General features: G+C 43.0%; 5 protein-coding genes across 7 annotated transcripts; 1 reads left to right on the plus strand and 4 right to left on the minus strand.

Moving 5' to 3' along the window:
- Positions 1–1,036: 1,036 nt before the first annotated feature.
- Positions 1,037–30,881, minus strand: kcnip3b (Kv channel interacting protein 3b, calsenilin; the record flags this gene model as incomplete). 2 transcript variants are annotated; one of them, XM_079161391.1, is made up of 7 exons in its annotated part: positions 1,037–1,287; positions 3,967–4,029; positions 4,569–4,673; positions 4,804–4,982; positions 5,398–5,467; positions 5,578–5,702; positions 30,812–30,881. In XM_079161391.1, 7 exons carry the CDS (start codon positions 30,864–30,866, stop codon positions 1,240–1,242), a joined length of 645 nt encoding a protein of 214 aa, XP_079017517.1. In that variant the 3' UTR covers positions 1,037–1,239. The 2 variants fall into 2 exon arrangements, with proteins under 2 accessions (XP_079017517.1, XP_079017516.1); XM_079161390.1 differs by lacking the exon at positions 30,812–30,881 and adding an exon at positions 13,572–13,677.
- Positions 30,882–52,828: 21,947 nt separating this feature from the next.
- Positions 52,829–55,732, minus strand: pcna (proliferating cell nuclear antigen). The gene is made up of 6 exons (XM_079160984.1): positions 55,333–55,732; positions 54,188–54,285; positions 54,003–54,070; positions 53,699–53,893; positions 53,428–53,551; positions 52,829–53,323 (listed from the first exon to the last, which is right to left on the minus strand). Exons 1-6 carry the CDS (start codon positions 55,551–55,553, stop codon positions 53,247–53,249), a joined length of 783 nt encoding a protein of 260 aa, XP_079017110.1. The 5' UTR covers positions 55,554–55,732; the 3' UTR covers positions 52,829–53,246.
- A 721-nt stretch (positions 55,733–56,453) lies between these two features.
- LOC306697920 (putative aminopeptidase W07G4.4) lies at positions 56,454–62,504 on the minus strand. Its single transcript, XM_079162019.1, has 16 exons — positions 62,431–62,504; positions 61,743–61,784; positions 61,528–61,618; positions 60,423–60,571; positions 60,208–60,316; positions 59,866–59,993; positions 59,668–59,767; positions 59,399–59,474; positions 59,208–59,293; positions 58,607–58,711; positions 58,397–58,472; positions 58,180–58,298; positions 57,998–58,081; positions 57,823–57,880; positions 57,081–57,262; positions 56,454–56,973 (listed from the first exon to the last, which is right to left on the minus strand). The coding sequence occupies exons 1-16, from the start codon at positions 62,439–62,441 to the stop codon at positions 56,836–56,838; spliced, it is 1,554 nt and encodes a 517-aa protein (XP_079018145.1). The 5' UTR covers positions 62,442–62,504; the 3' UTR covers positions 56,454–56,835.
- A 530-nt stretch (positions 62,505–63,034) lies between these two features.
- On the plus strand, positions 63,035–69,226 carry fahd2a (fumarylacetoacetate hydrolase domain containing 2A). 2 transcript variants are annotated; one of them, XM_079161980.1, is made up of 8 exons: positions 63,035–63,157; positions 63,905–64,176; positions 64,744–64,960; positions 65,427–65,486; positions 65,567–65,729; positions 66,374–66,482; positions 67,099–67,186; positions 67,347–69,225. In XM_079161980.1, exons 2-8 carry the CDS (start codon positions 63,905–63,907, stop codon positions 67,407–67,409), a joined length of 972 nt encoding a protein of 323 aa, XP_079018106.1. In that variant the 5' UTR covers positions 63,035–63,157; the 3' UTR covers positions 67,410–69,225. The 2 variants fall into 2 exon arrangements, with proteins under 2 accessions (XP_079018106.1, XP_079018105.1); XM_079161979.1 differs by lacking the exon at positions 63,035–63,157 and having other exon boundaries at positions 63,564–64,176; positions 67,347–69,226.
- A 6,203-nt stretch (positions 69,227–75,429) lies between these two features.
- gpat2 (glycerol-3-phosphate acyltransferase 2, mitochondrial) lies at positions 75,430–105,481 on the minus strand (the record flags this gene model as incomplete). Its single annotated transcript, XM_079161629.1, has 22 exons — positions 75,430–75,546; positions 77,759–77,814; positions 78,191–78,259; positions 78,486–78,606; positions 82,338–82,466; positions 83,084–83,161; positions 86,386–86,570; positions 88,917–89,020; positions 89,170–89,330; positions 89,616–89,686; positions 89,825–89,955; positions 91,884–91,966; positions 92,890–92,988; positions 94,471–94,653; positions 97,004–97,103; positions 97,323–97,456; positions 98,875–98,974; positions 101,612–101,734; positions 102,117–102,227; positions 102,323–102,393; positions 103,328–103,438; positions 105,410–105,481. 22 exons carry the CDS (start codon positions 105,479–105,481, stop codon positions 75,430–75,432), a joined length of 2,409 nt encoding a protein of 802 aa, XP_079017755.1.
- Positions 105,482–144,179: the final 38,698 nt, after the last annotated feature.

Consider the following 144,179-nt stretch of genomic DNA (forward strand, 5'->3'; position numbering starts at 1 on the left):
TGTGGAGCTAATAAGAGACTTTGAGAGGCCGATAAATGGAAAACACAGTTTCTGGCCCCGGACTGAAAGGGTTAATGTCACTCTAGTCAGGTAACATGATGGTTGGTCACCCACAGTGTTTGCTGCTTCATCTGAACGCAGGATGCAGTGAGAGGACGCATTGAAGAGGAGAAGTCGCAGCTGTCGACAGCGTCTTTAATTAAACCGACATCACAAAGGTCCTACTGTACTGTACATAATACTGTGGCACTTAAGAGTCAGCATGCTCGTAGGTACTGAGGAACCCAGATAAAGCCTTAATTCAGCACAGGAACACACTTTTTAACAGTCCTCTTGTTTTCTTCACAGTACCGTACGGACTCACTTTTCCAATCCGACCAGCTAAATGTAATCTTCCAAAATACGAAAAAAAAGGGAGAAATATTTGATTCATTTGTGAAGAACTGCTCCTAAACATGATGTTAAACAGAGACTTCTAAAACAAATATTCACTTCTGGTCCCATTCCATCAACCAGAGCAGCACAGATGAGACCAGTACAAGGTAGGATGTACAACTATTAACTATACATATATACATACACACCAGCGGTGTATCAGGTGCAGGTATCTACAGTGCCTTTACTTCAGGCGCATATAATACATAGTCATAAAACTGTAGTGCAAGCTAATTCCACATCACATATTTGATGACAACCATGCTTTAAGTTCATTTCTCTTTTTCTTCTCCTTTTCTTCTCTTAGTTCACTTCATCCGGTGCTCTGAAAACTCTTGAGGAAACAGCAGGTGTGTGTGTGTGTGTGTGTGTGTGTGTGTGTGTGTGTGTGTGTGTGTGTGTGTGTGTGTGCGTGTGAGAAGAGACTTGGTGTATTAGTGTTAAAGCTAATATCCTCGTGTGCTCAGGACCGAGGATTATTGTAAGCTTCTTCATTCCTTGTTGGTTGTCGTTGATTCTTTTTGTGTGACACAAGAAGCTCTTCTGTTTCTTCATTTGAGGACACAAAAAAACCACACTGGATTTTTCTTTTACCCAGGAAGCTCTTCCCTTCTTCTGACTGTAGCAGTCCTTTTCAGTCCAAAAGCAGTTGCAAGATACAGCTAAAGGAGCGCAGCGAGAAATAGGAAAACAAAACAAAAACGTCTAGTTCCTGTGTCTTTATGTTATTCGGCAGGATGAGTTTGAAGTGTGGGTGAGGTGGATGAGCTGTGCTTGTGTGTGAGTTGTGAAAGTCGGGCTTCGTTATATCACATTTTCAAACAGCTGCATGGAGTTCATGATGTTCTCGTCCTGGAAAAACAAGAAGAAAAATTATTTGTCACCATAAAGTCAACAAAGGTTCTGGTTTTACTATTTTAGACATAATACTTAAAACAAACAATTTGCCTATTGTGTCTAGTTGTCCAAAAACATAGGAAGATATCAGGTCCAGCTTTTTCTGGCTGCTGGTAGTTTGTAGTGTATTGTTTGTGTTGTATAATGTGTTTAACAGTTTTTGTATAATCCTGTATGGCAGTAAAAGTATAAAAAAAAAAAAGAATCTGCAATTTAGTGTAGACAGTTTGAATTGAAGATACTAGAGAGTAGTAGAAAACAACTTTGACTCCATGTGCACTATTCTTTTCAATTATATGGCATGTTACATTTTTTATCTCTTTGTTAATATTAATTAAAGTTGTTGAAAAATGTGCTAGTTTTAAGTTTTTTGTCAATTCTTCTTAACGAGAAGCTAAATTCTTTTCTTTTTTTCACTCCTTTGGTTCTTATTGATTGAGGCATGTTAGAACAGCTGCAATGTTGCAGCAGATTTTTGGCCCAATATTTGAGTTTGGGGTCAATCAAAGACACGGATAGATCATCTCACAAGCAAAAACAAGTATTTTCCTGACTGGCAATGTTTCCAACACGTGTCGAGACCTATGCCCACGCTTATGCCCAATTAATATTTTACAGCTTTTGGAGCTGTGAAAACATGTTTCTGTGATTCAGTTGTAGTCTGGGAGAAGTGGACTTCAGTGGACTTTTGACTGACAGCAGAAACAAACAGTAGCGGTGAACTGTAGATCCACAGTGAGGTTGATTTACTTATCTGAGCTCAAAGAATTAAATAAAAGCTACATCATGTGTCTCGAACCGAAAATGTAATTTGATATTGTGAAATTAAATTTTTTTTTTTTTTGATATGTCATGGTTAATTTTCTAGAAGGGATCAAGAAAATCCTAATGGACACACCGTATGGGAAATAATGCATTTTACCGTTAAATTCTGGCTTAAATTAACAATATTTGAGTATTTATTGGGGGAACTTCTCCTTTAACAATAAAAACCAAACACAGATGGAGATTTCTTCTTAAGAAAGTCAAACACTGAACCTAACTGCAGCAGTGTTGAAGATGAAAAAAAAGTTTTTAATTAATGATGGAATATATTTCAACATGAAGGAGAATAATGTGCATAATTTATAGCTTGAGGCGTTTTCGCCAGTTAAACTACTTTTACGTTTGTAATGTAGGCATTTACCGTCCCTTCTATCCAGATAGAAGAAGAGTAGAATAACAGTAGAATGAGGTTGGATCATCCTCAACCACCAAAACTGCCAACAACTAATGGCTTTTGTGCTGTTCCTCCTTTTCTTACTCTTCTTCCTTCTGTGAATGTTGGTTTGAGCAACATCATTTTGGGCAATGAAAGGTTTAAAAGGAAGATTAATAAAACAAAATAAATCAGAACATTTAGAGCAGCTGATAACAAGGGGTAGAAGTATCGGAGCATTATTCTGACAATTATATGAGCCCCCGAGATTGTCTATAAATACTGCATGAAAGTCAACTTAAGAAATGGAAATTAGGTTTCCCGTTGGTTTGAAAATCATTGTCCAGATAGTATTCATTTAACAACACAGTGATCGTGTGAATAAAAAGTTGGCAGGAAATAGAGTTAAAGAGGTTTAAAAACAAACTACTATTGTAAAAGGAGGGAGGATACACTCTCAGAAGTAAAGGTGCTAACTAGAACTATATGGGGCTCTTTGGCTTGTCCCCATAGGAGAACCGTTTTTGGTTCCTAGTAGAACCTTTATTAAGCTTGCACCTTGAACCCTTTCAGAGGGTTCTACCTATAACCCAACATAAAGGGTTGCACATAGAACCAGAAGCTACTTTGAGAGATTCTACAGAGAGCCCTTCTATGGTGTATTGATTCCACCCAGAGCCCTCTCTGGAGGGTCTATTCAGAACCATTCCACCTTCTGAGGGTGCTAACAAGAACCCATCCAGGGGGTTCTGCCGGGAACCCTTTTATATTCCAAGGATTTCATTTAGAACCCACCCAAGGATTTGTACCGAGAAGCCTTTTACATTCCAAGGGTTTCATCTAGAACCCACCCAGGGACGGGGCTGATGTGGTGCAGCGCAACCCACAAATTGATTGTTCACAGTCTCAGTTTTTGAAGGTGTGGCGGCTCCATTGAGAGCATTTTTGTTAACACCCATGCTTTCAACAATTCTCTCTTTCCTCTAGAAAGGGTTCTATGGTTGACAAGTGTGCTTAATAGAACCCATAGTCTTATAAAGAACCACTGAAAAACCCTTGCTTTAAAAGAGGGTTCTTCAGAAGCAGATGGTTCTGGGTAGAACTTTAGCCCTTCAGGAAGAACCCCTTTGGAACCCTTATTTCTAAGAGTGCATGATTCAGGAGGAAGTCTGGGAAAGTTAGATATTTCTTTAAAACATGAGTGAAGCTTTCATGTAACACAATAACAGAAAGAGACGCGATAAGGACCTGAGTTGGTTTGTTCTTTGTCCCCTTTCATGTACAAAATGTCCTGACACGTCTGAATGGAAATAAAATCTCCTGATCCTGATCCTGAACCCTGACCTGTAGCACAGTATTTGTGTTGATGAGTAACTTCCATTTAGTTTTTGATGTCTGTCTGTCTGTTTGTGTGTGGGACAGGGTGAAAGAGTCACCTTCTGACAGGTCTCAATGAACTCTTCAATGGTCACTACACCGTCTCGGTTTTTATCCATTTTCTGTTGGAAAAATACAGGAGAAAAAAAAAACAGAGAAAAAGGAAACATTAGAGATAATTTATAAAATCTTACTTAAGTAAAAGTACAAATGTATTAGTATAAAAATATAGTTAAAGTACCAAAAGTAAAAGTAGTCATTATGCAGAATGGCCTATTTCAGAATAATGTATATCATATTATTGGATTATAATTAGTGATGAAATGTGTCTAATCGCTTAAATATTGCAGCTGGTAAAGGTGTGGCTAATTTAACCTACTCTACTGCTGGGCTTAATCCATAATAATCCATCATAATGTATATGTTGATTTATATTATGTATTAATAATGTAAATCTTCAAAGTAACTTGTAACCGAAGTTGTCAAATAAAAGCAAAAAGTACAATATTTGCCGCCGAGTATTAAGTATCATAAAATGGGAACACTCCAGTTAAGTACAAGTACCTCAAAACTGTACTTGAGTACAGCACTTGAGTTAATGTACTTCGTTACATTCCACCACAGTATGCTTGTGTGTTTTGGATTTGTGTGCATTCAGAACCTGGAAGAACTTGTCCACGTGTTCAGAGGGCGCTTCGTCTCGCACACAGGGGTAGGTGTACCTCCCCATCATGTCGTAGATTGACGTCATAATCGCCAGCATCTCCTGAAGAGAAGAGGACGGAAGCAAAGCGAAAGAGTTACCTCAACTATCTATTTACAACACTCTTAGCTGCACTATATGCGACCGAAAGACAAGATTAAACACGGGATCTCTCACGAATCGTGTCACACACCTCTTTGGTGATGCAGCCGTCCTTATTGATGTCGTAGAGGTTGAAGGCCCAGTTGAGCTTCTCAGTGACCGAACCTCTGAGCAACACCGACAGGCCGATGACAAAGTCCTCAAAGCGGATTGAACCGTTTCTGTCGATGTCGAATGCGTTGAACAGGAAGTGAGCGTACGTGGTTGCATCTGTGCACAAAAGGAGTCGAGGTGATAGATTTAGTCTGCTGTATCTGCCGCTTCTCAATGTGGACACATTCGTCCTAAGAGCTGCTTGGAAATAGAGCCCTTCATTAACAACACCGGTGTAAAGTAAAATCACTCAAGTATTGTACTTAGGTACTATTTTGAGGTACTTTAGCTGAGTATTTCCATGTCACTTTATACTTTTATATCTCACTAAATTTCAGCGGGAAATCTTCCATGGTCATTTTATCCTATTTTGGATGTATCAATTCAAACATTTTTTAATGGCAAATCTTGCAAAAAAAAACAATGAAATCAAACTGGGGACATAGAAAAATTAAAGATAATATTTCAGATAATTTCGGTGCGGTCCCTAACAAGGAAGGACAAGAGAGGAGAGATTGTTTTAATGTCTAACCTCCTTGGGGAAAGAACTGAGAATAGATGGTCTTGAATGTCTCCTCATCAACCATCCCACTGGGACACTCCTGCTCAAGAGAAGAAGGGAAAAAGCAGAAACATAGAGTATAATTCAAGTCTATATAAAGCAGAGCAACGGCGGTAATGCAACAAAGACCGTCTTTGCAGCTGGACGTACATTCTTAAAGCCTCGATAGAGGGACTGGAGCTCCTTCCTGGTGAACTTGGTCTGAGCCTGCAGCTGGTCCAGACCCTCCGGCTGGTGACGCACCGTCGACAGCTCCAGGTCACTGTCGCTGCTGTCTGTGTGAGAGAGAGACAGACAGAACAGGGAATGGGGAGACAGACAGGAAGAGATGCAGAGGGAGAGAAAGACGAAGAGGAAAAAGAGGGAGGATCCAGCAGACATTAAGTGTGTGGATGCAGGTCGACATTTGGGGGAGGGGTCACACATTCAACAGGGAGGCATTTGTTGTAGAGCAGGTGGGGAAAACGTGCAATTTTAAGAGAGAGATATAGCAAAAAACTGTAGCGGAGCGAAATGCAGGCCAAAAAAAAGGGGAGGTACTTTCTTTGTAGCGAAAATGTCACCAAAGAAGTATCATTTTACTCTGTTCATTTAAAAAATTAAATAAAAGACACTGCAGAAAATCTGAATTTGAGAAATTCAATCAAAGAGTAAATCACATTATTGGTTACCAGTTGACACACACTAAGAGAAAGCACTGCACGACTGGGAATAATCAAAAAACAAAACAAAAGGAAGGGAGGGAGGGAAGTTGGGTTGGGTATGCACTGGTACTATACTCACCATCTTTAGACAGAGAGAACAGAGGAGGAGGAAGGAGGGGGACATCAAGATGGAGTGAAAGAGAGTAAACAGAGAATAAGAGAGCGATGAAAGGAAGAGGAAGAAAGAAAGAAAAAGAAAGAAAGCAAGTCAGATCATACAGAGGTTTTTAACGCTGAGCGGTCCAGAGGAAAAGAGACTCACGCTATATTCTGATAAAACATCCAGCAGAGCAGTAAGATATGATATTTCTGTGAAACATAAACCAAAACCACAGCAGAGGGAGCTGAAACCCTTGTGTAATATCGTATTGTTCATCAAAAAGAATAAGACAGAGACAGCAGGAGGTGACCTTTGACCTGCTCCACCAGATGAACACTCCACATGATAAAATGTGTAAAACAAGTAGGTCTTCTATGTTGCTTTATTCCAAACAAATAGTAATTTGATATGAAATGCAATATGCCTATGTCATGACCTAAAAGCAGTTTGCCTTGAAGCATTAAAGTTCATTATTGACCTTGAAAACAGCAGTTTGGCATAAAATTCTTATCTCGACTCAAGGTTGACCTTTCAACCATATCTGCTAGTAAGTCGACCTTGTGTTAAAATGTTCTTTCACTGAGATGATTTGTCTGTGGTGTAAATTGATTGATCATTATTTTTTTGCCAGTTTTTTCTTTTTTTTCTCATCCCATCAGTGTCACACATTTAGACTCACACTCACATTTAACAGAGTGCTTTATCTGAGTTATCGTAATTACGAATTTTACAACTTGTAAATGCCGTGTCAACTTCCAAGTTGTAACGACGACTGGGAAACTCAAATTTTTCTGAAAGCTCAGATATATCAGACTTAATTAAACAAATATGAACGTTTCACATCAGCCAAAGACCACAGTTTACTGTAATTAAACCCACATGTAATGGATATGGTGTTAAATTGTCAATGCACAGTGTTTCACACGACATACTTGCAAGTCATTAAGATGGAAATCTTTCCTATTTCTACCATCCATCCCAAAGTTCCAAACTTCTTACTAAATCAGGCTGCACCATTAAAACATGTTAGCTAGAAAAGACTTTAGTAATGTGTTGGTTGCTAGCATACATCTGCGGCACCATTCAATGAATAAGTATGTAAACAGGAAGTCACTGTAGCATCACAAGCTAGCATTACTTTCAAAAACTAGTTTTAGAGAGGCTAAAGATGGGCCTACATCTGTTGTTTACGCAGGTGTTTCTTAGTTGTATTCATGTCTACATACACAGAGAAATATGTGTTTCCAAGTTAACATGACTTGTATACAGTTAAGAAGGAGAGGGAAATATGTGATTATGCTAACCCAGCTGAGGTTATAGTCTACTCATTCATTTAAGAGCATTTATCACGTTTCAGGTCAGATATGTAAGTCGTACTCAATATTATCTCTTTTAATCTTCACTCTAAACAGCTCACATATTAGCAAGCTAGCGTTAGCTTTGTTAGTTAGCTACACAACAGTTGTTACACCTGGCAGTGACTGGGTGTAAATGTCCACTTAGTAAACTAGGCTAAGTTTGAAGATACGAAAACGCTTACTGGGGCATCAAACGTGTATTCATGCCCAGCTGAAAATAGTCCCAACAAATGTACTCTTTACTCCTGTTTGACTAACATTTAATACAAAACTACAGTGCCCAGCTTATTTTGGAAATTACTGAAGAGAAAAACAACTATATATTTGTGTCCATTTTGTAAAAGATTGATGTTATTGGGGCCGAGATCAACCGACACACAGGGTAGAGACAATAAGTGTGAGGTGTATCTTTTCATGGGATTTGCTGATAATAACAAACTGCCTATCTATGCCTTATTCTTGAAGTCAAAACAGTTTTTTACATTACAGCCTTTGAAAGGATCCCAGATAAACCCAAAATGTTCTTTATTACATACACTCTTTGTATTTCACTTCCTCTACTCCTCTCATCATTTACAACTTTCCAGACTTGCATTAAAAACAGCATTCACAAATATCCGACAAGTGTATAAAAAGTAAAACAAATGTAACTCCAGATTCCTCCTCCTCCTCCTCCTCGTCATTGCCCCTCACCCAGGTTGTCTCACCGGTCTCAGTGATGTCGATCAGGCCCAGCAGGTGCATCAGTTTGAGGAACATGATCACCAGGCAGACGATGCCAACAGTCTGGAGTCCCTCCGTCTCCCACCTGACACTCATCTTCCCCTCTTCTTCTATCTTCCCCTCCACGGTCCTTCTCTTTCCTTTCCTCTTTTACATAGTTGGACTTGAACGAAACACCTTTTTTTCTCTTTCAATCCATCTGTCTCTTTGGGTCTCACTCTCTCCGGTCTTCTTCTCTTTCCCCTCCTGTCTCTGGAACAGTGTCACTCACTCATCACTCCTTTTCTGCCACAAGTTACTCTATTTAGCTCCCCCCTTCTGCCTTATTAATTGACTGGCGTTTTCTTCCCCCACCCCTGCTCTCTGCTGCTCTAATGGATCTTTCCATGTTCTCCACAACCAAGCGCAGCGTCTGATGGACCAACTCCTTTATTAAGGTCAGGTGAATGAGATTATTGCTGTAAAAATATATCACCAAAGAGAGAGAGCGAGGGGTAAAAAAAAAATCCCTGCCAAAAATCTGGACTACAGCGTTAATCCATGGGAAATCCAATCAGATAGAGAGGAAGCTCAAAAACTGTCACATCACACATGTAGGTTGTTTTGGCACAAGCAGTCAGTTGGTTTGGGAGTCCTCCCATGAACATTATTCCTCTAGCTGGTGACAAAACTCTTGTCAAATAGAAAAAACGACTTCCAAAATCCACCTCTGACTGAATGACTGATGCTCTGCAGCTTCCTCATCTCTTCCCTCCCTCTGTCTCACATCTTCTTTTCTGCTAATTAACCTGCGAACCCCCCAAGGAACTAGCTGCAATTTTACCCTTTTCATCAAAATAACGAAATAAAAGACAGCAAAGCACTAAATATCACATAGGGGGGACAAAACTAACTAAAGGCTGTAATATTGTTTTTTCTAAATGTGACACACATTAGCCAGTTTGTCATTAAGGAGCCAGAGAAGGTGGTGAGAAATGGTCAACAGGTGTCCTGGATCCCATTTTCCCAGTCAGCTCAGTGATCCACTTTCTAATTGTTCCCTGCCTCTCCTGGGGTCCCTAACACAGATTTGATACTGTGTCACACACTCACACTCCTGTAAGACATGCTCCCTCTAGTGGAGACCGATGAAACAACAGGGGACTGTGCAGCCACAGGACTTCAGGACGGGTGACATCATCCCAGATTCAGAAAAGTGATTCTTTCTCTCTTTATTCACAATTGAGGTATTTTGTTTCGAGCATATGGGGTCCAATGGGAAACAGAATTACCGTCGTTCAATATGTCAAGCATTTTCCAAATCTCAGTCTGTACTAAAAAAAGACAAGATAGAGGGATAGACTTCATCACGTCTATTCTCATTTATAGAGACCTGATTTTTAAAGAATATTGACTTTTTCAACATGCAGGTGAGGTGAAAGTCCTTTCTTCAGTCCTGTGTTTTACCTGCAGATTTCTTTTCAGGATGTATACACCCCCGACAAACTCAACCCATAAGGCAGGGTCCACTGTGTGTGACCCGAGAGGCAAAACCCAGGGCAAAAAAAGACTTAAAATCCCTTCAGCACATTGCTGAGTGAGGATTATAATCATTCATGCATTAATGTGTGCGCCACTTGAATGTTGCAGCTTGTAAAGGTGGGGTATATTTTCATTAATTTAATAATAAATTAATAATTATAATAAGGAATTAATAATGTAATAATCTGAATCTGCAAGCATAGTACAGTAGCGTAACGTTGCACTCAAGTACAGCTCTTGAGTAAATGTACATAGTTACATTCTACCACTGGTGGAATGATCTATGCCTGACAAACATGGGAATGAGCAAACAAGTCACAAATAAACGTAAGAAACAACTCATTCATGTCTCTTTACAGGATATCGATGTTACTAATCCTGCACTAATGTGGAGTACAAATACTAGATGTCGGTATCAGAGAACCTCAGAATACCTCTCTAGGTCTAAGACAAGGCTACCTCTGGCATCAGATGTCTTCCCAAAATAGGACCAAGCTGGACTGAGCCCAGAATCGACATCCGAGCGGAGAGGACGGGACTGAAACAACAATGAAAGGGGCCGAGGGGTTTGTCAATGTGTGCATTTTCAAAAATCAACGGATCTTTTCTTGAGTGCCGATGATATAAATAATGCAACAAATAAGCTCCCAGACCTGATTGGACTGCTGATTGATAAAGGACATCTAATGCGCTGCTGATGCTAAATGTAGAAAAACTGGGTACAAAGTATCAAAGATCCCCTCCAGACATATTTATTACTTATAAAAACACTCTGCTCGAACAATTATTTATATTTTGAATGGAGGGGGACTTAAAAGAGCTTCTTCTTACGGGATAATATAGAGTACTTTTAATGCTTTTAATTCTCTTTTTTGATTGTGTTTATGTTCGTTACATTGGAACACAGCTTACACCACTAGACCCCTCCAAAGTTTTCAGAAAAAGCCTGAATCAGCTTTTTTAACATTTGGCATTTTAGAGTTACATTATGCCACTAAATAATGGGTTTAAAATATCAGTTTTGGTTCGTTTTAACTCCCTATGATGAAGTATGAAAAGCTGTTTCTCTCTTTTAAGGTGTTTATGGAAATGTTTTCTAAATCCCTTTCATTAAATTCTTTCCCCCCTAAAAACAGACACATTTTAAGATACATCAAATCTGAAAGAATATCACAATCAGTCTAAAACATGTATCGACTGACAATTAACTGGCAAATAGCCGTTATTGTTTAAGTCATTTTTCTGGCAACTGTTTGTGCTTCCTAAATGTGAGACATTGACTGTTTTTTCTTGTCCTGCATTATAAAATAAATATATATTTGTGTTTTTGAAGAGAATTTTTTTTTTTAAGGGCATTTTTCACTATCTTTTTATGTCTTTAAACCTCTCAAATTAGCAGAAATTATTTCAGAGGACATGACCTTACTCAGTGTCTTCGGTGGAATCTCAGCCTCGAGCTACAGGTCATTTGGCAAATATCTAACAGGCAAGAAACATCACGAAATGACTGCAGAACTCAATCAGTACCACAGCGAGAGCCTCAAAAACAACTGTGATCACCGCTAAGCCAAAATGTATAGCAGGGCTGCGTTTAGAGTCTATTTCTAACCAAGGCCGGTCAACAAAGAGCTCAACGTCTGGACCCTGAAACGTACGACCATCATGAGTTACTTCTCAGCTGTTTTCCGACATGAAGACAGGTGAACATTTGGAGAGAGACAACAGATGTCAAATATCTGCTGCCAAACTAGTTCAAATGTTGATGAGATACTGTTGCTGCAGTCTCACGAGGAGGTGATGAAGTAATGAAGTGGCTGGAATCAGGACTGAAGACGCATGATGAGAGCTTGGGAGGCTGCTGAGGGATGGCCGGTGTCCTTCAGGGTCCTGGAGGAGTACTCCAGGCTCCATATTTAGGTGGCCTCAGAGAAAGCCTGTTCGATACTGCATGTATAATTGATGGGAAGTAATGCTAAACCGGGGTGTAGGCCCCGCCACAGTGGGAGGAGGAGGAGGAAGAGGAGGAGGAAGGGGTGGGGGGGTTGTTTTGGGTGGGTTTTAAGATTGGAGCGATTGAGAGGAGCGATAAATTATGAAAGGACATTACTGGTGGTTTTTTTGTTGTATTTATTACTTATGATGCAGAGCCATATAAGAAGCACTAATGTGCCGACTGGAGCCTTCCTGTAATTGTCTTGGCTCACTGACTCCGGGGCACTCTGACTGGCTGGCGTTCAGCCCAAAACTCTAATCAAAGGGAACTGCATCGCTCAGAAAGCAGCTTCTCATGTCTCTTTTACTGTCCCACATGTATACACCGTCTACTGGCCCATCAAGGTTTTATGGTATATCTCTTAGTAGGCAAAAAAAAAGAACACTAACCCATTAACCCACACTGATGCCATAGATCTGAAGATGGTCCATTACTTTCAAATATGAAAAAAAAAATGCTAATGTACTGTAGCAAAATGTTTTTTTTCATAATAGAGAGCTGACAGGGAATAAGGGGTCGGAACAGGGAGAGATGACGTGTGACGGCATTGAGATTACATGATCAGCTTAATTTATTTCACATACACAATGGGACAATGTGTAAAGGCTAATTTTAAAATGTTGTCCCTTTGGCAAGATGTTAAATTAGCCATTAAGAGATTAAAACTAGGACACCCCATCTCTGTATTATTTATGAGTTTCATTGTCTGTATTTCATGACTCACTCTTGTCTTTTAGAGTGAAGCACTTTGTGGCTTATGACAGTGTAATATAAATACAGTTGACTTTACTTTACTATTAATATAGGAGGAATTGTCTAGAAAAAATGACTTGATCATAGTGATGGAAGCACTATGCTTTGAATATTATTGAGGTAAAAAAAAGTTCAAATACAAACTATCAGCAAAATATGCGCAAGTATCAGTAGAGCAGAATGGCTCCTGTCAGAATGTTAGATTAATCAATTATGTATTTTATTGGTTTATTATCATCACTTATGCATTAACGTGTAGGCAAGATATTAGGGGTCTTAATAGGCTGCTGGGTAGTTCAATTCATAACCATGTGTAATAATTGAATTCAAACGAATTTGAGGATGCTGTACACAGAAAACCTGTGTGGTCAGTTGGGGATGCAGTGGGCAATTATTTCATTTAAAGTCAGCAAAAACTATATTCATATCATCATTATGTATTATACACCAGCTAAACTTAAAGAAAAGGTGTCTCATAGATAATTACTGTTAGAAGTGGGAGGAGGTAGAGAACGGAACACTTTGTCTTTCAGTTCATCACCAAATTTGGAAATAAAGCAACAATATGTTGTTGTTGATGTTTTTTTTACCAAATGTTCCAACAAGACTTACATGACTCGAGTTCAAAGGTTGTCACTTTCACTTTACCTCTCTATTTAGCATGTATAAGCAGTATATAAACATTTAATACATGTTTACATGACTTTATAATGTAGTTGTAAGCAGGTATAAGCGTTTATTATTGTACTTGACTATAATTCATCCTGTGGAGGCTGGTGTATAAAAAGATATGACAACATAGTAAACTCAGTTGTCATATAAAATGTGTCTTCATTGACTTACTTATTAGTATTAATAAACACTTAACGACCTCCTTGTAACTGCATATAATTGCATTATAGTGTGTTATAAACCTTTTATTGCATATACAGTAAATGTTAAATAGGGGGGAGTCATCAGAGCCACTAGAGGGGCCTCAAGTGGGCCCTTACCTTCAAATGAGGACATGGGCTCCAGGATGCCAAACTGCTTGAGAACTGCCATGAAAAGGATGATGACCACGGCGATGGCAAACAACTCCATGCCCTGGATCCCCATGACTTCAGGACAGGGGGAGCTCACTCAGGGCCAAGCCTGCACGAGAAGGCCTGGCCCCGGGGAAAGACGATGGGGGGGGGGGGGGGGGGGGGGGTGCTGGGCTGGCACAAGTAACGCTGGGCCCCGCTAGCCGACAGCAAGTGTTTTCAACAGAAGTAAGCCAAGAAGTGACAGGAATCAAGTCTGGTTGGTGGGTGACGGCATGGGTTTGTTTCCAGGCCCAGGAGGCAGCATGAGAACCAGGCCGGGGGGCTGGACGAAGGCGGCTCTAATGTCAACACTGATGCTGAAGTGGAAAATATGTTGAAGCCGACATATATGGAAAACCTCCCTCTCTAGACCCATGAGGGAAAATGGGGGTTGTGTCACGAGCCATTTGTTACGGTGCATTAAAGGAGACGTTTAGAGTCACTTTGCAGACTTTCCTCCTGCATGCGCCGTCAGGAGCTCAGACTGGCTGGTTGCTGCTCATCCTCTTAATCCAAACAGCTATCATCAGTCCTCACGCCACAGTTTACACCCATGATTCACATCTTGGTTGTAAATGAAAATGTCTTCTGTGGAAAGCAGAGACTTTGGCGTCCATTTACACGATTTTATATAGAAAAGTCTTCTCATCTTCCATGCCATAAAACAGCAATACAGCTTTAGCAATTATAAGTAAATCACCCCATTATCCTAATTATCTGCAAGCTGAGGACAATGAGACTTTCTAGTCTTAGCAGCTCGCGCTCACAATATTTAGGATGAGATCATGTTTTAAAACAGACCTATGAGTCGAGATACAAAAATGAAACTTCCATGCAAAGTGAAAAGTGGGTAGAAGGACGCTACACTGCGCAAATAACAATATTTTTTTTAAAACGCAAGATATTTACTTATGCAGCCAAATAACCACTTCGTCAGAAATCCTTTGGTCCACCAAACACTTTTCAGCAGAGACCTCATTTAACTGTACATAGTTAAATTTCGGTTCGGCATTGCTGTCCCATCTGATTGAGTCCACTCCAAATCCAGGTCCAGATATGGAAGAGTATGGCCCCGGAGAGGAGGCACTTAGAGCAGCAGCAGCGTCCAGTGAGGGAAATCCTGACAAACTGAGGAGGGCTGTGGGTAATGAAACCTCCTCCCCCGGTGTCTACCTCCTCCGGACATACTTTTCCATCACTCCCGTCTCTCTGCAGCTTCCTGAACTTATCTGTTGCTGCCTCTGGTTGCAACTTTCCTCCCTCGCCTCAGTTAGTCAGCGCTCACTCTGGCTGGGTTTAAAACTGAAGTGCCCTGTCCACCCTTAGCCCTCCACCCATCCTGTCCTTTCTTGTGGTCTCTCCTTTCTCCACCGCACTCCTCCTTTTTCCTCTGTCTGTCCATCTGATTCGCCTTTGCGCCCCAGAGTGTGCCTCCTCCTCCTCCTCCCCCTCCTCCCTCCATCCCGTGTCATTCCATAACTTTGGCCAACCGCAGACTTTCTCCCCTCCTCTGCTCAACTCCGTCTTTCCAGCTCCAAAGTGTCCCTCTTTTCTCCACCACATCCACCTCTTCAGGGCCGGGTAAAGTAGCGTTTGAATGGGGGGCGGCAGACTGACGCACAGCTTTAAAGGCTGGTCAGACTGTTAAGACTCGCATTTAAAACCCTGGTACTTAGCAACAAGTAACTGGGATTAAATGAATGTCAAACAAACAACTTTAAATATTATAATATGTAATAATATCATATATTACCTTCTTAGTCAGAAAGAGACTGTTTTGTGTCTCTTTGTGGTCGTTTTGCATCTCTTTGTGGTTGTTTCGCATCTGTTTGTGGTTGCTTTGCGTACCTTTGTTGTCATTTTGAGCCTCTTTGCGAATGTTTTGCGCTTCTTTGTGGAACTTTGCATCATTTTGCGTCATTTTTCGTGTCCCTTTAGTTAGTTTGCTTCTCGTTTTGCATCTCGTCTTGTTATTGACTTGCATCTTTGTGGTTGTTTTGCGTTTCTTTGTAGTCATTTGATTGACTTTTCAACAAGAAATGGTAGCAGTCTCTTCATACAGATATTATGGTCCGAGGCCTGCTTTGCACTCAGTATTTCCTCTATTTAACTATATATAGTGTGGGCGGGGCTTCGGGGCTTTGCCAACTGAGTTGAGCATGTCATCCACAGGGGGCCTTTATAGGCCGCGGCTCATTGCCTGCAGTTCACTTTTGCTGCTGGATGCTGGAGATGCTAAGGCTACAATGCCAACAAGTGATGAGAGGTTCCCAAGAACACTGCGAGCAGCGATACCGAGAGCCACACAATCAGTCATGCGCTCCGAACGGCTCCGCCCCAAATGGGCACTGCACTCCCCACATCTCAAACTCCTCCTCGACCATCTTATTTTTTATCTGTAAAGAAGAACCCTGAATATCAGAAATGTGTCATTATATTGTTATTGTCTCAAAAATCGTAATGATTCCTGGAATATGTGCAACAGTTTGTCGTAGATAACTTCTCGACTATGTGAGCATGCATGTATACATGTGGTTGTGTGACTTGTGTGTTCAGCGGGTCAGAAGAGGATAACTGATGTCTCTGCACTTGCTAATGCATCAAGATAAGATGGGGAATGGAGGTCTGTGTGTGTGTGTGTGTGTGTATGTGTGTGTGTGTGTGTGTGTGTGTGTGTGTGTGTGTGTGTGTGTGTGTGTGTGTGTGTGTGTGTGTGTGTGTGTGTGTGTGTGTGTGCGTGTGTGTGTAAATGCATTGACTTGGTTGGAGATAGGAGACACAGATGGAAGGCCAGAGTGAGAGAGATCGATATCTTTGTGGTGAGACGGTGGTGGTGGAGCTTCCCCTCTCATCTTTTACTGCTTCATACACTTCACCAGAAGAATGTAAATCAACCATCTATAATAAAATGATGAAAATCTATTTTCAGTCTCTACGGTAACTATTCTTTAATAAGCCTGTGGTGCCTATCTCTACAGCGGATGAAGGTCAAATTTACATTTCAGATATCACAGGAGAGTTCTGGGTCTGTTTATGTGCATTTAAGTTTGCTCTCTTGTATATTGATGCTACTGAAGTGAGTTTATGGGATCTACTGTGTGTGTGTGTGTGTGTGTGTGATGTGTGTGATGTGCATGATCATTCCTCTGGGCAGGCCATTAGGACACTAAAGGGTTTTTAAAAGGTAGGCTTGGCGCTGCCTGCTGACACAACAGTCAGTAAAGAGGCAGAGAGGATCCAGACGGTTTCCTCTCGGTCAGACACATCAGCAAGAACACCTCAATCTTCACCACACCCGGAGGGAGAGAGAAGCAGAAACGACACTGAAACGAGTGTAGAGGCATTCGTAAAGGAAGAAATTACTCATTATTGTTCACTCATGTAACACATTGATGATTCAACCTGCAGCCAAAAACTTTATTTAATATAGGTATTATTATTTATTAAGTCTTCTGATCTATGTAAAATTCCACCATGGAAACGTAATGTCACGATTAGGCTTTGCCTCTGTGTTCTGTGTGTCTTTGTGTTACTCCACTCTACCTGTCAGTCACTCCCTCAGCCTAATTCCCTTCACCTGCCTCTGATCATTAATCAAGCACGTCCCCCTCATCAGCACAACTCTTCTCACCTGTTCTTCCCTCTACATAAACTCCTGCCCCTCAGTCACTCCTTGCCAGATCCTTGTAATGTCAACCCGCCCGTTCGGCTCGTCCTGTTCCTGGTTTTCCAGTCTGCCTTCCCTGTCTCATTCCTGCTGGATTTTCCCCCCTCGTCTCTTGTCTGTTCTGTGGATCCCCTGCCGAGTCCTGTAAAGTCAGCTGTTGGATTATTGTTCATTAAATTACCTTCTTCACGCTACTCTGCCTGGTCTGCGTTTGAGTCCTCCATCATGCCCCGTGACACGTAATCTATTACACGTAAAGGGCATTCAAAATTCTACCTCAGTAAAAGTACTTGAGTAGTAGCAACAATATGAAGAACTACTAAAGTATTCAATTACAGCCTTTTGCATTTGAAAGATTGACAGACTGCATCTAATGAGACGATTCTCGATAGATTAAACGGTAGTTTGGGAGATCTATTTATTCATTTATTTTCTATCTTCTACCCCATGGTTTGTAATAGCTCTACTCCTGCTTCCATTTAGATTCACTTGCTGCAGTGCAACAACCGTTTTCCTTAAAAACTTCAATGCAAAAAAATTATAAAAGTAAAATAATCTTAACGTAACTGGAAACGCATCTTTTAAATAAAGTGTAAAATGTAGTTGAGTAAAGCCATATCAAACTTCAATGAGTAAATGTAAAGCTATGGTGTACTACTCCATCTTCTAGTATACATGAAGCGATGTGTTTAACGTTAGAGGGAACAGGGATTCCCATCATCAGCGATCTGAACAGAAACTATGTTCTACCACAGAGGAGAGGATTTTATAGACCTGAACACACTGTTCGACCACAAAGTGATTTCTGGGACATTTAGTGCAAACACCACAAAACTGCTCACTTATCCAAACTCCATGAAAACAAGACTACTGTGGATTTACCGCTTTGATAAGAAGAAGTATGTAGAGTGAAAAGAAATGAGAGACAACATGACAGAGTAATGGAGGGGGAATGAGTAGAGAAAAGAGTGAATGAAGAAACATATAACAACGCCGGATGGTGAAACCACTCAAACGCCTACCTGAGCGATGGTACCTGGCTGCGCTGTGGCCGCAGTGAGAGAGGCAGCTCGGCCGAGAGAGTCGCCTCCTGGCCTCCACGGAGAGAGCGGCCATCACAGCTCCCATTATGCAGCTGAACTACGACGGCAGCAGGGCTAACACTGGCTTTCAGGCTGCTCTGAAATACTTTGAATACCACCGGAGTTCCCTGGATTAGACCAAAGTCGAACAAGACAAGATCCAGACTTTAAAAAGACTTTAATAGGCGCGAACGCTCAGTCACGGAGATCAATGCTAACCGAATGCTTTAAACCCTAACTCTCAGAATCTCAGCTCAGTGCAAAGCTTGAAGGTCTGACTCTCGTGTGCCCAAAAAGGCGGCAGCTTGGCACTGTGCAAAAGGTGACAGGTGGGAGAGTTTTTCAGTGTGTGTGTGTGTGTTGGGGGGGGCGGGGTCAGGTGCCTTTGTCAGAGGCCACATTTGAAAATCTGTTTGAGTTTGTGACACCACAGGGAGAAGAGAGAGATGAAAAAGAGGACGGGGTCAAACATCACAGCAGAGCGTCCGACCTTTCACATCACACACCTCGGCGTTTCTTTTTCTTTTTTTGTATTAAGTCTGTCTGTCTCCCTTCCTCTCACCTGCTCGTGCTCCACAGAGAAGCCTGACAACTCCATGACACTGACTCACTCTCCCTGTTATACAAGCAAGCCTTCATTATCTCACTGAGGACAAATCTTCCTCAGTAAAATCTTCTATACATTATTTGTAATTTCATGTCACAGTATCGATACACTGGGAATTTTTTTGAAAAATCTATTAATGGAATCTTGTGAGTTTTTAGTTCAACAAAGAAAGTTATGTTTTGAGGAAGTTACTCCCGGACAAGGGAAAAGTCCGGCACATAAAACCATGTGCCGTTTTGAAACTATGTTTTTTTTTTTAGGAAACAAACAAACAAACAAGATATTGCATGTTTCGTTAGCTTCGTACAGAGCAACTCTAGCTGTCCCCCCCCCCCCCCCCGTTTCCAGTCTTTGTGCTAAGCTAAGCTAACCATCTGTAGTCCTATATTTGGTGAACAGATACGAGAATGATATCAATCTTCTCAGCTAGCTTTCGGAAATAAAAACAAAACGTCTGTTTCTTTAAGAAGCAGTTGATGCAGTTGAATTTTGGGAAGAAGAAGATGATCCATTTGCTTAAATGCATTAAAACGTCACAACCAAAAACTTTCCTTCTCCTCGATTCCACTCTCATATCTGTTCGGTAAATATGAAGCTACCAGCCGCTGGTTAGCTTAGCTTAGCACAAAGTCTGGAAACACTTACCCTGGCTCTGTTGAAAGGCGACTTCTAAATCTCACTTATCATATATAAGTATATATGTAGTGTATGTATCCAAACAGCTGACAGATTGTGTTATCTTTGGACAGAGCCAGACTAGCTGTTTCCCTGTTTCCGCAGTCTTAATGCTAAACTAAGCTACCCGGCTGAATGCTGTGGCCTCCTTAAATGGACAGATATGAGCGCATTGATTCTAATCTAACTCTTGGGAAGAAAGCGAGTATTTTCTGAAGTATAGAACTACTCCTTTAAGAAACCACAGTATTGTTGATTGTGTTTTCATGTAAAAAGTCTTTCCTTTGATTGTCACTGGTGATTCCATGCCGTGTTTACCGCTTGTGTGGAGAGATATCGTTACAGTTTGTGACAAATGGAAGAGAATGGAGTCTGTCTTTATATTCTGTTTGTAATTGACACTGGGGGGCGAAGACTCTGTTTTTAACAAACCACAATTTGCATTTACAGCAAATCCTCATGTTATGATGGAGTGTTTATTCCTGGATTAGACACTTAAAGGAGACTCCAGCGGTGTGTCTGAGAGTTTCACAGTGCAATCTGCAAAACAACTAATTACATTTCTTTCTTCTTTTTGTAATCAGAATGTGCAACTGCAACTCCTCTGCTACATTTAATAAATAATAAATATACACCTATAGGTTCATGGAAACAACTTTAACTTTAGAATTTTCCAAAAGGACAATTGGTTTGAATACATTTAGTATTCATCACATCAACACATAAAGGCAATACAGAATACATAAAAGCTTCTGTTACTTTTTTTTGGCACAAGGACAAATAAAAACTTTATTTTAATTTAGTTTCTATATCCCATTCATTACAATTTTTAGATTGAATGGCTCTTAGAAACCTTTAAATACTTTTTCTTTTAAACTGAATGATTTACAATAATCGCTTTTCTGTAGTTTCGTCTTCGTATCTAAATGTTTGATAAACACAAACAGTTGCTGATTATAGTGATTATTACCAGTGTAAAGGGTTAATTTGTGTAAATTATTCATAGGATTTATTTTAGTTTTAGGTTGTAGTTTAGTTCACATCTCCAGTATTTATCAATTTAGTAGCTGCATGAAACACAGCAAACAAGCTGTATTAGTTAGTTGCTGTGTTCTTAAAAAGTCAAATATTTTGTAAAAAACAACAGAACATATTCAGTTTATCACCATGAAACACAAAGAAATGAAGAAATATTCATATTTGAGAAGTTTGAATGAGCAAATGTATCAAACGATTACTGATGAGGATTAATTCTCTGTTCATCAGATATTCCATTAACTGTTTCAGCTCTAGTGCTTACCATCAAAAAAAAATCTGCCACTGTATATCTTTCCATCATACTGACACACACACACACACACACACACACACACACACGCTTAACTCACACACAATACCAATAATCTCAACAACCCGCATCAATAATAAATGTTTTAACTTTGATTTATTGTTGTTGAACAATGTGACTGTTTTCCTGATGAGATAAAACTGTTCATCACGTTGTTCTGTTCTGTTGCAAACAGCTGAAGTACAATAAAGAGCGAGAGAAAAGTATTTGTTAACAGGTAAGAAGTAAATTATCGGAATTTTTCAAGCAGACATTTACGATTTTTAGTTTCATGAATATATTTTTTTTTTCTGGATTTCATACTCTTCTATGATAGGAAACTGAATATCTTTGGGTTTTGGAGTGTTGGTTGGACAAAAAAAGCTGCATTGGACTCTGGACACTTGTAAATGTCATTTTTCACAATTCACTCATACTTAGATAACTGTTGGTTGTAATATCCCCTCTGTCCACCAGTGGACGTCAGACACCACGCAGCAGAGCAGAACAGCAGCTCACATGCATTCAGTGACACAATCAGAGAGGGGAAAAAGGAAATGGAACATAAGAGAATAGATCAAATTATTCAGACTAATACAATGTGTGAACTCACTCAGCTGCTGTGTGGTTTGTCACATCATCAGTTTCTGCGTTTCACAGGAAAATCATTAATCGGGAACAACCAATACGTGGATAAAACAAGTAGCCACAAAGAAACATGACTGCAGCATGTGCTTATCTGTGCCATGTAATAATGCACACAAGTGTAAATCTGCATGGCGAGGGCATGACATGTATTTCTTGATGCAATGCACGTACGGGGCGAGCTGATCAAACAGTGAGTCTGCAGGAGTCTAAACACACTGTAGATAACCGATTATCCCCGCCATGTCTTTTTAATGCTCACATGTTCTCGAACAACTGGTCCAAGGGCTAAAGATGAAAACTTTTCAAACTCTGTGCTGTAAGCACTGTGCTGATCAGCTGTCTCCGGTGTTTACAGACATTTTCAACACCTCACTGGAGACGTGCCACGTATACTAGCCTGCTTCAACACCTCCACCATCATCCCCGTCCCCAAAAAACCAAGGATCACAGGACTTAAGGACTACAGGGCCTTTTAAGCACCTTGACTCCACCTGCAAGTGGATCACAGACTTCCTGTCTGACAGGAAGCAGCACGTGAAGCTGGGTAAACATGTCTCAGCCTCCCGGACCATCAGCACCGGTTCCCCCCAAGGCTGCGTTCTTTCCCCTCTGCTCTTCCTCCTGTACACCAACAGCTGCACCTCCAGTCACCAGTCTGTCAAGCTCCTGAAGTTTGCGGATGACACCGCTCTCATTGGACTCATCTCTGGTGGGTCTCTGGTGGGTCAGTCTCCTACCTGTAGGAGACTGACCATCTGGTGACCTGGAGCAGACTGAACAACTTGGAGCTCAACACTCTAACGACAGTGGAGATGGTTGTGGATTTCCTGCCTCTATCACCCTGTGTGACTCCCCCGTCAACGCTGTGGAGTCCTTCCGCTTCCTGGACTCCACCAGGACCTCAAGTGGGACCCTAACATCAGCTCCATCACAAAGAGAGCTGGATGTACTTCCTGAAGGCAGGTGAAGAAAATCAACCTGCTGAAGACAATGATGGTACAGTTCTACACAGCCATCGTTGAGTCCATCCTCTGCTCCTCCATCTCTGTCTGGAACGCTGCAGCCACTGCACAGCGTATCAATCGCTCTGCTGAGATGCAATGTGCTGTCCGTCCACCACCTGGTCACCTACAGGACCCTGAGGCGGGCAAGATGGATTGTAGCAGACCCCTCTCACCCCGGACACAAACTCTTTCAGTCCCTTCCCTCTGAAATGAGGCTGCGGTCCATCAGGACCAAAAACAGTTTCTTCCCGTCTGCAGTTGGGCTCATTAACAAAGCCTGGGACCCCCACTGACTCTGACACTTACATCCTCGGGACAATTACTAACAGTTACACATCCTTGCACAACTCTGCTCTTTAAATACACACTTTAATAACATACTTGTTTTAATGTACTCTGTATTTGTTTATCATATTTTACTGTACATTTTCCTGTTATCTATTTTTAAATGATGTCTTTTACTATTGCAGTATGTTCAATGTTACGCACCAATCACCAAGCCAAATTCCTTGTATGTGTAACATACTTGGCAATAAACCATTTCTGATTCTGTTCACACCATAGACATTTGAATGTGCTGTGTGGCCTCTCCACTAAAACTCTCTATCAGAGCAGCAGAAATGTAACATTGGTCATCAGGGGAAAAGATGGCAGCTCTTCCACTCTTTTCTCACTGCTGCTATCCCTGCCCTTCAACCGCTTGATATGTTCCAATTAAAACCAAGACCCGTCGCACTTTCATATGAGATAAATCTCCTTTTCATAAAACCCCATCAGCCCTGCAGGTTCAAAGTCAACCTTAGCTGTGTAATTAAAACTTAATTCTTAATCAAAGCTTATTTTTTTTCTCCCCTCCCTTCCTTTGCCCTGGTTGTTACTTTATTAATCTCATTTCTCTTTACACCCAGACATCTCTCTGAGCCTGGATCAGTGGAGACCTAAACCCCCTTCAGAACTCCACGATGGAGATTCAAACTGGCGACTCTCCCTAAAGAGGACGTGTAAACACTGCACCCCGAGGTGCCTGTCTGTACCGACTTTAGGTGATCAACATTTAAAAAAAAAAAAAAAAGTCAAGGCAGGAATGAGAGGAAACAGTGAGGATGAGGAGAGAGAAGATACCAAGTGATGATTCAGCCGGCGGTGGCTTGATGAGGCGACGTGCTCGCTGGATGGAAGGACGCAGGAGGAGGACAGAGGATAGACTTACATCTAATCAATGATGAACGGAAGGACATACAGACTAACTCAAGGAGGACGAACTGAGGAAAAGATGAGAATATAAATGAGATGAAAATAAAAATAGTATTTAGGGAAAGGAAGACACTTATCAGAACAAACCTAATAAAAGTTTACTAGACAACGCTCCGACAGAAATAAATAATAAAATACTAATAATTAAAAAATGATGAAGCGCCTCTTGAATATGAAACCAAACAATTCAAGGCACACTGTTTCCTGCAAAACAATACAAATTCTTTATTTTATTGAAAAACAAGAACAACGAAAATCAACAGCATTTTCCTGCAGCTGATCCCAGGTGCAACTCGTTTTAACTACTTTGTATAGTTTGGTAGTTTAGTCCGGGGTTTCCCAACCTAGGGGACGGGGCCCCTCCAAAGGGCAACACGATAAACCTGAGGGTTTGAGAGAAGTACCGTGTCTTTGGTCTAACTGCTAACAACTCATAGAAATGTTAAACGTGACAATGAGACCCAACTAGACACTACCTTTTTTGTAAGGAGTTATGTACTGTATTTCACAAGCTTAACATGTGTATAGTGGAAGTAGAAAGTAATGCTGTAAAGTGTCGTCAAACAAACATCAGTCAAAGATGTAAAGCTGGAATGCAAAGTTATACAAGCAATGGGCTCGAAGTCGTTGCGTAATACATTTCATTCAATCGTGCCAAAACACAAAGGTAATCACCAATTTGTCTGCTCGCTTAGCAGCTGGTTTCGTTAGCTGTTAGCTGTTAAGCTAGCACACCGTCCAACAAAACAATAAAAGTGAGCCGCGAGCAGCGGCCGAAGGGTACTAAGCGGTGTGTGCACAGGTAGTTCCGTTAGCTGTTAGAGGAACACACACACCGTCCAAAACATGAACAGTCTGCAAACTGTTTCCGCCCCACTGTGTCTCTTACTGCAGAAGAGCGGCTCGGGGCCGGCCATGCACTCAGCTGTGTTATGAATAGCGGACCCTACCGATAAGGGGCTGGTGAAGAGTGAGTGAGGAGTAAGCGGGCAGCCAATGACAGTATCAAATTGTCAAAACACCTGTAATTGTCAAAGTGTGAGTCACCGCAGCCACAAGAAGTCCTTGAGTATCAGCTCTAACTAGCCACGCAAAATATTATGCAGTTTGCAGCAGCAGAATGAGAGACTAGCCGTGGACGGACACAGAGGTGCACACTCACTCAGTCACAGATACACACACGAACAAACACATATAACCTATCCACCAGGCAATGACCCATTCAAGGTTATCAACATCTGTCAAACAGGTACAGGAGGAGGTACAATTTTTAGTTTTCTACTGAACTACTGCAAGTTTTTTCATTGTTAGGTTGTTGTCTTTTTCTTTAGCATTTTGTGACAAATTTTCTGTTCACTGTTTGTGACATGAAGGATCAAAGGTGACTTTTCTGTTTACAGCACACAAATGCTTATATTCTTTTTCTCCGAACTACAGTATTTTATTGACTTTTCCCAGTAAACCTTTACTGTTGAAATTGGAATCTAAAAAGCTGTGGGTGATAAACAATAGCCTTCAACACAAAGAAACTCCTCCATCCATACTGTAAGCAGTCAGAGTCAACAACAAAGTAGAAGAAAAAAGAGATTTCTATACAAGGAACATCTCCAGGGATGACTGCTGTGGTGAAAAAACATGTAAACATTTTGACGATGAAACAACTCTTCTTTTTTGGCCGTATTGGCTAATTTACAGACACAATAACTAGGATCACTAGTGTGAATGAAAAGTGTTGGATGAGTTACTACCATGTGCAGACCTACAATAGATTTGCGATGGCCCATAAAACAGTTGTGACGACTGCACATACAGTTTAGGGAATGTCAAGACTGTTTAAAAAAATGAGCCAACGCGATCGACAGGAAATAGTCAGTGCGGTTCCTTTAGCTATGATTCAACATTCAATGACTGAACATTGTCCCAAACAACAATGAAAACACACAAACATATAGATTTACTTGAAACCGTATAATAACAGTAAATAAACAGTTTTGTTTCTTTTGTAACACAGCTTCTATCAAACACAGCTATTTAACTTGAGTTTTCAGAAGCAGAAAGAACAACCGGCTGCAGATTAAAGGAGCAACAATACCTTGAACTAGCGTCCCAGTGATGAAGCCAAAGAGGCAGCGCAGCAGCTTGGTGATCTCCTTTTCACACTCTGCCTTGCATGCATTCATCCTCTGCACTTTCACCACCTGGATCACCAGCATCAAAGTTCGTAAAATTAAAAATAAAAAACTGGAAAAATATAGGAGTCTCGCAAGATAAAATCTGTCAAAACTCCCCCCCCCCAAAAGAAACCCGCTTTATGTTCAGTCACTATAATGGACACATTTTAAAGTGAAAAACAAAAAAACTTGCAGAAGAAGCGAGTAGGATACTCTCCCAGAGGATGTTTCCTTGATCTGAAGTTCCCTTTTTAAAGCCCTTTTTTAAACCGGTGCCCCAGTTTGCTTACAGGTGATGTTCACTCCCTCCTCCTCCTCCTCCTCCTCCTCCTCTTCGTCTTCTCTCCTCTTTCACTTGTTTCTTTCCTCTACCCTTGCCGCCTCAGGAGGAGGAGGAGGACGAGGTGAACTGAATCACATGATGTTGGGTCCATTCGGACTGTCGTTTCGTATGGCCGACTCTGACAAACCACAACACTGACACCAGCTGACCCTCCTCCTGTTTCACCCTTCATCAGCGCCGCGTGGTCACCGCGCTCAAGTTCATCTCGCTTTCTCTGACAGACAGAACACAGAGCAGAGCAGAGAGGAGAAGGAGCCGGCGCAGACATATTTGACAGATCAGTGAAGACACCTAATCTCACTTCCCTCCCTCCTTCCTTTGTCTCACCATCCATATCTAATCCCACTCATATTACACTTGTCATATCACAGTCATTCATATTGCCCCTCTTTGTCACTCACTCCCCCCATTTGGCCTCATTATCTGACTCTTCTTCTGTGGCGTGGGGGCTACTTTTAAATCAGAGATTGAATTTTGTGCTGAGTGTAATTTCTCACTATGAAATGAATAACTTCACCTCTCTATCTAGAACAGATAGCACCAGAGCGGGGCTGTATGCTTGAAAGCCTCTGGGTTAGAAGGGAAATCACTCCTTACTGAAACCATGAGTCCTTGGATAATTCATTAAATAATAATAATTATAGTCATTTGTTTAAATAATTATTGGTTCCACCTTCTACGTTGTAAAGACAGTTTTTATATCACTGTTAATTGCATATCTTTGGGCTTTAAAGACGACACCTTGGGCTCAGCTAAAATAAAGATAAAAAGCAGAAATAATGATTTGGTCAAAACACACAAATAGAATTACAAATTGGTGTGAGGTTGATCTTTAATATATTTAATGCCACAGGGACCAGCTTGACCACCAAATGCTGCAACTGAGAGTGATAAAAGCAGAGAGCAGAGAAGTCAAAGTAGATCAATATAATAGCACTACCGTGCAAAATGCATACTTAACCAATGGAACTATTATAGAAAGAGATCAGGCTTTAAAGATTCTCAGATCACGAGTCCACATTCCACCAACGCACCCCCATCTCCCTAAGAGACTTAGGACGATGGCCGACAGAAAGACTTCTGATTACATTCTCTTTTTTTTCATTTAACTTATAAATGATGTATTTTTGTCAATGTTATCTCCTTAAATGATGGTGTGAATGTTGTTCCACTGCCAGGATTATAGTTTTGGTGAAGGAATTCAAAAGCCCTTTCTTCTTCCTCTCTCCCTAAAACTGACCACGTATCGCTACGGTCCATCTCATGCCCTCCTTCTCACTCATTAGTGCCATTAATTTATCTACTGTCACTGTCCAATAAAGGTGTTAAACAACACCAACAAAATGAAACTGAATCTATAATATCAGAATTATACAAACACATTATAGGTCATTTGAATGTAGTTGAAGAATGTAAAATCCTCCAGCCATTAAACCCCAAAAACAACAGCAAGGACATCACTTCCGTGTTCTCAGTAAAAAAAAAAAATGTCCGATTACTATAAAAAGAATCATTAGTTGCACAGCAGGTCAGAGTAGCATCCATGTCTGGCCTGACCTGCACACTTCTGTTATCAGCACCAGCATCCTCTCTGCCTATTTCACTCTCCACAGATCCTCAGCTGTAGTGCTTCCTGTCCAGCTGTCTCCACCTCTCCACATCTGAACCACATCACAGCTACGGCTCCGACCCCACCACCACCTGCACCCCAGCCCTGTCTGATACACATCTCCATCTCTGTGCAGTTATTTTTAGCTGCTGGCCATTACCGAGGTGAGGGCTTGCCCACCGATAATACTCCTCCCCCGTCATCGCTGAGATGAAATAGATCCCATCACAGCCCTGCTTTCCTTTCTCCCTCTGTAGCTGTTGCTCCTGTTTCACCCACACAAAGAGCTCTTTCACTGATGTTGCAACCAAAGAGAGAATAAAACCCCCTGAAAGATAATCTGAATCTGTTAAAGACTGATTCTATGTGTTAATCGCATATGCAACAAAGAGCAGCCTCCTGACCCCAACACCCTGCGGTGGAATGTAACTAAGTATTGTACTTGTAATCAAGTACAATACTTAGTGACATGGAATTTGAATTGTTTTTTCTTATAAATTAAAGAATGAAGTGTTCCTTTGTGGGCTGAGAGAATTATTCTACTTCTTAAACTAAATGAACTATTTAAAAAGCCTCTTGGATGAGCTGGAAAATGCATCGTCACAAAGCTTCTGAGCTCATGAAAATTTGCCTTTTTAGAGAAACGAGGTTCTCACATGGACATATGATGATCTTTCAGAATGTGATGCATTGCTAAGCTGCACAACAGTTTATCAAGAGTTAAAATGGGATTCACACATGAATGCAGAAGTAATATTAATTCAAACATCATATATGTTAAAACGCTGTACATTTTCCTGATAATACTGACAAACTTTTGCTTGAGTAAGGTTTTGAATGCAGGACTTTTACACAGTATTAGTACGCATGAAGCTGCTGCCAAAACATTTTTCTCAGCATCTCATTTTCAGCCCTCAAGAAAACCTGATCCGAGCAGCTGGCAGCAGCGTTTCCAGATTGGAAAAAACTCCTTCAAACTTTCAAAAACGTAACGAGCGGTCCCTTGTTGCCACTTGGGGACGCTAAAGTGCAAAGTTTGTTGGTGAAGCTGCAAGGAAAAACATGACGGCACTTAGTGAAGTGCTACTGATGGAGCCAAGGGAGGAAGAGGAGAAGAGACCTGATAAAAGTGTGTGATAAACGGGATTAGGTGATAAGCCACAAGGGCAGGTCTTAGACAGCTGGATGTAGCTCTCTCATTTCAGTGACCTATAGAGCGCCATTACATGGGAGCTGCCTCAGACCTATAGATGGGTCACAATGACACATGTCCGCCTCAGTTGGTTTAAAAGACATAATGTGCAGGATTTAGACTGTGTTCTGGCAACAGAGTTTGAATGATGTGTTTACAAAGAGTCCTGTATAGTATGGCTTTTATTAAAACTATATATAGCCAGAGGTAATGTTCGCATTTGAATAAATGTGGCCTTTAAACGCTCAAAACTGTCTCAAGAACCAGAAAAAATGGTCTGTTTTTATGTTAGGAGGAGAACACAGCAGGTAGGAAAGGAAAACCGTAGGCAGGGATAAAAGCAAGATGTAGGAAATGAGATAAGGAGGTAGAGAGGGAAAAGAGATGGCAGGAAGGTATAGGTAAATATAGGGAAGGACACAAGGAGGTAATGCAGGTAAGAAAGAGGGAGGGGAGCACAGAAACATGGAGAGTGAAGGAAAAGAAGAGGAGCAAATGGGGAGGAATAAGTAGCGAAGGGGACAAAGGAAGGACAAGAAGATGTAAGGAAAAAATCAATGAGGTAGTAATAGACAAGAGGAGGCGGGGATGTACAGAAAGAAGAAGGAAAAGAAACATGGAGATTAATGAGGGAAATCAGGAAAAAATATAAGGAAGAAGTATAGGGAAGGGGATAAGTAGATAAGGAAAGAAAGTGGTAGGCAGGAAAAGACAAGAAGGCATAGGGGAGGAGACAAGTAGGTGTTAAAGAAAAGGAGAGGAGGCATAGATGGAAAGAAAGACGTTGGAAAGGAGAAGGGGCCAAGTAAGAAGGAAAGGGAGGGCAGGAAAGGACATGAAAAAGTAAGGAAGGAGACAAGAAGGTCATGAAAAAAGGAAGAAGGAAAGGAAAGATGGAGTTTCTGAAACAACGCTTTGTCTAGCTCTAAAGCAAAAGCTGTTTTGTGTCATAACTCATCAGTAAAATGATGAGAAGAGGCTGAAAAACATTTGGTAATGACTCCGACCGTGGACGATGCTGAGTGCTTTGAAGATAAAGGGACCACTTCAGAAACACGTCCTAACTTTACTTTACCTGCAGGCAGGAGATTAATTGTGCACGATTACAGCTGAACCACTGGGTGGAGCACTGAGACTAAAACAGCATACTGCATTAGGGAAGGTAAGGTAAGGTAAGGGGGGGGGAACACATCCACCCCAGCACTCGTGTGCAAAAAACGGCCATGGGGCAGTTAAATAGAGGCACAGAGGAGGTGACGGGGTGCGTCAGAGTATTTCAGGTCTACGTAGAGAACATTGATGGCGAACTGAGGGTGTAGTAGAGACGTTTGACAAATGAGCGTGTGCAGCTAAATGATCTCTGGGTACCTGAGTCTGAGGTCACCTGCCCGGCACAATGAGTCAGCCGGGCCCCACAGGGACCCGAGGAGGCCAGCAGAGGTCCATCCAGTCAATTCAGCGATCAATTCAAACACTGTGAGTCAGACTTGTTGTGCATTCACCACATCGTAGGGCTCACCAACACATCACATTGGTTTCTCCCCATTCTCTCTCTCTCTCTCTCTCTCTCTCTCTCTCTCTCTCACCTTTGTCCTGTGGCTGTGTGCTGGCGATGATCCATTTAACCAGGCAGCACTTCATCAGAGCTTTCCGAGAGAAACGCGGCTTCTGCCACTTCCCAGAATCCTTCACTCTGCCCGGCGCAGGCTCCACGCCGTTCGCATCTCCCAGCAGGCTGCCATCGACCACCTTGCCATCCGCCTGGAGGACGGGGGAGGAGGGTGAGGGAGAGAGAGAGAGAGAGAGAGAGTTCAGGTCGATGTGGAAATGAAACAAACCAGGATGAGATCTTTAAATTAAACAGGAGATGTGATTCGCCTCTGATCTGGAGGTGTTTCAGGAACACTTTAAAGAGGTTCAGCAAGAGTTCGGTTGCGCACATCTTATGAGACTTTGTGAGAGTTTTCATTAACTGAGTTTTTGGACAGCTTGCATCCAAATCTACTGCTCGCTATAGCTCCACTTTCTAAATGTACTTTAGTGCAATAAAGCTCTTTTATATGACCTGACAGACGGACAGACGGATGGAGAGACAGTAAAGATCAGCTAGCACTAAAGATGTACTGAACGGTACCATTATGGATGCTTTAATAGATGCAAGTGAGAATATATGACTTAATTTGACTAATTAACTATTATTTACTGCTAGTGATGTGATGTGTAATATTTCCCTAATGTCTCCCTTTCCATGTATATAAACAAATCATCCACCCTTTTATCACTCATTAATTAAAACGGTTATAATAAAGTGAGTTTTATAAGCCGACACCACCATCATGAAGTCGCTTCACTCGTCATGTGGTCTTGAAAATGTTTCAATAAGAAGTGATTACAACAGTTTGGCTGCAAATACAGTATGCGCACAAAAACCCACTGACACCGAGCGGGTACAGGGAGAAGAATAAGAGTGAGCCATCTTTAGGTTAGTTTTTAGAGAGTATGATTTCCACTTCATCTACAAATGTTCAAATCCGTGACGGCGATGCAAAGAGTTTTTCCCGGGCAGCCTAAAGACCTAAACCTTGACATCAGCTTTCTAAGAAGTCACTGTGGAGGGGAGGCTGCTTTAATGTTTCGAGTTAAGCGCTGTCACGTCTTGAAATATCTTCCCAACAGGTCTAATTCCAGATGAATTAAAAGTCTGTTTCCCGTCATTGTCATATTCAGCTCCAATCAATCAACGTGACTCTTGCTATGCAGGACCGATCCCCCTCCAGCTCATTCACATTCACCGTCTATCCTCTCTCATCAGTGGAGATAAACTTGACATCAATGTTTTTTTTGGTTTTTTTTGCTCAAACAAATTAGTTTTCAGCCAAATCTTTGCATCATTTCAGTTTCTTCTACAGCAAACAGTGATTTGATCTGATTTAGCGAGCATGTCTTTTCCTAAATTCTCACAAAGCTTTATTAAGCTGCTCCTTCAAAACACACACGCACGCACACGTGCACACGCATACATGTGTACACTGGAGAAAGTGTGGGGAGGAAGATGAAAGAGGTGAAGACAGAACAAACAGCAGCTCTGTTTACTCTGTGGGGAGGAGAAGGAGAGCAAAGGATGACAGCGGGAGAGGAGGGGGAGAAGAGGGAGGAGATGGGAGGAGGGAGCTCACACACACACACACACACACACACACACACACACAGAGGATTTTAAACTGCTATTTGATCCCATGGGAGTCTGACCATGCAAATCCCTTACTTTAAGGTAATGTGTGCGAATGCAAAAGAGAAAATAGAGAGGTAGTAAAAGAAAATGATGTGGGGAAGGTCTGCTTGTGTTCCTGAAAGTACCGAAGTCAATTAGCATAATGAACACTGGCTGAGTAGAAGAGCAAAGGACGGCCAGAGGACTGGGGGATTGGGGAAGATGGAGGAGATGAAGATATGAAAGCACTTTGCTGGGGAATACATTTGAAAGGCTATTTCTGTGTATCTTCCACATGAGGAGACGGATAAAAGAAGAGCTTAAGACGAGAGAGGAGTGCACATCTGCATAGATACCCAGAGAGTCAAACTGGCTCTCGACGTAATGACAACATACTGAAATGGAGAGAAGATGATGAAAAACAATTTCCATTCATCCCGACATCTATTTATTCACAGATCAACGGTGGCACCGCAGAGAATAGTAATACGTTTTGAAAAAGCTCAGCAGTGACTCGCTTCTTTGGAGGAGTAAATTAGAAAGGAAGAATTGTTTTCAAATGTGGCTTTTCAGTGAAAGTCACAAATTGGAAAAGAGGAGGCCACGAGACAAACAGATGCAGACGGACGCAGTGTAAACACCAGAAAATTCAGCGCTAACTTGACTTTTCATGGACGACTGGACACACAGGCATAGCCTACTCACAATGTTACGACACACACACACACACACACACACACACACACACATCTTATGTTTCTTCTTAACGCTTCAGCTGGCTCTGTCCTGGGGCAGCACTTCCCTCTTGCCATATCTACACACACACACACACACACACACACACACACAAACACACACACACACACACACACACTATAAGGCAGAGCATATACCCATAACGCTCAAAGCAAACACAGAGCAGCGATGCGGCGCACATGCTCTGCCATAAATGATTAAATATCAGTCGCCGTGTTGTTGGTTCAATTTATGTTGGTTTACATGAAGCGTAAACTCTAGCTTCATTGCATGAAAGGTCTTCTCACTGCATCCAACAGAGAAAGAATCTGAGCCAGTTCAAATACTTTTGCGAATACAAAATTGTGAACGTGTGACTTTTACTTACCAGAGTATTTTCACACTGTGGTGTTGATATTTTTTACTTGATTACAGTAAAAGATCTGCCACCACTTGCCCAGAGAAAACAGATTTCTTCCAACAACAAATAGAGGCACAGAGCAGGACTTCCTGTTACACTCCAACCTGTATGAAGACTGAAATAAAAATCTAATACCAGGGGTTCAAAAGACCAACAAAATCCAATATTCTCTCCGGGGGGGAAAGCTGACATCGCCATGGAAGCAGCAACATTTGTCAGAGCCTGAGGGGAAACCATGCAGCGGAAAAACACGTGAAACAGCAACGAGTTTCAAAATCGGACACCTCGTTTTCATTTCGGCCTTTTTTCTTAAAATTCCAGTCAATTGTGAAACATTACATTTCATACTTTTTTTGGGGCCACCTGGAGGCAACAAGCTGTAAACACAACGCTGACACCTCATCGCTGTGTAAAGTTGTTATGGAGAACGTGTTAGTAAAACAGGTGACTTTTTTTACACATCCAGCAAACACAGATCAACATTAACATTCATATGGAGTTGTGTTTCTGGCCACCAGTATTCTCTCTCTTTTAGCTCTGTTTTTGGTCTCCACCAACTCCTAAGGGGCTCCTTCGCTGCTAAATGCTCAACCATCTTCCCCAGCTAGTCTGCCATTTGAGGACTGAATATGTAGTGTACTGCTGTGGCTGAAAACAACTCTATTAGAGTGGTAAAAGTGAATACAAAAAGTTAAGTAGGCCAAAGCAACGAGCTAAAACATGCAAAAATAAATCTATGTAGAACACAACATGTGGAATTGTTATTATAAGAATAATGATGAATGCAGCTTTTAGTACTGTAGGCTATGTTTGCATCCATTTGTTTTTTCTCAGTCATTACAGTATGCTTTATGGTAATGTATAAACCCTTTCTTTCTTTTTCTTACATCCTCGCAATAATAGGACGTGATGGACGAGGCGGGAACATCGATGGAGAAAGAAGGGAAGGAGTGGTGGAAAGGGAATAGGGAGCAAGAGCGAGAGATGGAGTCTTGTAATGTCACATTAGCGGATGGGAGTTCCCATTAATAAGTTATATGTGATTAACATTCTAGCAGGCCACAGCAGAGATAAAACAGGTTCTGCTATCATGTCCCAGCTCACATGTGCTGAGTTTTTCTCAGCATGCCTCAAACTCAGCCAGCGGAGGTTCATTTGTTCTGCCTGACTGCTTCCTCAAGGTCAAAATGTGCTTTAAAACATGACAATCCAAGAGGAAAATCCTGCAGTCAAAGAGGATGTAAAAAATAAACTGTTCACTGAACCAGGTCACCTTTCTTTCTCATGACATACAGTATGTGTTGTTGGACAGTCAAGAATAAATCTATAACTGACTGCTGTAGGGTTTTGTATGTGTCGTTAATAGGGGTCGGTGTAGAACATTCATCGATTTTTACAACAAGTTCTCTATAATAAGCGACAAAATGCAACTGCTCGTCACACATATAAAAGCATCTTCTCATCTGACATCCGTATCAGCAGGCTCACACAGTTTCCTCTTTTGCTTCCAACCGATAATTAAACATAAGTTCTACTGCTGCTGGAGGGCTTTCTCACTTGGATGTAAACATACGAAAAATGTTTGTTGTTGTGGTTTGATCGCCTTTCAAATTCTAAATCCAAAATGTATTCTGATATCAAATCACAATGCCTTCAATCTCCTCATCCAATATTTTCAGGGATATATTACAACAATTTTTTGAAACTTAATATTTAAGAAGTAAAACTCAGAGAACAATAAACTTGAACTCCAGATATAGGGCTATTCCATTTATCGGAGCCAGGTCCATAAAGGAGTTGGCTATAAAACCCACCATTACAATTATTAGACAAGCTCATTTCAACACAACAGCAGGCTTTGCTGAGAGAGTTGGTTGTTTACTGTCTAAGTGTTCAGAGAAGGGAATATCACTCTTTCATATGTTTTGTCACAGAGCTTCCTGCAGTTTTATCATAAATTATCTTTTGCCTCAGAGATTTATATTCTGTCCTTGCGAGGACATCTGAAGTGCCCAAATACAGGAATAACCAGGTGAACTTATGCGAGACCACACAGATGCATCCACAACACATCTACAGATGAGAATTCAGAGCAGACACATAAAAGCAGACACAAGCGCACAGACTATAAATACACCGAGACCCAAAACGCACACGTAGAAACACAAACACTTCCCTTTACATCTGTCACACACACAACAACAACCGCCCACATACCCTCACTGCAGCTCAGTGATACCGCATGCACAAGTTCAAAAGACCCTCAGAACTGGCAGTGGCAACCCGACAAACTTGGGTTCAATTAAGTGCAGAATGAATCGTTTGCCAAACCGTCCTCTGACACTGACTGTCCAATCACAGCTTAGCAACCATAATAGACACAGCAGGTGTGTGAAGCTTTGGATTTCTCCACCTGTGGAGGCAGTATATGCATGACAATAGTTAGAGCGATTCGTTTATAAAGAGTGTGAAGGGTGGAGTCTTTTTTACACGTCCCTCACCCCTAACTTTCCAAGCATGCGTGGTGGCATTCGGGTAAAGTAAAAATGTGAAAGGCGCCATTTAGAGCCAGTCTTTGGTTTGTCCGCTCTGGGCTACTGTAGAAACAGGGCCGTGCTACATGGCGGACTCAGTGCAAGAGGACCCACTCCATATATAGACATGAAGGGCTGATTTTAAGCTAATCAAAACACAATGATTCAAGTGATTGTACACTAATGAAAACATAGCTATGAATACTACATTTCATTTCTACTAGTAGATCCCTCTAAATCCTACACTCTGCTCCTTTAACATAAGCTACAACCGTTAGCGTATCCGGCTAACCCTTTAACCCTATTCATCCCATAAACCCAACCATAAGCTTCTAATCTTTCCTTCGCCCCTTTTCTCATTCATTATCTATTTATTGTTAACCTTATTCTAATTGATCCACAGGACTACAGAATCCATTTTCACTTGGAATCAATTAGCCGTTCAGATTATTACTTATTGTTTCTCTTCCGCCTGGATGTCTGCACAAATCTGTCCTCCATCCCTCCATCTCCTCACCTCCTCATTGCTTCCAATTTATTTCACAGTCACCCTCCTCTCTCTCCATAATGTCACCTGTCACCAGGCTACGCTAAAGGGAAAGCAGAAATACCAACAGGGAATTAAACATTAGGGAGGTAGGCTGCGTGGGTGTGTGTGACGAGCACTGACAGCACAAAGGGAGAGAGATACAGTAAATACTTGATAAAAAAACCCTGAACACGTCAATCCTACCGTATTTCCTGCAGAGGAGCCCAGAGCGAGATGGTCTCAAATCTCAAAGCAGCATGAAAACGACACACAGATTCACTGGGAGCTCACGGAGGAGATTTGTTCCAGAGTAAGTTGGAATAAAGTGAGACCTAGTGCTACAAAATGATTGGCAGCACAAAGGATTACCCATTTTATTTTAAACATTTAGATCAGATTAGTGGCGAGGAGTTGCTGTAAAAATGGTTGGATAATGACTACTGTGTTGAATCTAGAGAAAATAACCCCATGCTAAGCATTAAAATTAAGGATATATCTGCCTCTGCTGCTTCAATTTTGTCCAATTTTTTTTCCACATTTACGTACCACTAATTAGCAATCAACAGTAACGTATTAATAGACACATAATGCTGTTTTTTATTATAAAAATTAGGGAACGATTTTAATGAAGCTGTAAAGTCGCACAATTCGTCCTAAACATATCTGCTAAGCATTCACTGACAATGTATCCACTCAAAGGAGCTACAACATAATTGATGTTTTTACTGTTAGTTTAGGCACTTGCAGCACTTGGTTGCGGTGAGGGAACTTTGTGCTCTTGGTTATATAATAACAATGACCCCTGTCTAACTGGAATAAAGGCAGAAGTAACGTGGTGTTGTTTTAGAGCCACATAACCTCATACGGTGGTTAAATGGTTAGAAAAGTGTGTGACTTGGACACAGGAGACCACTATTCCTCTCATTTCATTTTCTACCAACAGTCAAGGTTGTTTTCTTAAACCAATGGCAGCAATGTTTCCCTCACCTGACGTTGACCAAGAAGCTTTTCTAACCAAAACCGTGATTCATTTTTTGTTTGTTTTTGTGACTAAACCTGAAAAAGCATTAGCTCAGGAGTAAATCTCATTCTATTTAATTGTACGTCTCTGTTTAACTTAACAACTGAAAAACAGCTCAACAAGGAAAAGCACAGAAAACAAAGAGTGAAGCTAAAAGCAAAAAAAACAACAAGTGTAGTCACACGACAACAGAAAAAATAGCTCCACAGATGGAGTCGTACGAGCGCCATCACTTTTGGAAATGTGCCACCCTCCGTTGTCAGTTTGTTACATAAAATAACCAGAAGAACTGTAACCTTTGCTGAGAGTTGATAGAAAAACATCTACACTGGTTGGGCGTCGTGCAGCTCTGTACGTGAAGCCTGCTGCAAGAAATATATGCGAGCAGGCTGATGGTCGAGAGCTGATACTATTTGTGTCCTGACGGCTTGAGCCTCTCAGTATGGCTGTCAGTGTGAATCAGTGTGACTGTGGGAGTGACGGCACATCCATATGGACCGCATTCTGTTCCTACATGTGTGTGTGTGAGAGAGTGTGTGAAAGAGAGGGAGAGAGAGAGAGGGAGAGAGAGAGAGAGAGAGAGAGAGAGAGAGAGAGAGAGAGAGAGAGAGAGAGAGAATTATATTGATGTGTGAGCCTTCGTGTGGAGAAAGAATTTATGCTCTGGGGAGGCTCCAAGCAATGGAGGAACCATGGCTAGCTCCTCCACACACACACACACACACACACACACACACACACATATCCGATCGCCTCACTCCTTGTGTGTCGTTCCTCTTTGTATAGGTCAATAAGTCCATTGACAGACAATGCAGACAGCTTGTATGAACATCACAACATGAATTGATCGGCGATTGATACTTTACAGCAGCGTCTTTTCACCTCACTGCATTTTTCCCCCCTGGGGGTTGATTACACTGTGCCTCTCTCATGAACAGTCATGTCGGTATGTGTGTGTGTGTGTGTGTGTGTGTGTGTGTGTTTCTCCATGCACACGAACCCACATTATGCTGAAGAAAAAGAAATTCTCGATTTGGACTAATTTCCATATCAAAGCTAATTTGGGATGATAAATATGCCACTTTTTAAAGGCCAGATCCTGAGAAAATTAAACTAGGGTGAGATAAAAAATAAATAAAAAATGACCTTTGAATGCAGTGTTTCTCTGCAGCACGGTGATGACACGCTCTCCACTGGGTTTGGTGTTTGATCAGAAGTGTGTGGTGCCCATCCCTGTGCCCACTTTAAAGGATGCAGTTACCAGACCTATTCAATTATTTATTGGGGCTAGAGCTACCAATCGCTCCACCTATTGAACAGGTGATACCTTAGAAACTACAGCAGGTACAGCACAAAGCACTGTGTGTGTGTGTGTGTGTGTGTGTGTGTGTGTGTGTGTGTGTGTGTGTGTGTGTGTTGCCGTCAGCCTGTCTGATGTGGTGTCACTGATCTGTGCGGTTGCTTTGATTGACGTGCTGCTCTGTGGAAAACTGCGATGTCAGAGTCTTAAAGGAAAAGTCCACTATTAAATACTTAGAATGTCACAGTGCAGCTTAGTCTCACTCCCAGGCAGGGGCGGAGCCAGATGTTGGATGTTTGGGGCTCCTCCATAACTTAGGGGGGTTACCCCACTAACGGCAGCTATAGTTATCGCAAACAAATCATCCTGTAGAGCCAACATCCTATTTTGTATCGAATTGTTCTCCAACTGTCTGGAACCATAAAACAACTCATGTTGAGAATGGCAACATCTTTAAATGACATAACATACGTAGGGTAGGAATTTAGCGTGAACGGCATTACTAATCTATAAACCATATTTTTGTCTTTCTACGCTGGAGTTCATAGAATGAATCGTGACAAATCTGCTGCATTTGAATCCATGCCATAATAATCTGGGCTGCTCTAATTGAAAATCAAGGATCCCCAACAATGCCAAGTAAATGCCGTCTTCAATACTCGATAGGTTAACAGACGAGCGTTTACTCAATAAAAGAGATCGAAACCGTACGGTTCTCAGCCGACCGTCCATGACAGCACGGAGTCTCTCCTTAGCACAGTCCTGCTTATTACGGAGGTTGCATTGAGTTACTTTCCGATGGGTTCCATCCCTATTTTATAAAAATGTGTATTGGGCGAAGGTAAACTATGACGCTATTATGATGTGTTCAAATGTACTCTTGTACATTTGACTTTTAAAATTGACTTTTTGGCGAGAAACTTGAATAAATACAGTTGTAAAATTAGATGTATTCACAGCAGTATAAAATAGATATTAGAGAGGGAATCATGACCTGTTTGAGAGTCAGTATTAAGAGCAAGAAAGTCTGCTAAGAGTGGGAGGGAGCGTTGGTGGACGGGTCAAACAAACACAGGACTTTCACCCTGGGGACCGACGTTCATGTCTCATGCAAATACAAAAGTTGAGATATTGTTTTTAACTGAAAACTGATGTTTTTTCTAACCTTAACCAAGTAGTTTTGTCTGAAAGTAACTGCGACCGTCAGAGTATTGACCACGTGACACTAACATCTACCATAAGATCATGTTGCACAGTCAAACAGCGGTTTATACCTCTTTTACATTCCCCACAATTATGAGAGGGATTTAAATCCAATCCTTCAGAAAAAGAAAATAGCAACAGTGCCTCAACATTTCAACAGAACACATAATCTCTTACTAGCTATGGATGAACCAATTACTGAACACTAACTAAACTGTCCAAATTCATCTTCTATGGAGAACGGGTCGCATGACAGATGCGTTCACTGACCATTCGCTGTATCTGAATTTGCATAATCACGACTTGACCTCTACTTTATGCAAATGAGGCTAGTCAATCGCAACGCAGCAGGCTCGCAAAACAAAACATAAAGTCTGGATCAGGATTTATTTACTATTACTGTATTGCCTATTTCTCGCCTCAAATGTCGAGGACAGTCGAGGAGCAAACTGGACCACTTTGGGTTCTTCCACGACGTTCCGTTTGTTTGGTGTATCTTTGGTGGAAAGGTGGATCAATGAATTGTTGTTCTGGTCTTTGTTTGTAGGCAACAAACCATTATATGGAATATCACCACACTTATTGGAAATGGGATCACTCACTTGAGAAAGGTCAAGACATGATAGATAATGATGTTACATATGAGAGCATGTTTGGTTGTTAGGACTCTGATCTCACTGAAAACAGCAAACCGTATTGATCAAACAGTCATTCTACAGCACAAATTGAACTGAAGGGAGTCAAAAACTGAAATATCAGGCACCCAGATGCCTCACAGCGTGATTTAATTCAAACACCCGCATGTCAATACTCAGAGAGAGGGGGGGGGGGGGGGGCTGAAACGTTGGAGGAGCGGTGCTGCTGCAGTCGGCCTGTGGCAGGTGTCAAACTGCAGCTAATAATGGCTGCCGGTACTAATAATTCAGGACATTCTTGGCTGCCGAATAATTTAGGACATTCTTCCAACTGAAACGGTTAATGTTGAATTTGACTTCTATACATGGAACAGAAGAGATTAACGCTTTTAAAATTCAAAACAAATACAAAATTTGAGCCGACACGATCAACAGACAATTCATCGACAACTATTTTGATAATTGATAAAGTCGTTGTTAAAGAAAAAGTGCCAAACATTGCTTAGTTCTTGCTTGTCAAATGTGAGGTTTTACTGCTTTTCTTAGTCTTTTGTGATATTAAATTGAATAATTCTTTCCTTTCAAACAGTTGGTTGGACTAACCAAGCAATTAAATGATGAGGAGCATTTTTCACCATTTTCTGACGTTAGTTCAAACAATAAATCGATTCATTGAGAAAACAAACAGAAGATTAGAGCTCAACAGCAATCAATCAACAGAACTATTCTGATAATGAAAGTGTTGTTATTTTTAGTAGTAAAAAGTGTCAGAATTCCCAGGTCCCATCCTCTTAAATGTCACCATCAGTTCTGGACTATTGTGATGTGACATTTATCACAATCTGATGAAAATGTGTGCACCAAACGCTTCACTGATTAATCGAGAAAACCTTCTGTCGATAATGAAAACAATTGATTGAATAAAAAATGAATACTTGGAAGCCATTAACAGCAACCATAACAAACAAACAAAGAAGGTGCACATACATTTAAAAAAAGACACACACACACCGAAGCCTGCAGACCTCAGCTCTCCACCTGATTATGCCGATTGATCGACTGATGACAGATTTACTGAGTGATTGATGATGAGCCTCATCATTCACAGAGAAGATCTGCCTACCACCACACGTGTGTGTGTGTGTGTGTGTGTGTGTGTGTGTGGTGTTCATGCAGATGTGAGATGATTGTGTGCGTCTAGCTGCGGGTGTACAGTAGGTGTAGAGACCATTTGTTCATGTCTGACATGATCATAGATTTACAGTTTTCTTCTGTCAGTGATCTTATGTTTTGCACCTGGGCACAAGACAAGTGAGGTTAAACAAAGTATATGCACAGGTTGCAGGAATTCTGTGCAAACAGGAATTCTAACAGGTTTTCTCAGGAACAATCTGCTTAATTGTTTATTTTCGCCAAGAGGAGGACAAAAGCAGAATTACAAACACAATCTCCCCTCCTCTTCCTAGAATCGAGGATTTAAAGGCAGACTGCGCGGAATTTAAGCCAGATTTGAAGTCACGCGAGTCACTTGGAGCCACATGAGGTCTAGCTCTTCCCCCATCATGGGGCTACACACTGAAAAGAATGTCACAGATTTACCCCCCCCCTCCGCCCGCCTACCCACCCACATGCTGAAAAATTGACGAAGTGAGAGAGGGAGGAAAAGTCTGGGTGGAAGGAGACGTGACGCCGAGTGACACTTGCTGGGAGCCGTCCGTCAATTACATAACTTCACTCCGAAACTCAGTTTACGGCAAACAAAAAAAAAAAAAAGTGGGAGCAAATGAGCCGCTGAGGATTTATTTTTTAAAACAAGATAGACAAAAGACAAAATAGCAATTTCGCCAACAAGTAGATCCATTTAACTCAAGGCGCAGTTTAGCTTTTTCCACGCGCAACAATACAACAACAATCGTGATTTCAACCTGTCGCGTTCACGTTGGATACTAATTTACAACAACAACAAAAAAAAAGATGAGGCTCTATTCGTGTCTTACCTGCATGTTGTCCTGTGTTATAACGGCGACACCGACGGTTGGTTGGTTTTTAAGCACGAGTGTGTGTCCTCTCTGCGCGGACCCTCAAACTCCGACTGCCGCTCCTCTGGATGCGAAGGAATGCGCGCACACACGCGGGAGGGGGGGGAGAGAGAGAGAGAGAGAGAGAGAGAGAGAGAGAGAGAGAGAGAGAGAGAGAGAGAGAGGGGTGCAGCCAAGAGAGGAAGCGGACCTTCATCTCTTTCAGCCTGATGATGGTGTAAAGGCAAAGTCAACAGGCTGGTTAGCGGATTTAGTCCCCTCATGCCTGAAACATAAACCTGCTGCAGGTGAACACCTGAACTTATGCTGGGTAACACTTAATAACAAGTACACAACTCGTATTCATAAGTAATGCTTAGCTAATGCATGACTCCTGATGATTCCATGCATGCATTAATGCATGGGTGTATCATGAATGGTCTGTTGCTGAAGTCATGATATGACTTTATGTGAGTAATTAAGGATGAAGGAGTGTTTACACTTGACATGCGACCAAATCAGCTGGATTCCAGGTCATGTCATTTCCATGCATTTGGAGAACAGTGACCTATAAGTATATGTGGTGTTAACATGGATTTTCTAAGTGTATTTTCTACTTATCTTCACATTTCCCTCTTTGAAAACGTATGAACATGTACTGTATATTTATAAGTGACTTACTAGCCTTAGCTGTTGGTTTATTAAAAGGTGGGAAACACTTTGATCATGTAGATCTAAAAACATAAAGCAAATATCATGATGGAGGACAAACTCTAAAATCTGACAGCCCAAAATGTGTTCTCATTAGTAAAGTAAACTATTACAAGTTGGCTTATATTTACATATTATATATATAAACCCCTTTAAAATCCTTATAGGTTCATATCAATACCCCCGCAATAAAACTTTGTAAAGCTTTCAATTGTCAATTTTTGTTAATATGTCATTTTTTACATTATAATTGGTGGGGTTATTTTTGTATTACATTGTAATTGAATTTATAGCCTACTGATATTTGCATGTAAAACTGGTTTGACCTTTTCTCATTCATCTTTCCTCTCCACCATCACTGCAGCCAATTTTAGCATGTCAAGGAAAGAGAGGGAGATCCTGTGTGTGTGTTGCATTAGACTACAGTGCGTGTGTGTGTGTTGCATTAGACTACAGTGTGTGTGTGTGTGTGTGTGTGTTGCATTAGACTACAGTGTGTGTGTGTGTGTGTGTGTGTGTGTGTGTGTGTGTGTGTGTGTGTGTGTGTGTGTGTGTGTGTGTGTGTGTTGCATTAGACTACAGTGTGTGTGTGATTGTCATTAAAGTGATTGGTACAGAAATGCAATTAAAGCCCTGCTGGAAAATCCGTGTGAGCTTGGTGAGGAACTGAATCAATTTAGGTGACCTTGGCTCTCTGTGAAGCTGCCAGAGAGAGAGAGTATGAGAGAGAGACACATAAGAGACAGAGAGGCAGAGACAGACAGAGACAGAGAGACAGAGAGACAGAGAGACAGAGAGACAGAGACAGACAGACAGAGTGACAGAGAGAGAGACATAGAGAGAGGGAGAGATAGACAGAGAGACAGAGAGAGAGAGAGAGACAGAGAGAGAGAGAGACAGAGACAGAGAGACAGAGAGAAAGAGAGAGAGAGAGAGAGAGAGAGAGAGAGACAGAGAGAGAGAGAGAGACAGAGAGAGAGAGAGACAGAGAGACAGAGAGAGATGCTCAACAGTAATCCAGTCAGGTCAAGCATCATGCTGATTGCATAATGAACAGCCAAGAAATGTAAATAGCCAGCAGGATGAATGAGGAAAGGCCATCTGTCTCATAAAACTGCTTCCTATTAGCCACCACATGTTTGTATGTTTCCTCAGCACACAGACATCATTGTGAGCAAATATTCATTCACATGGAGTTTAATATCCAAGCTAGCCTACAGTATGTCCACTAGGGTGACGATAGTTAACTCCACTGTTGCAATAAGTGGTGCTGGATGTATGTTGAACAGAAAAGTGCACATTATCACCCAGGCCTGCTGACACACTGCAACTGAAATTGTCCTGGACATACACAGACTTTTTATCCTTAGTTTAGTTGCATTTACCTTATAAGGAATTATAAAAAATATAGTATATAATATAATCATTTATCGAGCCCAAAAGAAGTATACCAAACACTACTACACATTAAATCAAACATAAAATAATACAGTGCCGTAAACATACAACAACCAAAAGGAGGATCATTCATCAATTCAACACAAATTAATTTAACGTATGAATAATACAAATGTAAGAGGACCCATGATGGGACTACTCAGTTAGGCAGGTACCACGTTCAATGTTGGACAAACAGTCACTTTTTAAACATTATCAATGACAGATTGTATCATAAGGTCACACCAAACATTAAAACAACACAGGTTGGTGAGAAAATGACCATGCTGATTGTAAATGGGCTATTTTGAGGAGATGCAACACAATAAAACAAGACAGCGGTCCCTTAGAAAAGGTCAAAAGGTCAGGAGAAGATAATATCTCTCTTTCCTGAAGTTGTTATCTCTAAAGACGTTCAACAAAGTGGACTTTAGATCAGCTCTATTCTGTCAGCATCCTCGTCCTTGTCTCACACGTTATCTCCATCTCCTCATCTCCTCCTCTCGTCTTGTTTTCCACTCCATCCCCGCCTCACACGCACACACACGCACACACACGCACACACACACACACACATCCACACTTACACACACACACGCAAGCACATAATACGTACACAGCTGACACTGCACGAATAATTGTATCTTCTCTCCGTGAGTATCATTTAGAGGCCAATGAAGGAGGATAGTGTATCGATGTGTGAGTGATGGAGGGAGTGAACATTCGCAAGAGAGAGACACACACACACACACACACACACACACACACACAGCCTTTACCCCTCTTTTACTCTTCTCTCTTTTCTGTCTTGTTTTACTTTACCATTCCAGGTTCCTATCTATGCAAACACACACACACATGCTGGACATTCGATTTGTCTTTCTCCACACAGCGAGAGGGGATAACAGTTATCAGAGAGAAAGGCTCAGTATAGGACAAACAATCAGTGCAAGGGTCAGCTCCATCTGAACGCACAGAGGAGAAACCTGGCGGAGACAGCTCCGGATGAAGATCGGCAGCAGTCTCCCTGAGCGGGGGGGTATCAGACGGTTGAGTCGGGGCACTGCCCCCCCCCCCCCCCCCCTCCCCAAGGACATCCGTAGTCCCTGCAGGAGACGAGAGATAACATCAGGCTAACAGGAAAGAAAACAAGATAAGGGGACAAAACAAGGAAATAGCAACGAGCATATAAAGTCTGAAATCTAAATCCTTTTGTGTAAAAGGTGCAATATTACAATGAATCACCTCATGACCCTGTAAGAGTTAAGTTGGCCCCCCTTTGGGAGGCCCCTAGTTTGGGAACCACCTCTCTACTAATGAGACTCACTGATTGTCTTTGAGTGATTGCAACACGTGTTCCTTCTGTGAAATGTGACCTGTGTCAATCTCATGTCACACATTATACAGAGAACTAATCACACCACAATAGCTGTCGCATTAAAGTGAACTGAAAAATAATAGGAGCCATTGATGAGATTAGACTGTATTTAAAATCTACACAACATTACGCTTGTATGAAAGCGACTCCTTTTCCTATATTCTAAACTCATGTACTCTGGTTTTTCCTTTAATTTGGCCTTTATGTTTGCTAGAGACACTCGAGGAGGTACGTAAGAGACAAAACACAACAGAAAGACATCCTTCTGTGATTGTACTCTGAGTTTAACCAACCTCAGTGTCTCATCTGTCTGAGTGTTAGTTGCACATAATTAATAGTGTACTATATTACCATCTATCTACAGTATCTACCAGCGTACAGCATCAGCATGAAGTGCAGCTGATGTGGCTGATGGTTGAAATCAAAGTAATTAAACCTACATTTTCCTTATTAAAGTACTGGCTTTTTAGTTTAAAAGAATATCAAAATGTATTTCCGTTAAATGTCAGTCTTTTAGACCAGGATCATTTTGCTTTTGCACATTGTTTTTATTTAGATGCAGTAGGAGGCTGGATTTTCCATTTCCATGTCATTCAGTCTTTTCCACATCAACTATACGGCAGCGGATAAGCCTCGGATTCACACACGTCCCCCCTTTTCTGCTACTGTAAAGTAATGTGCCTGAATCCGCGCCTGTCGGCTTTAAAGCCCGTCACCATGAAAAGGAGGAAGCGGTGGAGGAGGTGGTGGAGGTGGAGGAGGTGGGGCCCTCATCAAAGCACTGTACCAATCCTGTCTGCTGCAGGCTGAGAGGGAGAGCGGAGATTCCCCAAGAAAGAGCCTCACAGCTGGGATGATACAGTCGCTAATTTGCATCCACCTTTTGAAGAAATAGAATAATAAAACACACACACACACACACACACACACACACACACACACACACACACACACACACACAGCAGCAGCTCAGAAGGATTTCATGTTTCTATGGAGAAGGAAGTCTATTTTTAGGAGCAATATAAATAGATCTTTCTGTGGCTCTGACGCCTGCGTTCATGTCTGCATGTACCCAGCAGCATTATTATTGCGTATTACTTTATTATCTCCGTGCGTCTCTGCGGACTTGTTTTTCTCAAAACCGCACACTCAATCGGTTCTTCTTCTCTCTGTGTGAATGACAGTCAGAACCATGCGGACAATGAGCTGCAATTTGTCTCAGTGACATCAGTGCAGAGAGAGCGCCTCACTGACACCCACAGGGGGGATAAGGAAAAAGCGTAATTGGCTGTCACATTCATCAATACACTTTGTGCAGCCCTCCTCGGACCAATACAAGCAGATAAAAAGCTACAAGCATGTCCCCACAGAGAGGAACAGTGTGTCATGGCGCTGGACAACGTCCTCCACACAGCACGAGACAAACCATAACGAAGTCATCGTACAAACACCAGACAGTTTGGTGTACTGATGGTTTAAATGAAGATAAACAACAGGAAGTGTTCAACAGAGGCAGTGGCTCAAAGGAGCAGAGGGACACCGGCGACTTATTGTGGAGGTGGAGTGTGTGTGTGTGGGGGGGGGGGGGGGGGGGGGGACAGGGAGCAACTTTGTAGCCGTGGAAACAGTTGCTAAGTAGCGAACCGAGGCATCCCTGGACCGAGAGGGGACAAAGATGTGGTTGTGAGGGGAGGCAACGTGCAGCAAAGGAGAGAGAACGATTAGGTTATTTAAAAAATAAAGATCAGAATTGCTGGTGAGGAATAAAACTGTTTGAATGAGTGAAAATCAGTGACTTCACTGAGTTCTTCTGATACCACTAAATACAAGGTACCTCACAATAGTGATACTAAAATGTAAGTATTAATTATGCACTGATCTCACTCAGGTGGGACTCCCGAGCCACAGCCCCCCCCCCCCCCCCCCCCCCCATCCGCATGCACGGCCTCGTCCGTCTCCCACGCTGCTGTGAAATCTGACTGACAGAATACAGGGACGAAAGAGGACATCCCATTAATATGCTAATTCATGCGGGGATGACTTCAACACACCGAGCATAGTCAGAAATACATGTGTGTCAGCTGGTTAGGCACGCCGCGTGAAATCGAAGCTCAGGGAGGAGGATGAAGAGGAGGGCGACATGAATGCGGTCATGTGTGCACAGGAAGTGAAGTGTGTTTGTGGAGAGGGAACCCCTGCATCCTCACACACCAAAAACACACATCACGCGGCCTCTAAATGTTATAATGAGACATACAATATGCAGCGGAACGGTGGATCTCGCATCACATGTGTCTGGTCCTTGTGCTGCCATCAATAATCCATGCGACAAGCTCTTGTGGAGAGACAGCAGAGCACTGAAGGCTTATGTAAGAGAGTGTCAGGACTGAGGGGTTGGGTGGGGATCCTCCAGGACCCGACTGAGTGACAGGAAGGGAAACAAAAAGACATGCATTCCGCAGCATCGGTTCTTTTAGTGAGAATCTCCTGTGTGCTTTGACATCCTTCATCTACAAGCAGTTTGTTTTGTTGCTGATGAGGCCGACGGTGGTGTGTGTCCCCCCCCCCCCCCCCCCCCCCCCCCCCCCCTCTCTGACTCGGTAGATGGACCACGCTCAGCACACTCCCCCGGCCTCGCAGAGAAAGACAGCCAGCAGAGTGTTTCATCCAGCTCTCCTTATCTCCCCGGCCAAAATCCCTCGCCTCCGGAAAGCAATTTAAAGGCCAGACAGAGACAGAGGAGAGAGAGAGGGAGAGAGAGAGAGAGAGAGAGAGAGAGAGAGACATAGAGAGAGAAAGAGAGAGAGAGAGAGAGCGAGAGACATAGAGAGAGAAAGAGAGAGAGAGAGAGAGAGAGTGAGAGAGGACAACTGCCTCACGATAAGACTGTGGAGATCAGGTTCACTTGAATCCAAGCCAACAGTAAGCTGACAAAGAAGGCAATACAATATAAGAGAATTACACTTAAATAATTGCTTGATTTCTATCTTGAGCCTGTCATGCTGTTGCTTCTCGACTGATGTGTCAGAAACTAACAATAAACACGAGTCAATGTCAATGTTGGATGAAAGTGGAGATTTAGGGTAACTTTGAGAGGACTTTGGTTCACTCCTGTTTTGTCTTTCAGCATACTTTTATTTTGTTGAACTCATCGATCAATGAAAAGATAAAGATTGTTTGACTGGCCTAACCAAAGAAACTATTACAATGGTTTGAGGTCTCCCCATTTTATTATTCTGCACTCACTGTGATGCAAAATGTTTTTTGAATCCATCTCAGCACTTAAATGTGATACTTCAGGGCCATGTGTGAGCAATTTAAGATTCAGATTCAACTTTATTGTCATTACACAGAGTATAGTACGAGGACAACGAAATGCAGTTTTAGCATCCAACCAGAAGTGCATTTACCACTCTGTTTCATTCTTACCTTTGTGACCTTTCCCCTTGACACATTAAGGTACAAATGATTTAGCATTTTAGGGCTCTGTTATTTGTCTGATGCACTTATGACTTCTGGTGATAGTTCTCTTGAATACCTATGTTGAATACACTTATTGTAAGTCGCTTTGGATAAAAGCTGCTAAATGACTGTAATGTAATGTAATGTAGTGTCTCATTTTGCTTGGAAAAATCTACCAGTTAAACTGCCAAAGTATTTTCTCATTAGGTGATGATATTTGGCCACCCTAGAAATCCTATAGTCACACTTGTGTGTTTCTTTAACATCTTGTCTTAATGTGGCTTTATGTCTTACGTAAAGCACGTCACATGAGGGCTACACATCTGAACTTACCCTTTGCTCATGTAATACCGGTCTGTGTTGTATTCAGCTGCTTGAACAAACAGACGGATGGTAATTACCACTTTTTGCATTTGATATGCATGTATAATAACTACAGTAATAATTAAACCAGTAATCATTTTAGTAAAACATACAAAAACTATAAAAAAGTTGAAACGGTATGCTAAGTTTGAAACTTGAGCCTCCTCTGTGTGGCTCTGACATTAAGATATATGGACTGACTGGCCTGATTTTGTCTAAATCTGCTCCAACCATTAACTCATAATTACAGCTCTGACAGGGTCCATCGTCATGAAGCATCGCCGTCTGAAATTGGGGCCGATTCAGGAGCGGAAACCCCAATCAGGTTGAACCCTCTTTGTTCTGTTGCAGGAAGTAATTATTCTTAACCTGGATGGCAGTGGTTAATTAAATATTGAGGCAGCTTAAATGGCTGTGCCGTCGCTTTGCTTTATCGGTCACTTCCTAAAATGACAGTCTCCATCTCTTTTCCTCTGCTCTGCATCTGACGACGAACACTTCCTTCTCTTATCTGGAACACAGTGGCCCTAATCAGGCAAATCCCCGGCTGCAGTATATTGTGTTTTAGAAAATATAATACGAGGAGTGCAGGTTTTCAAGAACATTTCAGTGCAGAGTGGAAAGTTGCTACGGATTTAGACAACTCAGACAGACATATTGGGAATTATAGAATACATTTATCAAATGTATTTGCCAAAAATAAATCCACTCAAAAAAATAAAAACCTACTGAGAGGGTGCAAGCTTTTTTTATTGGCGCTCAGCCCCTTTCAGCAGATGAATTTTGATATTCCAGAGGAGTGTGGGATTACAATGGCAGGCAATCTAGTGTGGAGTTATAATCTGCTCCGTCTACGCTCTGCTGTCTCTCCCCGGGCTCATTTTATTCTGTATTCAACACTTAAGATCAGATAAGAATCACATTTTTACAGTGATGGCCTGGAAAATGAGAAATGGCCTCCTTAAGGGAAGAATAGAGAGAAAGAAATAATAATAGAAAGATGGACTGATAAAGTGTAGGAGTCTGACATTTGGGGAATAGTTTAATGGCTTTCTTGTCAAGCGTATAATTAGCTAACTAGCTCATAGCTAGATCAGAAGATTGATAATTTACCAGTCATGTTTCTTTGCTAGCTATAGCCAGTATGCTTAGCCTAGCATAAAGAGTGGAGACAGCACACCTGGCTTTGTCCAAAGGAAATTATTACTCCTGTTGCCAGCCCTACTAAAGTTCACTAATTAACACATTATGTTAGTTTATGTGTTTGCTTTATTTTGTTTCAACCAGTATAATAACGTTAAGTCTGGACTCCCCAGCCTGGCAGCTGGTCCTGACCATAACCGCCCATAAAACTTTGAAGCCTCTTTCAGTTTTTTAAAGTGACACCAAAGAGAAATAACGTGTTAATTAGTTAGTTAGCTTTAGAGTGCTGGTATTTTTTCCACAACATTTGGAAAGGGCCCGGCTAGCTGTTTGTCTTTGTGCTAAGCTAAACTGAAATAAACTAAGCGGATGCTGCTTTAGCTGTAGCCGTTAGCTTCTGAGCATGCTGTCAATCTGCTTCTATCACCACAAAATGTCCCACTATTCTCTGAAGCACACAAACCAAATGACAACGTGACTAAAAGTCACAAGTAGATATCAGCGGGTTTCTTTCTGTCCCGTCACATCATCTCACTACAGACCGTGTGCAGTAGATCAGTTCACACTGGAGCCAGATGCGTCCGTCAGTCAGATTAAAGCTTTGTGAGGATTAAAACGGTCCGACTCTGAACTAACGTCCCCTCCTGCAGTCCAACATGTGAACCAGCTGCACACAGGCAGACTTGTCTCTCAGGTATCTTTGGCTGCACGTTAACACACCTGAAGCTCTGGGGACCTCTGAGGTCAGCGCCCCTTCACCTCGGTGGAATAACTGAAGATGACACGTGCTTGACAGGTGTTTTCCATAAATCCATACGCCTCGTGATTCATTTGACTTTTTGTCCTTCGGGGGGAAAACTGACTAATTGGAATTAGATTGGGGTAGATTTCTTCAGAATAAATGATTTCACAAATGTGACTCGACAGGAAGGCTTTAATCATTTCCTTTCAGACAGCAGTGCAAGAGCACCACCTAGTGTCTACACGTGGTTACTGCTGCAGAGGTGACAGCAGCTCGAGATATTCACTCTGCACTGAACTTCTTATTTTAACGCCAATTTCTACTTCACTCAGAGGGAGGTTACGTACTTTTCAATCACCTACGTTTATCTAACAGCATAGCTTTTGTTTACTTTCCAAACTAAGATTTTACATTAAAACTGTAAATGCTTTAAACTCAATACATTTAGTTTCAGCCCTTTATTCCACATCATTATGTCAGAGTTGTTAAAAGTTCCAACAGACTTTTGCCCTTTCATCTTCTGATAGGGAATGTTTTATCTGAAATGAGGCTTTACCTCGCTGCTCAGGTCTCACTTGTGACCAAAAGGAGTCTGAATAGACTGCAGTGAGATAGTTGAAAATAAACATTAACTTTAAAAGTTGGACATTTATGGGCAATTATTCAAAATAAATCAGAATATGTGATGACCTGAGGCGCAGCAGTTTAATTAAACATTTGTCCACAAAACTGTTAAAAGCACAAAAATACAATTTCGAAACAACTTGAATCATTTATTTCGGACTGAATCAATGAATACAAAAACATTTGGGGTTGGCTGACAGTGCGAAACCACAGGAAGTATTTACAAATGCGTTATCTACAAGAAGGAACGGGACAATGTATATCGGCTTCCCCAAAACCGGGCAGAAATAGAGAGTGCGAGTGCTGGAATTGACAGCGGGGCAGTTTGAACCACACAGCCAGTCAATTTAAACACTGAAGCTTCATCACACAGGTGGCATCACTGGTGTGGCCGACAGACGGCCGTTTATAAAACCTCCTGTTGTGGCTCTCGTTAGACAGGAAACAAGTGATCGCCGACCACCATGACATCCATTCAGCCCTCCGATCACTCAGGACTCGTCCCGGTCGCCTGCTTTCCTCTATTCTGCCGTGTCTGTCCGCTAATAAACAACTTAGGAAGCTTCTTCGTCGATCTTGGGTGCCAAGTAGTATTTGACGTGTCCCATATCGGCAATCTTGTACTCCACCACTGAAGAAAGACAGAAAGAGTTATTGCCACAGCAGTTCCTGTAAAGGTGTTGAGAATCCAAACGAAGACTTTCCTACATACCAAAAAGGGACGGAGGCACTTACCGAGGGGGATATCGGCGGACATGCTGAGGGTGACCGTCTTAGACAGCGGCGTCGCCTTGGTGAAGAAGTTCAAGTAGTTGAGGGCAAAGATCAGCTGGACGGGTTCATTCATCTCAATCGTAACCTAACAACAGAAAGATTTGCATTTAATGTCAATTGAACAATGGTTTCAGATGTTAAACAAGATGACCTTGAATTAGCACAAGTGGCCAAAGTCATTAGGGTATCAATAACCCAAACTTATTAGTCCGGCTCCAGCACGCGTACTCACTGCCTCGTCCTCTTTGTCTACGTTGCTGGTCTGGGACAGCTTGACGTTTCCTGTGCCCAGCTCTCCCGAGGCGGAGAACTTGACTCCGTCCTTGGCGCAGGAGATCATGACGGCGTCACCGATCTGGGACAGGTCACGGCAGATACGGGCAAACTCCCCAGAGGGCATCTTCACCACACAGCTGTACTCCTGCTCCTGGAAGGACGGACGGACAGACAGACAGACAGACAGACAGAGGTCAAGGACGGTGTGGATGAAGTGTGCCGGAGCCAAAGAGACGGGGACAGGTAAGAAAGTGACTTACTGGAATACCGAGCTGCTCCACATCTAGGTCCATCAACTTCATCTCGTAGTCTGAGACTTTCTCCTGGTCTGTAAGAGTGAGAAGAAAAAGAGGTAAATAAGACGTTGATCCCGAAGAAACTGAGCTGATCAGCATCTGTGATGATGACGTCATACTGCTTTAATGTAAACAACTCAAAAACGTACTGAGCGTCTCAAACACCAGGGCGAGTGTGTCCGCATTGTCTTCTGCTCGGAGGGTGATGATGTCTTCATTTCCAGCACACTTCAGGATTTTTGACATACTGTATGACAGGGAGGAGAGAAAAAACAGTCAATATTGCTTGAAATAAAAAGTAATAGACTATTTTAAAGACTGATAAATCATAAAGGGAAATAAAATATTTTAATATTTCCCATCTATGTATGTGTGTGCTTCTTCTCTATTATACTACACATTTAAAAATGTTGTTGAAAATAATATTTTTGAGTCTTGTGCTAGTGCTCAAGTAGAAAAGCAATTTGATAATCTCCCCTTTAGTTTTCAATAGCATTAAAATAAACGATTCATTAACAGTTAATCTGCTGCTTATTCACAATAATAATTCATTGGTCTATAAATGTCCCTAATGACATGTATTTAACATGTATACAGTGACGTTCTAAAATACATCTAATGCTCTGAAGTAAAGCAGGTAACATGTCATCAAAAGCTCACCAACTAAAATGATCCCAACGCCAGTGTTATGTTACAAAGAGAGGCGGCAGTGCACCGGAAGTGGAAGTTCCCGGGTTGAACAACAATTCCCGCCAAACATCCCGGCAGAATATTTGGCGCTCAAATGACGTCGGCACGTCATGATAACGTTAAGTCGGCTTTCGAACTGCGCCAAATTTAATATCACTGACGACACTGAACAATAATTGTGTTAAACCAAACCAGCTGTTCATAAACAACATGTGAACACCACCATTTGGTTTTGACACAGACAGTAAAGAGTTAACGGCTCAGTCCAGCAGAGAGACATGCCCGGGCAATTCTCCCAAGATGGCCTCCCTCTTTGTAAGCTTCACATATTAGACACAGAGCAAGTTATGCCAACAAAAAGGACTAAAGTTACAACTTAGCCGCGAGCTACGTTACGTGTCCTGTGTGCAAACCAAACCTCCGCTGTTTTTACATCAATGTAAGCAGCGCAGTAACTTTGTCACGTCGGCCTCTCAGACCAAGTTACCTAACGTCACCTCAGGCAGCGGATGCTTATGCTAATTTTTCGGCGACAGATTGAGACACAATAAGAGTACCATCTGCACTAAAAGAGCGGTCTGTAACGTAGTGTGAAGGTCTTCACCTGCTGAGGTTCACTCCCATGGCCAGGTTTCTGTCGCAGCGGTACGAGTCGAAGCCGTCGTGTCTCAGGGTGAGCTGGACCAGAGAGACGTGAGACGAGTCCATGCTCTGCAGGGAAATACCGGACGAGCTGACGTCCCAGCAGGCTTCTGTGATCAGGTCCTTCAGAGCCTCCAGCACCTTCTTCAGGATGGATCCCTGCACCAGGCGAGCCTCGAACATGGTTGCTGTGGAGTTTTGAGTCTGCGTGGATTCTAACGAAGAGATGAGTGGGTCGCCGTTTAGCGTTAATCCGTCAGAGATGGTGAGACTGCTCTAAAAGTTCAGTCTTTGTGTTGTTAGCTAGCAGGAGCGCAGCATGCAGACACCACTCTCACAGCAGAGGCAAGGTTTGAGCTGGAAGCGCGCGCTAACCTCAGGTTTTAATGACTCGGCGTCTTTGCGTCACTTCCGTGTCCGTTGTCGGTACTTCCTGAACGCGAGTGGGCACCGATATCGGCCATATTGGAGAGGACACAACAATGAATACAGAATAATGCCACGTAATAACATGTTGAGAACAATACAGGCACTATTATATAATACGGATATCATATATCGATATAAGTTATTTATGTATATTTAGCCTCGCACATACAAAGTAAACACAAAACAGCAGATATTGATAGAAAAATAATTTAAATGTATTGCCCTAACAATTTTTGGGGGAATTTGAGACAAACTTTAAAATGAATGTAGGAAAGGGGGATTGAGGAACACCCGCAGACTGGTATACAACTGTTATCAGCATCTCCCCTTTTCACTAATGCACAACGTTGCAACATCAAACCCATTTTTTTATGCAAACAAAATACACTGTCGAAAAGCATTTATCCAAATAAATTAAAACATATTCTGCTCCTACCCTTTTATTTACAAATGTGCAACATTTGAATTACTAAAGGAGTGTAGTCTGTAGTCTGCAGCGAAACATTACTAAAACTACATATGTACTGCATGTGGGGATACATAGAGGCATGAATGTACATATGTATAAGAGATATACATTGTTATTCTTCCCCTCTGATCACTTATGTGTAATATACAAACCTGTGCAAAAATAATTATATGCAAAGAACACAGTAAGCGTTTTCCATTTTGTTTTATTGATCAATGAGAGATGACACACAGCATCACTAATCACACAACCATGTTCCCGGTTTGTCGCGCACACACACACATATATAAAAAAGGATGGTAATGTTGTACTGCCATTGTACCCCTGAGTATATATATGTTGATTCAGGCCACTTAAGAACAGGGTCAAGACGAGTGTCACGACATCTTAGAAAAGAGAGCAGAGAACATCTTTGCAGAAAAGCAATCTGAGGTATTAAGGAATGTTAGACTTACACATTTTGCATTATGTGTTGTGGCGGGGATTTCATTTGTATGGTGGCTCCACATTTGAATTGGCATTGATTGCAGAGACCGTGGTCTTTCTATACTGGGGGGGGGTCACCGTTTAGAGACTGTCAGACAGGATGTAGTTGATGGCCATGGCGAGGATGGGGGCTCCTGTTGGGACACCGGGGAAAGGACCGCTGGACCCAGCGATGTCAACGTGGGAGTACGGCAGAGGTGTGCGGGAATCCACACCATGCTGCGTTGGATATTCCGAAATAGAAGTAATACAAGTTAGTCACTAAAGTCCATATTGTACTTTTCACACTTACAGATAAATAACTTAGTGTGACAATATGTGAGCACCTTGTCGAGTCCCGAGGCCATGATGAGGAAAGCTGCAGGGGCCTGGTGTCCTCGAGGCGTCGCGGAGGACGGCAGGTTGTTGCTCTGCAGAATATCCTCGTACTCAGACTGTCCCTTGTGGAAGTCGTAGTCCTCTCGTCTGATATTGGACACCTCGAACACGTCGCCCAGCGCCTCTCCAGCTGCAGGAGAGCGGACCAAGACCACGAGTTAGTTAGTGGTGGAGGAAATGAAGCTGTCTGGAGCGTCACATCACTATGAAGCAGTTGTGCTGGACGTTTTAAGTCTTCTTGATGATGTTCATTTAATAAATGATGGTCCCATTTAGAGTCGAATAATAGACCATAAAACAGGGTATGCTTTAGGGCGGGGCTACCTTGTGATTGACAGGTCGCTGCCACGGCGTTGTCCGTGTTTTTGTCTTTAACCCTTTGGCAGTGTGTTTCCAGTTCATGAATGTTAATTGTCTTATTCTGTGTTTGTTATTCTTAGCTACGCCATCTTGTGACACTTCAGGTTGCAAAAAGCCAAGATGGCGACGGACGAAATGCCAAATCTGTGGCTTCAAAATGGCCACAAACCATTTGACAACATCACAGTTACTATGTCGACTTCTCACATAGAGTCTATCATCAGTTCATTTGTCCATGGGGGGCGTTTGTGCCAGATGTTAAGATCCTCTGGCCATGGCTGTCATACAAATGAACTTTCACTGTTAAATATATCTGTATAGTTTTCTCACCTTTCTGCCACTGAGCTGCATTTTTGTTGCGATGGGCCGGTCCGTTATCCATGATGATCTACACAGAAAATGTAAAAGAGAACTCAGTGCAAACAATGATTAATGCATTCGTTGTTATTTGAATGTTTACATATCAATATGTCCCAGTAAGTGGCAGTATTTCAGCCATACTTACAGAGTAGTTGGGTCCCATGGCTCTGATGGCGTGACCAGTCAGAGTAGCAATAGTAAACAGCTGAGGAGACGTCTCACGTACCGCCTGCAGACAAGACCATCAGAGTGAGAACGATAGAACTGCAGAAAATGAGTTAGGATTTTAAAATGATTTAAGAAGTATTAATAACAGGATGTTCGTACCTTCTCCTTCATCTCACAAAGCAGGTCGACCATCACCATGCGTCCCTCGGCATCGGTGTTTCCCACTCTCACTCTGCGACCCGCACGCGAAACCACCAGCTCATCGGCCACGTAGCAGTCTGAGAAAACACACACAGAGGGGCTCCAACACTGATCCCACTGACAGAAATCCAATCAGGAACATGCATGATGGGGGGGGAAGTGGGATTACACCGACCTGCACCGACACTGTTCCTCACCATGGCCATGGAGCCGACAACCTTCAGATGTTTTGGCTTCAGTTTGGCTAAAATCTAGAGAGCAGGAGGGGGTTAGGGAAAGAAGCAGTGCTGCAAAACTTAACAAGTGCATGAAACTGAGTCATGTTGGGTGGGGGAGTGTGTGTGTGTGTGTGTGTGTGTGTGGGGGGGGGGGGGGGGTCACTGACCTGGAAGAAGCCGGCCACAGCAGCAGCTCCACACTTGTCTCTGTGCATCCCAGCCATGAAACCTCCAGCCTTGATGTCGGCTCCGCCAGTGTCGTAGGTGATGCCCTGGAAAACACCACATACTTATTGAGCAGTCGCTCATTCCAGGTTCAGTTAAAATAAGTGTGCATCTGTTTCACATCATATTTTACAACATTTCCCTGTAATTCAGACTGACATCGGGCGTCTTTGGAAGCAGTTTGCACTTGACTGGAATTTAATTTGCTGTATATTATTTACCTACTTTCATACCGACTTAAATGAAATTTGTTAGATCACCAAACATTCACTGCTACGGTTCCACCTCAGGCATCTTTCACCAAACTACAGATTGATGAAGCAATCGTACGCAGCTCAAAAAAACCCATTACAAACATAAACCTATTTCTACATATTCTATAGCTTGTGCAACATAGTTAAAGTGTTTTCAATAGAAACACCGTGGGTCCAAAACTTCAATGTTTCATTGTTGTATGATGTGCATTTCTCTCCTGGAGAGTATTTAATCATCCAGAAGCGTTGCAGTGGTTCAGGACAGCAGCCTCTCAGAGTCTCCTCTCACCTTGCCCACCAACATGAGCGTCTTCTGGACCGGTCCCTCTCCACAGTACTGCAGCTTGATAACTCTGGCCTGGTGACGGGGAATGCCTGTATGAGGAGGAATCTATGAGTAAGTATGCAAACATCTTTTTAAAAATAAATACATTTAACAGTGTTATTAATAAGAGATATAAACTAAATATGTTCTCCTACAGTCGGCACAGCGGTTGACGGCAGCCAGACAGGGATACTCCTTCTCCAGAACCTTCACGTTGCTCACCAATTCCACCTGGAGGTTAATAAACAGACACATTGTTAGGTTTCTGAAGTGTTGGGGTCAGGAACTAAACACCCACACACTTGTCCTGGACTGAGTCTAAAATGGTTTCTACACATTTCCCTGATTCTAAGGAGGAACAGCAGAGGACTTTCTCCTAACCCAACAATAAAAGGATGGATCATGATATGCAGGTCGTTGCTACCTTCACGGGGCTGTCCTTGAAGAGTTCCTGGACGTAATCAGCCACACGAGGAGCAGCCATGCGTTCGGGGTCCGAGCCGCCGATGTCTCGGCATGCCAGTCTGAGGAGGGGGAAACAGGGCAGCAGGTGGTGAATGAGTCAACGCCACCACGCGAGAAAAATCTCAGCAGGGGGTGAGGCGACGTGTTTCCAACCCACCTCCCACTCTCCAGGGCATCGGCGAGCTCCACCAGTCTCCGTCCCTGAGCCTCCTGAGCCGCCCACAGACCCAGAACACACACCTTGTAGTCGGTGGGTTTCACGTTCCCCTCCCTCACTTCCAGGGGCTATTTTGGGGGGGGGAAGATTATTATTTTAATGTTAGCATGTTTTCAGCTAGCATCTTATATCTAGGTACACGCAGATACAACCACAGAACACATTATATCACCTTTTTACAGTGTGTTAGCTACGTAGTACTTCACATGACTACTTCTTTAAAACAGTCCACTAGCGGTCGTCCGAGGCGCATTAAGTGCAAAGTGTGAGATATTCTCTCACCATGTAGAGAGCATGAAGGGCCCCGAGTGCAGCCACCAGGGGGCTGTTCTTGTAGTCCTTGTGTGGAGGGCAGACCAGCAGGGGGCGCTGCATGCCTGTTTTCAAGGCCCTGAAAAGGACAAGCAGGTGAGCAGACAGTCGAAGAAACCAGCAATATGAGACACTAAAGGGGGGAGAGAGGTAAAAAAAAAAAAAATCAGCTCCTATCAACCAACCGTTTGATACCGTTGACCGCCGCGTCGCTAAAGCGCCTGACGTCGTCATAGTCGCGGTTCACCGGGCCGGTGGAGGCAAACACCAGGCGGTTACCAGGGAGACCAGGGACCTTCAGGACCACCACCTCCTCCCCGAGACCGCTGTCCACCTGGAGGGAGAGCAGAAGAGGAAAGTGAGACCACACATAGTGCTGGGCGGTATGACCAAAAATGTGTATCACGGTATTTTGTAAGATTCTGGCGGTTTCACGGTATTTTTTAACCCTGTTAAAGAGCGTTAGTTGTGGGTTGTTAATTGTTGTGTTATAAAGTTATAACCATGATTAGGGTTCCCTCTCAATACACATAACACAACTAGCTCCGACTGTAGCGCCACTAGCGGCGAAAAATATATTTTGCTGCGTGTTTGTGACCGCATTTGTTTCGGCTATGCGACGGTATGTGAAAAATTCATATCATACGGGAAATTAAAACCGGTATACCAGTAAACCGGATGAACCGGTTGAACCGGTGTACCGCCCAGGACTAACCACACAGCAACACTAGAAGAACACATGAAATACCAAGATGGGTGCTAATTCTGAGATTTGGAAGCAAAACTATGCCAGAGAGTAAAAACTTCAAAATCTCATCCTAACAGTACTGTCGTTGTTCACAGGAGTAGTCAGAGTTGATCCTTTGAATTGCTGCAGTGTCTACTGGTGACCTACAGTCAAGTCGTTTTGGGCTCATCTATCCTGTTCACCGTCTAGTAACCGACGCTTCAGTGGAGAGGTGGGAAATCTGAATCTAACCTGAGTTCACGTTGGGCTGAACACTGGTGCTAATCTCCAAGTTGGATTCAGAAAGTCCTGATATGATTACATTTTTTGAGATTCTTGAATATCCAGAATATATTTTGAAAAGAAAAGGGAGTATTTATACTAGGTAACTGAATTTAAAGTCACAATTAATCCTAAAAACTGTTTTTTTCCAGTGCTACATGAGACCGGCTTGTCATGTGAATGTAGTCTGGGTGTGATGGAGACAAAGGGGGGTCAAGTGAGGAAATGCATGTTTCTGTAGTTAGCGATTGGCTGCAAGTGGTGGAAGAACAGAGGCTTACAGCGCTGTAGTCCTGCAGCGGTGCTTTCAGACACTCGAGCTCGGAGGGCAGCGTGTCATGGCTCCTGGTCACCAACACGATGCCATCAAAGCTAAGAAGAAGAAGACATCATCATCATCATCATCTAATACAACTGTCTGGTTTAAGATGCACAAAATAACTTCCCAACAGCCTGGCAGCTAAAGAGGAAGTCCAGCGTTTCTGTCGATACTCACTTCTGGTTCTTGAGGTCGGTGGTCCATTCAACAGGCTGGATGCTGCACAGAGGAACACACAGAGAAAAGTTACTTCCTCTTGTAAGAGCATTGTCAGCAGTAGACAGAGTGATGCAGTTAGACTCAGCTTTTTACAAAGCGGGTTGATGATAACAGAGAGGGTCAAAGTGTGAAAACCAGCAAGACCTTTGAGACCTGCTTTCAGCTGTTTCACCAGTTTGTGCATAAAATTATAAAGTCTGATAAATCAGTCTGTTTGTACACCCACCAGACATTTCTGGCATCATATGACACACAAGGGAAGCAGAGTAAGATTGAAAGTGAAATCTCAGCCAACAAAAGAAAAAAAGAAAAAGCCTTTGTGGGCCCTTTTAGTGGAAACTGAATCCAGAATGATTTGACTTTTGCAACATGAGAGGATCAGATGTTCTACTTCAAGCTGTGAATGATCACACAAATGAAGCATCACGGATATATTAAATGACTAAAGCTAAATTAAATGTCTAAATTAAACCAATTGAAGAAAGCACAGTATACAACAGCGGTGTGGGGGGATATCATATTTAACAAACCCCTCTCTGGGTCTCTTTGTGCACAAAGCGCACGCGGTGGAAGGCTACACTTTAGAAAACCGTTGCACCCAGAACGAAAGAATCCATTTTTATAATGAAAGCAGATTGAATCTCACCTGGTGCACATTTTGTCTTCCTTCTCTGGTGTCTTCAGGGCGAAAGACAGCTGACAGACGGTAACAACGGCTCCTTCCCCTCAGTCCTCTCGGGTTGATCACATGATCCTTTAAGACGCACTCGTGCTGCCTCCGCGAGCTTCTCGCACCTCGTAATTACGAATGTTTAAGTCGAAAAATGCAACTTTTCGACCAACTGATATTATTTTTTTGTTCCCGTTGGATTTCCTTTAGTGTTTATTTATGTGTATTCATGTGTACTATCCACATAAGTGGAATTGTTAATCAAGCTAACGGTTGTCGTGTCAGGTTAGCGTAATTTCCCACTGTACGTGAAGACGCATTTCAGGATACAGTAGGGAGTTGTAGTTCCCACGATTGATTAAACGAACGACGCATCTGCATTTATATGATTATACGACTAATATAGGAATTATTTCTTTACACAATATAATGTAAATAACGGCTACACTCTGTCATTAATCACCGCTGAGAAATATATCTCTCCTCTGACTGGACTGACCTCGTGAACTACAAACACTAACCGGAAGTAGATAAAACCAGCATTTTCTGTGCACAACCGGAGGTGAGTATTAACTAGAGACGGTACAAAGGGCAGCAAAGAAGTAGCGTTCTTTCAGTAGCAGGTTACACTGTCACGTTCCTCTTGATATAGAGTTTTATCTCAGCTAAAAATCAAACTGCAACGCTTCAGTTCGAGCTGCAGGTAGGCAGGAGTTAACCGCTACTGCTGCCGTGTTCACGCGTTTATTGTCGTGATTATGATGATTTACAGTGATAGCGGGCACTGATAATTGTGTATTGTGGCACAATATGCTGACATGATTTATACTTGACCCATTTCTGGGGCCTCCTCTCGACTAACTGGTTTGGCTACAGAGTTGAGCTCTGGTGTTATGAGTGTCGAGAGTTTAAAACTTCTCCTTCAGAGAGTTAAAGTCAGAGGAGTTTATAAATATCATAGGTAGGCCTGGGGAAGTTCAGCATTTTGAACATACAATTGTTTTCTTTTTTAATAGTACCAGAATTGTGTTGCCACAAGTTGTTTTTCATTACATTCAAGTTTTCAGCTGATTCAACTTCACAGGACCACTGCTAAATAAATCAATAAATCGACTGGACTTTAATCACTGAAATGTTTATTTTAAATAAAAGATTAACAAGGAAAAATGGCAAACTGTCTCTGGTTCCAGCATCTTAAATGTGCAGATTTACTTTCTCTTGTATAGTTTTAAAATTCAGTACCTTGATTCGGAAACAGTCTTGGGCACTTTGCACTATTTTAATTAATAAATTAAAATAAATAAATAATCATGAATAGGATGATAAAGGGAGGTTTTGATGTGTGTGTGTAGATTTTGAGTTAATGACATGTGAATTCAATTCTCTCTCTACTCGTCTGTCATCTGCTTTCCTTCCTCTCCTCCTCGCGTCGCTCTCACTCCCTGGACAGATGAGACTTCCTCTTCGCTCCTTTTGCATCCTCAGGAGTTTGTTCTCTCAAAGGCGACCAGCAACGAACCCACAGAGGCGAGGCCTGAGCGGTGCGGCGATGCGTCTGGTGCAGTTTCGACGGCGTGGTGACGGAGGGGGCGTCAGGGTGGGAGTGGAGCAAGAGGGTGATGGGCTTGGCGTGGTGGATCTGAAGGCGTTCGACCCCTCCATGCCCTCGACGATGAGAGAGCTGCTGGAGCTGGGGGACGAGGGTCTGGAGCGGGCACAGAGGTATCGAACGCATACAGTCTTATTACTAAATACATTCGTGTTCTGTTTGGACTCATAAATCACTGTCTTCTTCTTCCTTATTAATCCTCATAATCTTCTTTAATTGCTTTACTTCATCACTAAATCATTGTCTTCCTCATCATCTTCATAAATCATCGGCACGGTTACCGTATCCTCCCTAAATCATCACGTTTTTCCTGAATAAATGTAAATCAACCTTGTTTTATCATTCTGTTTCATCGTCTCAAATCATCGCCTCGTTTCTAAATCAGCAACCTATTGTTTAATCACCTTCATAAATCACGCTCATCGTAGAACGCAGATGGTAAATCGTCTCTTCTTCAATCATCATCTTGTTCCTGCATCAACACCATTTCCTCAAAAAACAACTTCCCCTTCTTGAGGAATCATCTTCCTCCTAAATCATTAAAAGCATTTCATCTTTGTGGTGAAACATCTTCCTAAATGGACTTGTTAGTGTAGCATCTTCTCCCTCCATCCCGTCTTTATTACTACAGCTTCATCTACCTCAGCATCCTCCTCTTCCTCACTCCTCCTCTCCTTCAGAGCCTTGTCGTCCGGTCGGTGTGTGGTGGAGCGGTCAGACCTCCAGCTGCTGCCTCCTGTGTTGGCCCCAGAGAAGGTGGTGTGTGTGGGTATGAACTACAGGGACCACTGCCTGGAGCAGAACGCCCCGATCCCCAAAGAACCAATCATCTTCAGCAAATTCCCCAGCGCCATCACGGGGCCGTACGACGACATCATTCTGCCCTCAGAGAGCCAGGTGAGAGCGAGGGGCCAAACTTTATTTATGTCACTATTTCAAAGGAAAAAAAAGAGGTGACAAAGTGTTCTACATTAATAAAAAAAAAAAAAAGGTGGACCAGGGAGATATGAGAAACAGAAGACAATAAGGCAGAACCTAAAGAAGTTAGACTTTCTTCCAGGTCAATACTAATATTATACAGTATGTACATGCTTTATAGTGTACTGTTCTCGTGATTATATTAACAGGAAAATAAGACATTACGTGTGGGGCTGGATGGCCTTAAACTTTATTTGTTTTCCAAGAGCCCCTCAGAGCTGTCTCACCAACATTTGGATTATATTAAAATGTTGTGCAGGTGTGAGCAGCGACTTTATTGCACTGCATTGCACTCAAATCAAATGTTACTACAGACTACAAACCTGCTTCGAACTAGCATGTAGTTTGTACCGTTGCACTTGCTTCCTCTCTTGCCTGACTGAAGGAGGTGGACTGGGAGGTGGAGCTGGCCTTTGTGATTGGACGAGGAGGAAAACACATCAAGGTGAGCGTCGCATCAGCACATCCGGCGGCCTCGCTGGTGAAGGAGCGCCTCTGACTCCGCCTCCTCTCCTCTTCACTCAGGAGGAAGACGCTCTCTCCCACGTGGCCGGCTTCACTGTGGCCAATGACGTCAGCGCGCGCGACTGGCAGATGAAGCGCAACGGGAAGCAGTGGCTGCTGGGAAAAACGTTCGACAGCTTCTGTCCGCTCGGCCCCGCCTTAGTGACCACCGACGCTGTGAAAGGTGAGAGGGAACAAACATTTCTGATGCATGTTTTATCATATTTTAGATTATGGCAAAATCAATACAGAATACATAAAAACATCTTAAGGTGTACTAAAACCCTCCAGTGTAATAAAAATAATATGGGCTACTTTTATGTTCCAATTGAACGTTTACAAGCTTGTGATAACCAAATGAAATGTACGACCTTTAAAGATTTAACACCTTTTTCATGGTCAAACTGGTCAAAGATGAATGAAAGCCTGCAGGGAAAGTAAAATAAAACAGAATATTTATTAAGCCCAAGAATTTATTGGCATTTCTGACACATATCTGTCGATACTTCCCAGCATTACATTATATATATATATATATATTACATTTTAATAATATAATCACATAATGTTACCTGGACCCTGATAAGCAGCACAAAATTGATATATTAACCAATAAAAAACTTAATCAATTTAAGTTTTTGCTTAAACTAAGACTTCACCAACATGAGATGATGAGCTTCCTACAAAAAAACAGTCCAGTCTTACTTGTAGTCTACAAACCACACACAAAAACATAAATCTCATGTTTCTGCCTTTGGCAGGCAAGAACACACATTCAGGAGCTGTGTAAATTAAATTCAGGTCTTTTTGATACCATCCCCCCTCCAGATCCTCACCGCCTGGGCGTCCGCTGCCTGGTTAATGGAGACACGGTCCAGAGCAGCAACACCGATCAGATGATCTTCCAGACGGAGGCGCTGGTCGCCTGGGTCTCAAAGTTAGTCCAATCTGTCTCTGCAACTTCACAGATTTACATAATATACTGTACACACACACACACACACACACACACACACACACACACACACACACACACACACACACACACACACACACACACACACACACACACACACACACACACACACACAACTTTGACATTGTTCTTGCTTCAGTAACTCTAGCTCAGAGTGCTGAGTTTACATTCAAAAGATTATGCAAATGTGGCAGAAATGAATCCAAAAGAGGAGCGCTGTGCGTGCAAATGGCCTCCGTTCTTTAAGGACCTCCAAGCTGAAATTACATGCTTCAACTAAGACCTTCCCGCCACCACTGCCACCCTGTTTGCCCCGAAGGCATCCTGACCAACTGGAGCGTTCTCTGATCCGAGAGGCCGTTCTCCTCCCTCGGCGGACTCACTGGTGACGACGCCCACGGCCCCTCTCACAGGATCTCTGTTCACTCAGGGAGACTTTGGGGAAGTTGTGCGTGATTTGAATCTGCTGACCAAACTCTACGAGACACACTTTCCACAGTCAACAGCAAGTCATGCTCTTTGCTGCTCCTGAATCTGAACCTCCATCGTGTGTGTGTTATTTTTTTCCTCCTGTCAGGTTTGTGACTTTGACTCCAGGAGATGTTTTCCTGACAGGCACTCCTCCAGGCGTGGGTGTGTTCAGAGATCCACCTGTATTTCTCAAGGTGATTTAATGAGTCAAAATGCATATAATGCACATAATGAACGTAGGCTAAGATGCAGAGTTTGAGAGACTCTGTATCGTGTGCAGTGATTTAATAGACAGAGGGGGTGGTTGAGTTTAGGAGTAAAAGTTGTATTTTAACAAACTGTCTTTCCTTCCAGAAAGGAGACGTGGTGGAGTGCCAGATCGACCAATTAGGCTCCATTATCAACAAAGTGGTGTAAACTGCTGACAGCAGCCACAATCCATGAAGGAATGTCAGCTGTTAAACAAACTGCTCTGCTTCACACAATGAACTACTATTTCCATTAAGTGTCATTATTGATTGTTCTTCTGATAGAATCTATTGTTATTCGGAGTGTTTTTATTGGTGATGCTACAGTAATTGCAAAGGGAGGAACACGCGGTATTTTTACTCCAGGAAACTGTAATTACGTGACTCGATGTGCTGTTTGCAGCTTGACCTCAGCTATTGAGTCACAGTCATCACCAGCTGTAAAAATACCCCTGTGCATCAGCGGCCGCCCACTCGTGCTATAGAGCAGAGGTCCTCAACCCTTTTTGCGCCACGGACCGGTTTCATGTAAGACAATATTTTCACGGACCGGCATTCAAGGTGTGGCGGATAAACACAACGAAATAAAATGATACGATCGGCATTAAAACAAATATAAAATGCATAAATAAATACAACTCACAGTAACGCTGAATCAGTGGAGCCCTGAGCTTGTTTCTCTGCAACGAGACGGTCCCATCTGGGGGTGATGTGAGACAATGACACGCGAAGTGTGTTCCTCATGTCCAGACTACTTTGTTTTGTTTTGATTGCTGTCGCTGCAGAAAATCCCACTTCACAAAGATAGGATGTGTGAAATGGAAGCAGGGTTTTCAGTGCTTTTGTGGCGATCTCAGGATATTCAGCCTTGATTTTAATCCAAAACACCAGCAGAGTTGTTGTCTCAAACATACTTTTAAGGCCACCGTCATTTACAGTCTCCAGCAGCTGATCTTCATCTGTCGCCACATATTCTGCAGAGCGGGTTTGAAGCGTGAGAATTACTCCTGATATTTAATTAGACTCCTGATATTTTCTGTTAAATGAAGCTTTCTTTGTCTTGGAAGTTGTCTGCTCTTCTTCTAGCTCCTTAGTGCCCTTTTCCCCGTTGTAAAGAAGCTCTCCAAAAGTGTTTTACTCATTTCCGCTAGTTTGCGGGCTTCATTTTTGAGGTAACGCATCACGTGACCGAGACAAGCGTCTTGACATGTGTCAAGAGGCTCAGGCAGATGAAATTGTGAGAGAATCCGGTCATTTTTCAAAATAAAACTTAAAAAAAAGAAATCAATAAAACGGAAATAATATAATATTTATTCTTTCTGTGCGGCCCGGTACCGGCCCGGTGGTTGGGGACCACTGCTATAGAGGAAAAACTGTGAACCTCGGGACCCTCTTTAAAATGTAAAAAAATAATTTTAATTATGTTTATTATTCATGATGAATTGTATATAACACTGTTCGACTAACTTGGAGTTAAAAGCATAAAAAGTGAGGAATTTAAGCCAATTAAAAAAATGTGTTTAGAGAAATCCCCGCAATGAACGGACTCGTTTTACAGTTAAGTGAGTTGACGTTTTTTAATGTATAGATTACATCTGGCAGATTTGGTCCTAAGTAGCTAACATTTCTCCGAGGGGGAAGAATTCGAGGTTATTGGTTTTGATCGAGCACACCAACCAACCAACCAATAATAAGTTATGACCGGCTCTGCCTCCTTAACTCCCCAAAGTTCACATCTTTCTAAATGTGAAGACCGAGTTGAGACAGATATATTCAAAGAAACTCCTTGTAGGAGCCAAATGTGGTGGTGTTGTTTTCCGTGTATACGTTGGGTGGCGCTATACTATCATCCTGTGCCTGTCTATATAAGCTGTGTAAATCACTGGTGTTGGCAGGTGTTTGACCCCGGAAGGGCAAACGGTTTTTGACCGCTTTATGCGTTACAGTTTCCCGAACTGGTGTGTTTATGTCGGTGGAAACAAAGGAAAATAAACAAGCTCTCATCAAACAAACTGGTCAGTGAATATGTATGTCAAAGCTAATCTAGACGCCCCACGCTAGCGCGTCAACCAGGTCATTCCGGAGGGAACGACACCTCAGTGGCCTACAGAACAGGTCTGGGCTTCTTTAACATTAGTCAAAAACCTGGCTCAAGGTGGATCGTTGTTTTGGAAAACATCGGCACGTCCGGGACGCGGCCATAGAGGAAACCAGCACGAGGAGGGATGCTCGGAGCTGGTCGGGTCTCTGGCAAGGTTGGAGGACGGAGCTAACGCTAACGCGGCCGTGAAGCATCGGACCACCGGATCATCGCACGGCGCCCAATGCACAGAGAGGAATCCAGCACGAGGAGGGATGCTCGGAGCTGTTCGGGTCTCTGGTAAGGTTGGAGGACGGAGCTACGGAGCTAATGCTAACGCGGCCGTGGAGCATCTGACCACCGGATCATCGCACGGCGCCCAACGCACAGAGAGGTATGCGTAGCGCTACTCTGTTTTTAGCCATTTACATTGTGTGCACACACAACTGGACATAAACCCAACGCTTGGTTGCCGAAGCGTGCGGACAAGAACAATAGACTTTGCATTTTGACATTCTATCATGGAGAACCGCGAGGCGGTGTTGGACTATACTACCGGGACTGCTGTGTTAATTGAGGGTAAACCCAGCTCTATGTCTGGTGGTGTTGAAACGCAAAAACGTGTAGTTAAGCGCACTGCAAAGGCGCTTGCTAACAAATTAGAAACGTTGCAAAATAGTAGAAAAGCTAAGCTAAATAAAGCAAACACCATAAGAAAATCAATACAATATTTATTGTCTGGGGATGATAAAACACAGGTATCAAATGCTCTTGGAGGACTGATTAAGGTGTGTGATGAAGCAAAATGCATGCATGAATCTCTGTTGGGTTTTCTGCCTTGTGATGAGAGGGAAAAACATGTAACATGGTTTAAAGAAAAAATGCTGTCTAATGATGAATGTATTGCTGGTACAAAACTGTGGGTTTCATTCAATGAAGGTACTCTGTATGAAAATGGTAATGTTGAGGATGGTATTAATCCAAATGACAGTGTTTCTAATGTTGGTAGTAAACACTCAAGTCAAAGGAGTAATACAAGTGGTAAATCCGGTACCACGTCCTCTGCACGGATAAGGGTGGAGGCAAGTAGAGCCGCACTTATCGCTCGCGCATCAGCTTTAAAAGAAATACATGCTTTGGAGGAGCAGGAGCAACAGCTGAGGAGGAAAAGAGAGCAGCTTGATTTGGAAGCCAAACTAGCTGCTTCCAATGCTATGTTGGCAGTATATCAGGCCTCTGATTTTAAAAGTTGTTCTCAAGGACCTTCAGATGGCATGGCTTCCTATTTTGAACGGGGAAAAAGGAAAAGGGAATCTGTCAACTGCTTAAACCCTTTGGCAAAGGAATACAAACCGGAGGGAAAAGCAAAGACACAAAATGACTTGACAGACTGGCCGTTACCACCTGATAAACCACGATCAACGGATGTGCGACCAAAGGAAATTGAGCAATGGTTTAAAGTTACTTCGCAACCTCAATGCAGTCCCAGTGAACAACAGCAGGATAAGAATATACTGGGAACGCATCAGCTCCAGTACCAATTGACGACGGCCCAGTTAAAGGAGGAAGAAAAGCATTCTACAAACCACCATCAAATCAATCTAAATCCACCTGGAGACATACTTGCCATCATGCACAGGCAAAATGACATAACAGCAGCTCTGGTGCACCAGCAGCGTTCATCATCTCTGCCACCACGACAAATTCCCACATTTGATGGGGACCCTCTCCAGTACAGAGCCTTTATCAAAGCCTTTGAACAAGGAGTAGAGGAAAAGGCTGGAAGAGCAGATTGTTTATATTACTTGGAACAATTTACAGGAGGACAGCCGAGAGAACTGGTGCGCAGCTGCCAGCATATGGCTCCGGAGCGTGGCTATGCAGTGGCTAAGGGACTTCTTCAGGAACACTTTGGAAATCAGTATAAAATTGCAGCCGCATACATGGAAAAGGCATTGGCATGGCAAACGATAAAATCTGAGGATGGCAAGGCACTTCAAGCGTATGCTTTATTCTTGCGTGGCTGCTGCAATGTCATGGAGGAGCTCCAGTACATGCAGGAACTGGATATGCCTGTACACATGAGAGCCATCATAGCAAAGTTGCCATTCAAAATGAGGGATCAATGGAGGACCACAGCTCATGGCATTGTAGAGACGGCTAACCACAGAGCTCACTTTATGGATCTGGTCACATTCATTGAGCGTCGTGTCAGAATTCTTTCTGACCCTCTGTTTGGTGACATACAGGACCCATCAACCGGTGTTACTGGGACAAGGACTTACGACAGGTGTAAATCCCAACCCAGCAACAGAGGGACGGTAAATATTGTTGCCACCGCAGTAACCTCTATGGACTGGCCTGAGGAAGCTATGGAACCAACAGCAGATACAGGGAAGGCCGAAAAGGCTGGATGCCTGTGCTGTGCCCATAATCACTCATTGGAGGAGTGCAAGCAGTTCAAGGGAATGAAGCACAAGGAAAAGCTTGACTTTCTGAAGGAACAGAGAGTTTGCTTTGCATGCTTGTGTGTTGGTCACATGAGCCGGGACTGCGAAAGGCGCTTGTCTTGCAAAGAATGTGGTAAAACTCATCCTACTGTGCTTCATATCAAAGGACAAATACCAGCTTTGGAACAGTTAAAGGAACCACCTAATGACCAGCCAACTTCAGTGAAGACATGTGGATATACAGGGGCCGGTAAGGACCGTTGTGGACTATCGATTCTCCCTGTAAAGGTGAAATCTGCAAAGGGAAATCACATTATTCAAACGTATGCCTTCCTGGATCCTGGTAGTTCAGCCACATTCTGCTCAGAACATCTAATGCAGAAGCTGAATATTACAGGCAAAAGAACCAACTTCTTGCTACAGACAATGGGGCAGGAAGCGATTGTTCCAGCGTACACCTTGAGTGGTTTGGAGATATCTGGTCTGGACAGTAATGAATTTTATACTTTACCAGATGTTCTAACTCAGAGGAGCATGCCAGTCACTGCTGACAACATGGTGACACCTGAAGACCTCACTAACTGGCCGTATTTGTCACAAGTACACATCCCAAGCATAAAGGCAAGCGTGGACCTGTTGATTGGAACTGATGCTCCCAAGATATTGGAACCTTGGGAGGTCATCAACAGCTGTGGAAATGGCCCGTACGCCATCAGGACAGTGCTAGGATGGGTTATTAATGGTCCGCTGAATGGAAATAGTGGTGCTTTAGGGGCAGAGATTTCCTCTGCTACGGTGAACAGGATAACTGTGTGCAAACTGGAAAAAATGCTGACCAATCAGTACAATCACGAATTCAATGAAAAGGCGGAGGAAGAGGAAATGTCCAGAGAAGATCTCAAGTTTCTGGAAACCATGGAGCGCTCATCAGTACTTCAGGATGGGAAATATTGTTTGAAGTTGCCCTTCAGGAACCAAGAGGTCTATCTGCCCAATAACTTTGCTGTGGCTAAACAAAGGATTCAGGGGTTGAGAAAAAGATTTCTTAACAATAAGCATTTACACCAGGAGTATGCAGGTTACATGAATAAACTCATCAGTAAGGCCTACGCCGAACAAGTTCCTCAGCAAGAACTGCGTTGTGGAAAAGGGAAGGTGTGGTACATCCCCCACCATAGCTTCCACCATCCGAGGAAGGGATCCCTTCAAGTGGTGTTCGACGGTGGAACCATGTTCCAAGGAGCATCGTTGAACAGCGAACTCTTGAGAGTTGGAGGAAGGTTGAGCAGAGGAGCAATGCATGATGAACCCAAACATCCACTCATCCTCGGCAAGGATCAACAGGGATCTATGCTCATTCTCAAGCATGTACACCAGAATCTGGGCCATGGTGGACGGACTCATACACTGTCCACGGTGAGGAAGAGGTTTTGGATCACCAAGGCCAATTCTGCTGTCAAAAGGATCATTGCTGAATGCAGTTTTGGTAGACGCCACAATGGAAGAGCAGAACAAAAGATGGCAGATCTTCCTATGGGTAACTCAGCTTTGCCACCTGAAGTGTTCAAGCCTCATGACCAGTATGGTAGAAGACGATGGAAGCAGATGCAGTACCTCTCAGATCTTTCTGGAAGAGATGGGTAAGAGGTACTTACCCTTGCTCCAAGAGAGGCAAAATGGAACCAGAGGAAAAAGAGTTTGGTTGCTGGAGGTATTATGGTAATCATGCATCCTTCAGCTCCTCGTGGTTCATGTCCACTTGACAAGGTTCTGAAAGTTTTATGGACAAAAATGGACTACTGTGCTCTGTGAGGTTACAGACCAAATATAACATCATTGAAAGGCCAGTCAGAAAACTCTCTTTGCTACAGGGAGTGTAAACTGATTTGTCTGTAAAGCACTTGGTCATAACTTAACATGTTTGGCTCCTTTGTTATATTTTGTTTGAATTGTTATGTCTGTCTGGGTTAACAATTAGGGGCCGGTGTGTAGGAGCCAAATGTGGTGGTGTTGTTTTCCGTGTATACGTTGGGTGGCGCTATACTATCATCCTGTGCCTGTCTATATAAGCTGTGTAAATCACTGGTGTTGGCAGGTGTTTGACCCCGGAAGGGCAAACGGTTTTTGACCGCTTTATGCGTTACAGTTTCCCGAACTGGTGTGTTTATGTCGGTGGAAACAAAGGAAAATAAACAAGCTCTCATCAAACAAACTGGTCAGTGAATATGTATGTCAAAGCTAATCTAGACGCCCCACGCTAGCGCGTCAACCAGGTCATTCCGGAGGGAACGACACCTCAGTGGCCTACAGAACAGGTCTGGGCTTCTTTAACACTCCTGAAATAAGTTACTTTGCATCATAAAGAAATAACATTGCAATAAATCTTACCTTCGTTAAGATTAAAGTGTTTTAGAGAGGTGTTCATTCAACTATATTACAGTTTTGGGGAATATAGTTTGTGGTGCATTGAGTTATAATGAGCGGTATGTTTAATATTTAGTCTACCGACATTGTGATGACAAAGTAAACACTTCTCAGTAATACAGTTCAACAACACGACGATGATGAATTTGAATCCACACCAACAGGATTATTGTAGGACGGTTGTATTAGACCGATTGTAATCTTAAACTCTATCCCAGTACAACTAAGTATGTAGTATATCCAAAACTTTATACAATACTATTTCTGCATTATACAAGAACTCTAAATACTTAACCGTTTTATACTAACAGGAAATCACACAATATTTACGCCGTAGGTTGATCAAACTGGTTGAATGTGTTATTTTTAGTTTATAGACCGAATGTTTTTAGGATGCTGTATTTTGTCAACCTGCCTGCATCAGTGTGCAGTATGGCTTTCACACCTAGCTAGTGAGGAGGCATGTGTGAACAGCACTGAGGCTCTGACCCTCGGTTCAACACCGGGTGGCAGTAGAGTTTCACAGTCGACTGCCGCTTTTGGTTTGAGTTAAAAAAGGACAAAAACAGCCGCGCTGGCTCACGACTGTGTAAACGGACGGCTCTGAAGCATCGATTTGTCTCCGCGCCTCGGTGTTAAAAAGGTCCACGTCGAAACAGACTCTCCGGAGGTCTGAGTCAGCACACAAAGATCTACATTCAGGAGGAGAGCAAGCTACAATGATGAGCTGTTTGGAGGAAATCATATTTATGAGAAGCAGCATAATATATGAGTGTAAACCATTCAGTAAACAGTCTGTGCACAAGGAACCCATTCAGCTCGTGTGTAGCAGGCACATTTCTTTATTGTCAGCCTGAACATTGCTGAACTGATCAACGTGAGAATAAAGCAGAACTAAACTTAATGTTCGCGTTACAAACTAAAACTTCTGCGGCCTTCGCTGCAACATAAACATGGTCGAAAACACGAGCCGCACCGAGTCCTCGCAGCTGATTGCAGGGACTTCATAGCTCTCGTCTCCTGTGGCTTTATGCTAATGCTATTACTAAAGATAAACTTAAAATCAGTGTCTCATCACTGAAAAATCAAAATGCAATTAACCTAAAAAGGCACGAGCGTCCCTGCTCAGCATGCATCTCAACCCCAGAACACGAGCTTCTCTGACGCGAGCAGAGGATGAGGTCAGACTCTGCAACACAACAAAGCCCTTGAGTCACGCCGCACAGTTAAACACATTAATTGAAGAGGTATTGGGAGATGAAGCGCTGCAGCTTCCGCCTGTTTTCCGACAACTGGAACAAAGGGCCGACGCCCAGGAAGACGCCTCCTCTCTGACGCTCCTCCGAAAGGACCTGAGGCGAGCACAGACACAGCACTGTCAGGGCACACGCAACCGTGACGCCTTTTTATTTACTCCCCTTTATTTGAACACTGCGAGCTCTGAGCCTTTCTTATCTTTAGTGGTGGGCTGTGAAAAAACCCACAGAAGTAATAACGGAGATAAAAACAAGAACACCAGAAAAGTGTGAAACAATAAGGTGAAATGGGAGAGCCAAACTTCAGCCTTTTCTGTTGTTTTACAGGTTCATGAACACTAGAAGCCCCCCCCCCCCCCCGTATTGACCTGCAGATGTTAGAAATCAAGCGGAGTGGAATTAGCTGTGGAATCCTTTAGACAAGCCGGATAACGACCACTTCTGACTGACAACCTTGATAAGAAAGTTAATAACGGCCTCCTGAGATCTTTGCAGATATATGGGTCAATGATGCTCTATTTTTAAAAGGCAGTGATTCCCAACCCACAGACTGATGGATGCAGATCTACTTTATTGAGCTGAAAGGCTTAGTGGTAAATTGTGAGAGCGGGGAACTTGTGCCGAAACCCTGATGAATATATCTCTGGATTAAAAAAGAAAGGCCGCATCAGAGTTACGAGGGAGCTGCTGTGTTCTCCATTTTTATTTTATGACTAGAATCAGAGTGTTTCTCCTCAGTTCTCTGATTTTAAGTCGCCGTTTATCAGCTACGTTGCCCTCCTCCTTTTTTTTATTCCTTGCTGCCGTTTGCAGAGTCTGTGCAGATGGAGATAACAGACGCTCATTCAAACCATTTGCTTTCCTTCTTGCACTTTATGATATAAAAAAAAACTTTTGCCCGTTAATCCATGGCAGTAAACGGGAAGCCTTTATCTGAACTCGTCAAAGTTGAGTCCTCGGTTCATGGTGCCTGAGTGGAGTGTTTTCATATCAGGTCGCCTCACAACTCGCAGGGAGAAAGGGAAATAAGTCACAGAGGAATCCTCAAAAATAAGTCACCTTACAAACAGGTTCTCCGCATTCAACATATTAATCTTACTTAGCAAATTGTACTTATAGGGATCGCTCGGTATTATGGGAAATAAAGGTGGCCGCTTTCTGGCTGAGAGTTAAATGAGAAGATCAATACCACTCCCATGTCTGTTTGGTTCATATGAAGCTACTGCCAGCAGGCCTTTAGCTTAGCTTAGCATAAAAACAGTATCTTTCATATCTGCTGGATAGTTTAATATACAAAAAAATCATATTTTAGAAGCTGATCATATAATGTGTGTAAAGCTCCATAAAGTAGCTACTGACTAGTACTCTTCAATTGTGCTATACCTGCGTTAACGCAACCCAAACAGTGTTTTTGAGCTTTGAGAGAGTTTCCTTCTGTTTCACGCGCGCAACTACAAAGACTGTTTGTTAAGCTCTGAAGCGCTGCCAAAACACAGGTGACCTACTGTGCATGAACGCATCATGTGTAGAGACAGAGGGAGCACTGAAGCTGCTGCTCTGCTAACACGCCGCGTCGTGTAAAGAGCAGCATGAAATGGATGTACTTCAGTATATGTATGTCATGTTTGTACTTCAGTACGCCGCAGATTCCAGCTATTTAAAGGTGTCTCTGTGACCCTTCTGTGTTAAAAAGTGGATTTCAGATCATTTCTGAATGTTATAAAAACCTATTTACATCCATTAGAGTTTGAAACCTAATGCTGGTAAATGTAAAGTAGATATAGGCAACACGAGTAGGATTATAGGTCGCTTGCATATTTTTCTCAAAGACTAAAATGTGAAACAAAGTGTTGCCTGTGCTACACTTTCCCAATTTCTAATTTAAAATCACTTGTGTCCTTGGCCCAGTGAATTCTCTTTAAAGATCGACGTTTCTGCCTCAAACATGATTGGATATGGCTGGCTCGAGTCGAGCTCAGTTTCTCTCTCGTTGCAGCAAAATCAGATTAGATTCCTGCTCACGCTGAGCTGGAAGCTCGAGAATGTTGTTGAAAAAACTTTATTGATTATATAACTGTATTTGGGCCGGATTCAGGAACAGATTAACGTTAAAATTGTACTTTTTGGAGAGTTGGACTGCGCTTAAACTTTCGGCCCAGAGTCGAGCTGTAATTCTCGGCAGATAGACACATATAAACACACACACACACACACACACACACACACACACACACACACACACACACACACACACACACACACACACACACACACACACACACACACACACACACACGCTGTCACTCACCCCTAGGTCTATTAGTGATCTCACTGCAGTGTGTGCAGCCTCCTCCGAGCAGCTCTCTGTGAGATACGGCACAAAGGCACACATGAATCAAAAGAACAGACAGATTTCCAATATAGAAAAACGGGAGGGGATAACGGAACACAGCAATTACAAGTGGGACTGATTACTTTTTTATACTGTGCATTATTAAAGCGTGTCATTTGGATAGTTTCTGATTGTCTTATATGTTTTTTTAAAAAGAGAGCATGTGATGTGTGAGGGGAGTATATGGGAAGGGGGGGGGGGGGGGGGGGGGGGGGTCTGCTGACTTGTTACTCGCTGAATCAGTGGGAAAAAAAACGAGGTGACAGGCTCTTTAAAGTTACGACACAAAGAAATAGAAGATCCTCGTGTGAGTGTGTTCCTGGGAGGTGATGTCAGGTTTGAGCTCACCGTAGTGCTGCTTCGTCTGACTTGCTGTGTCACACAGATGGCGGTGCATCTGAGCCACGAACTCTGCCTCTGAAACACACGACACGCGATCATCGTGTATATTTATGACTGGGGGAACACTGCAAACAGCTTAGGGTGAAACATAAACATCAGAAACACGGAGAGCACCATCAGCATTCATTTTGACTCGATGTGGAACTCTTATACGAGCTACTCTGGTTCAATGCTTTTACGTGTTTTAAACAATTATGTGTGTGTGTGTGTGTGTGTGTTACTGTTCCTTAGACATACACACCTGGCAGAGGTGTGTGCAGGCGGTCCAGACCGCTGGTCGCCCAGCACAGCGCCCTCAGATGACCAGCGAGCATACTGCAGAGGAAGAAGAGCATCTCTGGACACTGACTCGGCTGGCTTATCTGGGGAAAGTGGACGGAGGCGGAGGCAGGAATTTAAAAGCATTTTCTGCTACGATGAGCGCACAGCGAGCAAGTCGCTGTCAGTCGGTCCGTCGGCCCCAGGAAGTCATACGGCTGCGGGATACGGAGGCACAATATTACAAAAGGAACACTTTCATGTGGGTCCAAATCTCAGTGCTGGCCAAGTAGGTTTTTTATTCGCTTTCATGCAGTAAAACATTTATGTTTTTATTAGTAGAGGGGATGGACAAAACAATTGAAACAACAAAAGACTCAACCTATATCTTTAGGACCTTTACACCATTTTCCTGTTTTATTTTCTTAATTTTAATCTTATCACCCGGGGGTAATGTGCAATAAGGACATAAACTCTCATTCTAATGTAAATTTAATCCAAGTTTTTATGCTGTTGTTTCAAATGGCCGTTTACACCCCCCACCTCTCTTTTTTTATGGCAGTAGTTAATGTAGAATATAGCTTTATGTTTTTTATTGTATTAGGATGGGACAACTTTACCCTCCTCAAATGTATGAACACTACACGGTCAAAAGTAAGTGGACACCTGAGCTTTGCACCCACATGAGATGTAGAACATCTCATTCCATATTCATGTAATCTTCTGCCATACCAGCCTCCACCCGTCAAGCAAGGCTCTCCACTAGATTTTGGAAGCTGGCTGCAGGGATTTGCTCCCATCGGCGTTAGTGAGGCCGGGCACTGAGCCCGGCTCACATTCAGGGTTCAAAGTCATCCCAAAGGTGTTGCATGGGTTTGAGGTCAGGGCTCTAGACCGGTCTAGTTCTTCCACACCAAAAACTTATAACAGCGTTTTATTTATGCTGTCATCTGATAATGAGGGAGACCAAGAAATCCCTATATAAATAGTTAAACTGTGTGTATGGGGCCATTATAAACATGTAATATGGAAATAGAGGACAAAGTTTGTATTGTAGAGTTAAGTTGATGCTGTGTAATTGCCCTGTAGTCCTAGTTCATTACACATCCATACAGAACCATTATGAAGGATGCTCAGTGCTGCAGCAGATACAGAGCGCTCTTTGCTCAGCGGCCCTCGTTTCGTGCTTAAAAAAATAAATAATCCAGCACATATCCAGATTTCCTACCAAAGTGATATTTCATCCAGCGAGACGTTCTGAAGGGAGCTCATCCAACTTTTCAATGAGCAGTCGTCATTTAGTCGATTAAGCTAAATCAATCGGCGTTTACACAATCGTTATGTTAATCTGCAGCACTTAGAAGCTTCAATACACAGTAGAACTTTAAAATCAACAGAGAGAAAAGGGAGAGCAGTCAGAGCAACTGTTTATAGAATGAGTTGAATGAGCAGTAAAAACACATTAGGCCAGAGAGGCTGCTTGGAAAAGCAAATACAAAGAAAAAGAAATGCATGAAAATGCACTCGTGGCATAATATTTAGACAAACCAAACAAGAAGATTGAAGAAATAAGAAGAATTTGCACAACATGGCAGCATGTTAAGAAAGAATAATATAGAAGCTCATCACATTGATTGTATCAGGGCATATGTTGTCCGATAAGAATACAAATGACCAAAACACAGAAATGTTGGATATAGTTGGGGGTCACCAAAATATTAGTTTTTCTGCTGGAGGTCATCCATTTAAATATTATATGTACACAGCCATATATAACCCTGCCACCTCGGGGAATATATTCCTTCTCTGCTTGCATAGCTGAGAAGCTTGAACATGAATAACTTAATAAACACAAAGACAATAACTAATAAAAAAATGAAAGTGCCTTTGGAAAAACAATGTTCTACAAGGACAGTGAACAAAATTACGCATTTAAAAAGTTCAGGTGTTCGGGTATAAATCGCTAAACTTGAGCCCACACAAGGCCAGGCTTTTCCTTGAGAATGTATTATTATAGCAGCTCAACTTGGATTAGTGCGAGCGTGCTTCTTAGGACCACCAGAAGTCAATTAAGTCGGGCTAACTGATACGGAGGTACGGAGGTCTGTTCTGACCCCGTTCAGGGCCGGAGCCGAGGCACCGGGAGGAGAACGGCGAGTGCGTAGCATGAAGAAAAGGAAATAAGTTCAGAGTAGAAGAGTGTAAAAACATTGACGAGGCTCTTCCTCAGCAGACAAAGCTGAAGTCAGTGAGAGGATTCTATGCCGCTGTGGAGGTGGCAGCGGTTTTACCGGGCTGGAAAATTAACATTCACAGTCACAGTGTTCCTCAGAGTTTCTGATGAAAGCAGAGAGTCAAACAGTGTCTGTATTGGATGATGGTGTGCATGTCCGACCCAGCTGGGTGAAGGTCAAGTACAAACGCAGCACAAAGAAAACAAAAAGAGAGGCCGTCCGCACACTGAATACTCCAGAGCTCCCAAAGAATGTTGCAGTGACGCAGTGTTTCAACCTTCAAGGTCTTCGTCAGGAAAACATCCATATATATAAAAACAGCAGGAGGGGAATCACACTGTTCACTGTTCCAAACTGATCTATAATGTGCAAAAAAACACAAAACTGTCAATACTATAAGCTGTCCTGATCTCTTGAGTTGCCGCCCACATCTGCAATTAGATTCAAATGGAATATACCTATAGGAGGACAATTCCAAGTTTATTTGTACATAGTTCTGGGATGATGGTTGTGTCCGTATCATGTGATCTTTGTTGTTCATATCGATGTTTACCTGACAAGAACTGGGAAGGCCGGATCGCTAATCATTTTTTGCTTGCAACATTCAGTGTGTGGACTATTGCACTTTTTCATTTGCATGCCAAGGTTTTGACCAATTATTGAAGCAAAATGCATCACTTTCAGTTTGCACCACACACACACACACACACACACACACACACACACACACACACACACACACACACACACACACACACACACACACACACACACACACACACACACACACACACACACACACACACACACACACACACACACACGGGCTTGATGTGACGCACTTTGAATTGCCTTGTTGTTAAAAGGCGTTATTCAAATATACTTGCATTGCCTTGATTGCTTAACTAGAGCGCACCTGTATGGAAGATAATCAACATTTCTGATCTTTCTCCGCTCCCTAGAATATGTTTTTCCTTTAATTTGTAACATTTTACACAAACATCACAGTTTGTTTAAAGCGTAAAAAAAAATAATTAGTGTGCTTTAAATGTAGCTGTGATAGTCTTTTTATTGCATTTTGACATGTGGAAAATTTGAAAAAAAGAAGTGCTTTATCCGTAAGATGTGTATGTCTATTCATGTCACTGTGCTTTGATTGCTGCTCTCTGTAGACACAGGTTCACATGCACTCTTAAAGGCTCTTGAGACACCTCAAAGTCACTTTGCAGTGTGGGTAACCGAGGCACCTGCACTTTGAGCACTGGCTGTTTGGTGCCTTTGGAAGCTGGTAAGCTTCCTTGTGTTGCTTTGAAAAAGCACACACAACAGTCATGACTGTCGGGCTTCTTTTAAAGATGACACATGCTGCTAATTGACATTCAAGTTACGTGACGCAACTGCGTAGGTGCTTTAGTGATGGAGATTGAGTTACTTCAAAGTTCCTTTTCATGTGGAGTTTCTGGTATCTTTTGTACGTGCCCTGCAGGCAGTCATCTTTTGTAGGTCGGCAAGCGTAAAACATTTTCCCCCTTCATATAACCTCTGGGGCTTCACTAAGGCCTGTGCAGAAACCAGAGGAGCCCAGCAGTGCTCTCGTGTACCTTGTAGGAGCGCAGGTCCTGCTCCTCCACGTCACAGTCGGAGTCGCTGTGATAAGGGTCGTCAGAGGTGGTCCAGGACAGAGCGCCCTCCTTCTTCCAGAAATCACAGATGGGAACGTCTCTGGGAATCTACAAAGAATGGAGGGTAAAAAAATAAATAAAAAAAGATGGTCCGGTAAGAACATCTGTGACTGACTTCAAATACTTTAGGTCTTATGCTGACATTTGCTGTTTAATATATAATGAATTTCATAACAAAAGTAAAGATCAGGTCTCACACCTAGTTTCACACAAAAGACACAAAAATGTTTACACCAAATTCCACATCGACCTGCCCCTGATTGATTTCACTGAGCGTGTATTATTATCCGTTTTCTTATTTAATAATGACTCTACTTGTTCTTTGTATTCGGCTTCCCTTATTCAACTAAACAAGTCCGAAGTAACTTCTTTATTTAATGTACACATTCAGCAGGTAAGGAGCAAAGTTTTCTTTCATTTGGAGTCGTGTTTCCCGGACACCTCATGAATTCACTCTCTTTTAGCTCTGAGTTTGGTCTCCGCCGACTCCTGAGAAAAACATTTCTGCCTCTTTAGCTGCTAAATGCTCCTGTATGTTCACCAGCTTGTCGCCGACTGTGTCTGACAGCCATTTGGTGCTGAACGGGTAGTTGATAGCGGGCAAATTATGTAACATTTTAGAGTAAAAACATTTAGAAATGTGTCAAAAAAAAAATCTTTCTTACTTCCTCCATGATCAGGATGCCACAGCGTACCAGACTGTCAACTGCATCCAGAGCGAAACTCTGGGACGACTGACAGGGCTGGGGGGAGGGGCAGGGGGAGGGAGAGGGAGAGAGAGATTGAGACAGCACTACAACTGTCACTACCTACTGTACTTAGAGAAAAAAAGTATTTTAAATGCATCTATCTCCCCGAAGTCAGTGTGCAACAAGCTCTGTAGTTAATCCGTCCCATGTTGCTTTCGATGTTATTAATTGTTGTTTAATGCCTTCATTATAATGCAGGTAATATTTGCATATTATTGATTATTTTTTTCTATCATCATCTGTCAATGTTAATCATTTTCTGTACTGCTTTGGCCATACAAACGTCTGATCCGTCATGCTAATAACGCTTATTAGGGCCCGAGCCGCCGACAACGTCGGGCCGGCGAAGGCCCTATTGAGTTTCTAAGGGTTCTTATTTTTCTGATTTTTATTTTTAAGGTTTGGGAGCATTTGGGGGGGACTTGCCATGCATGAAAACTCACCAAATTTTGCAGACTTGTCAGGTCTGGTGAAAATTTTCATATTATATAGGTTGCAAATATGCATTTAAAAAAATGGCTCTCTAGCGCCCCCTACAAGTCGCGCTGGCGACGCCCCTCGGCCAGTTTGTCCGATTGACTTGAAATTCAACACACATGTCCTAATCCACTAGATCTAAAAAAAAGCCTCTCAGACCCCAAAACCGCGCCTAGTAAAATTTTCCGCCATCTTGAATTTAGTGTAAAACACATCTTTGCGAACTCCTCCCACACGCTGGCTCCGATTGCTACCAAATTTTCTGTGGATCATTATTGGATGTAGATCACTCAGATTTATCAAAAGCTTTTTGATATCTCTTTGCGTTGAAAAGATATGGACCAATGAACTTCCTAGGGGCGTGGCTTAATATCAATACACATAACTTCTCAACCCATTGTCGAAAATTCACGAAACTTTCAGCATATGTGCCCATCGCATACCGCAACATACCCTGAGATTTTTGTTGCATTCAACCAATAGGGGGCGCTACAGTAAACCCGCAAAGTTGTGTTTTTTGGCACTTTTCGCATTTTGCAGCCTTCGTATTTTAACGAACTCCTCCTAGAGCATTTATGCGATCGACTTCATATTTGTTCAGGGTGCTCTTAAGACCTTTGTGATTAAAAATTATTAAAAGCTAGAGTTTTCGTCGAAGAACCTTGACGTGGCGTGGCGGCCATTTTGCATCATTTTTATGAAAAATCAAGTTGTTATAACTCTAAGGTACATTAACCAATCCACACAAAACTTCTTGTGCATGAAGCCTCTTCAAGCATGAACACAAACAAATTAAAAAAATTTCGATAACTCATAGCGCCACCTACTGGCTGAAGGCAATGTTTTTTTTTAGACTTTCATTTATTCCTCCTAGCCACGTGACCCGATTAGTCTCAAATTGTGCTAGGATGGCCTTAAGACATTGATGAAGATTTGCCATAAGTATTGTGAGTTTTCGTTGAACGCTGTTGCCGTGGCGACGCATCGTTCGCCATGCAAAATTGAAGTTGTTATAACTCAAAGGTACATTATCCAATTTGCACAAAACTTCTTGTGCATGATGCCACTTCAAGCCTGAACATACCTGATTTGAAAAAATTCAAAAAATTCATAGCGCCACCTACTGGCTAAAGGAAATTTGTTTCAGTAGGTTAGGATGCTCACAAAATCATGGTACTTTGCACAAGTGTCAAAGGCATCGGAAGAAAAATGTGGAATGATTTTTGGCCTTGTCCGTTTTAAATTGCCTCTGTAGCGCCCCCTACAATATTTCAAAAGAGCAGCCCCGGCGCTACGTTTGAGCTACATGTACGAAACTTGGTGGGCACATGTATCCTCTTGAGACTTAAAAATAAGTCTCTTGGCACCATGCTCTAAAACCTACCGAAGTCGGCCATTTTGATTTTGGTGTCATTTTTCCATAGCATAGTAGGTTAGGATGCTCAAAAATTCATGGCACTTTGCACATGTGTCAAAGGCATCGGAAGAAATATGTGGTATGATTTTTGGCCTTGTCCGTTTTAAATTGCCTCTGTAGCGCCCCCTACAATATTTCAAAAGAGCAGCCCCGGCGCTACGTTTGAGCTACACGTACGAAACTCGGTAGGCGCGCGTATCCTGCGGAGACTTAAAAATAAGTCTCTTGGCACCGTGCTCTAAAACCTACCAGAAGTCGGCCATTTTGATTTCGGTGTCATTTTTCCATAGCATAGTAGGTTAGGATGCTCAAAAATTCATGGCACTTTGCACATGTGTCAAAGGCATCGGAAGAAGTATGTGGTATGATTTTCGGCCTTGCCCGTTTGAAATTGCCTCTGTAGCGCCCCCTACAATATTTCAAAAGAGCAGCCCCGGCGCTACGTTTGAGCTACACGTACGAAACTGGGTAGGCGCACGTATCCTGCGGAGACTTAAACATAAGTCTCTTGGCACCATGCTCTCAAACCTACCAAAGTCGGCCATTTTGATTTCGGTGTCATTTTTCCTTAGCATAGTACTATCTGCAAAGCATCGTTTCCAGCATCAGGCGGTCCCACGCGGGATCGACGACGTCTCGCTCACAGACGCGCAGTCCAGCGGTCGCGGACGTTCTCCGACGCGCAGGCCGGAGTCCGCCGCAAGCCCCGACGCGCAAGGGAGGCGAGGGCCCGTTCATCGCTGCTCGCAGCTTTAATTTGAGTTTGAATTTGAGAGATGGATGGAGATGATAATGGGTAAGCTCAAAAAACAAGAAAGGTTAGATGCACATGCAGCTCCAGCCTCAAACGTCTGTGAACTTCAGGGGGAGACAGCTGACAGAGAGCATGAGGAGTGGAGTAGAGACGCAGCGGAGATCAGAGGAGGAGAATGAAAGATGGCCGGCAGGAAGGTGAGGCCGGGAGCGATCATTTTTTCGGTGAGAAATGGGGGAAGAGTAAAAAAGCTGCGAGCAGAAGAGACAAGAAAGCGCAGCTGCCGAAATGAAAGCTAGGCAAACAGAGAAAGGAATAGTATTCCTGGCTCAGATTTGGAGCCCTTTAAGTCAGCCTAATGGATCACGTACACACACACACACACACGCACGCACGCACGCACGCACGCACGCACGCACAATTCAAAACCTCTCTCTGTCTGAGATAGAGGCAGCAGAGCAGGATGAATGGCTGTTCAGCTCCATTAAACATCCATTGAATGAGGCACACTGGGTGTGTGTGCGTGAGTGTGTGTGTGTGTGGGTGGGTGAGATATGAATTCCTACTCACTGGCATGAAGCCTGGCGGCAGGAGATGGCAGAGCTGCAGGGCTCTCTCCGTCAGCTCGGACTGGCAGAGCACCACATCGAACTCCATGTCACCGTTGACCTGCTCTCCGTCCACGCCGTCGCTCCTCACCCTGCTGCTGACGCCACTGCCGACCACCTCGCATAGCATGGCCGACACCGCACACGCTAGGAACACACACACGCACACACATGATTATTTGCTTTAAAACAAAATACACATTGTAAGCAAACTGTTATTATATTGTCCAAAGTAAACAGGTTTTGATCTGTTTTCTTTGCAAAATATCTCAACATGTTTGTGTTTGGGGGGAAGTATGAAGACAGTCTTTGGCTAATGGATCGGTTCATGAGATTCTGCTGATAAACAGGATTGAGTGTTATCTCTTTATTTATACTTTTCATCCCCGTTATCCTGCTTTCATGTGCTGGTGGGAAAGTCTTAACATCCAGAGAGTGTTTTGTCCTTAAAATGAGTCACAGACTCCGTCACAGACTTCGTCACAAAAGAAAAGGAAGGCCGGAAGAACAACACTGAACACAGACCATAATGATAAGAAGGAGTACTTTAGGTCTTTTTTGATGCTAAAACTTTTGTACTTTCACTTAAAAAGATGCTAAACTTCAAATTCAACTATCTGTTTTGTAAAGATGTATTGGACTGCAGTCTACCTGAACAGAGAGTGAAGTTGCTCTCCCTCTGTTGTGTGTGTGTGTGTGTGTTATCAGAGGTGTGCTCGTTTACCGCCGATAGCAACGCCCCGACCCACAACGTTGTCATGGAAACGTGGCGCCCACTCTCCGGTTGCCTCTCCGGTAAACACGGTTAGCTCTGTCAGCGCCATAGACTGAATATCAGAAGCGGAAAGAGCCATCGTGACATCAACCATGCTTAGAGTAACCTGTCAATCACAGTAAGCCCGCCCTAAAGCATACTCTGCTTTATGGTCTTTTTGACTCTAAATGGACCATAATTTACTAAATGAACATCATGCTGTAATGAAGAAGACTTGAAACTAGAGATTGAGACCATAAACTCATGTTTACTGAGGTAATGAATCGAGTGAGAAGTAGAGTTAGTAGTAGTCATTATTTCATAGACTTCTATACAATCAGAGTCGCCCCCTGATGGCCATTAGAGAGAATACAATTCTCAATCTCTCTTTAAGTACAAATTGTGAATGGAGGACTTTTACTTGTAACAGAGTATTTCTACACTGTGGTATTGCCACTTTCTGTTGAAGAAGTAATCTTGAATATTTTCATTGAAACAAGTCGCTATCTATCGCCGAGTAGAGGTAACACGATGTTAACTGAGCCTTGGGCCCACAGACACAGGAACAACAGTAAGGGTCGCAGACTGTTAGGATCCCTGGGAGGTGAGATCCAAAAACACACGGCCAATTGCTGCTTAGCACCAAAGGTGTCACCAAATAGAACGAAACGGAAATCGGCAAGATTGTAACTTTAAGTAAAGGATCAGAGTACATCTTCCACTACTGGATATTACACAACAAAATGCCATCACCTCCGTACAGCATCCATGTATTAATCTACAGTACACTCAGAGGCAGCACAAAGCCCACTGCCCACCAGCTTCACTTCCTATACAACCAAAACAAGTCGAGCAGCAATTATGAATCACGCAGGCCGAGTAGCTTCCTGTCCTTCACAACAGCACATTATTTTTGACTCCAACAACTATGCTGAAATGGGGCTGCAGTATGTGTGGCTTCACCCCAGTCTGCCTGTTAGCACAGTACCTAGAACAAAAAAAACACGTTGAAGTACAATGTACATAACAGGCTCAAGGATGAGCCGATATAACACTTCGACCACATCTAGGCTTTCTACCATTATATGATTACCATTATTACTCATACTTTTACTTATTACGCTGTTTCCAACACTATCGCAAAACAAGAACGCCAAAACGGTGCGATTATACATCACCCCAGATTATGTTCAATGCCAATGTTTAACTGCAAGGTTAGGGAAAGATTGTGGTTCTGGAAAATAAAACTGAAGTTGAAGTATGGTCCGATTATATTTCTGCTCCCTAGTTTCCTGGGTAACTTCCTTTACAGGTGCAGCACTTCATCCATCATCTCTACATGTCATACATACTGACACCGCTGGATATCAGAAGAGATTATCATACAAGAAGTGACAGAAGAAACCGTTTCAGCTGAAGAGCGGCACTGCCTTCTTCTTTCATTTCGGTGGATAAAAAAAATCAGCTACTGCATGCACAGTTCCCCGACACTGCTCAAAACTTCACATGCTTTTAACATTCAGGATATATAAAGAACGTAAACTTTAAAAATGTCATGTTTCAAACAGATTTTTGATACCGACATGCCAACAGCCGGAGCCACGGCCAAGGCCTCCCACGGAAAATAAGGTGCCAGTAGAACACAGGGTCGAGAGATGATATTTAGACTTAAATGTTAGAGGGAAAGTTTTGTCAGCTACACAAAGTACACACACACACACGCGCGCAAAGGCACTCACCGCCAACAGCCTCCAAAATAAAGGTGTGTGTGACAATCTGGGCATGGAGGGCGAGGTGAAGCATGGCAGCAAGAGAAGGACGGGGCACAATAAAAGGGTCTCTCCTGGGAGGTGGGAGACATAAGACAGTAATGGAGACGGAGGGTTCACTGAAAGGGAAATTGGATTATAGATAAGCAACACAAGTTTGCTGTGCAGCCCTGATCACCGTTCTTTGTTTCTCTTTTCTTTTTCGACGGACAGAAAGACAAACCTAGACGGCACCGCGGCTACGATGAGGTGCGGGGTGAGCAGAGAGAGGGAGTAGCGGACGACCTCCTCTAAACTTCCCCCGAAACCCACGTCCCGGTTCCTGAACAGCAGCTCCTCCGTGAGCCAAACCACATCGCGGCACAGGGCTGAGGCGCTCACACCCTGCGGAGGAGAGGTTTGGTTCCAGGAATGAGACGCCAGCGCTGACCATCTGGTGACGTGACGTTAAGAGAACTGGCGGGTGTGACTCAGAACATCACTGTCACACTCTCATTAAACCGGCAGGAAAACCAATTCTGTTTATGAGCCTCTTGGAGTAATGATGGATCCTTAGTGGCGCAGGGGGCGGATTTTAACTCTGACAGCACCAAGTGGAAAATTGCTCTGCCAGCACACCACCACGGGGGGGGGGGGGGGGGGGGGGGGGGGGGGGGGGGGGGCACATACCTTGCGGTGTCTGTACAGCAGGAGACTTGACACCAGACTGGTGGACATCACAGCTGTGCAGGAGGATGCAGCTAGAAAGACAGAGCGCACACACACACACACAGAAAGACACGCACACAGACAATGCGAGGCAATTTGCATCCCATTAAAACAAAAAGCTTATGAAGATTTGTTTACGATTCAGCAGGGGAAGATAATGCTGGACCTACAGAAGATGAGGTGGAGAATGATGGCGATGCTGAGGTCTCTCTCCGGAGGAGTTTGCTCTTTGGGTTCAGATGCATAATGAGGAGAGGGCAGGAGCCACGACATCCGCCTTCGCCCAAACACACAGTCGGCTCTTGAGCGAATAAAAGTGAGACGAGGTAAGAAGGTCGTCAGGAAACACTTTTGCAAAAGTTACGATACTTAACATTTTGATTAAGTATGCTCAGCCTTATTCAGCACGATCCTCGAGGATAATCGTTTTCATTCTGCCAATCCCACACTGGACTCGAGTGTAGTTTTATCTTATTGCGATCAGCCTCAGTGTTTACGTCTCCCTCTCTTTACACCGTATCAGAGCTCTGCAGTCAGAGCGGTGCAAGACACTGCTGCTGATGAAAACCGAACATCCTGCTGAGGCTGCTGGACATTGAAAGCGTTCAACTGCCGAAACATGGTGTGTGTGTTTATGCTGTGAAGAAGGAAACATATTGAATTTGACACTGCGGTCAGCACCAACCGCAATCTTTGATCAAAAACGAGGTCTACTAAGCAAAAGGTGGTCATTTTCAGCATTTCTCTGACTACGTATCCGTTTTAAATATTGCTGGGAGTGACGGAACAGGAGGGAGGCGCCACAGTGAGCTGTTAGCTGTAGAGTTAGCGGTGAAAGGCTTGCACACCTAAAACTGCTCCGCAAGATAACCAACTATTTTATAAAAACAAAAGTTTGTTTGGCTGCATTGTAAACGGACACACTAGTTGTCCTTCTGCTGTAATTACGACAAAGTAGCTGCTCAGCGAGCGTTTCTATTAAACCACTAATCACATCTGTCGCAAAATCCGCCAGAACTGAAATCGGGATTGAGAAGAAGGATAACACAGTCGGCGAGAAAAGACACACAGTTGGCTTTGTGCCAGCTGAATGTGTCGCAGTAAATTGGATTCATTGTCAAGGGAGTTGCACAACAAATCACATAGTAGTAAAGTATTATTTGCTCCAGCTGGAAACATTTGGAAAAGCTTTATTTAATTATATTAGACAGACACTTTCTGTAATGCTCAATTCGCTTTTATTACAACATTTGTGCGTAAGGAGGAAGGAACATTAGCTGTTTCCAAACGGCCATTTTGAGAGTTGATGACTTGACACCATATTTCTGAGAAATAAAAGGAACACTCAAGTGAAATAACACTGTAGGCACACTTCAGTGTTTGAAAACAGCAGCGACATCACTCGAAAACGGCGACACATTTTACAAGTCGCTTATCTGAGGCTACGCTAGTGATACGAGTGTGTTATTTATGAGTCTCAGCTGTGCATGTGTGTGAGGGAGATATGCAGCGGCGCGTCAGACACAGCGTGTCATATCTGGCTCTGTTAACACTGAAACCCTGCAGACAATGACAGTGTTCAAATCAGACAAGGAAAGAAACAACTGAGCGTGGAAAATAAGTGTGTGTTTGTGAGGAATTTACATTGCCTTACCCTCGCGTTCGCTGCGTTTTTGATACATGGGAACAAATAGAGATAAATGAGGCTTCAGCAGAGACACAGTGTTGAGTGCCGGAGCGTGTTAAGACGTACACAAAGAACTAAAACTGCTCACATACGTGCTGATAACAATCCAATTATCAGTCTCTGTTGCTTCTCATCTGTCGATGTCACTCCGGGTTTGGTTTTTTTGTCTTGCGTCCCGCGCTCTCAGAAGAATTAAACACACGAAGGGAGAAGCCACTTTTGCTCGTCAGGAGCCAAGCCGAGATTGAGCGAGGATGTTATTTTCTTTCCGTTATCTTTTTTTTCCGCTGGCAGACTGTGTTATGTTGACGGTAATTGGACCAAGTCTAAGAGGATGAAAACGCTCATCAGAGCTCGCATCGCGTCTGTGCCAGATTCGAGGTTTATCTTCAAAGTTTGGGAGGAAGTAACTTTTGGATTTCACAGATGTTAGATATAACACAATCCCAATCCGTGTTCCATTGTTGTTTGTACACATAGAGTGTAAACACTCACTCGTGCACATAGGCGTCTACACGGGGGGGGGGGGGGGGGGGGGTTACCTGTTGTTGAGGATAACAGGCAGCAACAGCTCCTGTAGAGGGAGCCATTCACCTACTCTGCACCTCCCTGACTCGCACATCTCCTGCATATGTAAAGACAAAAATATGGATGCACACATGCACAAAAGTAGAATGTCTAGATCTTCCTTAAATCTTAAAAACTAAGCAAGGAATATTAGACTAAATATTAGATTAAATTAAAGCATTTAATCCCAACTATCCTTGCTGCAGCCCACTTCCTCCTCTTATTATTGCCAAGTGATAACCTTCAGTTTTACCCAGTTGCCATTTTATTGGGTACACCTACACAACAGTAGCAATAACTGCTACCGTGGTGAATGTTATCGGGCTCAGTTTTTGTTGAAACGGTTTGACAGATGTGTTGATTCAACTTCGTGATCATTTTAGAGGCGGCAGCTTGTGGTGCTCTTGAAACACATTGCTTTATATTGGGAGGTATTTCTGATCTTGGGACAGACCAACTATGCTCCACAAATGGAAGCAAATCACAAAGCTCCGTTTAGACAAATATGTTCTTGACTACAAAATGTTGAAAATTACAATATCCAGTATTGTATGCCTCTTTATCATTCAATCAAAGACAGGTATACCTATAGGGCCCAAAAATCATAAGTTTTGAGTGGGGATATGTTTTTTAAAAGAGAACAACGTCAAAATGCATCTCAAGAAGCCAATTTCTGTCTCTCCACTTCAAAGGTAAGTGTGATTTATGAGAAGGCTTATTCTCTTTGCCTTCCACAAGATGAAGATTTAAAAAGGACAAGAAAAATAAAGGCTTTCTTTCATTTGTTCTTTTTAACTATTCCCAAATTGTTGTTTTTTCTTCTGACTACTGAAGATCTTTGAACAATTATTCAAATGAAACAATCATGGAAATGAGCACCACTTTTTGGTTGCACTACTCGCAACTCGTGCCCACTCTTCAAAGGGTTACAAGCCAAAAAGTTTGAGCGTTGCGTCTGTAAATGCTCTTTCTCCTGTGCACCTTGAGAGAAAAGGGCTGAGCGAGGTGGACCCTCACACTTCCATCCGGTCTCCTCCAGAGTAGAGACCACAGCCACTGCAACACAGAGCCTAAGTCAACCTGTGAGAAGATCACACACACGCACACACACAACCATAAGAGTCATACATACAGAGACATTACAGCAGCAATACCACTAATGAGCAGGATCTATGATGAGCACTAAGAAAAATAGCCGGCCTGAGCATGTTGGCACTAGAACTGGGTGTTCAGTAATGTATACTGTGTACTGGATGACAGAACAAAATGATGAGGCGAGGACCTTATTATGGCAATTAACTGAGAGAAACACCCACTCCCGAGTATCCTCTCGAAGTGCAGATAACAGAGGGCAAGACTAATGGAGACTAATAACAATCACTGTGCAATGAAATGCAAACCTCTAATCAACAAACGCTGGCCGGTGAGAAATTAGCAAAGTTGTGAAACAAGACTTTTAAAAGTTGCACTCTGGCTCATCAATGGCCGCTTGGTTTTTCCTCTGAACCAGGAGTTTGACACTGTGGGCACTATCAGACAAAATAAGGACAACTCTGCACCCCCACCACAATATTCTGAGACTTATGTAAAAAAATATTGATAGTACAACATAATTGTACTGCTAATTATCAAGGTCTATTGGTTGATGGTGTAATATATTGTGTTTCCATAGTCGGAGTGTATTGTGGTTTAATGACACTGAAAGCTGTATATTTAATTACAGTGTACGTGGAAAAGCCTAACCCGGGACACGAGTTGCAAATTATCTATGAACCGTCTGTGGCATCAGTGTCATGCTCTGTATTGGAACTATGTTAAATTACATCTTAATGAATCAAATTCAAAAACATATGTCAATAGTAATGGATTCCGTGATGCCTATTATTATTATTATTTGTTCTGTTCGGAGGATAATCATGCTCTAAGTTTTGGAACTTAAGTTCCCATCATGCTTTGGGGGATGTAAAATAGGTATAGCGTATAATGTTGCCATGGATTCAGTGAGTTACACCGTGTGCTACAACTTGAGCCCTGGCAGATAGAATTAGCTATTAGCACTTCCTGTTTGCATTGTTTCCATCGCTCACTGGATTACTTTGATACTTTGCATTTGATTACGTGGCGAATTTTCAGGAAAGTTCTGGAGTTATAGACTTCTTTCTGTGATTTCTAAGCAGATTTACTACGGTTATATTAGAGATGCACATCAGAGATACTGGATATCCTCGGGAGGTGTAAGTGACATTGAATCTATAATAAATATGTGCATCACGTCTGTGGGTTGAGTACGATTGTGTGTCAAGGCCTCGGCTGCAGCGCCAACGTGTTAACAACCGGGTTTAACTAAAACCACTAACTTCCTGTTGCTTTTAAAACTCCTGCACGTATCCGTCCCACCACACGCAGTACCTTCGCCTCAAGTGTTTTTCGGGGCACACCTGACAGTTTGAAAGTTGCTGCGTTAAAACCAAACCTGTTCCCTTGCTCCTGAGGACTTTACAGATGGCTCATATTAAGTGGTGTTTTGTGTGTGCTCGCCAGTGTGTGTTTACACGCAGCCACCTGTGTGTTGTTGGTCTTGGGCACACAGTCATAGGAGATGCCCACAGGCACCAGACTGACATCAGGGACAGATCCCTCTTTGATGAGTTGTGTGACGTGAGCCAGCCACCGGCCACCTCGGCCAGACTCCGCTGACACACCGACGCTTATCGCCTGACCCTCATGTAGCAGCTCACGTACCAGCTGAGGGGGGAAGGAGAGAGAAAAATCGGAAAAGTCTTAGCAGCGGGGAAGCAATTAACATAATATGCCTGTCTTTTTCTAAAATATACATAAGCAATATGGCAAACCAGACCTTGGAGGGAATACAAAGAGGCAAGAAAACAAAGTGTGGAGGACAGCGGAGGGAGGAGAAGTCAAACTGCAGGAAGCAGGCAGGATAAAGAGCAGAAATAAAAAAGGGACTATGGGGGACACTTCAGAGATACTCCCCTCACCCCAAGTCCTGTTTTCACCTCACAGACAAGGAAAATTCAATTACCATTGAGCGGCAGCTAAGCAGGCCTACACTAAATAAATAATAAAGGTCTATTAACATTCAAATACAACCAATAAACAAGCCTGCCTTCACACGCACAGCCAATATGCTTACTCACATAAATGGTCAATGAAATAAAAAAAGGAAAAGCAAAACTACTTGCTCCATTACCTATAAACAACCTGCTCATGTTCCACTGTGGCTGTAGTCTTGTGGATTGATGCCACACTGAGCCGTGTTATTGAGCTGTATAGCACAATATCGATCTTAATAACGTCAGTATCTTCTCCAAATGAAATACGTCTTCAGGCAAACTGATACAATGCACAAAAGAGCTCCATTGCTAGATACACACAGGAAGATATTGATGATGAACAGGTGTTGATCATTGATAAAAAAACAAAACAGGAAGACAGCATTAAGCAAAGAGTACAAAGAAGGTACAAGAGGAAAGTGTGATGGATGAAAGAAGGAGGAGAGAGAGCAGGGAGCCATTAATACAGACCACATTAATCTCCGAAACAAGGCCAAAAAACCCTCAAATGACTTTCCCATAAAAATAGAAACAACCCGCTCAGACCTGCCAAGCTCACACAATCAAGCTAACCACCATTCTTCTCATTTCTCCGCCCTCTCCTCATAGCTTTGTCACTCTGGCCAACTCCAAAGCTACAATCTCGGAAGCGAACCTCAAGCTCCTTGGTCATTTTGAGAATGAATAGAGAGTGGGATGAGGGAGGGGGTGGACAGGTTGTATTCCGAGTGAGGAGCCGACTTTGATAACACTTCACCGTGAAGTGAAATGATAATGATGATGTGTATGTGAGTGAGTATGAATTGGACCAAATGCACAAACGCTAAACAGCCAAATTACAAGGACAGGTATCTTTTGCTTACCCTGCAATTTTATATAATAACCTGCTGTCTGTGAGGGTTCTTTTTTTTTTTCTTTCTGCAAAATGCATTAGCAACGTGTTTTCTGATTCGTGACCCAGTGCTTCGTTTCCTTCTACTTGTAAACAGAATGTTGTGCCAAGAGGATGTTTTTACGGCTGGTGACTCTCCAAAAAGGGAACATGAAACCTGAATTAGCTTTTGACTGTTGAAGCGGCCATTTGCATATGCGTTAACGGTTGTTAAATGTCTTCTGTGGCTCAAAAGAGCGGCCGTTACTGTACATTTTAATGTTTAAACAGAAAGTCGATCTCTGGGTAGTTGTCGGTGGGAAGGAGTAGTCGTCACTAACCACGAGCTCCAATCAAGGCTAACGGCTAAATTAGCTTTATGTAGCTTCTCCAAGTGGGTCTTCAATTGACAGTGATACCTAAATTAAATATTTTTCGTTAAGCTACTGCCGTGGCTACAGGGATGGAGATGTCGGTGTGTCAGTTGGTCGGTCGGTCTAACACTTTGGTCCAGACTTGAGTATTTAAGGAACGATAGGCTGGATTACCATGACATTTGGTACAGATATTCATGGTCCCCAGAGGACGAATCCTACTGTACTGATCCTCTGACCTTTTCATCCAGCGCCACCATGAGGTTGACATTCGTGGTTTGGAATAAAATATATCAACTATTGAATAGATTACAATAAAAATTGGTTGAGACATTCATGGTCCCCTCAGGATGAATCGATATAACTTTTGACATGACTTTGCATTTAGCTTTCAAATTGTCTAAAACTTTAGTTGTTGGATGAATACTTGCAAAACTTCAGACATTTCAACACACATTTCAAGACATTTAGCATGCTAACAGGCTAAACTAGCATGGCGAACATGGTAAACATACCAACTAAACAGTGCGTTTGCATTCTGAGGTTAGCATTCAGCTCATAGTGCTGCTGTGCCTAATTACAGCCTCCCAGAGTCGCTAGCATGGCTGTAGATTCTCAACTGTCCGGACCCCAGTGAAGCGCAAACTTTTGGTTCTTGGGTGTTCAATGCTGACTCAGAAGTACATTTTTACTTAAACCCTCAAAGAACCACAAACAACCGGAACATTGCCACATCCTACCTCATCCTAAAACGGTCAAAAACATGTAAGACTTACGGAGGTCATGACGGGTGAGTACAGACTGTCCATCTCAGCGTCCTGCTCAGTCAGAGCAGAAGGCGGCAGGAGGACTACTCCTACTTTCTGCAGGATTGATCTATAGAATAAACACATAACTAGTTTGATTTAAGAAGCTTGGAGTGATGATGCATCTCAGCACTGAGTTTCAAATTAAAGCTGGCCTTAATATGGTGAATAAAAGTGATCAATTCAGCATTTTGTGTCAGTCAAACGGTGTTCATGCATTATTTGTGAGGGAAGATACTGTTTCCTATGCGGGGTTTGTGTGTGTGTGTGTGTGTGTGTGCGACTATACCTTATGAAGGAGCTTCTAATGTGGAGGGGACAGACAGTGTATGGGACTCTCAGGTTGTGACAGAAGAGCACCAGAGGGATGAGAGCGCAGTCCACGGCGCTCTGACGCACATGCACATAAACCAGCAGAGATCCCTGTATTACAGAAGAGAAGCAAGCTTTGGATAAACAAGATTATTCACATTGCCATTCATTATGGCAAACGAGGGTGGACTGTGTGGAGGTGGCGCATGGGTTAGCAGAGTGTTTTGGGGGACTCATAGTCCATCAATATTATAATCAAGCTCCACGGGCTTCAGATTGTATCAGGAGAATGGAAGAAAATAGACGGATAATTTAAAAACAGCAGAGATACAGAAAGTGTACAATCTTATTATTTTTACACTGTAATGGTTAAGAAGGATCCAGACAGAGATTACGGTTGTACGTGGGGAGTATGTCGAAGTGACTGCATGAACTGTAGAGGTTGACAGCATACTGTGAGTGTTTTGTTCAAGGTCAGCAGCAGCGCTATCATTCGGTACAGAATGTGGCCCTTTATCTGTTGAGTTGCATTTTTCTCCCAAATACAAATGTGGAAAATAAACAGAGAGGCTACTATCACAAACTCAATTATATATCCAGTGAATTCAAGGCAGGCAGATAAAACATGATTGTACTTCTTTAGTGGCTATGATTGTGTCCCTTCAATAAAAATAAAAAAAGCAATAAGGTCCGCAATAAAACTAAAATATGTATTCAATATATACTCCTTTTGAAGCATGTTAGAAATGGATTAAAAATGAATGACTTTTTATACTTTTCATCATTTTTTTTAAATCTATCTGGCAAACCAATCCCAGCAATCTCAAAAGACTCAGTTTTCATATTATTATTATTATTATTATTATTATTATTATTATTATTATTATTATTATTATTATTATTATTATTATTATTATAATAAGCATCAACAGAATAATGTCCTGGGTGGATTTGCCTTCATTTACGTAATAGACCGCATTTCAGTGAGATCTAAACTAAAGCCATAGTTCACTGGATTCATTCACGGCCATCTTGAACCTCTATACCAGCAGCTTCACTCAGACTTATTTACTTGCATGTATTTAGTCAACCATGTAATTAAAGTTGTGTAGTCTTCTGTAAAACAATAATGAAGTATAACAAGGCAAGAGAGAGAAACTTGAAAGTTTGAGCTATTTTCTCTTTTTTTCTTTTTTACAGACTTTCAAAAGTAGTGGTACATTGACTTCACTGAAAAATACCCTTGTATTTTTACCATGAAATGTTTCGGAGGGGATGTGCACACACAGGGCTGTAGCTGTTCACCATCTCATTAGATGGATGAGCACATCCTGAGTGTGGATGTGTGTGCAGCCAAAACATCATGCTAGTGTAAATGTCTAAATACAAATTATGCTTTCCATGTTTTGCATGAAGAGTTGACACCCTTTGGGGCAGCAGTTCATGCGAGCACATTTAATCATCTGTGAACAACATTAGTGAGGCAATTCCGTCTGCATATACATGTGCGTGCTTGTAGATACTTGCACCTCTTTTGAGGCTCTGTGCAAAGCTGGCAGATGGTTGAGGTTAACTTGAATACTGCCAAACACGGAGGAAAACATCTTCAGCATCACCCAGCTCAGGAATCTAGCCAGGAGAGGGATGGTGGGAGGAGACATGTATAAAAAGAAGAGGAGGGGAAAAAAAATTAATGACATGAGATAATGAGAGTGGGGACACGATGTCCACAGGGGAATAAGAGACGGAGAGCTGTGAGAATAAGAAACAGCCAAAAGGGGCCTCTGCAAAGGAAGTGAGGATGGAGTTGAGTGAGACAGCATGTAAACAAGATAGATGGGAACGTGACAACGTGGGGAGAAGAGGGATAAGGTCGAGAGAGAAACTGATGACATAGGGAAGACGCAAAATGGAAAGCGATAAAGAGGGGTGTGTGTGTGTGTGAGGGTGACAGCTGTAGATAGAGATGGAGGCAGAGGCTGTGAATGAGGGAGAGAGGAGAGAGGAGGAGGGGGAGAAGAAAGACCGCAGATTTTGAAGAGATTCCTGCGAGCGGAAGACAGCCTAAAAAGTTAATTTAAAGCCACGAGTTTCCGCGACCTTTCTCCAGACATTTGCAGAAAACAAATACTTTCTTTGTGGCAACGGGAGCAGGCTCTTAAGACCTGACAAGAGTCATAACACCCAATTTCAATTTAAAGTACCACACGCCTCACTTTCAGCGGGAGCGATCGAAGTGTGTTGTGTGTCCGCTGCCTGTGGACGAGTTCATGCCTCAGCAACCAACAGTCATCCTAAAGAGCATGCCGAGTGCCTGATGGATGGTCATGCACCAGTGGGTACTTCTAAAACATTTGCACGCTGACAAACATCCTACATGTCCAGCAGTAAAGTGTGTATCTTCCAGATGGCACCAGCTTTTAGAAAGCAGGGCCAAGTATTTCTGTTCTTTCTGTTGTTGTTGTTGTTGTTTTTACTGTTCTGTTGTAGAGTACCCAAAAGATACGAGTCATTTTTGGGGCATCCAGGGTCCCAGATTTAATGTCCTGTTCATTTTCTGCACAGACAATGTTACATTTTGTTTTATCGCACAATGAATTGTTCCTGAATTTGCTACAGCTACGATTCCCCGCACTGACTGTCAACGGCAGCTGATGTCCTTGGTTACGGTGCTTTTAGGGGATGAGGCTGGCAGTAGTCTGTACTTTTGTTATTGTCAACAAATCCTGCGGAAAGACCCAAGGCCAAAAGTCTCTCTCTCTCAAAACATTCCAACTTCTCGCCTGTCTGTCCCCAAATCCATTTGTTCTCACTGAAGAGAAACAAGTCCGGAATATAAACCTCCCCTGAAACAGCTGGGAGCTGTAGTTCTTAAACACACATTACTCTAACAGTCACGGCAGCAGGATGGTGTAGGAGTCCATGTTCATTAGAACGAAAAAACATGTCAGCCGGCGTAACAATTTGGCTCAGTGATGCGTTTTAATTTCTTTTGGACAAATATCAAGGTCTGTGAAACAGAGGATTAAAGCTGTACCACGCTTTGTATGTCTACACAATCAAAATACTTCAATAGATCCATTCAGTGTGGGCTTTGGTCTCTTCATGAAGTTTGTTGACAACGAGAAAAAAAACCACATAATATGACCAGCTTTATCCTTTACTGAATGTTGTGGAACAGGGTTTAAGGGAAACTAGAATTACCGCCTCGCGGTTGGATCGAATGCCGACCAGTCATGTTGCAATTAACATCAATGTCTGTCCAAAATGTCATCGCTTCATCATCTTATCCTATTAGACATTTGGGTGAAAAGGTCATAATTAGCAGAAACGTGTCGTGAGTTCACAGGGACCGTTGACCATCAAATACTAATCACTTCATCCTTAAGTGCCACATTTGAGGGAATTAGCTTAAAGTGTTCCTGAAATATCGCGTTTACAAGAATGGTACAACCCAAAAACTCTGTGTCGGAGCAGGTGACAACGTCATTTTGCATAAATGAAGTTGCAATAATTTAAACTTTTAGTGTCCTTATATCATCTAAAAAGACTCTAGTGTTTCTATTTTGAGGAAGATTGATGAATAATAACAGAAAGCATTCAACGAGGAGGGCGGTGCGCCTGTAGTGACCTGTAACAGAGGCAAGCAGCAAACAGTGTCGTTTAAGTCCTGTCTCGTTGGAATCGTGGAGTGTCTTTATGTCTTATGCTATGAGCCACACAGCAACAGGCTACAAGTCATTTTCAATGGAAGCCGCTGATGCCCCACACTTGACGCTGCGTAACGGGCGTGATGAGCTACAGATCAAAGATCAGCTGTGAAGTACCGCATGTTTTTGTTTCACGCCGTTCCGTCCCATCTAAAAGAAATAAAATGCTTTTAGCCAGATCTCAGTGCCATTTAATAAAGACTACATCAACAAGCGCATGAGCGTCACTTTAAAGGCAACTCGCCAACAATGTAGCTCTGGTCACGCTCGGCCGTTTTAGTTTATGTTTCATGTTTGTTTTCTTGCTTGCTAAATGAATTCCCTCCGCTGGGACAATAAAGTTACTGAACTGAACGTCACAACTCTATTTTCACACTGATGATAGAAGAATAAATCCTATTTTATTTCTTCTTACTTCCAAGTGAAACGGTTGCTTAGTGCAGCTTTAAATCAATATAGAAAAAATATTTGTATCAATAAATAAACAGCAATCTTTGAACCTTGCCCTTTGCCCCACACAAACAGAAAGAAGAAACACACACACACACACACACACCGCAAGAAGCCAGGGGAGATGCAGGTGTTAATGATGGGGAGGAGTGGTGAGAGGTGGTTGAGATGCCCTCGGCTGTCTCCCCCCTCGGGCGCTTTGTGCTCTGCTGTGAGCGCCTCCTTCACCCTGAAACACATGGTCACAGGACAGCAGGGTGAGCACATCACAAAGCCTCTTCTGTGCTACATGCAGACAAACACCCGCTTTCCAGTGAGACAACAACAACAACATCCCTGAGTAAAGAGGTCAGGTTACATAAAGGCTAAACTCAATTACACCCAAGGAGAGAAAACAAGAGATACCAACAGCAGAGATGACAGAGATGGGGAATGTGTGCATTCTCTCTGCCCAAGATGGCGTTCATTTTCTGTATCTTTGTTTGCGTCTCTTATCGCCTCTCCTGCTCTCTGTTTCCCTCTCTCTAGAACAGCAGGGCCCCGTTTCATTTTCTCTATCATTTATTTACTCTCTTTAGGTATCTCTCCTCCTCCTCCTCCTCCTCCGGTACCTGTTGCTCTGACAGACTCTCTCCAATCTGTTGCTAACAGGGCTGGCGTAAATCTTGCACCCACTCACAAACAGCAGGCAGCACACCCTCCGCACCAGCCAGCCTCGATACCTGCAATACAAAAAACACACAGAGGCAGAGATTGTGCATGGGTGAGTGCGTTTTGGATGTTTGTTTGCCTGAAATGCTGTAGATGTCATCGATACCTGGTTTGTGTCTCGTTGAAGCTCAGCAGATTCTGGAAGCCAAGAAGAGAAGTCTGTCCGGGTTTCTTGCTCTACGCCACGACAGAAGAGCACACACAGACAGATGACGTGGGCGTCAAGATAAACCCAGATCCAATTCATTGTATTAAAAAAAAGCAGCCTGTCCCACAGAGGGGGAAACAATTCATCGCTCTCCATTGGCTTTGTATTGCGTGAAGGTCCCTCTTTTCTGATTCAGTCTGCTTACAAACAGAAAAATGTCAAAAAGCTGCAGTGTGGTGGGATGCTCTAACAATAGGGTAAAGAACCCAGAACTACATTTTTATAAGCTGCCATATCGAAAACTGGAGGATACAGGCAATAAAACGTGACGCATTGTGTCCACATGTCTCCTTTAAGACAACTATCTTTCTATTCCAAAGAGTTTGGACGGTAATGTTATTTCTATTGCTGTACCTGTATCTATAAATGCTGCTGTAGTGAAAAAATAAAGTATTAATAAATGAATAAAGAATGAATAAAGTAACTGTCTATCTATCTAACCCTGTAATACTGTGGCTGCATCAAAAAGCTGTGCAGTATTACGTTTGCAAGTACCTTAGCCAGCTACAGTAGCTCGCTAACACATAGCTAACATTAGCTCGCTAACTTGTCCGATTGTCATTTCAATTGACGTATATTATAAGGAGGGTATTAATCAACTGCACCTCTGGTAGACATAAGGTGGCAGAAGAACCCTTTGACTTGCTGAATTCTGATGTTTTTAGTTAACTACATGCATTTTGTCAGCGTTTCAGCCCTTTTCAGAATCTCTGTGAAAGGTGTCTTTAAATTCACTGAAGCTTAGGCCATCATGTATGGTCAGCATACGTTCAGGCCATTGAATGTGTTGGATGGTATAGTTCTCTCCCTCTCTCTCTCTCTCTCCCTCCCTCTCCCTCTCCCTCTCCCTCTCCCTCCCCCCCCCCCCCCCCCCCCCCCCCCCCCTCCTCCCTCTGCACTCACCAGACTGTCCGGGGTGCACTGGTGGCAGCACTGGCCAACAGTCGGTCGGAACATGCCCAGACAGGGAGGCACCGTCTTCAGCCTTTTCTTGATCTTCATTTCCCATGACAACTGAGAGGGAAAGATTCAAATACAAAATGAACAACACAAACACAAGCTTGCAACAACAGGTGACTCTATTTCTAACCCCATTTATAGCAGTGAGGGCAGGCTAATTAACAGCAAAACTCCTTCTGGAGACGACACCTCTCTAAAAAGGTTACAGCTTTATTTCGGGTCTGTCAGACTGCATTAGCTATAGCTAGTTTGGTGTATGTGGTAATTTAAGAGGACTGGACTTGCTCTCTCTAATTCTGAGAAGTACAAGCCAGAGATGCCAGATAGGTGTTAACATGCACTTCACCAGCATTGGTCTGTTTTCTGCAGAAAGGGTGTTGCTTGTGATTAAAGGTCAGGGGTGAAATCTGATTACTGACCTGCTGCATTTGTTTTTTTACAGTGCAGGTAAACATGTTCTCTGCTCTCTACCTGTGTAACCCGATATCTCCCGGTCACCTGGTTCTGACAAGCTGACAAACAGAAATGGCGTATTTGATTTCATCAGCTCTTCAGAAATGAAACGGCGCTGGTCATAAAAAAAAAACAGCCAGTTTAAATGCTTCGAGTCTATGCTCTTGATTTCATCAGGAGTGTGTTGTGATCTCTGTGTCGCTGTGATTGGGTTAACTCTGAATCCAAGGCAGCGTGCAACTTGCAGCGCTATAAATATTAATACGGGGCCCATATTAGACCCGGTCTCAAGCAATCAGAGCACATCATAAACATAAGCAGCACGTGTTCTGACTGTGTACTGTATACTGATCAGATTTCAGCTCTCCTGTAGCATGTCGACTGCTGGTCAGTTGTACAAATATCTGTTATGCAACGTTACCCATTAAATATCATGCAGTGTGTGCTGTTACTGCGCCTGAAATGAGGTGTTAGTTAGGATTCAGACTGATTACCCTGTTTAGCCTAAATGAGCTAATGAATCTCCTGAAATCAATAACACTTTCTCGAGGTTGAGCGATGATGATGGATTCCAGTAAACATAGCAGCTGACTGAATTTGTGCTTCGCCAAGAAAGAGGTCGATTTAAAGGACAAAACCTTACGGTTATAAAAAAGCTTTGATGGAACGGTTATAAAATACAATACTAGTGAGACGGTATAAAGGATAGAGGGTGTCGTATGTAATGTAATAATCGGCACATAATGACGTCACCTATTGGTTTGTGGACTGCCATTTTGCAGCCCCAAGTTTGGCATTAAGGCCGTCGCCATCTTGGTTTCTTGCAACCATATTTGTTACGTATACGGCTGGTAGCGACCCGTCAATCAAAAGGTAGCCCCGCCCTAAAGCATACCCTTGCTTTATGGACTATTTTACTCTAATTAGGACCATCATTTACTAAATGAAACTTCATGCTGTAATGAAGAAGACGTGAAACTAGAGATTGAGACGATAAACTCTTTATATTTACTGAAGTGAGAAGTAGAGTCATTTTCTAATAGACTTCTATACTATCGACTTGTTTTTGCAACCAGAGGAGTCGGTAGAGAGAATACAGGTTTTTCAGAAGTGGAGGTGAGCGTCTAATACATTTAAATTATGCAGAGTTATTGCATTATGGCTTGCTAAAAAGTGTTGATCCATGAGGTTTTGAGGTGCTGGTAGCCTTTTGAACTCTGGACAGAAACAGCTAACCTGTTTTTATGCTAATCGCCTGCAGGCTCCGGCTCCATATTTAATACAAACACTGACACAAGAACGATATCGACCTTCTCCTTTAACGGCAAATAAGAACATTTCCCAAAGTGTTGACGTATTAAAAAATAAAAAAATCCCTTCACTCTCTGCTGGATGAGTACGATTCACTGATAAATCACATCCTGCGATTTGGAAAAACATCAAACGGAGTGAAGCACATGTGGCCGTGCATGTTTCTCTAGTGATTGTGAGGAACAATGACTTTGAGATCGGTGCACATGGGGTGAAGTGGGAGATGTCAGTGGGAGAGAGTCATGCAGGCAGTGTTCTTACAGCAGGTCTATTTTGTTGGATCGGTGGAAGGTTCGTGTCTTTGTTTTTCCCATCATGCGTCTCTTGCACCATGGTGAGCCGCCTGCAGACTTCTACTCAGCGTCCTGGCAGAGAAAAGATTGGAGGAAACGAATATATTATACAGTGCAGTACGGCACATGTGAGCACATGTGAATGTGAGTGGGCCGCCGTTCTTTTTTTTTTTAGGAGCTTTACAAGACCAATTTTGTGACTTTTCAGAGGGCAGTGCTTTCAGAAAAAAAGCCTCTACTCTCCAATTTTAGGAAATAAACACACATCCACTTGCGCACACAACATCTCAGTGTGACATTAAATATATTTTGTCCTCTGGTCGTTTGGCAGGAGAGAGCTGGTAGCCCTCACCAATCTATCACCCTGTGCCCCACAGCAACAATTTCACCCATCTAACCAGCACTTCTTCCCCTACGCCGTCCTCAATCCTCTCAAATCTGTACCCTTCCCTTCATTCTGTTCAGTTAAGGGAAAGTCGCTTCTTGCTGCCGGTTTCCTCATTGTTTCCTTTCATTTGACTTGTGGCAAACTTTCCTTTTAAAGTTTGTGTGCCGCCTTATGCATGCAGGAAGGAATGAAACAAGGACAGAACTGCCATTAAGAGATTAGAGATTGACGGGAACTCGAGGCTGTCCTTGCTCAGCAGCGTACAGGTGGAGCGGGGCAAACACTCACCAGTGGGTTATATATAAATCATTAAAAGCAGGGTACATAGCCATCAGCTGTAAAACATCCTCTTATGAAACCGATTCTGTGTCCTTTTGCCGCTCGGAAACACAGTAATGAGAGTTGGCATCGTAGGTCGCAATGTGATTTGATCAAGCTTAAACAGGTTACCTAATTGATAGCGTTGGCCGTGTCTGAGCTCAAATGAGTCATCATCAAAGATTAAGGTGGATTTAATACAGATCAAGAGGCAGTGCGTGCTGGAGAAAGCTACGACAGTATAAAAGCCAGCATCCCGAGAGAGCCCCCCTTTAGTTCTTTCTAAGGCTTCATTTCAACTACAAAAGAAACGAGACGCAGACGGCTGCCATCCTGTGACACAAACTCTTCTACTAAATCTTCCTGTGGTTACTCCAATCACATTCAGGAGTCTCGTTAGGTTCAGTCCCCATTACAGGGCATCGCGTAACAAAAGTACGATGCCAGTAACACTAGCAGCGCCCTTAAAGTGATACTGATACCAACTCGATTTGACTCAACTTGATATGTCACACAGAGCATAGCATAATTATTAATCATCATCATATCATGTTCATATCATGATGATTAATTAGTTCATGAAAATATTATGCTGGAGCCTTTTGTTAAAAACAAATACAGAGTGTTTGTTTTACGGCTGAAGGAGCCTGTAGTTACTGATTACCTTCCAGTCCTTGACAGCTCGAAGGCAGGGGTCAAATGGTAGGTTACAAACCGGGAGGCTAGAACAGAAGTTGGTGTGGCGATTTGTTACCTAGTAGGGCGGCCATTTTTTTAAATAGGGGAAAAAAGTTTGGTTGTACTGGTCAGTTACTTGCAATATAGTTTTAAAAACAAACATGAAAAAGAATCGTGCTAAGATCGTGGATCGTGATCCAGCCTGGAAAAAAAAAAAAAAATGAGATACATCTCGCCATATTGCCAAACTCTAATTGAACTTCAACACATCTTTGGGTCCCCAGGTACACACCGGCCACGTGTGAAGGAGATCAGAGGGACGGTTGTTGAGCACAAACATGCGTAACACAGAGATTCCTTGCTTTAGAGTCACATGGGACACTTTTCTTTTGCATCTGTGTCATCTACTCTGTTAATCCCACTCTGCCCCATTAACTTTGCTAATTAAAACTTAAGCCGTCCCCGTTGGGAGATGCTCCATTTCAACTGGCTCAAGTTCCCACATTCATTACCATCTCTGGTGAGAACAAAGGCTTCGCTAGGAGGGTCCCAGGGCTGCTGTGATGCATCGCAGGTACAGAGGGTGACGGGAGAGATGAGACAGCGGAACAGGTACGTTGTTAAACTGTAAATTAAACAGCCGGAGATTCGACAAAAGGCTCTGATAGGGTTATATAAGCGACTCCAGAGGGAATACAAGGAACGGCTAGAGACGGCAGTATGCCAAGACCACTAAGAACAAAGAGTCTCCTTTTTCCCCACACAGTCTTACCCGTCGACAACGAACATCATAATTCACACACCGACGCCTAGGAACATGACCGGTATCACAAATCAGAGCCACACATTCCTCCTCACAATTTATGCTAGCTTAGTTCATCCTCCGCCCACGTTAATTGATCAATTATAGTCTTTAATTAATATGCTGTAGTTTGCTAATGTGATAGCCCAAGAACTAAGTGGGCCCATGATGAGAAGAAATTAAAAATCAGAAGGCATTACGAGCTGCCAGGTCAGATTAGAATTCATTTTAGAGCAGCAGTCGAAGCGATGGCGGCTGTCTATTCCCGAAACTGCTCAGTGACACACACACACACACACACACACACACACACACACACACACACACACACACACACACACACACACACACACACACACACACACACACACACACACACACACACACACACACACACACACACACACACACACACGTGGACAAAAGTGTTGGTACCCTTCCGTTAAAGAAAGAAAAACCCACAATGGTCACTGAAATAACTTGAAACTGACCAAAGTAATAATGCATAAAAATGTACTGAAAATTAACTAACGAAAATCAGACATTGCTTTTGAATTGTGGTTCAACAGAATCATTAAAACTAATGAAAATGGCCTGGACAAAAATGATGGTACCCGTAAGTTAACATTTTGTTGCACAACCTTTTGAGGCAATCGCTGCAATCAAGAGATTTCTGTAACTCTCAGTGAGACTTCTGCACCCGTCCACAGGTATTGTGGCCCACTCCCCGTGAGCAAACCGCTCCAGCTGTCTCAGGTTTGAAGGGTGCCTCCTCCAGACTGCATGGTTCAGCTCCTTGCACAGATGTTCAATAGGATTTAGATCAGGGCTCATAGAAGGCCACTTCAGAATAGTGCAATGGTTTGCTCTTAGCCATTCTTGGGTGTTTTGGGTCATTATCCTGTTGGTGGACCCATGACCTGCGACTGAGACCAAGCTGTCTGACACTGGGCGGCACATTTTGCTCCAGAATGCCTTGATAGTCTTGAGATTTCATTGTACCCTTCACAGATTCAAGACACCCTGTGCCAGATGCAACAAAGCAGCCCCAGAACATAACCGAGCCTCCTCCATGTTTCACAGTAGGTACAGTGTTCTTTTCTCTGTATGCTTCATTTTCGCGTCTGTGAACATAGAGCTGATGTGACTTGCCAAAAAGCTCCAGCTTTGTCTCATCTGTCCAAAGGACGTTCTCCCAGAAGCTTTGTGGCTTGTCAATATGCATTTTGGCAAATTCCAGTCTCGCTTTTTTTATGATTTGCTTTCAACAGCGGTGTCCTCCTCGGTCGTCTGTCATGAAGTCCACTTTGGCTCAAACAGCGACGGATGGTGCGATCTGACACTGATGGACCTTGAGCTTGGAGTTCACCTCTAATCTCTTTGGAAGTTGTTCTGGGCTCTTTGGTTACCATTCGTATTATCAGTCTTTTCATTTTGTCATCACTTTTCCTCTTGCGGCCTCGTCCAGGGGAGGTTGGCTTCTGAATAATATGTGCAGCTGTAGTCACAGGAACATCAAGCTGCTTGGAGATGGTCTTATAGCCTTTACCTTTAACATGCTTGTCTATCATTTTCTTTCTAATCTCCTGAGACAACTCTCTCCTTAGCTTTCTGTGGTCCATGTTCAGTGTGGTACACACCATGATGCCAAACAACACCGTGACTACTTTTCACCCTTTAAATAGGCAGACTGACTGATTACAAGTTTGAAGACACCTGAGATGCTAATTAGAGGACACACCTTAGTTTAACATGTCCCTATGGTCAAATTATTTTACCATCAGTTATTTCAGTGACCATTGTGGGGTTTTCTTTCTTTAATGGAAGGGTACCAACACTTTTGTCCACGTGTGTATATACAGTTAGTTAAGACTTTCATCATACAAGTTCAGACCAGGATGGTGGCCGAGTTTCTATTGGAGAGACCTCAAGGTCTAAACAACACTGAGGCCTTGTGTAAACATGGCACACAGTGTAAAGTGAATAGAGGAAAAACCACAGCCACATACTGTGTTGTTTGTGCCGGATGACATTCAATAACCCGACCTGACAAAAATCTGAAGAGCACCACTGCCATTGTTCACTAAACGGAATGTTTTTTATACGTCACATACAGCAAATTCAATTAAAACAGAGCCACGTGGATGGCAAACCAAGGTCTGTATTTTCACTCTGTGTGTATTTGATTCAGGGTCAAGAGGGAAATGTTGCACATAAACTTTCTGAGCTGCAAAAGGCTAATTAGCCTAAAGACCTGTGGATAAAAGATGAAAGCCGGATTCCATATTTGCATCTCCATCCAGAAGGCGAAACAGCACATGAGAGCAATTGACAGGATTTATTGGCTTTGAGGAAGGGTTACTTGTTTTGCTGCTATTCAACAATAAAGAACAACGTAGTTTTACTTCTTTTTTTTTTTTGCTGGCAAATATCTTTTCTTTCTTCCCTAAATAACAGTCTAGGGTAAATAAATAGAGGAGGAGTTAATCATATTATTGCAGGACGACCCGGAGCTTTACTATCCGTCCCAAGGAATGTTTTACTTGTTCCAAGGAGGTCAAAACATCTGGGTGACAAACCTAGCAGGAAAGCTACTGTGAGGGATTTATGGTGCTGGAAATCCATTTATCTTTGTTTAGTTTAGTCAGCGACGCTTACGGCTAAATCCCCACAACTTCATCATCGTCGTCATCACAGCAGGTATTGGTTTCTTAGTCAAAGAGATTAACATCAATGTGAGTCAAATGATTGTGGAAAATACCAATTACCAGAAAATCTGTAAAAACACCAAGATTGCGCAGTCCTGGACAGGAAGGAGAAGGGCTTCTTTGTAACACTTAAGCCACAGGTTACCACAGGTCAACAACCATAATGTGGTGGAGAAACAGCTCCAGCCAGCCTGTGAAGACGATTACACGGAGGATCTCTAGGTTTATATATCTGAATTAAAAATCAAAAAGGCGGTGCAGTTTTTAGAATACGTCCTTGAGTTTATGAGTCTTCTTGAACGAGCCAATGGGGAGCGAGGGTTGTGCTGGGCGGGCAGATGGATAACGCCACAGGGACATCGACGTTAAGGCTTTTATTTACAGGCTGCAGGCCATTCCGAAAGAAGGTTGATATGGTAAACACACACCTATGCACCCGGACGCCTCAACTGTCTCTGTTTCATTGCACACACACACACACACACACACACACACACACACACACACACACACACACACACACACACACACACACACACACACACACACACACACACACACACACACACACACACACACACACACACACACACACACACACACACAAATCAATCGGTGAATCAGTAGCTGTGGTGCCACAGAGTATCATTGATTTCCCAGAACAAAAAGGAATTCTTTACCTTCCGCTCTTTAGCTCCACACTGCTTTTGCTTTAACGTTTGTAGGAAATCCTTATGCAACACTGACGGCCAACAATGAAACTAAAAGGGTCTTCACACTCTTACAGCCCTATGACTCATTTGACGATCTACTAGCTGTTCATGTTATTCATTTCTATCTATAAACCACTTAATCCTCTTTTTTTTTAAATGAAAAGCAGCTCCTGCACAGTGTCAACATTCATGGTCCAATTACTAAATAGCTACATTTTGCCTGACAAAGGCATTCGTTTTGCTCTACCAAGATTAAGCTATTCAGTACATTGAGCATTAGAGATGACAGCGTGCCGCGGATGATTTCTGTTAGCTTTACTTGTCACTTCATGTCCCGTGCACTTGTTTGTTTTCAGGTGTGCAAAGATCACTCTTCTTGTGTGACGGTATTTGTATTTCTTACTCGTCTATCAGGACGGGAAATTCTACACCTTTAATGTTTTTTCTAAGAGACATCCCCACCCCCGATCAAGTATCTTTTAGCCCAGATCCTAACACGAGCCCTTTAATCTTGGATATTTGCCAACACTGAGTCCGATCGGCCTTCTAAATTTGGCACATCATATTTTTCACGAACGTCTTGATCCAAACCCATAAAGTCGAAATGAAAAGATGGCGTGAATAAACAGTTAACTGGGAGAATGTGACTCCTGAAACTGTTGTGAAGAAGAACCTGTTACTTAGCTGGAATTGTTGGAAAAACAAAAACAGTCCACTTAACAATGAGTGGATACAGTGGTGTTACAAAGTGATGCTTCTTTAACCTCATAAACACAAACCCACAACAGACAACTTTCATTTTGGAACCGTCATCAAGTTCCTCACAAAATAATGTTAATTATTTGATTAATGATCGCTTAGCGGCTGAAAACGAGAAGCTCTTTGCTGCTAAGGGGAGAAATGTACTGTAGGAGCTAAGTGATATGGTATACTATGCACTACAGACTCAAAATGTGTGCCAACGCTCATCACACTCTGGTGTGAATAAACAGCAGTATGCGTCTTTAGTGGGACACGCTGAACTGAACTGTAATGACATCGTTACTTCCCGACAGCCTCCTTGTCGGCTGGAGACGTGTAACCATGGTAATCCGTGCCAACATGTGACCAAACGATGATTTGTGAGAATCATAAAGTCTGAACTAACTGCTTTAAAATCGTTAATGACGTCATAGAGCTTTTCATTGATTGTAACAGTGAATCCTTTATTTCAGTGTCTTCTGGCACAATGCCGGAGGATGTGGTGGTTCACTTTTACACTGTGATCAGTAGCATTTACAGTCTATCTTTATCTTTCAGTCGTCAGGCTGGTGTGTGCGAGCCAACCAGGAAATGACCCAAATGCTAACTTTCCTTTTCATGGTACGATAACCACCTCAGAAAAATATAAAGTATTCACCATATTACATTATTGTTATGATCATGATCATGTTGATTATGATGATTATTATCATTATTTCCACCAGTTACAATGATCCTTAAAGGATTGAGAACAGGACGTGTTATATAACAGAAGCATGTTAGTTTACATAATAGCAGCATAATAGCTTGTTAAATTAACTATTAAATGAAACATGACATCCTAGAATTAATAATTAACATATACTGTAGGTGTGCGACGGCACAGCCAGACTGCTCCTGTCTGTACCATTAACACACACACACACAGTATGGTAATCAAACAACTTCAACACAGCGGTGTACCAGTGTATTCAAATTAAAACCCTTAACATTTCAGTAATATGTTGCTGGGGTGATCATGCATGAGCTTACAGGCAGTAACAGGTTCCAGGGTTGAGGTTGTCAGGTTTCAGGTACAAGTAGCAGGCAGCTACAGGTGAGAGCGCATCGCAACACAGACATGTGATTAAATTGAGGCTATAAGTGTAAACGCTGCAGGGCTAATTAGGGAACGAGATGCAGGTGAGGGAGCCGGCAGAGACAGCAGGGCAACTGCAGAGCAGACGAGGGAAGTGTGAACAGGTGTGTGGATGGACGAGGCAGTCCAGTGATGGAGAACGGAGGGAAAGTCCGAGGCCATGTGAGGGATGGATGGATGGATGGAGAGTGGTAATTAAAGGGCTTAGGGAAGAGGGAACGTGGCTGGGGACACGGGACGAAGAGACAATGTAAGGGGCTGGGGATGTGAGAGTGAGGCTGAGGGGAGGGGCTGGGGACTGAGACCAATCAGAGGGTCAGAACAGAGTGAGCGGCGTGATCAAAAAATATTTAATATTGACACACTGACATAAGAGTCACTGTAGAACCGGGTTGTCGTGGCGCTTTCGTGCTCGGGCCCTAACGGCGTCTGAATTCCAATTAGCTGCTTCAGTTTCAGCGTCCTGGTATTGTGTGTGCTGCCTCACTGTCATGACTTACTGCGACACTTGAATGGAAATCAGACATTTTTAGTTATAAGTAACAGTTTTGCTTTTCCTCGTACGACATGTCAAAATGTCTGCCGGGACCAGATCCTGTTATGGCTGATATTTTAGGATCTGTACATTTATTATTGTCGTTTGTTTTCAGCCATGGTTTGTTGTTGAAATATGACAGATGGGGTTGGATATGATGTCTTTGTCCCCTTTGGATGACCCCGCAAATCTAGTTACAAAAGACAAGGCCCAGACAGAGTGATAAAAAGATCAAATGTTTGTGAGAGAGATAATTAATGAAAAGGGAGAATTGCTGTGACTTTTGACATTTCTTTCATGAAAACAACATTAAAGGGAGCACAAAAAAACTTTACCCGATTATGATTGAAGGGCAAACAGGAGGGGGGAGAGATGGGAGGCGAGGCTCGGGAAAAAGAGAGATCAGACTGTTTTCGACTAACAGGATCTGATGGTAATTACACTGATCGTCGTGTTTTTGACTCACAAGATGTGATGATAATTACGCCGATCACTGAGCCGTTTCTATCTGATACTGTGAGATAAAAAAAGAGGTTTCTACCTCGCACTGGATTCACAGAGAGGGTGCTAATTACACGTCAGACACCCATCATCTCTCACCCTTCACACCTCCATGTTACTCTGTCTCCGCTACCTTAAAACAGGTTTTCATCCATCCCTGTCAGCCATGATTTTTTTATTGAGCACTGTGGGATACGAGACACCTGAGCCGACCCTGCCAGGGTTCAACGGGTTGAGGGGAAAGACGAGAGGCGAAGACACCTGCAGCTACAGCTTCACCTGAAACAAATATCGAAGCTGTGGGCTACATGAACACCTTCCCACATGCAACACATTCAAGCAAGTGGCGAGAAATGTGAAGAAAAACATGATGCAACCCGAAGTCTTCTGCAAACTGGTCCATTTGGTCATCTATTCATGAACCAAAAACAGTCAGGAAGCATTGGCAGCTTTTATGAAATACTTAAGAAGAATTTTAGTTACACACACACACACACACACACACACACACACACACACACACACACACACACACACGCACACACGCACACACGCACACGCACACGCACACGCACACACGCGCGCACACGCACCAACTACCCCGTAGCATCCACTTATCATCGTATTAAATTCTGTCGACTTGTAAACAAACTTCATCTTCGACCTGTCCTCCTCCTGCGGCTACAGAGAGGAGCTGTGCACCACCTGTGCTGCAGAATACACGGATCCAACTGAAAGCCTGCTGCGCACGAGTCTGCCTCCATGCAGCACAGCGAGTGAAATTCCTCAGCGGCTGAAAAGAACTCACTGAATGTTATTAGGTCAGAAACTCTGACTGACTTGTCTGTCTCGTGTTGGGAGTCTGAAGACATTCACCGTGAGTGGATGCACTGAAATAACTTTGAGGAATCTTTAACAGAATGGAGTTGTTTTTTGGCGCGTTGCAGTGCAGAAGGAGAAGCAGCATAGCGGGATTAAAGAAAAGGGACAAACTTGAGCTCCTTCAAAAAGTTATCACAGTCGTGAATAATTGGTTGTGTTTGAGTTTGAGGGCGGCTGAGAAAGCTTTAAGCTGAGGGACATTTGAAAAGGAGCAGAGAGAAGGGCTGCAAATAAAAACAAATCTCTTTTGCCAATTACTATTACATTTATCAATAAATCATTTGGTCAATAAAACTGCTGTTTCATTTATTGACTCTGTTCCCACTATCTGGTTTCTATTGTTCCTGTAAAAGAGGAGGTTAGGCTGTATAAATAAAGGGTCAGTTTATATACATAGAATCAGGAAATGAGAATTTTTGCCTAAATTAAGAGTTAAATGATTAATTGATTATTGAACAGATTCTGCTTTAACATAAAATAAAATTCCCCGAACTCTTTTAAATATTTGTCAATTTAGACGGCCGATGAAAATGACAGGGCTGCACATAACATATATTTGTTATTAGTTAATTAACTTACAACGCTCGATTGATAAATTCATTGTGTTGCAGTGTAGAAAGAAATGCCCAGCAACGCCCTAAAATGTCTACAAGCCAACGATATTCAGTTTACAATCGTGAATTTCTGCACTTTTTGCTGCAGTGACGAATCAATTCAGATGTAGAAAAGTAAACAGAGTCTGATGCTCGTTCACTGTCCGCCACCATCTGGGTTCAGTTCAGGCAGACACTTATTCTATCGATGATGTCTATAATTCAATAACAGAAATAAAAGTGTCACTGGGATTATTAAAGTCTATTCAGCTGCCAGCACATCTCTGCTGCACCCATGGTCTCTGTACGCATGAAGGCAGAGAGAGCGCGAGCTTGAACGCACGCTCGAACGCACACACTCGCGAGCGCTCACGCACGCACGCACGCGCGCGCACCCCCCCCCCACCCACCCACACACACACACACACACACACACACACACACACACACACACACACACACACACACACACACACACACACACACACACACACACACACACACACACACACACACACACACACACACACACACACACACACACACACACACACACAGGTTCAAGTAGAGTTTGAAAGATGTGACAGAATGATAAAACTATGATGTGAAATTGAACGGTGGGAGAATCGGATTTGTCCGACCAACAGATGAATAATGGGAGACAGAGTGGTGTATAATTATCCCTACTTCTATTCATGGTCACAGGAGTTATAGTGATGGTGTACAGCTAAAGAGTTGACAGCAACTTTAAATCACACCAGAAACAAACGGCAAAAACACGGACGTGCGCCAGGCTTTAGTCACACCGTACACAAGCTGGATTTATCTTTGGAGAAATAGGATCTACTTTTTTAAAAGAGCAAGGTGAAGCGGTTCAGGCCGTGAGTGAAATGATGAGGTGTTGAAGGCTACGAGATCACGTTAAGCGGATGAAACCTAAGGCCACTGGATACAGTGGAAAGATATACGAGCTGCGGGGTGGTGTAGCGAGCGGAGTGAAGGATGATGGGGGTTCCAATCATTGGGAGGCACAGCACTGCTTTAGTGCAGCATATAGGCTCAAAGGACCCATGAAGCAGTACGTTATATCACCACACATTTCATTCTGTCTTTCAGTTACGTAGAATTATTATACCGTTATCATACATCATTGTCATATAAAAATCATAGTTCCTTAATGTCAGCTGAAAGAGGGAGGGCTGGTGGCTTGTGGGAAACCGTCTTTAAATGGCCAAACTTGCAGCAGCAGTAGTATGAGTCAGACACATGGACGTAAGAGAGAGCTGGATACGGCACCATCGCTCAGTCTTGAAGCCAATTTGTCAGCGTGGCCACTCGGCAAATCCCCACTGGCCCAAAAAATAATTTCCCCCAATTATAGACCATTATTATAAAAGGAAAACGAGGACAAAGTGACAGTAAACATGAGGGCAACCCAGGCAGGCACTCCCCAACCTGAGACCGACGGGGACGGACATATTACCTTTACTACAGCGGCTGAATCATTAAAAGAGCCGACATGTTTCACATAAAAAGCCTGACAAGACAAACACGGCAGCTCTTTTAATGATTCAGCGGCTCTAATCAAGTTTTTTTTTAGTATTTACTTCCACGTTGCTCTCAGACTTTATGGTGCGTGGATTAACCTTCCTGTTGCGTGATCATATTGCTTAGTAACTGTAGTTTAGTTGCTCCTCCACCTGCCCCACGTCTCAATATGATGGATATCTGTGTTGTTTACACACATTGTTTTTCATCCTCGTCACTGTCACATATTATTAACAACTCATTTTGGCTTCATACTACCAGCTAAGAGTAAAGGCCGTTTCATAACCCGTACACTGGTCATATGTAAAGCTGCTGTCATCCATCATATCTTGTAACTAAATGCAACGGTGCTCCTTTCACAAGCGTATAGCCACTTACAGTGTGTGTATGTGATTCTGCCGCATGGTTTACAAGCCGACGGAGGAAAAGAGGAAATATATCGACGTCTCATGATCATAACCTTAAATCTAATACCATCGAGGCCGAGGGCACTGTGGTTCAATGTCAGAGTGAGACATGTGAGGGTCATTAGGTGGGCTCCATGAGTGAATATTCTATATGAGCCCCCCCCCCCCCCCCCCTCTCTCTCTTTTTCTCCTTCCAAAGGAAGACAGTGGTGTCACTGTTCCCCTTTTTTTGCCGAGCTCTATCTCTCATCTGTGAAGTGAAAAATACCAAACAATTCCTCCGAGGCCAACTCTCAAAACAATGTGCAATTTATTGGAATCTTGCGAAAAACAAGACAGCACACACTCCCGACCAAAAATATTTCATTCCAGAGGCAAAGGGAGCGGGTACACCAAGTGAGACGGAGCGGGGAGAACGCAGATAAGCGATTGAGCTTGATGAAGTTGGTTGGAAATGTTAATGGTCCTGGGCGTTTTAAGGACTGTTTCCATTGCGAGACCACAAGTTCAGATATTATGTTACAACTAAAAAGACAAAAAAGATTCTTAAAACCATGACGCACTGAAGCAGGGATGCATGAAATCAAGCTTTAAGGCCAACCTGATTCCAGAGGTTAATGAAACACAGTTTATGGATTATTGGGCTTCAATGAAAACGAGCTGACCACAAAGGTCAATTCATCAAGAAAGGGCAGATTTGTGAATGAGTGATTTGTTAAACCGCCATGACTGCATTAATAAGATGCATCAGAAAACTGGAACCAAGAGCCGGAGATCCGCCCCGCTCCTTCAAGACATACACATTCCACACCGAGAGAAACGCCGGGGGAACACCGGCAGTCTAGAAAAATGCACAACTGTATCATTGTGTTGTATTTTATAAGAGGGCATGTGTGCTAACAGTAAAGTTCACAGTTGACAGAGTTAGAGTCTATTTGTGGAGGTCAAAGCAGCTCGCGACAGGCCGTGGTATTTTGTGATTGTATCAAGGCTAAAGGGCATTGTTGGCCGATTGGAAAGTTAAAGTCACAATTGTTTGTTTTTTTATTAATAAATAATGTTCACAACTAAACAGGCCCTCCTGGGCACATATGGCGGTAGTCATGGAACGCACACTAGCAGCTAGCGTGTTGATTATGTAAATCACAGGTTAGCGTTGCATTGATTCATGTATTTTTGCCAACTTTCCTGCTTCCTTGCATGTTCTGGGCAACATTGTGGAGCCTCGGTGTGTGCTTTTAGCAGCAGAAGAATGTAATCGGAATCTGGAAAAATTAAATAAATGTGATCGGGCCCCGTTAGGCCCGTTGCCCGTGTGTGTGTGTGTGTGTGTGTGTGTGTGTGTGTGTGTGTGTGTGTGTGTGTGTGTGTGTGTGTGTGTGTGTGTGTATGTGTGTGTGAGAGTGAGAGAGCGCTATTTATACCATCATCGCTGCCAGTAGGAGCAGTTTTGAAGCAGAAATATTCCGAGGCGATTATTTCTCATTTTCGTGTTCTTTGAATCAATTTGCAGAATTTGTCATTCCCATATATACTGCATGAGTTTCTGTTGTTCTTGCCCCGGCGGAGCTTTGTCAGTCGTTTCATGTTGCTTTGAAAACATATCAAAGCGCTTATTGCGAGGCCTCTTTAATCTCAGGCGAAGACTGCTGTTTTTGCATTCAACCTAATATGGCCTGTGCCTTGCGTCACTCCTTGTAATTGGGGTTACTTTTCTGCATCATCTTGTATACCATACCTTCATGTGTGTGGGAGTGTGTGTGTGTGTGTGGGGGTGGTGGGGGGTTGAAGTCTTCAGGGGCTCAGGATGCTCGGCTTCAGCACAGTTCATTTAATTTCTCGGGGGGCTCCACCAAAAGGCTGGGTTTCTTCTTCTTCTCGGCTCACTAGCCATATTTGTGATCATGTCAGGTTCATACACAGCTGATTGAAGGTAACAGCCAGCTGCTCAGGAGGGCCTCGTTATAACGCAGGCAATCAATATCCATCTTACAGAGAGTTTTTTGTAGCAGTCATGATGCTGGCTGTGGGAACAGCCCATATACACACATTTTCATATTTGTACACAGACCTTGCAGTGTAAACAAAGCTTAGTCTGGAGTTGATTCAAGGTCTTATTGATGGGGGGGGGGGGGGGGGCTTGTGTGTTTGACTAGGAAGCTTTTATATTTTCTTTTTACATTTAAAGACGGCCAAATGTGCATTTTAATGAATGAACTGTCTCCTCTGTCTATATACACCGTGTGATGGTTTTTGTCAGCAGTCCTTTCTGGGTGGCGCGGAGGAGTGTAACGGTGGGTGTAAGCAGCAGTGCAACCACATTCTGTCTCTGGTAGAAATAGCAGAACAGCAGCAAGGCTGTTCACTTGAAAGATCTTTTTCCATCATCTTTTATTGGATTTTCTCTCGCTGTGTGCCCCCGTTAGGTACTGATGTAGAATCAGAAGGAAACAACAAACGGCACACAAGAACAGTGAGAAGCAGGAGAGACTAACAGTCTGTGTCCAGGCCTAAAATAATATTGCATACAGGTATACGACTGGCTTCATTTTAATGTCATATTTGGCGTACTCTGAGCTCCACATATTTAGGCATTGGCCTCTATTTTTACTCCACCCTTTGTATGTTTTAACACAAAAAAAGTGTTATTTGAAATTTAAAAAGTTTTGTAATGGCACTGTGAACTCCAGTCACTCCTGTTTCTTCTGTATTGAAGTAACCTTGTATTAAATGCTGTTCAGTTTCTGTTCAATTTGTCTCCAGCTGCAACAAAGACGGGGGGGAAAAGGGAAGAACGGAGAAGCTTCCCTGTGCAGCGTACTCCTCGTCTGAACAACTTGACACTTAATCACACCCTTCTGCTGGTCTTTCCAGCTCACTACGAATAAAAGATCTTTTTTTTCTTTCTTCACTCACTGAAAATGTGAGCTGCAGATCGGGCAGCCATGACGGACTGGGCTTTAAAAACGTCATTTTTTTTTTTGTCTTTCGGTCAGCAAATTCAGAGGCGAGTCCCTCGTAACGACGTCCAATCAACACAATACACATTCGAATTTCCACAACAACACGCCGTTGAGAGTAAAATCACAATCGTACTGCTGAGTCGACAAATGAGACTGCTGCAGAATCACTTGAATGGCTCGCAAAAGCAATTCCATGCATGGGCAAGCACACCGTTAGCACACCATCACCTGCACTTCACCATATTCCCAAGTGACCCGGCACATCTGTGTACACACAAGCAATACCATGACGGATATCATAATTAGAATATTACACCATTATAATTGTAATCATTTGTGTTACAACAGTGACTAATTCACAGCCTACAGACATGTGTTCCATGGAGGCTAATCAGATCTTAACACGTGCACTTCTGTTAATAGGAAGTGCCGTACACTGTGGGAAATGGCGCTGGAAAAGAATACGGTGATGTAATCCCGCTGGTGCAACTGGTGCTTAAGCTAATGCATGACGCGGATGTGCATAAAAGTCGTCGGTAAACTTGGTCAGATGAAATGAAAGAGGGAGCAGAAACGCAAAGGCTGATGTGATGAAGAGCTCTGAATACAGCTACACATACTGTAGCTCAAACGTGCACATATGGTAGATGCAAAAACTCCACAGGTGTGTGCATGTTTTCCTGAAAAACACGACCCCCCACCCCCACTCCCACCCCCGAAGCCTTCGCTGCTCTGTCTCCGACTTGCACACTTAAGTCTTGTCGCCCCCCCCCCCCGCCCGCTCCCTTCTGTCTCTCAACCAGCTGTGCAGATAAACAACAAGGAGCTCAAGTGGAGAACAGAAACATCCCCGATGGCGGCCCGAGGTAAGAGCTCCTCTAATTACAAAACACAGCCTCGGCATCTTCTGTCTGCTGCGGCTCCTAAACTCTGCCTCTCTGCCTCCCCAGTCGCTGCACCACTTCTCGCCTCTCTCTTGAATATTTAACCAGCGTGTCAAACAGCTGAAGGATCATTTTTTCTCGTTCGTTTTTTGGTGATGCAAAGCCACCTGTCTTCTCCTTTGTCTGCCGTCTTCCCTTACAAACTTTTTTTGCTTGTTGCCATCCCTCTAACCCGCGATCTGCCTCATCATCCACCGTCTGGTAATAACAATGGTCTCCTCTCTCCCATCATCTCCAGTTTGCTCTTCATATTACATAAACTAGTAAAAGTTGGTTGTTACAGTACCCGGCATTTTGCTCCAGTCGAGCTTTTGGTATCAAGATTTTCACGTCATAAAGAGGACCGATTCACGTGCGATTGGTTGATTCCCGTTTTGAAGCCTTTGTCAGATGGATAACTCACTGAAGTTCCTGTGAAAGCCACTACTTTGCCAAATGTAAGTGCATCCCGAGGTATATTTTGCAGTTAAGACTCACTACTGCAACAGATTTCCTCGACGCTGTGACCCGCTCTAGTTAATTACATCACGTTGTATTCTGTCGCGCTCGACAACGGCCTCCTGACCTGTAGAACGCTGGGCGGCTCTCCCGCCCCAGGCTACAGCTCTCTGAGTGATGAAGCCGGAGCGTTACAAAACAAACACCCTTTCCTGCTGTCAGTTCCACGTCCCCTTCAGCATCCCAGGCTCCACCGTGCACCGCCGTTTACGTTTAAGCCGATCGGAAGTGGGTGTCAAAAAGTTGCTTGAAATTTGAGTCTGACGAGCGAAAGCACACTGGAGACACACAAAACACTGATGCATGCAAAACTCCCCAAAGGATATTTTCAATTAAAAACAAAATAACTCTGAAATTGACTGTTTAATCTGTTAGCTCCAGTAGCACGAAGCGTCTTAACACGAGGGCCCCCCAAGCTCGCAAGGCACCAACTGCATTTTAATCAGCGGCACCATCTCCAGTTTGAGTGCCTGTGAAAGCTGAGTGCTGGAGACTGGGCGGCCATGATGGATTGGATCAGTGAGAACACTGCGAGAGACTTTGTGATCGTATTTCATCAGTTGGTGCAGATTGTCTGCTGGAGCGTTTCTTACTTTCCTGCCCGCATCGGTGTGAAACTTTAAAAACCATCGACACAATAATTCACCTGGAATGCAGAGACTGTTTAAATCTCCATTTACAAAACGAGACACTCGAGGGGAAGAGCGGCACTTTACCGATTCATATGCGAGGAAACTTTAGGAAATATTATGTAAAGTACTGAGAGCCGTTAGAGTGAAATAATGCAATTACAATGCAATAAACTTCTCACACCCAAAACTATTCCTCCCACGACTGAAATGACGAACTGAGTGACTGATAACTGCTTGTGTGTACAATATCGAGTTTAGAGAATAAGGTTGGCTGCCTAAACCTCACACACACACACACACACACACACACACACACACACACACACACACACACACACACACACACACACACACACACACACACACACACACACACACACACACACACACACACACAGATTTTAACCATCATAGTGTGAAATAAAGTTTTACTGCCGATTGTCATCCGCAGGTATTCAGTAAAAAATACGTACTTTTCTCGTTGGAAACGGTGTTTTTGCTATTCTTCCAACCCAAGCTTCGGTAAGAGTTTGATTGACAGATGGTTCATCCAATCGCCAGCTAAGTACTTTTTGAAAGCGCCTGCCCTTTTCCGGATGGTTACCAATGACGGCTTATCAGACGGTTCTATGTGACAAACCAAAGGCACGGTTACAAGTAACATTGGCAGCTAACGTGTTCAAAATGAGTATTGGGCGAAGGTAAATTATAAGGTTATTATATGTGTTCAAATGTTGAAAGAAATGTTTTGACAGCAATATAAAATAGATAGAGAAGGAATTATGACTTGTTTAACTTTGAAAACTAGCTCTAAGCAGCTAATAACACTTCAATAAAACTACTTTTTTATAATAAAATATCTTATTTACATACTTATTTGAATTGTGTGACTTTATGCAAGTAACCACTATAGATTACTTTAACAAAGTAAAAGGAAAACATTGAATATTTTCGGTGGTTTACACTGACTTTGGGGCATTTTAATATAATTTTCAGGACGGTGGTAAAAAAATAAATAATCTGAAACCTTTCCCGGCTGCTGTAACTCAACAAAAACAATCGTATCGGCCAATAAAGCTCATCGGCGATCAGTATCGCCGGAAGAAATGAACAGGATCGGGGCATCTCTAGGATTGCTCAGTTTTTTCTGCTGATCCGATCTGTGACTCAAAACGGCGATGCTAGTTTGCATCTAAATTGCATCCGTCTTCTTCTTTTGAACACAAAGTTACGATGAACCAATAAGGTGTCTTGTTTTGTGGCCTTATGTTCCATAGATAAACCTGGGAGCCAAACCGAAGCCTGAACCTTTCCTTACCTGTTAATGCAGTGCATAATGTAACTATAGGTGCGGTTATGAAACCTAAAACAAAGAATCCAACACGTGTTTGTACATGTTTTAGTATTAAGAGTCTCTGCTCCTGGCAGTACTTTTGTCAGAAGCACTAAGAGAAATAAAGCACTCACTTCACTTCGCTGTCAGTCTTCACATGATTCTCATCTCGGTTCTCCTCACTCTTTGCAAAAGCTCTCCTTCACTTTCAAGAAGAAAAAAAAGACTTCTTTTCTCTTTTGAAAGTTTTTGTTCTTTCTTTCTCCCAATTGTAAATCACTTTTATGCCCACAGAGCACATACAATCCAGAGCAACCTATTTTCTTTCATCCCTCTCACTCGGTTCCTGTGTCTGGACTAATAACTCTTCTCTGCCCGTTTGTTTGTTCAATTATTGTGTTCATGCTTTCATATCATCTTTCTTCTCTCTTCCGTCACTTTTTATCTTTCTCCCTCTCACTCTCCCCCCTTCCTGCCTCGTGCAGATTATTTCTCCTCCAGGAGCCAATCTAGCTGTGATTGATCCACTCATTTCTTCTGCATTAGAGTGCCAGAGGAACAAAGCCGTAGTATTAACAACACCAATAAAACTGATGATGGTAATAAAGAAGCACACTAGCATTATCTGCGCCGCTGATATAAGTAATGGAGACCGAGTTATCTCAGATGGATCCCTCGCTTTCCGACCGTTTCCCCTTCGCTCACACAAATACTAAATAAAGCACACGTACACTCTGCAGTGAAAGTTAAATCTACCTAACGAGGCAATTTATGCGATAATCGCGCCATAACTTTTTTTAATTCATGAGGTTTCTTTCTGGAGACTGCCAATCAAATCAGCCCGATTCATTGTGGCTCTGGAGCATCAGCGAGATTCCCAGGATCCCGCTGCGGCCTGCAAAGAGCTGACGGGCAGGAAAACGGTTTGACAGAAGAAGTGTTATTGAAGTGTGATCCAATGCTCTCGTCTCAGCACATTTCACTCACTGGGTGTTAATCAATGGAGTTCGGGTCGTAGCCATGAGACACCCCCCTCATCAGTTTGTCTGAATGACAAACGAATCCGTCAACTGTTGGCAGTAACACCTCCGGCCGTACGATAAACAAACTTGTACACTGTAGCTCAGCGGGATGGTCTCCCACTAGTACCACCTTATCCAATCAGGAAGACTGACAGTTTCAATCCATTTATACACATGTTAAAGAATAAAGTACGTACTTTGTGCCATACAATAAAAAAAAATGTTCACAAACGATGGTAAGACAGGAGACTATATATCACAATATTGTTTAGAGCTGAATGGCTCACATTAATAATCTGCTGTTGTTTTGAAAATGGATTCATTGTTGAAGTAATTCTTCCATCAAAAATACAAAAGTGTGCTGCTTCTCTCTGCTTTATACTGTAGTGAACTGAACAGGTTTTCACCACTTTCTTTATCAACCATAAACCAACCAACGATTGATCAACTTCACGCAGAAATAATCAGCAGATCAACCAAGAATGAAAATAGTTGTTTGCAGCAATCATAAAGCTGGAAGTAAAAACCGGACTGTAACATACCATTACATAAAAATATATCCAAGGTTTTACTAAATTAATAGAAAATAATGTCATTATTATCTAGTGCACCACCAATGTGACCCGACAAAAGAATTTCTTACCAGATTTACAGAACTAATTATTCTACAAAATGCTTTATTTTTGGCTGACAATGCACAATGCATTATGTTCACATGCTTTATCTATTAACAAAATTGAGCTTTTCAGTTAAGCGTGGGAAATGGGAACCAATAAACAAGAGACTGGAATCAACACAGTAGCCCTCCACCTCATAACACCGTAAACTATGCAGTTTTTATTGAGAATAGTACTCGTTTGTGTGCTGACTCGGTCCTATGCTAATTTCTGTACTTTGTAGTAGTGTTGTATAAATCCGCATTATACTGAAGGCTGATTTTACCATTTTATTTACAGGCTTTATGTGCTTTTCATTGACTAACACTGCCCTCACAATGTGAAAGAATCCAATACGAGCTTTAAAAATTACCATAGCGCTGAATCGACATCCCCCTTACAGCACGGCCTGAATTACCACGATCATAGCTTCTGTGTGTCTGGTTACTCACCGTTTAGTATGCGGTGTGTGTGGTATTTGCTAAAGCTAGCCATGACTACACATTTTCATTTAGTATAAAATAATACGATGCACTTTTTAAGCCAACAAATCACACTAAATGTCAGTCCGTTGTGGATTGGGAAAATTGAGCGTAAAGAGAGCGTACGTCGCAGTTCAAGGATTGAACATCAATAATAACACACTGCTAATATGACCAGAGGCCTTACAAGGTAAAATACAGTTTCATTCTGTGGGTGTGTGTGTGGGTGTGTGCCGTTCTAGGAGAACGACATCATAAAACTCCCACTGCTGGCCTGCAGGTAGACGGCTCCAGTCTCGCTGGATTGATTTGGCCAATAATTCTAGCAACAGCTCATTTAGCCGAGACCCGATTCTATGCTTCCCATCAGCCGGCCCACTCCCCCAGCTTCAGTCCCTCTACCTCCGCCTCCCTCCACCCTCATAGGTTAGTAACGATGGAAAGTAGTCAAAATAATACAAATTAAAAAAGATTAATCAATTAGATACTGACGTCTTTATTGAGAAGAGCAGTGCAAGTGTCCACAGCGCTCTCTGTTGCAGGATCAGATCTTGGACTTGTTGTCAGACCCATGCCTACTTTACGCACACACATGTAATATGAATGCATGGGTTTTTGCATTTTTTATAATGTTATCAGAAGGCCAAATGTGGTGGCGTGGGATTTTTTAATTGAAGGGGAATAATTCCAGTTTCAGCATTCACTCATCGCCATTTCACCCCCCTCAGAATGATTGGAACCCACCGTCATCTAATATTTAAAGACAAAGTAGGTTAGAGCAGTTTTAATTCCTCAAAGAGTGGCATCACCGGTTTGCTCAGACGAGGGGTTCACACTGAGGCGCGCAGAGGGAGACGAGAGGCTTTCCTATACGGCAACATGAACCTGACCGACCCGTCACTGCTCCGTCATTAGGATTTTCTCCTACACTGTGGCAGAGAGCCTGGCTGAATGAAATAATAGAAAGACGGCCATGCAGTTACATAAACATGTTTTATTTTATTAACAACAATGCCTTCTTTTAATAGTGGTTAAAAGGTTCAGGGGTTTTGAGGGGGAGGTGAGTCACACCATTATCTACACACTCCCCATAGTCCGGGATTGGACAGGCATGTATCTGCAAACAGAGCTTGTGAGACGTAGACTGGCTTTGTGAGGTCCGTTACCCATCAAACTGAGAATACAATGACAGCAGGGACAATGGTTGCTATGGCGATCTCACCAAAATGCACAATATGACAAACCACAGGCAGCCTTTGAATAAGGGTTGTGGTTCCCCTCTGAGTGGAAATGGTGACAATTGTTCAGGGGTTTTACATCAAACAGCAGCATGTGGTCCATTGAGACGGTCTGTTCTGCTGTAGGTCTGAGATGTATTAATTATGTCTTTGTTGATTTCAGCATCAAAGCTTCAGTTTACCCAAAAGGCCACAGGTCAGTGACCTCGCTAAGAGCACATATTCAAATACATGTCCACCGGCTGCAAGTCCTAAAAAATGCATCCCCAACCTCAATGATCCCGTATTGCAGAAAGTGAGACATCTCCGTGTCTTTCTGGATTATTCAGCAGGTGTGGGTGTTATATAAATACCGTGAAAGCATCAGCACGCTCAAACCGTAGAGAAATGCACACCGCCTGTATTAAGCATAGACTGTATATAAGAAGTGGACGTAGTCACTGTGACGCCACTCATTGATTTGTGGACTGTCGACATGAAGCCTCGAGTTCGGCGATTTCCCCGTCACCATTTTGGCTTTTTTACCATTTTCGGAATGCGGAGGAATGACGCCGGATACGGCTCTGGTAGAAGCAGCGACCTGTCAATCACAGTAAGCCCGCCCTAAAGCATAAAGGAGCTAAAACTGAGTTTCGGACAGATGGTGAATAAAGGTATATTCAGACAGACAGTATGAGAGAAATTATGTGTTTTTAGAACATTAAAGCATGTAAACGTGTTCTAGAAGTAAAAGTATTAATCTGAAAATCTGCATAATATCTCTCCTTTAAGATATCAAAGTGGTACGATAAAGAATTTGAATTAAGTTCATCAAGCGGTTCATGTTTATGTGTGTGGGAGACGTGGAAAGACTTTAAAGTTACAATAGAAGCTTTGAGAGGGTTGTTCCGGCTTAAATCTCCTGTGTGGAGGATGTTCACCTCACATTCCTGCCCCACCTGTCAGGATCGGCTGTCGGGTTAGTGAGGGTCCCTCTCTTGGTAAGGAGATGTGCCGAGTGTGGACCCCAAATAATGTGCCTGTAGCCAGCTTTTCAAATGTAAAAGGTTTTTGATACAATAATCAGAGCATAAACAGAGTGTTCTGAAGATATAGTGGAGTAATGTCTACCTGAAGAGAGAAGGAAGTCACAGTCTGTGTGTGTTGCATTCTGAGCTTCTCCATGCTTCGTTTACATAGACGGGTCGACTGTGCACTCCTTTTAGTGCATGCGAGCGTGGCCCACTGGTTAGCTCATGGCTCATATGACGGCTACAGCTAATAATGATCCCGATTAACGGCGTCGCCGCGGAAGCGCCCACCTCAGGTAAACGCTGTTAGCTCTGTCAGCACCGTCAGCTGCAGGACGCCTGTCTCCATGGAGGCGATAGATATGCTCTGTCGGGCTGCACCTAACTTTTGTTAATCGGTTAATCAAATTATTTTTTCGACTAACTAATTAATCGATACGATTTTTTTTATTTCTGATTAATATAACAATTTACTCCAAAATGAACATCAAAAACCTGTCAGATTAATAAATCAATCTTCTGTTCAATCATCGTCTCTTATATATTGAACGATGTCTGATCAGAAAAACACTGGACCTTAATTCCAAAAGGTTTGCTGCGACACATGAAAGATGAATTCAATAACTAAATACAATAAACAGTCGGCGCTGTCTTGCTGCCTTTGTCATCTGGATAAAGCGCTCCGGGTTGCTTTCACATTGGGAAGTGTTTGTGCATCCCAGTGGTACTGCTGTGATGAGCCATTTCCAATTTGAGGAGCATACAAAGCACAACATTGTTGTGTCTCTCTCTGAAATACTTCCACACTTTAGAGGATATTATAGAGGGGATATTTTTCTGAAAATGCAAATGTATGCATGTGTACATCCACAGCAGTTGATTCATCAACATTTTTATTTTTCAGGGTAAAAACATTTTTGCAATATTTCTGTCATTTCCACTCAGGTTTTTAAAGCCCAAATTCTAAAATATGGATAAAAACTGTTGGATGGAAATGCACCTACTGACTGTAAAAAGTTTCTACCAAACTGTACCGACTTGTGTTTAAAGCCTCCCCCCTCTGTTCCGGATGAAGTGTTTATTTAAAAATGTGTCACTGTCCAAATGTTAGCTTTGTTGGTCACACAAACACCGTAACCGTAAATATGACAACAGCGTCTGTGTTTTGACAGATTGCCGACTTAAACCAATAACTGGCGTGACATTAAATGAAATTAACAGTCTATTCACCAGACGTATTTGTACCATCAACTCATAACCGTTAGCGGATCTCGCCTCTGTTTATATACTGCAGCAGAGCACTGTCCCTCTCCAGCCCTCCATCCCTTTAAAGGTCAGCACTGTCTAGATGAGTTTGCTCCTTCTCAATGTCACACATTTTATTTGTCAAAAGTTTACAGAGTTGGACTCAACAAGAGCCCCAGGAGTTCAATTTCAACAAGATATGCCAGACACTGGGTGGCACAGAGGAAACTGCACCATCCCACCACTGCACAAAGCAAATCTCAGACTTAGCTGAGCGCCCAATCAAACAACAGGGTTTACTTTTTTTTGGCGTGGGAAGCAAATAATTATTGTCACGGCAGCAGCAACTCCTATAAGGGCCATAACGCATGGGGAAATAACTAGGAAGAAGGAAATAATACGCAGCAAAGTCTCTTAACTAATCAACGGTAGCGGTGACACTTTGTTTTCATTAAAGTATTAGGAAAACAAATACCCACACAAACACAGATGTGTCCTCGTCCCACAGCACCTTCTGTCGTTAGCTATGCAGCATCATCTGCTGCTCTCGCTGAAGACACCACACTGTTGCATTAATTGTTAGTTTTGCTTTTTCTGGGTGTGTGTTTTTTTATAATGACCCTTCACAAGCTACAAATATCTTTCCTCGAGGCTCCATGAGTGACAAGGGGAAAATGCATGACCCTCTCTCCACCCAAAGTAACCATGTTTTAGTGAGATTGGAAACTGAAATTCTAAGAATAAATAAAGGCTTTGTGTATATCTTATCCAAACATTGCGTGAACCCATTTATGTTGACTGTAGTCAATTGAAGGTGAAGAAGAACAAAGGTCCGTTGTACCCGTTAATCACACCCTATAGCGCGGAGCGGCCTGCGGCAGACCTAGCAGAAGATGGTTTTCTGGTGTGGGACCTTCGTACGAGCTCTTCTTGTTTGGGTCGGGCTGCGTATGAGAAAGTGTCTGCATGTTGTGCCCTCTCAAAGAAAAACAAGCGCTCCGGTCCGGCTCCAACGTGCATGTAACGTAAAGAGAAATAGTGCCATAACAGTGCCACTGGTTTCTTCCACATCATGATAGCAACGGTACAGAAACTAGAGTTACCGGCCCGCGGTTGTATGCACCCGCCAACGAGTCAAGTTACAGTTAACATCAATGTCTGTCAAAATATAACAGAGGAGGTCTCTTTCATTCCCTAACACAACGACATACAAAATAGTGCTGGGCCGGTACACCGGTTTTAATTTCCTGTATGATATGGATTTTTCACACACCGCCATGCCGGTGCATAGCCGAAACAACTGCTGTCACTCTTTAACAGGCAGCAGAATATACAGGACTGTCTCAGAAAATTTGAATATTGTGATAAAGTTCTTTATTTTCTGTAATGCAATTAAAAAAACAAAAATGTCATGCATTCTGGATTCATTACAAATCAACTGAAATATTGCAAGCCTTTTATTCTTTTAATATTGCTGATTATGGCTTACAGCTTAAGAAAACTCAAATATCCTATCTCTAAATATTAGAATATCATGAAAAAGTATACTAGTAGGGTATTCAACTAATCACTTGAATCGTCTAATTAACTCGAAACACCTGCAAGGGTTTCCTGAGCCTTGAAAAACACTCAGCTTGGTTCAGTAAACTAAATCACAAGTATGGGGAAGACTGCTGATCTGACTGCTGTCCAGAGGACCATCATTGACACCCTCCATCAGGAGGGTAAGACACAAAAAGAAATTTCTCAAAGAGCAAGCTGTTCACAGAGTGCAGTTTCAAAGCACATCCACAAAAAGTCTGTTGGAAGGGGGAAATGTGGCAGGAAACGCTGCACAACCAAGAGAGATGACCGCAGCCTTAACAGCATTGTGAAGAAGAGTCGCTTCCAGAATTTGGGGGAGCTTCAAAGACAGTGGACTGAAGCTGGAGTCCAGGTATCAAAAGCCACTGTTCACAGACGTGTCCGGGAAATGGGCTACAATAGCCGTATTCCCATGGTCAAGCCACTTCTGAACTCAAGACAACGGAAGAAGCGTCTGACTTGGGCTATGGAAAAGAAGCACTGGACAGTTGCAGAGTGGTCCAAAGTCCTCTTTTCAGACGAAAGCAAGCGTTGTATTTCATTTGGAAGTCAAGGCGCCAGAGTCTGGAGAAAGGCTGGAGAGGCGCAAAATCCAAGTTGCTTGAAATCCAGTGTGAAGTTCCCACAGTCAGTGATGGTTTGGGGAGCCATGTCAGCTGCTGGTGTTGGTCCACTGTGTTTCATCAAGTCCAGAGTAAATGCAGCTGTGTACCAAGAGATTTTAGAGCACTACATGCTTCCGTCTGCTGAAAAGCTCTATGGAGATGAGGATTTCATTTTCCAGCATGATCTGGCACCTGCCCACAGTGCCAAAACCACCAGTAACTGGTGTACTGACCATGGCATTACTGTCCTCGATTGGCCTGCCAATTCCCCTGACCTGAACCCCATAGAGAATTTGTGGGGTATTATGAAGAAGAAGCTGAAAGACACCAGACCCAACAATGCAAATGAGCTAAAGGCCGCTATTGAAGCATCCTGGGCATCCATAAACCCTCAGCAATGCCACAGGCTGATTGCCTCCATGCCACGCCGCATTGATGCAGTAATCCGTGCAAAAGGATTCCCAACCAAGTACTGAGTGCATTAATGGACATTTTCAGATGTTTGATTTTGTTTTGCTGTTATAAATCTTTTTTTTTACTTGGTCTGAGGAAATATTCTAATTTTTGGAGATAGGATTTTTGAGTTTTCTTAAGCTGTAAGCCATAATCAGCAATATTAAAAGAATAAAAGGCTTGCAATATTTTAGTTGATTTGTAATGAATCCAGAATGCATGACATTTTTGTTTTTTTAATTGCATTACAGAAAATAAAGAACTTTATCACAATATTCTAATTTTCTGAGACAGTCCTGTATTGTTTGCCGCTCAGAACGCTTCAGTCGGAGCTAGTTGATTAGACTGTATTGAGAGGGACCCCTAATCATGGTTATAACAACAATTAATAACACAAAACTAACTCTCTAACAGGTCAAAACACCACGACACAACAGTTTGAGACACAAACAATTTGTAACACTAATAATTGTACATTTATGAAATTACACTGCCGAACGGCATGCTGGGTACAGCTCGCTAGCTAGCCCGTTAGCACAACAGTCTGTTAACAGCGAGAGGCTCCGTCGCTACAGTAACGCTACATTAAAGAACAGAAAAGAGCGATGCAGGATGAACAAAGACAGACCAGAGATGCACCGATAGAGTCTGTGCCCAAGAGAGGAGCTGTGTCTGCTGTTTGGAAGTGTTTTGGTTTTAAAAAGTCTGCAATATATAGTCTTTTGGACGTCAAAGTTTGTTGAGCCACTGTTGTTTCCGCTGGTGGTAACACAAGCAACTTACTCCATCACCTCAGCAGAAAACATGTGTTGGAATACCAAGAGTGTGATTATGGTCGTCGGATTCGAGGTCAACCAGTAACGTTGGCACGAGTGAAACAGTGAAGCCAAAAGGGTCAGACATCGCTTGAAGAGGCATTTGCTCGAAGCACTGCATAGGACAAGAAAAGCAAGCGGTGGAGCGACATTACGAATGCAATAACGATCCAGCTATGCAAGGACATGGTCCCGCTACAGACAGTCGAGAAAGTCGGGCTCAGAGCGATGATTAAAACACTGGATTCAAGGTACGTCTTACCGGGGCGAAAATACTTCAGCCAAACTGCTATCCCAACATTATACGAACAAACGAACACACCCTCTAGTATGCAAAGCCTTTATACATGATGACATTAAAATGTCTCTATATTCTATGTACTCCTGACAGTAGAGTAAGCCATTATAAACCTATATAAAGACACAGTCAGGGGAGAGAAAGAAATACCGTGAAACTGTCAGAATCTTAAAAAATACCGTGATACACATTTTGGGTCATACCACCCAGCCAGCACTAATACAGAACCGTATTGTACCGTGTGAAGGATGCACCTTTCTTTCATGTCTCCAAAGCATTTGCAAAGCCATACGCAAGCAATAATAAATGATAAACCTGACAGCATGGTTTGGCTGATTTGCCTTGAATTGGCTTGCTATCAATAAAAGTCAATTCTGTCATTGAAACTGGTACTCAAGGTGGGAAAGTATTTTGTCTGGAAGTTAAAGCTAGTGAAGCAAAGGTTAAATGTAGTGACAGTGAGTCTGAAGGAAATCTGATAAATTACTGACTTTTGGGCTTTCTAATTGTCCAATCTATAGCTTGTACCAGGACTGGCTGTTTTTCTGCTCAACCGGTTCAGTAAATTAACTGCACTGTGTGCTGTATGGATCTGACAACATCTTACATTGCCTGTGCAGTGATATGCACTCCTGGTTTAAAAGTAAAGACCTAAATCTCCCCTTACAAAACCATGTGTGGAAACTTAATTCAATTTCTACGTCGCTTTGAATTTAACAACTCTCAAAAGAATGAGGGATGCGTGACGGATTCACAGGGTGCGGTGCTGATTGGCTCTTATAACGGGTCGGGAGGGTCCGAGTAATAATAAACGCTGACCCACGCATCGCTAGCGCCCGAGCCTATTTCCCGGCAATTATGTGGTAGCTGGCAGGTAATTGGGATTTGGGTTTGGGACGGATGACTGATCATGCCACCGATACTTCCCCGTTTCATCCATCTTTTTTTGCTGCCTGGGTCTGGCTTCTGTTAAAAAAAAACACTTGAATGGCCTTTGTACTGTAATGCAGACACCACTCATCTGCGAGCAGCCTCCGGGGATCTTGGAGCAACCGGGCTTTAAAGTCAAAGACAGTCAGAGGATAGAGAGCAAGGAAACAACTGCTGACGAAAGATAAGGAGGGATAAAAGAAAAGATAAAAGAAAAGAAGAAGCGGAAGTTCTTTGACAGACTCACCTTGGGTCTGATAGGCCCGACACCGAGGGCATGTATTAAGACACTCTAAAATTACTTTTGACAACCGTTGACGACCTTAAATCCACCCACTTAATCTTCAGCATTATTTTTCACTCAGGGCAAACTTTCTAAGACGCCTCCACAAATTGAGTTTTACATGTTTCTTGTTTTGGAAATAGCACATAATCAGGTTCTGCTTTTATTGATATCCAAGCTGTTGATACGTTCCATTATTAACTGAACATGCACGGCACTTAGTACAGAACTTAAAGCTTTTCTCTGACTGTGGACGGTCACTGTGCTTAAGTGTGACCAAATTGCTAACGAGATAGTCAGCAGTAGTGTCAATAACATGAATTCCTGGATCGTAAATGTTCTTCGGCAAGATTGTTCCCCAAGCGTGCTGAAGGAAGTGTACTGGTGGTGATGCTACTCTAAAAGACAAATAATTGAGGACTGCTTTAATTGAATTAATTCATCAATACAATTATGCTATCTGCTCTTATCTTAAGTGTTATTGTGTCGTAAATGTGACTTTGTTAAACATATGCCCACAGCCTCTAAAGTTTACTTTGCCTTCAATGTGGAAGTGCAGCAGCATTTATTTAAGGACAAAGTGAAACCTACACTCCATTTACCACCACTTGACAGCTTTACTGTTAATTTATTTTCCGATCCGACCGCCAACACCTGTCTGCTCTGAGCGCATCCACAGTCACTCTCTTTCAAACGCCCACATTACACAACTAGCATATGCATCACAATGCGTCAACACGCTATTAAACAGGACTGAAACACTGCATGTTTAAAAGACATGTGCAGGAAAATTTGAATATATACAGAAAACTAGAATTACCACCTCGCGGTTGTACGCCTCTGCCGATCAGTCATGTTGCAGTTTACATCCATGTCCAAAATGTCATCAATTCATCATTTCACCCTATTAGACAACTGTGTGAATTCGTCATAATTGGCATGTACATTCTTGAGTTATGGCCAAAAACGTGTTTTGTGAGGTCACAGTGACCTTTGACAGACACCTTGAAAACATAACACCTACCGCCACAGCTGTCGCCAGCACGGATGGATAAATACAGTGGTAACAAAGAGAGATATTTTTACCCCGCATGTATTGAGGAAGTCGATCAGATGATTGATCACGGAGGCAAAATCATCGATAGCAGAAACGCTTCTGTGCCTGTTCTCTTTCAAAGACTTGTGTGTGTTCATACTGCCGTACAGCCAAAAATAAAGTATGCTGTGATTCTGACAGTTGCTCAACAAATTAATAATGCCTTTCTGAAATCTTCCACCTATGTTTGAGTCAGTAATCTCTTGTATTGAGTGGTTTCAGGTGAGAAAAAAAAGAAGAGGTCAATGTCCAGCGATGCATTCCACTGTCCCTCCCATCAGGTAGAGTGAAAAGATTGATTCTGGGGTGCATCCCAATTCCCTCTCAAACGATTCAACATCGATGTGCAAGGTCCTTAATTGAAATTCAGATGACCGAGTGGACCGAGCGCTCACTGCCAGCTAAATAGCCGAGTAGTCCCATCTGTCAAGCAGACACTTTTGTGAGCTGTGGTAAAGTCATATTTTGCAGAAGCAGAGGGACTCTGACAGTGTAATTCACCAGTCGTGACTCGTGTGTCTTTATTCTCCCATTTCTTTGAATAAATTAATCAAAATTAAAATGTGGTCTACCTTGAGATTTCCAAACCAACCATCAGGCAGATCGCTATGAAAAGTAATTGTAATAAGAAGAAAATGTTCCAATTCTTTAGACTAGTCTAATGATTTTGTGTGCCAGCACTGTGTACGTCATACTATAAGAATTAAAAAAGGACAGGCTGATCCTGTTGCTTTAGATAGGTAGATATAATCTTTGTTAAATAGTTACGGACATCATCCTGCTGCAGGAAAAAGCTTGAACAATCACGGATTGCTTGATACGACCAGTCAGCACTGGTTGGTGATCATAAAGAAGAAGCGTAGAACTTTTAGCTACAGCCCTAGTAATTACCCATGTAGCCCTAACTCCAGCAGAAAGATGTCCACTCTCGTTAGCTAAAAAGAATGCATACACAGTTTTGGCGATCCTTTGGTTTCAAAACCAAACGAAGAAGGAGAGCCAGAAAAGGTGAATGAAGTGATTAGTAAGCTGTGCGATAAACGAGTCGAGGCTGAAGACGGAAACATGGCAAATATCCGCTCCCGTCTTTAAACTCGCCATCCGACATAATATGCAAGTCTGCTACCGACTCCGTCCACAAAGAGCAGCCGGACCAATACTTCTACCCCGGTGAGCACTCAACCCTCAATCACAGGAGACAGCCAGCATGGACTTAAGTCAGCCATTATGAAGTGACAGGTGGGTGCCTTCCGTGGCCGCTAGCTCCACCGGTGATCCACCGATGATCCACCTCTTAGCCTAAGACTGCAGAGTGCTGCTGGCAGGTTCCGCCTGTCAGAACAGATAACCGCAGTTCCAACACTCGCCCACCGTCCATGAAATCGCTCCAACAACTACAGCACCTGCTTGACTCCACAGATAACTGATTTGTGTAGGTGCTATTAGGTGTAGAGCACAGGTTTCATGTTAATAGCTAAGATCCTTCCTCTGCAATGGGAGGTGAGTACTACATTTGTACGACATGGTGGACTGCCTCTGCATTATTAACATAAAAAGAAACTCCACTTTAAGGGTCTGGCGGTGCATTTTACATAAAGGCTATAACGGTTACAGCAGCTTTATTCCATCAGGTGCTGTAAGAGTTTAAAGAGACTAAAGAACTGGGGCTGAAAATCGTCTTCAGCTCCGGCTAATTACCCGGGCCAAGTTACGAGTCACATTACCGCACGGACGCAATTCATTAGTGCAACATTCAGACTTTAAAGCTGCTAATTTTACAGCAGTTGCATTCACTCGCTATTCAACGCGCGGTCATGCTGGCAGACAACAAACAGAGCAGTTCAACAGCTTTCAGGCCTCTGTCGGCTAATGCCCCTGAAGAGTCAATGGCCGGGGGAGCAGATGCTAGCGGTGAACTCACATTTATTCAATTCTTTCCTGAACTCTGCTCGGGACTGACAGGTGCACAGCATCTATAAAGTGATGACAAACACAGATACCACAGGGAACCCAGTTAGCAAGGCCCCCCGGGCAATATTGACTTACTTTTTATAGATCATGCACATTGTCTTAAAGTCTCTCTCTCTCCATCTCTCTCCATCTCTCGGAGGCTTCTCAAGCAGAAAGTGTTTACTTTGATAATCGCAGTGTTTCTCTCTCTCTTGGCGTCTGCTGACTGGTGCTGGCAGGTCTCCAGCCGTGCTGTGCGCTCTCTTTGATAGACTGTGGAAGTTGTTTTAATTGCACGGCTCTGACATATTTGGGAATTAATAACTGCTAGCTGTTTACTTAGCACAATCAATCCACGGGCTGCAGACACAAGTGTGTTCAACTGGGCTACACGTTCATTGAGGGGACCGATTGTTTATAGCACAGCATTTAAATTGTGCCGCCTTCTTGTTGAGCAACAATGAGAGTAGATGCATGGACATCGGCATAAACTTTAGTTCGGCACAATATACAGTGTACTTGTCCAAAGACCAACCCAGAAGCGGATTCATGCGCTGCACTATAAAGGGCAACTGCCTGGTTACAGTTGAACTGAAATATATGCCAAAAGGCAAGCAGAACATGAGGATTTAACATGAATGGTGATGAATAAAAGTGAAATGGCTTCACATTTTCTTCCAAATATGAACTTAAATGTTGGCGCAGCTAATAACAGCCCAGGAAATCTGTCTCGCTGGACAAAATGTCATTAATCGTCATTAGTATTTAGTAGAATCTATAACGCCAAGAAGAACAGGAAGTGAATGAGTAAGCACTAGTGATGCTAATTCGTTAACCGTCAAAATGAGTGCCTTTCACGTAGATCCGCTGTGGTCGAAGGTCTTAACAAGCCGCTCAATTGCAACGATGGCCCGCCGCACAAACGGGTTGAATCATCATTTATTACCAGCTGCAGTGTCTGTGCAAAGCAGCAAACCGATTCCCCAGTTCACCCGTCCGGGAGAGTTAGAAGCCACTCTGTTGTGTGCATTTTCCCAGAGTCTCCCCAGCATCAATAAAATGAGCTTCTAGGTTTTTCAGCTGTGTGTCTCTCTGGTGTGCTCTATCAGGGGTTTTCTGCCGGTGTATTGGCGGCTCGGTCGAGAGAGTGCCGTTATAGATGTGAACGCAGCGGTGCAGTGTGCGTGTGCAGTTCATTTGTCCGGGACTAAAAGCTACAGCTCCTCAGGACCCACGCTAAGTCACCGTGGCTTTCTTGCAGGCCACTGTATGATTACAGTGAAGGGGGTTAGCCCCGAAGTTGGCAAAAACTCGGGCTCAGGTGCACTTGATTTGCGCTGACCTAATAATCTCTGGTGGACCAGCTATTCCCCTTTCAGCTTCTGTAGTTTTAGTATTTCCTTTAACTGATTATTTATTATTATTTGCGGTCAATGATTCATTATTAACATCCTTTGTGAGCAACATCAATTCTGCATGAATCCATAGCCTCTTGTACCTGACTCACTATCCATAAAGAACAGTTTAGGAAATGTTGGTAATGCTGACAACTTTTAAAAATAGTGAGAAGCCAACAAAGACTAAAAACTGGCATTGAATGATGGTTTGCCCCCGCAGACTGTTTCCTTCTGCCTACGTCCGACCTGATTCGTCTCTCGGGCTGTATGGCAGCCAAACGGGATTTCACATTCATTCTTGTGAAATGAATATACCCAACAACAGAGATGGAGGCTTTGTGGGCTGAAAGTACAAACAGTGTAGGGGAGCGTGCAACATTTACACGAGTAATTGGAAAACCTGGTGTTGAATGGCAATAGAAAAGGCTTTATAAATTAATGGTCATCTTAACACCTTTTTAAATACTGTCTTATAGTCTCACCTTATTGAGCTTTACTCAAGGAGAAGGTTATCTTGGGCTGGGCTCCGATAACTTGTCTTCTAAATCCTCATTTAAATTGGATCCCATAATACCCTCGGAGGAAATTCTCAGATTTTATTCTCTCGACTTGCACTCAAGCCGTTAAAGACACTTTGCCTCATCTCTCACGTGCAGAGAAACACATTCACACGCTCGCTCGCCTCCTCTGCACAAAACCTCTGCAGCGCTACCGATTATCCACATGGTTATGAAATGTGTGCGAAGACACGCTGTGGTGGATGGGTGTGGCTGCATTCACAGTAGACTACCCTTCATCTCAGGTGTCCATCATGCACCAGCTTGTTGCCTCTTTGTGGTGGGCAGTTCAGAAGTCATTTTCCTTTTCGTTAACCTCATTGATCCGTCTCCTTCTGACCAAGGCAACCACTCGATGACCATCCAGATGCGAGCGGGACAGTTCCCCCACTTACTCTCCTCCACGACGCGCGTCTACATTTTTGTTCATCCCACTCTGTCCAATCTAAATGCATTCACACTGCTGTCTCCCATCATTCTAACAGAGGGCCCATATCTGGTCATTACCCTGCACTCTTTTCTAAAACTTCGTCAACTGTGGAGGCCATCAATATTTCATGTCTCGTCATTAATATTTAGTCCACCGAGTCTGGCCCTGCTCTGGACGAAGGCTCCATGACAGAGATGCTCCACGGTCCTGCATCTACGGCGCCAAAGAGAATAGGAAGTGAAAGAGTAAGCGGCATAAATTGTGTATGACTCCATAGAGTACCGGACTCACCATCATCAAAGGCCTGACACGAAAGACAGTTTGGGAACTCTTTTTTTTTATGCTGACAACTTCAGCCAACACAGCCTCTGGTAAAAAAAATCCTTAGAGATCGCACACATACACACTTACACATCTCTCTGAGACACACCGAGGCCGTTAACAGCACATACTGTGTGCAACCATGAAATCTAGGAGAGTCATCTCATCGACTGTGGCTCAGAGGGAGAGCAGGGTCGTCCTTCAATCAGAGGACCGGCGGTTCAGTCCCCGGCTCCGCTAGTCCATGTCGACGTGTCCTTGGGCAAGGCACTTAACCCCAAATTGCTCCCGTAGCTGTGGCTATGGTGTGTGAGCGAGTGTTCGTTAGAGTCCTGATGGGCAGGTGGCGTCTCGCATGGTAGCCCCTGCCATCAGTGTGTGAGTGTGTGTGAATGGGTGAATGATGACTAGTGTGAAAGTGCTTTGAGTGGTCGGAAGACTAGAAAAGTGCTATACTAGTGCAGTCCATTTACCATTTATCCGTTTTAAATCACATTAATAATACTGAAATAAATATATTTAGCCGGATTACATGCCATTGTAATGTACTATTAAGCCGTACGTCACAGTCTGTCTGCTGTCCGTGTAGTTTTCTGATAGTGTTCTACTTCCAGCTGCATGTCCTAAATGCTGCACCTATACAAAGTGCTCATGATAGCATTCATAATCCTACGGATCAACGATACCTAACACAAGCGGTTAGCAGCTACAGACCACTTACAACCGCAAGATCTCAGAAAACATCAAAACAGCAGTTATTCTTCCAACAAACGAGGAAGCAGACGTGGAGGTGTGTCCCCCCCCCCCCCCGCATTCGCCATCTCGATGTCCCACCACTCCTCATCCGCCGAGTTCACAATTTCCTCAGCAGCAGACCACAGGCTGTTACAAGAGGCGCAGCGACATCATCGACTGTCACCGGGGCCCCTCAGGGCTGGGTCCTCAGCTCCCTCCTTCAAGGCCCTTCACCTATTACCACATGCTTCAAACACTCAGACACTGCCAGACCTGGACGACCCAATGAAAACAACTCCGTTACGGCCCGTCAAAACTCCACCTCTCAATTCACACAATGGTGCACCGACAACTACCTGCGGCTAAATGTGGACTAGACAGAAAAGGCGTATTATTATTATTATTAGCCCATCAAACACACCCCACGCTGGACTGTACCCAGAGTCAAATATCTCACACACATTATGAACAATAAAACAAAAAAAGTTTTGATCAACACACTTCTGACATCCATAAAATGTCCAAAATAAGACTTCATGGTTTCTATAAACTCAGAGCCCCCCCCCCCTCCCCACGCCCTGTTGTTGCTTTATAGAACTATAATCCAACCCGTCCTGCTATACTGATCCCTCTGCTTCTCCGCCACCTCCAACAAAAACAAACTCGCCAGCATCACAAATGCACTGCTTCCTAAAATCCTCAGCCTTCCCACACCCAGACACATCAGATATGAACCTCAGAGCCGCCGCACGTCTAGCGCTGCCAATATCAAATGACACTGATCACCCACTGAACCATCACTTCACTTCACATCACTGGCATCTTGTCGGAGATACAGAACACTTGAAAATGGAAAAGAGCACGCTCCAGCGGGAGTTTTGTTCCCACTGCGAAAGCATCCCCGAATTATCTATCAACCAAAAGGCGCGGCTTCAGCCAAGTGAAGAAACAGGAACACAAACAAGTGAATGAGCCAATCAGAGCACGCATTGATTGGCTGTGCCGCTTATATCTGATCTGGGAATCTGTTTGTTGTTATGTGTATATAAGTAGGGTGCATCTTTCTGTGTGCTGGCTGTGGAAACGCAACAAATCTCATCTAATCTTTTACTACAGTGAGACGTGACAGAAAACAATGTGTCGTTATGAGCGTCACAGAATCCAACGCTATCAAATCTAGCCAGGGGTGTAGCCCTCCACTCAGGAGTGCTGATTTGTATACCAGCTGCAGAGCACTGATTGGTGGATGCTGCATATTAAGGCCCATGCTGGTAGTTATCATTCTGCATTCTGTCTGACAGCAGGCGACGCAGTGCTCAGCGGAGCTGGCAGTGCCGACGGGGATATTGGCTCTGACGAGGTTCTGACTTGCGTTGGACTATTTTGCGGCTGCTGGCAACAAGCGGCCCGGAGGGCTTTATCAGCCAGGAACACTCGCAGGGAATCGGTCCCAATGACTGGACTATTGAAACCATTACCGCACAATGGCTCGCAAATCGATCCAGACAACAATGCGAAAGTAGAAAGTCTGTAACTCGCCGTGACAAGAGAACGCACAGGTTGTTGTGGTGAGGCCTGTCGTTCATTCAGCTATTTATACATTTGAAATTGCAACAGCTAGCAAACTGCTTAGTGCTTTATTTTGATGTGTAAAACTGGATTCAACTGTGCTGAGAGTGTTCAGCAGCATTTCTCACTGTCAAACACATAAGGTGTGACCTGACAAGCCAGACAAGCTAATAATTAAATAAGGTGGTTTGTATTTTTTTCCCCCCACAAATTACAGATACCAAGTAGCGGACTAGCGGCCTCAGAGTGCTGCCGGGGAGCGGATCGACAGCTTCGAGGTTCAACAAGCTTTATTATTGATTGTAAGCCAGCTCTCATCCAGCTGCTTTCGATCAATGTTTATTATTTTATGACCCGAAACCGCGCATCACCAAGGTCTATAGGTAAGAAAACAAAACGACAAGTCTCACTGGTGACCGCGGTGCCCTTAGATTTGAGAACCACTGGTTTATTCACAATGTAGCCAACAGCAGGGACCGCCCCGACAAAGAGCGCACACACGCCGCGCGCCCCTTGGTCGGCTATCGCCACAAGTACAATCTAATTAAGTGGGAAACATTGGATAGCAGCTTCACAAGCACATACAGCGAGCAAAGGGCCACCTGCACCACATACTGTACACACACACAAAGCACTCAGAGTATGAGCCGGGTTCAACTTCTTTGCCAGACAATCCTGCTTTTGTTTTTGCCACGAGCTCTCTGCGTCCACAGAGCAGATCCACTCAAATAAAATGTGTTCTGTGTTTCACATCTGTGATTAGGCCCCACTTGCCTGTGCGCCTCACACAATCGCATTATTTGTTGAGGAAAATCAGGAACACTTACGGTCCAACGATCTCCCTGCTGATGGAAGTACAACAGAATCATTGTCGTGTGGAAATTGGATTGTGATGAATCAAAGTCCCGATTCTAATGAATTGCGCAGCCCTTCCAGAGAATCACAAGAAAACGCTGGAGGTCTGTAAATGTCACTGATGCACTCGCACGGCACACAAGACGAGCATGTTTTGACATCAGCCGAATATTTGACTCGCATGGTAAGTTTAATCATTTATTACACTTTGCAGCAACGCTAAACAAAAGACCATAAACTGCTATTCAAAACACATGCAATCAAAGAGTCACGAATCACAGAGTGCAGTCAGAATTAAAACACAGAGTGGGCGGATTCTGTCACTTAACCCAACCCCTGCACCCTCCTCTCCGGCTGGACATCCATTCCCCCCCCCACACACACTTTTTCTCTCCTAAATGGTATTTCCCATGCATTTTGTTTGACCGCAATTCACCGTTTTATCTCAGTCCATTTAATGCATTAAAGGGCAAATGCGTGCAATTTATTCTTGTTGGAAAACACGAGCTGTGAGAGCGGTGGAGGCCCGATGCGACTGTATGGTGGATTTTACACGCCACCCCTCTGTTTCAACAAGCTGCCGTCCCATTTGCTCAGAGACCTCCTCTGACCCTCCGTACTCTGATGAAAGAGGAAAAAATGTATCTCAGCTAATGAATAAACCGTTGTTTACCTTCTCCACACACACAATGCATTCTGTTTCACAATAATGCACCGTGAAGTGCTCCGCCTTGCACGATGAAATGGGTCTGGTTGCAGGTTGACAATTCCTTTCGTTTTGATTGGTTACATTAAAAGCCCTCTTCAACTCTGAACACCGTGTTCTTGTTCTTGTGAGTGGAATAATGCAGTTCTCCAAACAGTCCCACTCCGATGGCACCCAGA

This window comes from Pholis gunnellus, assembly GCF_910591455.1.
Source record: "Pholis gunnellus genome assembly, chromosome: 6".
NCBI classification, from domain to species: Eukaryota; Metazoa; Chordata; class Actinopteri; order Perciformes; family Pholidae; genus Pholis; species Pholis gunnellus.

Excerpts from the sequence above, each read along its gene's own strand:
- pcna (XM_079160984.1), bottom strand. The coding sequence starts at position 55,553 with ATGTTCGAGGCTCGCCTGGTGCAGGGATCCATCCTGAAGAAGGTGCTG. Across the intron at positions 54,286-55,332 it reads ATGGGAGTGAACCTCAGCAG|TATGTCAAAAATCCTGAAGT; the intron begins GTGAAGACCTTC and ends CCTGTCATACAG. Across the intron at positions 53,324-53,427 it reads GTCCGCCGATATCCCCCTCG|TGGTGGAGTACAAGATTGCC; the intron begins GTAAGTGCCTCC and ends GTCTTTCTTCAG.
- LOC306697920 (XM_079162019.1), bottom strand. Across the intron at positions 58,473-58,606 it reads CTGTGGCCGGCTTCTTCCAG|ATTTTAGCCAAACTGAAGCC; the intron begins GTCAGTGACCCC and ends CCTGCTCTCTAG. Across the intron at positions 58,082-58,179 it reads TTTGTGAGATGAAGGAGAAG|GCGGTACGTGAGACGTCTCC; the intron begins GTACGAACATCC and ends TCTTGTCTGCAG.
- fahd2a (XM_079161979.1), top strand. The coding sequence starts at position 63,818 with ATGACATGTGAATTCAATTCTCTCTCTACTCGTCTGTCATCTGCTTTC. Across the intron at positions 64,177-64,743 it reads GGTCTGGAGCGGGCACAGAG|AGCCTTGTCGTCCGGTCGGT; the intron begins GTATCGAACGCA and ends CCTCTCCTTCAG. Across the intron at positions 66,483-67,098 it reads CTGGTCGCCTGGGTCTCAAA|GTTTGTGACTTTGACTCCAG; the intron begins GTTAGTCCAATC and ends TCCTCCTGTCAG.